The 144,179-nt window shown below is 25.5% G+C and overlaps 4 protein-coding genes and 1 long non-coding RNA gene across 5 annotated transcripts in view; 2 read left to right on the top strand and 3 right to left on the bottom strand.

The window, feature by feature from the left end:
• Positions 1–9,866, bottom strand: part of LOC145832829 (uncharacterized) — a 9,998-nt gene extending 132 nt beyond the window's left edge. The window contains exons 1-8 of the mRNA XM_082940102.1: positions 9,775–9,866; positions 9,050–9,099; positions 5,381–5,551; positions 4,406–4,535; positions 2,379–2,501; positions 2,157–2,244; positions 1,485–1,583; positions 1–986 (exon numbers count right to left, since the gene is read on the bottom strand). The exon at positions 1–986 is cut by the window's left edge and continues 132 nt beyond it. Coding sequence (XP_082796228.1) covers positions 700–986; positions 1,485–1,583; positions 2,157–2,244; positions 2,379–2,501; positions 4,406–4,535; positions 5,381–5,551; positions 9,050–9,054 — 903 coding nt within the window. The 5' untranslated portion in view covers positions 9,055–9,099; positions 9,775–9,866 and the 3' untranslated portion in view covers positions 1–699. The remainder of the gene's footprint in view (positions 987–1,484; positions 1,584–2,156; positions 2,245–2,378; positions 2,502–4,405; positions 4,536–5,380; positions 5,552–9,049; positions 9,100–9,774) is intronic.
• A 41,092-nt stretch (positions 9,867–50,958) lies between these two features.
• On the bottom strand, positions 50,959–66,751 carry LOC145839636 (uncharacterized). Its single transcript, XM_082947234.1, has 4 exons — positions 66,734–66,751; positions 60,866–61,054; positions 53,059–53,176; positions 50,959–51,077 (listed from the first exon to the last, which is right to left on the bottom strand). Exons 2-4 carry the CDS (start codon positions 61,016–61,018, stop codon positions 50,959–50,961), a joined length of 390 nt encoding a protein of 129 aa, XP_082803360.1. The 5' UTR covers positions 61,019–61,054; positions 66,734–66,751.
• A 17,395-nt stretch (positions 66,752–84,146) lies between these two features.
• On the bottom strand, positions 84,147–91,314 carry LOC145848936 (uncharacterized). The gene is made up of 5 exons (XR_014372236.1): positions 91,243–91,314; positions 87,768–87,876; positions 85,665–85,791; positions 84,683–84,804; positions 84,147–84,324 (listed from the first exon to the last, which is right to left on the bottom strand). It is a non-coding gene; the product is annotated as an uncharacterized LOC145848936 (long non-coding RNA).
• Positions 91,315–132,054: 40,740 nt separating this feature from the next.
• On the top strand, positions 132,055–140,395 carry LOC145839652 (uncharacterized). The gene is made up of 16 exons (XM_082947235.1): positions 132,055–132,433; positions 132,771–132,845; positions 133,215–133,388; positions 134,387–134,440; positions 135,114–135,145; positions 135,334–135,406; positions 135,629–135,763; positions 136,898–137,006; positions 137,365–137,558; positions 137,746–137,781; positions 138,237–138,350; positions 138,690–138,859; positions 139,095–139,169; positions 139,655–139,723; positions 139,987–140,071; positions 140,357–140,395. The coding sequence occupies exons 1-14, from the start codon at positions 132,055–132,057 to the stop codon at positions 139,715–139,717; spliced, it is 1,683 nt and encodes a 560-aa protein (XP_082803361.1). The 3' UTR covers positions 139,718–139,723; positions 139,987–140,071; positions 140,357–140,395.
• Positions 140,396–140,514: 119 nt separating this feature from the next.
• Positions 140,515–141,331, top strand: LOC145849173 (uncharacterized). Its single transcript, XM_082954272.1, has 3 exons — positions 140,515–140,649; positions 140,758–140,932; positions 141,176–141,331. Exons 1-3 carry the CDS (start codon positions 140,518–140,520, stop codon positions 141,226–141,228), a joined length of 360 nt encoding a protein of 119 aa, XP_082810398.1. The 5' UTR covers positions 140,515–140,517; the 3' UTR covers positions 141,229–141,331.
• The last annotated feature ends 2,848 nt before the right edge of the window (positions 141,332–144,179 follow it).

A 144,179-nucleotide genomic window follows, 5' to 3' on the forward strand; every position in this document is an offset into this window, starting at 1 on the left:
TACTATCTAAAACTTCAACTAATTGAAATAAAACGAAGTTCATAAAACTTAATGTACACAGAGTAAAGTGTAAACTGAACAGTTAAGCCTGAACTGATTAAAATTGGCCTTACTGTATTCTATTTTCCAGACAATTTAACATAAGACAGTAAATAAATATTTTAAAGTTACTTAAGTTAGGTGAGCTTTTTTGCATCTTGCACAAAATTTATATATAGATACTTTCAATAAAAAAAGGACTTTAAATAAAAAAATCAGTCTAATACTTAAACTTTAAAACTGAAATTAAAAACTTTTTTCTTAAGTATATTTTAAAAGTTATATCATTTGAAAAAACAATAGTATTACCGAATAGTATTTTAAAAGAGCTTCAAGTTTTATAGGTAGAGTTTTCATAAACATAACAATAAAAACTATCAAACATTAAATATTAAAATTACTTTCCTTCACAATTAGTTACACAATCGTAGTAGATAATTATTCTAATTAAAACAATCTTAAGGTTAAAAAATGTTTTGAAAACAATGGGTTCAAATTTAATTCAATTTAAATTAATTATGTCCTTATAAAAAACTATACAAACAAATTAAAAATTCAATAACCAAAATATTTGTGAATCTTCCAGAACTATGAAAAAGAATTTTGCAACAGCTGTCAATATAATTTATCCTAGAAATTTAACTAAAATCCACAAAATTCTCATCTCCGCCTCGAAGAAGCATCGTGACGACGCTCTCTGCTGCCACTAGAATGTTTGTGGTCACTCTCGTGCTTGTTACGCTTCGATGATTTTTCATCATCTCTGTTCCTCTTTGATGTTTTTTCTTCTCTCCTACTCTTCTTTGCCTTCCTCTCATCCTCGCTGCTTCTCTTACGCTTCTTCTTCTTTCTGCGATCTTCTTCCTCGGACGAGGAGTCGCTGTCGGAAGACGAGGACTTTATCTGCTTCTTTGATTTTTTGGTCTTCTTTTTTTTCTTTGGCGCTTCTGTGTAAGTGATAGTTTACTAAAAATATTTATTTCATAAAAAATTACAATTACAATAAAGTGCAAAAGCTTGGTTCAAATCTAACGATTTATAATTTTAATCAAAAATGTTTTCACTATTTTATATAGATTTTACTAATAAAAAGTTATATCTACGAGCAAAAGTACTACAATAACCAAAAATAAGCATTTATTTAAAAGTAGAGTAAAAAATAAAATGAACACACCTATTAAACTTTTTCAAGTTGTCAATTTAAAAGGCATCAAAAAATGTTTTAATTTAAAAAACCAAGAATATTTCTACCTAAAAAGTATTTTTACATCAAGATTTTGACTTAAAACTTCAGAAATTTAAATAATTAAGCAAAACATAAAAACAGTTTTAGTTTTTACAGAAATGAAAAAATACATATATACCTACAGACAATTAAAAAATGCTCAACAAGCATTTTAAAATCCGGCTAAACCTTAAAATGTCATATAACAACTTTAAACAACCTTCCTCGGACGAGTCGCTTTCTGAGGAAGACGAAGAGGACTTTCTCCTCTTCTTTGACTTTTTGGACTTCTTGATCTTCTTTTCTTTTTTGGGCTTTTCTGTTTAAGAAATATTAAAGGTATTTTGCTCAGGTCATGAAAGTTGCTTATACAAACACAATCATGACTTGTAAAATAGTGTATTCAGGTCGCACCTTTTCCTTCTAAAAATATTTTCAGTATTTCATATAAGTTTTATTAGTAGAGATTAGTTTTTGTGGCTAATTCACTTATTTAAGACACTATAACATTTGAGAATTTGAAAAATAGTCAATATCTAAAAAAAAAAGTTCTTTTTTTTTACTTTTCAAAACGACATAAAAGTGTGTGAGTTTAAGAACAACAACAATATCGATATACTGAGACTACTTTTATTTTAGTATGTGAACTTGTAACCTTAGAATACTGAAAAAATAAGCGGAATATAAAAATAATTTTGTTTTGTAAAGCAAAACATTTCTATGTACATTACATACAAGTTACAATAATTTATTCTTTTTTTTTGATTAATGTATTATCATAACTATTAATAGTTTTCTTCCGTTAAAAACTACTTTTTTTTTTCACAGCCAACAACAAATTAAGTTAGTCAGCAATAATCAATCATAAAAGAAACATTACATCAAAACAAACTTTTTATTTTGATATCTGGCATGGGGATCACGTAATCGTCTTCTTCCTCTTTCTTAACATCCACTTTTTCCTCATACATATGCATCACCTGTGTGTAAGTATTCGCTTAAACACCAAGAACTAAGCATTTGACATAACTGTAGATTTTTGTTAACACTTCATCATGTTTTGTTTTAATAAGATTCGATCGCCCTTGTTTATTCGTTATTTAATTTTACTAACCTGTGGCGCCACCCCGTGCTCGTGTATCTTGTTGGTGAGCTCGTCGTTGTGCTCGTTCTTCTCGTCCTCCTTCGGCACCTTGTACTCTTCAACGTGGTCCACTCGCATCTGACGACCGCATACCTGTTGGTCAGATTTAAAAATATTAACGTTTTTGAATGAATGTTTTGATCCTGAGGCTTTCTCAAAGGTAAAATATGTTTTCAAAGATAATTGTCAAAGTTTGAGCAATTAACATCATTTCAAGTTTTTTTGCGTATACCAGTTGATTGTTTCGAATTAAGCACATCAAGTTGGAAACTTAAAGGTTGACAATAAAAAGAAAGGCGTGAGCAACACCATGTTATTAAAGATAATTATTTTAGTTTAAGTGATTAAAATTTTAATATTTCATAATACAGTTATTAGAAGTATAGTTGAACTAAATTTAAGTTTTAAAGTTTCAGCTAATTGCAAACTGTTTCACTAAAGTTATAAAGTCCTCAAATACTAACAAAAAATAGCATATAAATACTAGGTTTAGTGATTCCAAAGTGGAAAGTTTAACAAAGAATTAAGCTTTAACATGAAAAATTAAATATAGAACTTTAACCAATCAAAAAAAAAAAGCAAAATTGTCAAAAAGAGATTGACTGTAGGTGGTTATTATCACATATATATATATATATATATATAGTGCAACAATTTGATATATATATATATATATATATACATATAAATAGTAGTTAAGGACTTTTCTTTTCAAATATTTATATTACCATAAATTAATGGTAACTGTAATAGCAATGACAGACAAAATTTCAAAAATGACAAAAAATAGTTATCAATATGTTTAATTCAAAAATGTGCATGTACATGGTTGCCACAGACCAAGCTGAGAAAAATTTCCTGACTTTTTACCAAAATTTTCCTGACTGTTCTAAATCAAACTCAAAATCAAACTTATTCTAAAACATATAATCTAACACTTGAACCTATATAAAGCATTCAATCTTATTTTAATACAGGTTAAAACAACAGTTTTTTAGCTGAATTCAATCATCAAACTTCATTACATCACTTGAACCATTTGTGTATAATTGATGTATTTGCAATAAACAGCTCTATCAGCAGAAAACTTATATATTACCTTATAAATACAGCTTGTTCATTATTATTCCAGCGAGATCTTTTCGAAATGTGGTCCAAGGCCAAAATTTATCATATATGATTATTTTGTTCGGGCCATCTGACATGACTGAGCTATTGCACTGTCAGGAAACATTTTTTTGTTCTGCTCCTCCAGTTTATTACACGAACTAGCTGAGTAATTGTGCTTGACAGTGTGCAATGCCCATAACATTTCAGTGGTTGTGGTTTGTAACTTACTTACCAAACCTATTGATGGGCTTATACCCCTGCTCTCACAACTTGCTACTCTGCCGCTGCTCTCACCACTTACCCCACTGGAGCTTGATCCAGCATTATAGAAAAATTATTGTATTTGGTAAACTCCTGGTTTTTTATTTCTATGTCCAGCTCCATTCATACAGTGAGTGCTTTTCTTCTCATATTTGACAGTAACAGAGTACATGAACACTACTTGCATTTAAACTTTTGTGTATATATCACAGTTTCACTACGGAAGTGTCCCTGCTACAGATCATCAATACTAAAAAGTTTACAAAATCTGCTTGTTCAAGTAGGGTACTTGTTCAATATGTTAATAGAAAAATTTTGCAGTTTTATAAAGGATATTTTACTTATTTATACAAGATGAAGGCATTGGAAATTGAATTATTTTGTAAATTTCTATGAAACTTTGGAATTTTTTTGTCTGACTTTAAAGGATTTTCAATTAATTTTTACCATTTGAAGGCTTTGGAAAATAAGGAAACTTGTAAATTTAAACTGACAAATCTGACCTTTTTTTTAATTTTATCAATTTACCTGACCATTTGGCAACTCTGCATGTAGTAAACTATTCCTTTTAATCAAATAAAGAACCATATTAACAAAACAAACTTAAATATATATGTAAAACTTACTTTTGATCCATTCAAGTTATCCACAGCAAGCACGGTGCTTCTCTGGTCTTCAAAACATAAAAAGCAGAATCCCTTTGACTTACCCGTTTCTCTGTCTCTTATCAAGTTTATACTGATTATTTCACCATACCTGAAATTTGAAGGCAATTATTGAAAAACTTTAATACTGGTAGACATGTAATTATGGAATCGCAATAAAAAGTTTTACATGATACTTTTTAATTTTGTATTTGTACTGTAAAATTAGCTTTAAAAATAAAAAAAAAGGTTACACATTTGTACCAGAAAATATTACACAAATGTATTTTATGTAAAAAAGTTAAAAGAACCATTATTATAATTTAATTATACTACTTAAGCTTTTAATCAAAGTATTATTTTTGAAAATAAAACAGATAAAAAAGTAATGAAAAATTATAAACCAATCAGGGTTTTTTAATATTACAACAAAGTAAACTTAGGTAAATGCAAGGTGAAAATTACTTTTACAGTTGTAAAATAAAACAAATTTACTATAATAAAAAACTACTTATAACTAGCCAAAGCTTAAAAACTTTCACAGTTAATCTTTTTTAAAGAAAAATGCTATGACTCTTATTACCATGTTTATAAAATACCATAACTAGGTATAGTCATTTTTTAGGATTAAATTGTTTAACTACAAAAGCTTAATACAAATTGTTGACAATAATTTTCTTTAACAAAAACTGTATAACTAGAAATAGTGGTTATGTTAATTACCAACAAATTATCGTTATAAACTAGTAGATTTTTACAACATAAAAAAACCATCTGCAGAAGTAATAAAAAAAAAAACAAATACAAGAAAATAATTTAGCAAGATAAAATTTATTGGGTTTAAAAAACATAAATCAACCTATTGTTTAGAATTCTAAAAGTACACATATTTCTAGATAATAGTTAAATAAATGATGAACTATACAAAAAAAAGTTAAATAATCAAATTCAACTTACTGTGAAAATACAGTGATTATATCGCCTTCGGACAGGTTGTATGGCATGTTTCCAGCGTAAATCCACGCACTTTTTCTGTACTGCCAGTGCCATGAGTTGGCCGTGTTGGCAGTTCCAAGGTCAAGTTCCCTCTCATTCAGCTCATTTACCGCTCTTATCTTTGTCAGGACACTGTTTATAACATTGTTTATCATGAAGTTTATGACTAACACATCTGGGTGACAAGTAATTGTAAACTAAGTTTAAAACTATTGAAAATAAGTAAACAATCAGCTATTCATGTTATATAAATTTATAAAAATGTTTCTACTTATAGAACTTCTTGTTATTTAACTTTTTAAATTAAATATTGAAGAAAAATGTACATACAAAGCTTTATAAAAATTAGTATACATGCAAGTGAAGAATTGTAGACTACTTAGTATACTTAGCTGTAGCACAAAAAACATTATAAAGTTTTTTTTTGTGATACTTAAGCTATATGAAGGTAACTACTTTTTTTTACAAGTTGATCTTATATCAAGATATTAAAATTACCTAGCAGAACATTTTTGCCATTTGCTATAAATTCAAACTAGTTTTTGAGACATAAGGGTTAAAAGTCAGAGAGCTCAATATGTTCTGCGAAAAAAAAAAGGTTAAAAATGTGTTTTTCCCTTCAGTTTAAAAAAACGGTTCCAACCTTTCGAGTCTATTCTTGACTTAACAATAATTAATTAAACTGTTGGACTTTTTATAACTTATATATAAAATTTCATTTCAAATGATTAACTTTTTTTGGTAATAAAACGTTTATTTATCTTTTACTTTTTTTAAATAATTACAATATACTTCTTTCTTTTAATTTAAGAGTCATTTCCTAAAAATTAAAGATTTTCAAGTTAAAAAATAAAGGAGAATATAGTTCTGTAAGAAATTTCTTAAATAGCCAAAAAATTGGAAATGAAAAATTTGTTCTCCAAAAATCTGAATATATTTCTAAAACTAATTTAAAATTTTGGTGGCAAAAAACATTCTATAGAGCTTTCAAAAAAGGATCAATGTTAATTTAAAAAAAAAAAAAAACGTTGAACCCTTCCAATGACCTTTATCTATTAGTGTAAATAATATATTTATTGTACCTTTTTATTTAATTTTGTTTTTCTACTTAAGAGGATGAGGGGGAGTAAAAACTATTTTTTAATATTTAGTCTTGTTTTTTACATGTTCTACTAGCAAAAGTCAACAGAGCCTACACCTGGACTTGCATATGTTGTGAAACAAGCCCTAGTTAACATAAAGGTCATACATTTTGATCATCAGACCATAAGCTTTTGGTAGACTTAAACTTGGTCTCAATTTACCAAAAATTTGTGGCCTGATGATCAAAGTGGTATGACCAAACCTTTATGATAACTTCTTGACTATAGGATTAAAACTTTTACAAACATTACTTGGGTATGTACAGCTATCATAATACTGAGAAACATTAAGTATAATATGTATGATGATATGTTTATATAATTAGTTTATAATACATATTATTTTTATTCTTTGACATATATAAAGCAGTAGAGGTACTGCAAAAAACTATTATTTTTTAATAAAGGTGAATTTAGTGTTCAAAAACATACAACTATGATGGGAAACCATAACTTACACACCATAAATAAATTAAGGGCATACGGGAGTAAATCACTTTTTTCACAACTTAGTCTTATTTTATTAATTTTTTTCACAGAGCTAAAAGTTGCTTTTTACACATTTTTAAAACTCAAAATAATTTTTGAGATATAGCTGGTCAAAGTTGGAGACTACAATAGGTTCCTTTTTTTAAATAATTTATTTTAAATATTTTTTAAAAAATCTTTTTGACAGAATTTTCTAAATATTCCAAAAAACATTTCCTGAAAGTTTAAAATGATTATCTCAAAAAACATAGTAGAAGAAATATTTTTAGTAAAATAGTATTTGTTTGCGGTTTAAGTTTGTGCCTCCCATAAGGAAACTACTGTTGCCTCCAAATTTGACCTGATGTAGCTCAAAAATAATTTTGAACTTTTAAAATTTGTAAAAAGCATCTTGTAGCTTTGTTAAAACACAATAAAATAAGATCAAATCATTAAAAAAATGATTTAATTCCTTATGCCCTTAAATCTAAATACTTTTCTATATACACTTTGTTCAACTTAAGTAAGAATGAAAACTTTTTTACATGAAAAGTACAAGAACAAAATAAAATGTATGAAACATAAAAGTTTGAAGAAATAGAGAGTAAAACACTTTTTACAACTTCATCATTTTTTGTAGTGTTTTAATTAGGATACAAGTTAATTTTTTTCAGTTTTTTAATAATAAAACTAAAATAGCCAGTTGAAGCTGGAGAGTACAACAAGCTTGCTACAGAAGGAGAAAAATAAAATGTTTAACTAATAAAAATCTATTTTATCCTATGTCTATTAAAACAAACACCTCAAATTTTTAGGAAATGTTGTTTGTGGTATTTAGAAAATCCAAATAAACAAATTAAAACTTTAATATTTTTTTTGAAAAAAAAAATTCTACAATAATTTTTCACACTTCAACGGAGCTATGAAAATGTAGGAATACAATAAATTTTACAACAATTCTTCTTAATATTACAAGGAACATTTTTGGAAATTTGAGTTAGTTATCTCAAAAAATGTATGAGAATATAGGTTTTTAGTGACTTTTTTAATAGTTATAATTTTGTTCTCCCATGAGGAACATATTGTACTCCCCAACTTTAACCAGCTATTTCTCAAAAAATTGTTTAAATTTTAGAAAGCTATAAAAGGCAAATTGTAGCTTTATTAAAACTTTAAAAAAATTAAGTTACAAAAAATAAATTACCTACAACCTATGGCCTTTTTTTGTTTTATTATCATGCTTTAAATATACTTTAAGAAATTACATTTTTGAGTAAAACAATAATAACATTAGCCAAATAAACTATAGTACTAAACTTACTCTAATTTTAATACTCCAGCCCTTGCCAAAAATTGTTATGCAAATATTACCAAGATAAAAATAATATTCTAAATTAAGCAGAGAAAATAAAATAAAATTGAAAAGTTTTCGAATTAAGCTAAGGTTTAAAAAATAAAAAAATAAACATTGGCTCCTATATGAATTTTAAAAGTAGAAACTATAAGTCAGCTTTTAAAAAATACAAAAACTTGAATCAACCTTGAAACTATAAAAAATAAGGAACATTTTACTTTTTTCTTTGTTTTAAAGTTATTGACCACAAAATTTTTGATAATATTCCTAGAAAGAAAAACTCAATTGTAATGATATTAAAAAACCTGATAAAAAATAATTTAAAAGAAAAAAATAGGTTTTTATTCAAAATTAAAATAATAAAGACTACCACTTTAACAAATGGTGAAAAACAACTGCCATGTTATTTAAAAATTTCTAAAATAAGATCAAAATGTGAAAAAGTGCTTTAACTGCCTATGCCCTTTACAAAAATAAAAACTACTGACTTTTGACACTTATCATTTATTCTATTTTTAATAAACATAATTTTGATCAATACAAATCAGTATAATAAATACCCAAACACTTTAACTATAACTAAAATAGGCAAAAAAAAAGTCGTATTAACTGATTAATTGAAAGTTTAATTACATTATTTACTTAGAACAAATAAAAATCACTTACTTCATTGTTAGCAGTTAAAATTGAGTATCCAATATATTTGTTTTAAGCAGCTGAAAAAAAAGTATAAAAATTCATACAAAAAAAACTTAGTTTATGTATACAGATTTTATATATGTAGTAAGCATAATTTATAAGTTTGAAAACAAAATATCTAAAACTTTAAATTAGCTAAATGTATAAAAAAAATCAATTTATAAAATATGCAAAAATAACTAAGTTACATTAAATAATTGAAGTATATTTATAATTTTAATAATTGGTAATCATACTATGTTACCTATAATTTTATTTAATTTATATTTGTTATAAAGTATCATATATTTAAAATTTTTATTTCATTCCATTGAGATATATAGTTGTTAAAATAAAACTGAAAAATAATATTATATATCTATGTTCAGTTGATATAAGTAATCAAACACTTTGTAAGTCTGACATTTTTTCCCAAACTTTGTTGATTAACCTATAAATATAACAAGGAAAAACAATGTAACCTATTAGATTAGTTGAAGTTGCACAGCCTACAAATAACAAAACTTTTTAGAATTTTTTTTTTCACACTAACGAATTAGATATGCCCCTAAATAATATCATAAAATTTTAGTTTTTGTAACTTAAATTGTTATGCAATACAAAAGATTATTTAACATTTTATTTTTAGTAAGAAAGCTCAATTTTTCTCAATACTTAAACAACTTTAACTATATCAACACTGATACACTCACCTTAAGATAATACACTCATTTTTAAATTTACTGTAATCTATGAGGATAATCCTTGTACAGTCAATTTAAAATTTCAGTACTGGTAAAGAAATAAATAATATGTATTCTAAAGAAAAATAAATCTCAAATTTCATTTAGAAATTCAGAACTTTTTCAGGTCTACTAGATTATTTCAAGGTTTTTGAAAGTACAAGTTTTTTGTTCATCTTTACTACAAAATTAATTTAAAGGTAAAAACTGGCTTTTATAGTATAAAAATGTTAAAAAAGTATTGTAATACTACCTTAATTGTGTATTAAAATAAAATAAAATTCTAAATGCAGGGTTGCCACTCGCATTTTCAAAATTTTTTTTTCAGGTTTTCCAAATTTCTTCTAGGTTTTTAAAAGTACACATTTTTGGGTCTATTTTTATTTTGAAGTTAAGTTTAAGGTAAGGAACTGTGTTACATAAAATAGAAATATTAAAAAACACTGTAAAGCTATTTTAAATATGTTTTTATTAAAAAAAAAATTGATAATGACAAAATTTTTTTATTTGTATGATAGATTTTTTGAGTCAAACTAAAATTTTACTACTGAACATGTGAAGATTGTTAAAATTCCTGTTTTTTTTAGTGAATTTTGTTGAAAATTCCAGGTTTCCAGGTAAAGTAGCAACCCTGTAAATGATACAAAAAATTGTATATAAAACATTTTTCATATCTATGAAAATGTTGTTATTTACACGTAAAAATTGTTTAAAACTCCTGGTTTTTATAAGGTCTTAGTGATTTTTGCTCAAACTTCTAATCCTATCCCAGGTCTTTTCAAAATTTCTCAAATTCCAGGTTTTTCCAGTTTTTTTTTTTTCTAAATAAAATTCCAGGTTTTTTTTTGTGCTTGTATAATAAGAACTTAACAACCAAAGATAAAATATATATTGATATAAAAATAAACCATTTTCAATTAAAGATCACAATAGTTTGCATCAAGGAGGAAAATAATTCATTTTAAGACATTTTATTTTTACATTAATAATTAAGCTACCATTTATTTTACCTTATTTAAAATTCAAAGTAACTTTTGAGAAAAAAGCAATCACTAGGGATCTAATAGGTAGTGCAAACTAAAATGCCAATAAAATTGATGTTTTCTTTCATTAAAAAAAATAATATTTCTAATATTTTTTCACTAATTCTGATACTAATTTTTAAATGCAGAAATAATTATAATAAAAAGGAAAAAAAAACATATTAACACCTTTTTTAAATCTAAGACTTTTATTTATATGTATTTTCAAATTTAAAAATTCAAAGTTTTTCAAACTATATAAGTTTTTTTTTTAATTTGAGGTCTCTAGCTTAAAAAATGAAGAAGATAGATTTTTAGTGAAATTTAAAATTTCTAAAGAAATTAAAAAGAAAAGTTTGCAGTCCATACAGTTGTATCAAAAGTTTTTACAAAAAATACAACTTTCTAAAATATAAATAAAATTATATAAAATTTAGCTTGTAGTTTATACTTGAATCTTCATATAACAGCCATGTTAATTTTTGTAAAAAATGTTGGACTATTCTCATGGTCCTATAATCTAAGTATTCATTGAGTTGGACTGAAATATTTGACTACATCTTCAAATATTTACAAAAATATTTTTTTACATTCTTAAAAAACTAAAGCTTAAAACTTTCCCACTTATTAGAACAGTCTTGGTTAATTTTGATTTTTTTTAAAATTCAAAATAGATAAAAATGAAGAAATTTTGGGTAGTAATTTAAAATAAATATTGCATATTTTATCTAGGGCAGAGTTTCCTAAACTTTTTTTTCAAATGGCCTCTCTAAAGAAACTAAAAAAGCTATGGCCCCCTTGTACCAAGATTACAACTACCATAAAAAACACCTAAGTCTTTTTTTGCTATTCTTCAGCAACTCCAGAATATCTCTGTAAGTTTCAAAACTACCGTAAAAAACATTTAAGACCTTTTTATTTATTGCTCATCACCAACGAATCCAAAATATCTAGTGTTTCAAATTATGACCTAATGGCCCCCCTGTGGCTCTTTTACTGCTCATGGCCCACTTTGAGAAACCCTGAACTAGGGCAATTGATTGATTTCTTAGACTTAACTTGACAATTATGAAGGGTGGCCTCTGGTTTTTAAATATTTCTTCTAGGATTTTGAAAATGCAATTTTTCTTTTCTTTCTAAGAAAACTAATAAAAAAAAGTTAAATAATATATACTTTTATATATAACAGTTATTTGTTTTTCATCTAAATTTTATAAACAGTTAAAAATTTCAAGATCTCTAAATTTTTTATTTAAAATTCAAAGTTTTTCCAGTATTTTTCTCTTTTAAACTATTAAATTCCTGGTTTTCCAAGTTAAATTGTCACCCTGCATATATTTTTATATGTGTTAACAACTGGGATTGATGTTGCAATACACCAAGAAAGTTAATAATTCTGTTATTAGTACATCTACTCCAAACCAATTTTTATCACAGAATTCTTGACAATGATCAAACTTTAATTAATACCATTCTACTTTCTAATATTTTTTATTTAAATGTAATATTCTGAAGATCTTTGTTGCATATGTGTTAACCAAAGAGTTTTGATCTATCAACTCATAGAGTTAAGTTTGTAGTAGTTTTAGAATTGATTGACAATCTGATAAAATTTTACAAAAATATATAAGTCAAAATTCTATAATAAGCAACCAGATAATTTCTAAAAATAATCATACTTATGTTTAATTTTATAAAATGAGACAACTCATACAGCTATAAAATTAGTATAAGTAACAAAAAAATAATATTTACTGTGGCAATAAACCAAAACTTATAATTTTTTTTGTCTATTTGTTGGTCATGGGTTTTGATCTTGCAACTGTTAACTCAGAGAATATTAGAGTTTTAAAATCTATTGTTAGGACCCCTTCACCATAAGGCCACAATTTTAGATTTTATGGATGCATAACCAACTATACACTTATTTAAACAATTCTGACTAGTAGATATATAGCAGTTGAAATGTAGTATTTTTGCTTGGAAGGCTGCAGAAAACTTACAAGTAAAAAAACTTAATTTGTTATTATTTAAAAATAATTTAGTAATGCTTTTAAGGGTTAGCATATTTTTACTATGGATTCAGCAAAGCAAAACCTGACTAAAACTAAACATACTATGTTATTAATAACAAGATATACCAGAGCTGAGCGAACATTGTAAGAGTTTGTTTTAGATTAGAAAACATTAAATACTAATCAATATAAAATTTAAAATAAGTATTTATTTTATATGGAAGTTTTAAAAATATAAATTTATTAAAAAAACTATGTACAAAGTGAAGGTAAAATTTATTGAGTTTATTTCATACGTTTAAAAAACAATCGTTAAAAACTAATTAAAAGACAACAGACAACATTAAGTATAAATTTCAAAATATGATTTCAAAAAGAATTTGAAAAAATTATAATCGAGTTGTTGTGTTTAAATTAGTGTTTGTAAAATAGATTGTTTGGCTATTGAAAACAGCATTTTAAAATAATACAGTAATTGAGTTTTAAACAAACCGTCATCAGAATAAACAAGATTCCAAAAAATAAGGTTCTAAAAACTTGATTTTTTTTTTCTAGCTTAAAATGTCATGCTATAGTAAATATGTGGCCTCATGCTTATCTTAATCCAGCAACTAAACTTTTAGAACAAACATACAAAAACAACACAAAATACAACTGATTTTTCTTTTAGATTTTTTTAAGTACAGATGAAAAATAGAAAAATTATGCCAGTTTGACATAACTTACACAAGTTTTATTAAAAAGATCGATAGACATTATGTATATACATTATGTATAATATATATACTTGGTGTATATGAGTGTGGTATACGACTTTATGACTTAATTTTTTTTTCGTACACCTTAGACCAAACTGTTTGAGCTTTTTTCTTTTGTTGTTAAATAAACAATACTTATAAAAAACAAAAGTTATAATAAAACTTACACAGTACTTAATAAGAAATCTCACTTTAATGCTGTGCAGTGTGCACTCCAGTCCTTTGGAACAGCTAAAACTAACTTTAAATTGAATTTCATTATGATTTTCAAAACTTTATAAACTTGTCAGAACTTGTTTGTAAAAGTAAACTTTTGACTGCTTTCCATAAATTTTTAGCTTTAAATGCTAGTTTAAGTAAATAAGTTAAAGTTATGCACTATTTTAAATTAGTAATGCAAGTTTAATTTAAATTACATAGTTATTGAAGTTGAACAGCAATTATATACTTGTATACATAAACTTCTGTGAAGCAAACTATTATCTATTCTAAGCATAGAGCGAATAATAATAATTTTATTAAATTAAAGCAGACATCCGCCCTGTACATCTTTATGCACTTTTATGTTTAAGATAGGTACATAGGTTTTAAACTTTTAAGTTTTAAATCTTATAGTTTACTGAAATCTGGTCATGTCGTTTCATCTACTCGACTCGATTATGACATAGATAAAAGAACCTTACAAAGATTTCTTTTAATTAGATTTAACAAAAACATCGGCAGAAGTCTGCAGAGCAGAAGCCTGGACTCTCGTATGCCCTAAGATAAGCTCAAGTTTGCAAAAGGGTTGATCATACCAATTCCGTCTGATGATCGAACTGGTATGAACAACCCTTTTTTAATTAGAATTAAATTCAGAACACTTTATGTTGTATGATCTTTTAAAGATACTTTAGAATTGACATTACAGAAACCAGTGTTTTGTTTTTAAATGACAGTACAAATTTTGACAGCTTGTTTAATTTGTTTAGAAATAGATAACTATGCTTTTAAAATTATGTTTAAAAGTTATTAACTATAGTCATTTGAAGCTTTTAGTTTATGTTTTAAATTTATAATTTGTTTTTGTTAAAATTTTTTAAACAATACTTAATATCTTTTAACACTAATTAAATATTTATGAATTATTATTTACTTGGTTTTAAATTTTGACTAAATTAATTCGTATGTTTTAAAGTTTAAAAAATCAGTTACATATAATATAAATACCTGCTAGTCCTGGTCAAACTTCATTCATGGTGTACGACTCAATAACTGAACATGTTTTTGTACATGAGGCCCTTAGACTAAACTTTTTGAGCACTTATTTGTTGTTTAAAAAGTAACATTCTGACATGAATAATATTAGTTAGTAACTTTTTAGTACTTGCTCAAACTTATATTTTTTATGCTTAAGTTTTAACAATTAGTTAATGTCTGCTGTCACTTTCTTTTATATGGCTTCAATGTATTTTTTTTTTCAGATTTATCTATACTGATGTACTTATCAAGCAAAATAGTGTTTGTGTTTTTTTTTTAATAAAATAGATAAATTACTACAAAAGTGTTCTCAGTATATCAATATTAGTTTTATATTTTTTTAATCAGTACCCTTGTGTTATGTATATATATATATAGATATGTATATACATGTTTAATAAAAAACTAAAAGTGTAGTACATAAAAATTACATGAGAAAGTTTTTAGTAGGTAATCTCAAAAAAATTAAAAAATTGTGAAAAATGCTTGTCAAAAGTGATATTAAAAAGTCAGTTTTGAGGAAATTTTTGTTAAAAGAAAGCTTCAGTAAATTTGCTTTATTACAAGTAATTTTTATTTTTTGAAATTGTCAACAAATAAAGTTTTATATTTAAATAATAAGTTTTCAAGTTTGTTTTTTTAATACCTTTAGTTATATAAAATATTATAGTTAAAAAAAAAAGTATTCATTCTAATAATTTTGAAATCAGATCAAACTTTTACGACAAAAAAAAATATTCTAACATTTAAATAAATCTTTGACCTTCAGTTTTAAATGTTTGCCACAATTAGTGATGTGTACTATTTTAAAAAAGGAGTCGGATCCTAATAGATTCTTCAAGTCGAATCCTACATTATGGATCAGTTAAATTACTAGTCATAATGATTTGTTAACTAAGTTTGTTTTATAAGCAAAAAACTAAAAAAAACTCTGAAACCGCTTATAATACTAACTAAAGTTGTTTTCGATAAATTAAGTACTTTATAAAAGTTTTCGTAATTTTTTTTATTTTAGTTGAAATATATCGGTAAACAATTAATTGTTTAAGACTAAACAAACATTATTTTTACTCTACTTTTAGTACTGATTAAAAAAACAATTTACAACCAAAATTTCGTTTTAGGCAAGGAGGTCTCAAAAAAATTCAAAAGTATGCAAAAAGTTCAACAGAACATTTACTGAAAAAATAGAAACTTGGTCAGTTTAAAAAGCATAACATTTTAACTAAACAATATTTTTACTGTAATAAAATGTAATATAAACTATGTTGTTATTTAATGCTAAAAATGAAGACTTGTTTTTAACTAGCATATAAAAATTTTAAGCATTAAGATTTGACGTATCAAGGTCAAAAACATTTTTTTAAGTAGCTCGAATTTATCTAATTTTTATTATAAGGATTTGCTTTGTAAAAAGATTTATAATAAGTTGTCAAAACAAACTATAATTATTGTTTATTGAACGAAAAAAAAAACGCTCAAAAGTTTTGGTCCAAGGACCTGGTGCACAAAAAACCTTTCGGTTATCGAGTCATACACCAAAACAGTTTAACGTCATGTCCAGGACTTAATTTATTTTTGTAAGTATTATATTAATCCTATTTTTTATTCTTTTTCAATATGTTTAGTCTTTAAAAAAATAATTTTCTTTCAAATCAATTGTGTTTTTAACACAATAGTTATCTTTTAACCTTAAAATATTTTTTTAAAGTTAAAATTTGTCTTGATGATAGTCGTTTAGCAACTAGTAAATAACACATTTCAAAATTTATTTTAGCAAATATGCTTATAAAATTTTAAAATATTTTTAACTTGTTTATATAAAAACCTCACTATTTCATTGTTGCTATATTTTGACTTTAATTTAATAAAATTATTATAAGTTTAACAGATTTTTAAAAGTAAATTAACTAATATAACTTAAGTACTATGTCCTAAGTTACGTAATACGTTCAGAAAGGCTATATAGCCCAGAAATAACTGTCAAATCAAATATAAACCAAACTATTTATTCAAAAACTTTTCATAATTTATTTGAAACTATCAATGTAATAAACGGCTGTTAAATCTTGACTTTCAACCAAGTTTAAGTAATACTATTGTTTTATGTTAAACAAATTTTAAAGTTAATTTTTTTCTGTACTTATAATTATTATTAACAAAATACCATGCGATGCTAGCTACTGCTGAATACAACGGCAATACAAAGACTAACTTATTTTTCATAAATAGTTTGATTGTAACTTAAAATGCTTAAAACTAACTCAAATCAGAGTTTAGTTTTACTTTTTTTTATCTATTATAATACAACTGTTTGTTTAATGTAAGTTTTTATAAATGGAATTAAGTTTAAATTTTTAAAAGCTCAATTGTGTAATAATTTAATAAAATGATAATTTTTGTTTATTTAAGAAAGTTAGTTCAACAAAAGAGTTTATTTCTAATGATTAGCATACCTTTAGCTTGTACGATTTAAACCTACATTATATGGGTGGGTGTCACTTTTGCACGAGCGTCACTTTTGCACGGGGGGACACTTTTGCACGAAGGGTCACTTTTGCATGGAGGGTCACTTTTGCACGGCGACTCTTTTGCAAGAGCGTCACTCTAGCACGAAGGGACACTTTTCCACGGCGTCACATTTTCACGCAGGGTCACTTTTGCACGAGGGGACATTTTTGCATGGCGACTCTTTTGCACAAGCAGACACGTTTGCACGGCGACATTTTTTTGCAGTGACAATTTTTTACGGCAGCATTGTTGCATAACGATACTTATGCACAACGTCACATTTTTACGATGAAACTTTTGCACAGCGACATTTTGGCATGATGACTTTTTCGCACGGAACAACAGTTTTGCATTTTGATAAAAAGTTTTTTAGCTAGTACCAAATCTGTAACATATAAAGAAACTGAAAACTAAAGTCTTATAAAACACTTATATTAAAGGCAAAAATGAATGATTAAAAATTTTAAACAGCAAAATTTAATGTTGTAAACAAACTAACGAAAAGATAAAATTATTTATAAAAGATTCATACCAGAAACAAAAAAACTAATTTATTTAAAAATTAGAATAAAAAAAACTTTAAGCGTAAGTAAATTGTTCTAGTTTCTTTTATACTTTTATATATAATCAACAATTATGCCTTTTTATATATTTTACTACAAGTTACAAGTTTATTATCCATATGATGGACCTAGGCATCAAAACTTAAACCACTTAAACTGAAAAACACATAAAGAAAAACTAAAATTAGCACAAATAGTTTATTTATTAAAACAAAGATAAAAACATAATTTGATATAAAATTTATAGGTTAATATAAAAGCAAAAGTTTAACCACGAACCTATACTTATTTACGCTTTGATGTAGAACGATCAACATCAAATATTTAAATGGATTGACTAACAACAAAAATAAAAACCTAACGCTTCAAGGACAATAACAATAGACTGGCCGGATGAATAATCTTTAAATACATTGAAAAATGACTTATTATTTATAGAGTAAAGGAGCTGCTAATAAAATTGAACTATAAACTAAGCTAAACCTAAAAATTAATTCAACGGTTGATAAAAATTACTTATTAATTTTACTAACACAAATATAACACAAATATAAGGATAAAACTTTTTTAACCTTAATCGAAATTCTTTAAAACTTTTGCAAGAAAATAAATTATTTTGAAGTTTGTTCCATATTTCAACTGACCGATAAAAATAAAGATTTCTGCCAAGCCTCATTATTTAAATATTGCAGCGGTTGAAGATTAATATGGTATATTTTCTTTGAACATAAGTTCAAACTTTTAAATGTTACTCTCTCATTGGCTTATCATGATCATGCAATATTATAGTAATGTAATAATCCAAGTTTTAATCATGAAAAATGTGCTATTTTATTGCTCTTTTAATTCTCACGCTAAATTAAAAAATAAACTAAAAAAAAAACATCAAGTAAAATCTGAAATACCTTTACACTTCGTAAATTAACTAAATCTTTTTTTTTTAATTCAACAATAGTTCAAAATTAAGTTAAATTTAAGATACTTTATTGAAAACTATATATTGGTAATTTTAACATCAAGAGAGTATAAGTTAAAAATAATACTCAGGATTCGTGGTTTAAAGCCTTACTAAATTAAGTTTATCTTTACGTTTAAAAATTGACAAGATTCAGATTATTTTTATTTAAAGTATTCAAAATTGTTTTTATTCAAAGTTAGAAAATGTGTATCCATCTAGTTTATTTAAATTAAGATTATAAATATGAGTTAATGAATTGTGGTACTTTATTATATTGTTCTACGTACAACTTCAAACAAAACCTTTTATTTAAGATCATTATTTAAGCACTGACGAGGTCTTTGACCGAAACTTAGTTTGTAAAATAAATTCTTGAAAGAATAAAATCATAAAAACTTTACATAAAAATTCTTTAAAAAAATACCACATTTTATTCATTCAAAACTTCAAAAAATGCTTATTTTATTTGTTTGACAATTAATTTCAATAATAATAAAAAACAACTTTCATTTAAAGGCAAATATTATTTAAGTTGACAAAAAAAAATTATTTAGTTTTTCATTTGAGAAAATAAAAATTAGAAGCGTGCAAAAAAGAAATTCTGTTCAAATTGACTGATTTTTTTATTTTATTTTTGCAGCTCATAAGTATGTTCATAATAATATAACGCCGTGCGAAAGTGACGCTTTGAAAAAATGTCGCAATGCACATGCAACGTCGTATAAAAGTTTTGACGTGTAAAAATGTCGCCGAGCAAAAATGACCCTGCGGGCAAAAATGACGCCGTGCAAAAGTGTGCCTCGTGCTAGAGTGACGCTCGTGTAAAAGAGTCGAGGTGCAAAAGTGTCCCCTCGTGCTAAAGTGACGCTCGTGCAAAAGAGTCGCCGTGCAAAAGTGTCCCTTCGTGCAAAAGTGACCTGTTCCCACATTATATAGTTTTACTTATTTACCACCTCAACTACTTTGATAACATCAGGTTTAGTTTTTTTTTAACAGATCTTGTTTATGAGTCCATAAAATTTAAAATATTAAATGTACTAGTTCAAAACCTGTAACTTTTATGTAATAATTCAACTAATAAAAAATCAATGCAGTAAGTTTTGGTGTTTATAATCAAATGAACTAATTCGGTCAAAAGTAAAAAGGAACATCAATATTTGATAAGTTTTATAATATTTTTCGTGCGAACTTTATTTGTCTAATTATATATTGTTAATAAAGTTACTTTTTCTCTACTTTTATACAGTTTGTTCAAAAAAGTTTTAATTTAGTATCTTTGTTTACCTTACTTTTTTAGCGAATACTACAACCATTCGTACATTTACACGTTGGTTTCAATTTCTTAACGTGTTTACGAATTAACTTCATTTTGTCAAAAAAAAATGTCTTTTATGAAAAAAACGTTCTACCGAAAAAAAGTATATAAGTTAAACAAATTCTATAGAATTTTGTCTAGTTATAACAAAACCCAAATTGCTTTATTCCGTTTTAAAAAAACTAAGCAAAGCATTTATATTGAACTTAAAGTGAAAAGCTGTTAGCAAACAAAAATTAAAGATAATTATTGGAATGTCGTTTTACTGATTATTACAGAAGATAAAGATTTTCTGTCTCATTAAATAAAAAAATTGCAGAGGTTTCTTGTAAAACTAAATAAGTATATATACAATAGAGTTTGACATGTTTAGTAAAATTCTTAGTCTTAGGTTAGAGAATAAATGTTTTTAAATTTTTTTACCTTTGTATTGCTTGACCTTAACATGTAGGTAGGGTTGTTCTTTGAAAATACTGTTTGTTTAATTTAGTTTTTACGTGAATTGTGTTTGTATAACAGTTATACTCCTTTTCAATTCAACAACAACCGAAAAATTTCTTGTGCTAAACTTTTTAAATACCGGATCTTTTTAAGATAAATCACTTTTCTTATAAGTAATTATACAAAATAAGTTAGTATAGTTTACTTAAAAAAAATACTATACTTTAAGGACAAATAATAAAAGTTTGTTGATATTTTATGTATTTTTCAAGAAAAAATATTGTTAATATATTGATTTTAATTGTTAGTATGTTTTAACCTTCACTTAAAAATGTAAAAACTTTTTTGATAAAATTTTATTAAGAATTCATCAGGGGTCAGCAAACAGCAGCTTGCGTGCCAAATGCTGCCCGCGATGTACTTTTCAGCTGAAATGTACTTTTTTAAAACAATGAAAAATAATGATTTTGTACTTGAATATAACAGTTTAGCTTTTAGTTTGACACTCAGTAATTAATAGCGATTTATTGTTGCTTGGGTCATCGAAATTGTAGCTTAATTTTATATTTTTGTACTTATTGCTACAAACGACTATGAAAATAGACACGTAAAAGACTTTTTTTATAGTATGCGGCCTGCGATCAATTTTTTATAAGAAAAGTGTACGCATGTTATAAAAAGCTGCCACACCATGAGTTTTTACGTCACTTTGTTTAAAATTAGTGATTATCTGACCCTGAGTAATTAAGGACATTTAGGTATACAGAAAATATGTCTTCATGTAAAGTAACTTATTAAAGTAAAATACAGTTAGTATAAAACATAGTTTCATATTAATAAAATCTCAAAATAAACAAAAGTAAAGTTTATTAGAAATAACTTTATTTTTTAAACGAAAATTTGATTAGACCAGACTTTCCAAGCTTTTTTTCAAAAGCCATCTTTGAAGATATTAAAAATTTCTCAAAAAACTACCGTTATATATACCGAAGACCATTCAAAAAAGTTCCGTATTGCGTGAACTTCAGAATAATTAGTATAAGTTTAAACTTATGGCTTCATGCCCCACTGTGGCCCCTTTACTACTCATGCTCTCCTCTCGCTTTGGCCCTCAAGGGGACCATGTCGCCCTTAATTTTTAAACCCTAGACTAGATAGACTGAAAAGTACATTGGAGATTAAGCTTTGCGTATATTAAAAAATAGATAAATTGTTGGTTGTAAGTTTTTCATAAGTACATTTTAAACTTTAACTTTATGAAGCCATAAACAAGATGTGTTCTAAATATTAAAAAAAAACTAGTGTTTTAAAAGTATACTAGATTGTAAATAAGTAAAGCTATTCTTAAGAAAATAAGGTTAGACATAGTTTTTTGTAGATAAACCTTTTTGTTAAACACATATACTGCATTAAATGAAAACTCTGCGGTTTATTTGCAAAATATTTTAAATAAAGCTACGGTTTAAAATTAAAATTCAAGAATAAAAAAAATTCAAGATACGGTCTGATCCTTTCGATATCAAGTATAAACCAGATACTAATCTAACTTACAAAATATTTTTTACCTTAGGAATTAATACTACACTTAACTAATACATTTCTAACATTTTTATACATCTTGTAACTTAAGTAATACTAAACCTTAATCTTGCTAAAGAGAAATGTCTGTAAAATTTTGTTGTATATCTAAAGTATTGTAAAATCTATTAATTGGTAAATTGAATTTAAATTTTTAATTATGTTTGTAACCAGTCTAAACACTACAAATTAAAACGTAAGGAGTTTTGTAGTCAGAAAGTAGCTTAGTTAGTCAGTTGTTAGCAATTTAACATACTGGTTGCTTTGGTTTTGTTATGTTTGTTTAAGTTTTACACATTGCCAAGATTTTTGATTAAGATAAAAACGCTACATTTAAAAGTGAACAACTTTATGCAATAACTTTCAAATAACTGATTACTTTTGATAATTTTTTTTTAATTTTTTATGTTTAATTTCTTATTAAACTAGACTCTAAATATGTTTTATGTCCTGGACATAACATTAAACCGTATCTTGGTGTATGATTCGATAACCGAAAAGTTTTCCCTACACCACATCATTAGACCAAACTTTTGAGCGCTTTTTTTTTCGTTCAATAAACAACAATATGTTTATACGTACGTATAAAAAAAATTTTAGTCTGATATTTTTGAACAAAAAGTGTAAAAGGATTTTCAGACGGTGGTTTTGCACAGTTTTATTTTTTGACAATGACTAAGGCAAAGTCAAAACGCCGTAGTCACAATGAAAAAAAAAAAACTATGAAATCGTTACGCCCAGTTGTAGTTACCTATTGGTTGCTTTGGTTTTGTTATGTTTGTTTAAGTTTTACACATTGAGGCTTCGTGACTTCTACCAAAAAAACTTAAGTTTTATAAATGTATGCAGTAAAAGATTAGCGGTATCAAATGTATGATGAGCATCAAAATTCCAACACTTAAACTTTGAACTAAGTTAGATATTACAAAAAAAACAAATTCTGCGTTAAGCTTTTATTTACAAAAAAATAATTACAGTACGAAGCACGATACGAGTTCAAACAAAAGAAAAATTAAACTAAACGACAAAATTCTAACTTGAAAATATTTAAAAAGCAAAAAAAATTATACACTTTTTGGAATTTAAAAAAGAACAAAAAAAATTGTTCCTAATTCAAATTTAGATACAAGCATACAAAAAACAAAACATACACAAAGAACGTTTTCAAACGAATTCTTGTTTCACTTCAACTTTTACGGCTGCGCTTCCGCCTGCCGCATTCCCGCTGCTGATGCGGTTTGTGATCGCTTCGTCGATGTCCTTAAGGATGGATGCAATGTCTCCGGTAGAGGCGCTGCTTCCTTCCTCTTCACCGCTCCCCTCCTCGTCTGTGTCCTCCTCCTCGCTTGACTCCTCCACCCACCACCCGTTGTTCCTCCGCTCCCTCCTCCTTTCCTGCCTTCTTTCTTCCTGCTTCCTCTCGTACACCTTCCTTCTTTGGTACCTGAACCAGCTCTGAAAAAAAAACAAACAGTCAGAATTGGCAGGTTTGTTGTAGAATTGGATTGTTTAGGTTATAAATTTTCAAATGAAAGAAGTTTAGTTAAATTAGAAGAAGTTAGAATTTAATCAAAGTTTATTTTTCTTTAGTTTCTAATTTTTGTAAACACATAAAAAATATAAAGGTTTTTAAATTTTGAAGTTACTCTCTTAATAATCACTTATAAAATAAGAAAACAATAGTTTTGAAATTTTCTCACTCACCAGGATTCTTTTGTACGGCAGATTTGTAAGCACTTCCAATGTAACATAGTCAGCAGTCTTGGGATGCTGACTATGTTGGAAATGCTTTTTTAATATTTGCTTCTGAGGCTTCGTGATTATGATCTTTTTTCTTTTAGCTCCAGGCACTGTAAACATATTTAGTTATGCCGAAAGTCATGTAGTCGTCAAATATTTTTAAATTTAAAGTTTGACTTTCTTTAAAACTAATTACAAATTATTTAAGCGTTTTTTTACTTACCCTTAACTTCAGGGACAGCTGGAGCATCTGACTTCAAAAATGTGCAATTCTGAAAACAGAATTGCACGTTTTTAAGCTCCGACTGCAGACAGTGTGGCACTGAAAAAGGATAATTTGTTTTAAACAGTTATTTACAAACTTTTTTAAAAGTATTTACTTAATATGTTTCAGTCTTTGATGTCTTTTTTATTTAGTATTGAAAATTAAAGTTAGTACAATAAATTTTTAACCAATTTGTGTCTAAATCACTGAACATAATTTTATACGCTAAATCTTAGTTAGAAACATTAATAAAAAATGTTACAACATATTCAGTAGTTTTGAAAAAAAATCAGGCTAATTAATTTCTATATTATTAAAGTCATAAAAAAATTTATTTTACTCATTAAATATTTTTTCAACAAACCATGAATTCCTGTTCTATCTTTCACAATTACGACGCAGTTTTGAAGAATAATTAGTTTGCGTTGACGATCTTCTATAAAAAATATAATATATAACTATAATTTTAAATAACTTCTTTTAGTTTTTTGTTAAACACTTTATAACTTGAAAACCTTAGAACGGAGTTGGAAAATGACAACTAAGTTTAATGTTACAATTAATGTACTACTAATATCCAAAAAAAAAAATTAACTCTTTACCTTGATTCTGTTGCGTTTGCTGCTGCTGCGTTTGCAGTTGCATATCTGCGCGGTTCTGTTGGTTCCGATTGGGGCTTTGTTGTTGAACGTTTCTGCGAGAGCTTCCAGCTAAAACGTATCAGTTTGTCAATTTGTTTCAATTTTAGTTTGAGTTAAATAAATGTTTTCAAGATGTCTTAGTATTAATTAATTTCGTGTTTAAAAATGTTTTTAAGACAGCTACCTTGGTTCTGCTGGACCTGTTGTTGCTGCTGCTGCTGTTGGATTGTACGAAAACCTCCGGCTGCTAAAAGTATTTGTTTTAGTTAATTTTTTTTGTATTTCATTTCACATAACACAGTTTTGTCTTCAGCCGTAGATTACAGTTTTTAAAGTTCAAATTATACTATTAAAAAGTCTTGAACTGTATTCATCTATTAGATAAAGTTAACTGTTTTCTTTAAAACACAAACTAGTCTTAAATACTTATTTAGACTAGAAACTATTTAAACAATTTTCTTTTATGCACCAAAAAAAAAGATAACTTACGTTTAACAAAAACAAAACTAAAATTTCAAATATTCATACATGATTAAAAAAAATTTATTCAAACCTGCAGCCTGAGCTATCTGTCTGTTTTTTGCTTGTTCGATTTTGTTTAACAGGAGCGGTTGCAAGTTTGCTGCATTCTTCATCGAACCGATCGCTACACGGCATATTTTCGTATCTTCAGCTGTTCATAAAAAAATTAAAGGCTTGTTTTATATTGAAATTAAAAGTTGTTTCAGTTTTTCTTAAATTTGTAAAGTAAAACCTTTTTTTAAATTCAGCAATGCTATAAACTGTTATTCATGGTAACCAGCTTGTGAAGACTTAATTTTAATGGTCTGTTATAGTTTAAAACAAAAACTTTCGAAGTAAGTTATAAAGCTAAATCTAATTAACAGTAATTGAAAGTAAGCTATTAAAAAACAACAATAAACACTTAAAGCATACTTAGTTGTGTATATGTTAATTTCAAAATGTATAAAAACTTTTTTTAAAGCTACTAAAAGAGTCAACTTTGGCAAAACACAAATAAGAAGAAGATAAAGTTAGAATGAGTTTTCAAAAAACCTTTCATGCTCTTTTGAAGCATATTTACCATCGTTGTTAGGTTGTTTACTTCATTGTTGAGTAACGCTGCAACAAAGTTACAATTATTTACACAACCACATTTAGATTAAAAAAAAAACACGGTGAATAAGGTAATAATGATTACGAAAAATAATATTAATAATTATAGTTTATGATTTTTGGTTTTAAAAAGTAAGATATAAAAATATGTATTATATATGACTATACTATTTTGACTTATTTAATTAAAATTAATTTTAGATAGTTAATATTAAAAAACTAAACATAAACAACTCTAAACTTACTTTCTTTTGTATAAATAAGATACATAAAAATATTATAATTCTATTTTTAAATCTATCAAATAAATTACATCTAAAACAAATAAAATATACAAACTTTGAGGATAATGCATCTTTTGCTGGTTTCTATGACTAGTTTGGTTGATATGTTTAAGTAACTCTTCTATGGTTCCTTTTTTATGTGCTATGATAGCTAATAAAAATTATTGTTGTTTATGCACGTCTTTCAAAATCAAAAAAATAAATTGCAAAAAAATAGGTCAATAAAGCTTTAAATATCTGTAACCAGTATCAAACGTCCTTTATGTTTGAGCTTAATAGTCTATTAAGAAATTGAAATATTTATTTTTGTTCCTAAAAGAATAAATAAGAAGTATTTTTTAAAGATTACATAAATTAGTAACTAAAAACTTTTTAAACTTTAAGAAAGAATTATTGCAAACTAACTTGTTTGTCCATTTGCCATGTTGGTAGTTTGCTGGTTCATTTTGAAGATTTTGTTTGTTTATAAACACTGTCGGTTAAAAACTTTATTAGCTAAATACGTTGAAAATTAATAGTTATATATATATATATATGAATATATATATTATATATATGTTAATGATGTTAGGTAAATAATTTTCGAGACCATTTTTATTTACATATTAACAAGTTCCAGATACAGTATTTTTCAAAACTATTTGATTTATACTCTGATTAGTTGTTTTATTTTTAATTTTTTTGTAGTTAAACTTATAATTGTTTATTATATTTTATATAAAAGTTCAAATATACTTTTTTAAATCATAAATTTGCTTAAGGCAGCTTTTAAACTGAAGTTTTCAACTTTTAAATGAGCGAAAATGTTATTTTTCATGCACAGTTATCTTATAACTTCGTGTATAAACGAGCTTTACGGCTAAATATTTCTATGTAACAAATGCTACTAATCGATAACACTAAATTTATATACTAAAACTTAATATATTATTTGCTTTAATGAAATAAGTTGTTCTGTTTTATGTTAAATTAATACATAAAATTATCGTTAACTGACCTTTATGCCAACTTTTTGGGTTGAATAAAATAGATTTATAGTAAATTCTAAGCACTAGCTTTTTTTAATTGTACATAGTTTTTGCTTAAACTAAAAAATGTTTTTGTTAAGAAATTGTTTTAATCTATTTATAACTAAAAAAACGATAAGAAAGGTTGTTTTCATTTTATGACTACTTCAAATAACTGATTAATCAAAACGAAGAATTGCCACGTAAATTTTTAAAATTGTTGTTATATGGTTTCTTAATATACAATGTTAAGTCAGTATCACTGTGTTCTTTACTGTATGTTGAAATAAGTACAGTGAGTTTACCACTGTCAGTACGAATTCTCTCTTTTCGTAACAAAATTAGCTCACTGCTTTACGCTGTAACTGACTGTCTAAAAATTTTTAAGTTTTACAACAAAAGTTTCTTAGCTAAAACAAAAACTCTAACTTTTTACCATTAAAAAGAAATTACAAGTTTGTTCAAAGCACTCGAAATTCAACATTATTAATGATGTAAGATAACTATTTATTCGAAATAGGGTCAATAACAGTAATAAAATGCTTTGAAAACAAACTAAAAAAATAGTTATAACTATGAAAAATTAACCCACAAAATCAAAAAACAGATTAGTGTTAAGTATAAAAGATACAGTTTGTAAAAAGATAATGACTTGATAACAAGTGAATGTACCATTATACACAGACCAACTGAATAACAAAACAACATCTATATCAAAACTTATCATCACTTTGACTTAAATTTCAAAACTACCTTTACTAGTAATGTAAATATAAGTAACAAAGTTATTATGTGTTAAAAAATAACTTTAGTATACATTCTTAAGCTTTATTTTTTATGGTTTGTGTAAAAGTTTAAAAGAGTTTTGTTTCAATTGATTACCTAAACAACTATTTTCCATATAATAATGCTTTTTCCTTGTGTGTTTTATGCAGGTTTTATCATAAATTTAGTAAGCCTGTTTACATGTACGGAAAAGTCACATTTAACTTATAAAGTTACTTTCACTTATAAAGTTCAAAATATAATTTAAAAAGTTTAAATATGAAAACATGCACAATTGAAATATATAGCACAAACTTAGTCATTACAACATTATCATTTAGTTTTGATTCTAAATCTAGATATTAAATCTAGTTTCTATTCACTTATTTCGAAAATAAGTTGTACCACTTACAAACATACTTCTAGTTTTTTTTAACCTTCGAACCTTTCAAACTTCAAACAAAGGAAGGTAAAATTAACTTAAATAATTTAAGACAAACAATTTTTTTTACATATATATGTAACAACCACTTACCACGTTAGCTTCCAAATAGATATATTTGCTTTTGTAAGTTGGCTTTTATACATTTTTAAATCTCTTATTTATTTATTAAACTACTACCTTTTTCTTATACTTAGCTATTATACCTTTTTTTCAGCGACGCTACAAGCACATTTTAAATCTCTCATATAGCACGTAAAATCTTTTATTTCCCTTTTGTTTCCTAATTTTTAGCTAGCACCAGTCTAAACGTTTTAAAAGTCTCTCATATTGGTTATGGTGCAGACAGCATAAGATTATTTCATGTTTTTTGTTTTATTGATGGTCTGACCAAATAACATCACACAGAATTCGTTCGCCGCGCTTTATACTAAAACAAACTTCAAAATCTGGACATTCTAGAAAATTCATGCACTTTTTTTGATGATAATGATTTCAATGCTAAATAAAAGTTTCAAATGAAACTGTTTTATATTAACAACATCTAAATAATAGTCTTGTTTTTTGATTACTAGTAATAACAAAAAAGTGGCTATTTTGTTAAACATTACAGCATAAAAAGAGCAAACAGATTAGAATAAAAATAATGCAGTATTATACTCGTTCATAAAAACATAAATGATAAATAAACATCTAAACATAATTTTTTAAGTACTATGTAGACATTATCCTCATTTAAGTTTAAAGCAAGTCTTCTTTGATCATTTAAATAGCTTACACATACGGGTGTCAAACTTTTTATCATATAAAACCTTGTCAAATAAGAGTATTTTCAACAAGTTCAAAATTTTAAAGAACTGGTCGGCAATTTTATATCAAATAAATAAGTTTACTACAATTTGTTTTGCAATATTGAGGCATTATAGTTTATTAAGTTATAATTTATATGATTTAAAAATATTTGTGTTATGTAGCTTGTAAAAAGTAAAATAGTATTACGTACGTTTTGATACATTAAGTCTCAAAACTATTTAATAATACAAAATAATGACTTTTATTAATAACACATATAAAGTTTTCAAGAACATTTCTTAAACAATAAAGAACAATTAAAAAGCCTAATATTAACAACGTTTTATTAAATATATTAGTGAGTTTCTTTTATCAAGCGCCCCAGTAAATAACAGTGTATGTTTGTATGTCAGTTGTTTAGTTTGATCACTCTGTGATACAAAACTGTTAGTTTGGTTTCTGTCTTTGTTTGATACTTTTGAAAAACTAAATATACTAGAAATTTTAGTTTGAACAATTTTTTTAATACCTAAAAATTTACAGAGTTAAGTTTACAACTGACTTCACTGTTTTTTTTTTAATTTTAAAGTTTTGATAACTATGCATAATCATTAAAAAGCAAATTTAGAATAAATCAGGAAAATAATTGATTAAAATAACAAAAGCTTTAACCTTAATTTAAACTATTAGCAAAATTTGTATATAATTTAAATAAAATAAAAAAATATTTGCAGAATTTTATATAAAAGTAAATAATTGGGTTAGTGTTCTAAGCTTAATTGGTTTTCTTGTTGAAATAACACTTATGCTAGACAAACATATCGTTCTATTTAAACTTTAATCGTTTAAAAAATGTTAGTAAGGTTAAAAACTCTAGCCAAATAAAAATTATCAATAATATTGGTTTAAGAAAATTTTTATCCTCAATGATAAGTCAGAAAAAAACATTTGTTAATAATTTTATTCAAAAATAAAACAAATTCAAGGTCTAGTTTAAGTACTAAATAGGATAAAGCTTAAATAATTAAAAAGTAATGTATTTTTTTATATTACTCGGTTTTTAAATATTGTTGTTTTATGTTTTATACTGTTTCTTTTCGTTATATTATGATTTTAGAAAAAAAAACAAAACAATTTTAGCTTACTTCTTAAAAAAAAAATCGAGTATCTCATTGACATTTGTTCAGAAATTTCTAAAAAATAAAAATAGTTTATTAATTTTGTTTTTAATTTGTTTATTTGTATGTCAAAAAAATGCGTATAAAACACTTAAAAAATAACTTTTACTTACCAAAATATTTTGCTTGACGTTTATAGATAAGTAAATTTGAAAGTTAGAAGACTTTTAAGTAACTTAAGCTGAACTTTAAAATATACTTAAAATAAGTTAAACGGTTTAAGAGACATTAAACAATTTTTGAAGTTTATATTTTGTAAATTAAGTAAAAGTGCTATTTAAATGTAAGCATTAAGTTTTAGTATGAAGCAATATAGCTTCTGTCAAACGTTTTTGTTACTCTGACTGAGTGTTTACTAAGCTTTACTTAAACGTATCAACCAATGCGAATTAACTCTGTATGCTTCAAATAACACTGTGTCGATTATAACACACCACTCTCTTATAGCTCTACAGCCTTCGCTTCTCGCTAGTTTTCGCTATGAGCAAGTTTAGTTAACAAGAGTAATTAATGTTACAAAAGAAAAACTAAGGTTAGTTAAGCGCCACGTACAACTAAACAATAAATTCATAAATCCTGGCAACAGTTTGTTTCAAATTTTATATGTTGTCTGCTTAAAAAGTTTAATTTTGCTGTGGCTGACAAAAGTTTTCTTGAGTTAAACATGTATCTTTGCATAAGAATATTGTTTATTAATACAATTAAATAATTTTTTAAGCAATTAATAAAGTGAAACTGTTCATGCTTACCTACTTATAGAGACAACTTTAAAATATTATAGTTCTTTAACATGTTTAGTTACATAAACTTGCTTTATTATTTTGATTTTAAATCTTTAGTTTAAACGTGAAATTTTTGTATAAGGGAACGCTAGCAATGACCTCAGAAAATTTGGCTAGCAAAATTGTAAATTATTTTTATATTTATAATACATGTAAAATCGATTTCGGCTAATGATTTTCAACTACTTTTGTTAGCAACTAATTTTTAAGATTAAATTTTGAGTATATAAATAGTTAGAGGTTACATCAGAAAAATCAATTAACGCTAATTAGCATAATTGAGCAAAAATTAATTAGACATTCCCAATTCATAAATGCATATATAAAACAGTTGATCAGTAATTTAACTAAGATAAGCAACAATGAAAATAAAAGATAAGCGACAAAATTCAAATAAAATCTATAACAACTTATAAAGATTAGATTTATAAACGTATTGTTGCTTACACAAATTAGGTTTACATGTTTTTATAAATAAAGATTCTAAAACACTTAGGTGATAATCGTTACGAGATTTACTTAAAATTGAAAAGTTACTATCACTATAGTTCTATATTTGACAAAATTACAGTTGACTTAACAAAATTACTGCTTTTAAATTTATTGGTTAATCCTTTAAAAAAATATATGTAGAGAATAATAAGTGTGATGAATTTATAAATGTTTTAAGGTTTTATGGAATTGATGTTCAAATTAATTTTATACTAGTATTAATTTCTTAGTAAAAATAAGTAACAGTTCTCGAGTAAGTGTCTTTAGTATCAAAACGAGTTTATTCAAAGTATATTAAAAGTTCAACATCAGAACTTTTGTGCCTTTAGATGTTTTCAATAACAAGTTAAATTTGTATCAAAACATTAAACTTGAGTATGTAAGAGTTTTAACCTTTTCCCATTTTTTTTAATTACTATGCAATTGTCATATGTCCATCTAAGGCTATATATTAAAAGAATAGTTTAGAAGAACAGTAATAGTATTTGTGTGATTTAAAACAAAGTTTAAAAATTAAGATTCTAATTTGTTTTTGTAGACTTTTTACCAGATATTTTAATGAAATATTTTATCTTTACAGTGCTTATTCACTTATCCCGACACGTTGGGCAATATTTTTCTGTAAACGTGTCCGGATAAGTAAAAATCCGGACAAGTAAAAATCCGGATTACTACAAAAAAATTTTTTTTCATATTTAATATAACTGCTGCATCCAATGCAATGCATAATAAAAGTGTTATGGTAAAAACAAATACATAGTAATTGTAAGTAATATATAATAATATGATAAATAATAAAAGCTAAACTTAAAATTAATTAGTTTTTTTTATATTATAGTAGAAAAACATCAGACTTACTAACCCTCTGCAACTATATACATTTTTTATTGGTCAAACAAGTAAAATTCATCATTTGTAATTCCTGCTACCCTAACTATTAATTTAAAAAAATTATTAACTTTTGTTTAAGAGAAAACATGAATTAAAATTATCTTTAAAAACAATAAATAATGTAAACCTATCTCTTTAAATGAAATGAATGACTTTTTTTTTAATTAAAAAAACAGACAGAAAGAAATCGGGAAACTTTGACTAAGTTTAAAGTCAATTTAACAGAAACATATCACTCGTAACAAACTAGTTTTAATTGAAAGTTTTACTAAATTTAGAAATTATATACGTTTGTTTTATAGTTTTTCCACGTTTTTCAGCAGAAAACTTATGGAATTTAAAAAGTTGCGAAACTTTTTGAATGAATTTTTGTGTTAACTATTGAATTTTTTTGAAATTTCTTCTTACCGAAACTGTCCGGATAAGTGAGCGTCCGGATAAGTGAATAAGCACTATATATATATTTAAATTTTTTTTTCTGATGTTAAGCAATGTTACCTTAACACTAAAAAAACGTTTTGTATTCAGTCTGTTTACATAACCTTACTTAATGTAAGTCAAATCACACTGAAAGCTATAAATTACATTCTGTCGATTATACCTTTCACATCTTACACTACTGCTGTAATATTCGTTTCCCGCTTTTTAAAATTAAACTATACTGTCAAAATACTAAAAATGTGAAACTTTTTCATGGATTTTATAGCTAAAAAGTTTATTTAAATAACTATTAAACATCAAGCAAAACTTTATGACATACTAAAAAGATTAACCAATTATAATATTCTTTTAAGATTAATACTTTGGAAGAAAAATCAAAATGTTTTTCAGTTTCGAACATCAAGTGCAACTATGAAATATGAGAACTCTGTGCGTTTACGAATTGTTTTTTTAAGCTGACAGTCAATATAGGCTGTGTGCTTTAAAAAACGATCTGTCAATTCCACCCGTCTCATACAACAACTTTTTTTTAACGGCGCTGTAAGCATTTGAAGTTTTTTTATATATATTTCGCCTAATTACTTTTTTTTTATGCTAGCACCTTTAAAAATCTCTTATATTGCTTATGGTATAAACAGCATAAACATAAGTTATGTATTTTACTTTTATTAATGGTAAGATATTAATTATGTCACACAGACGTCGTTCGCCGCCCTCTCTAATAGAAAAAATTCAAAGACCGGATATTTCAGAAAATTCATGCATCTTTTTTGATTATAACGATTATAATGTTAAATAAGCGTTTTATAAAAGTTTAGTGAATAAAATGTTTTAAAGATTGTTAGTAATAATAAAAATGTAGCTATTTTATTTTACATTATAACATAAAAAGAACAAACAAAAAAAAGATAATGAAGTACTATATTTGTTAATAAACATATAATTTATAAATAAAAATCAAAATATAAACTTTAAAAAATATTATACACCATTCATCAAAAAGATATATAAAATTAAATATAATTATCCTTAAAGTTTAAAACATTATTTTTGATTTATCAAAGTGCTCACATATATGAGTAATACACATTTTATCATGTAAAACCTTTGTTCAATAAAAATTTTCAATAACTTTAAATGTTTAAAGAACTGGTTGGAAATTTTATTTCAAATATATAAGTTAACCACAATTTGTTTTGTAACATTGAGGTATGATAAATTATCGAGTTATACTTTACACAATTTAGAAAGAGTTGTGTTATGTAGCCTCTAAAAAGTTAATTAACATTACGTATTTTTTGATAAATTAAGGCTTAAAATTATTTAGAATTACAAAATAATATTTTTCAAAATTCATAAGTAACACATACCAAGTTTGAAAGAACATTTTTCAAACCACAAAAAACTTAAAAAAAAACAAGTAGCCTTGTATTAACAACACTCCAGTTGAATATATCAGTGAGTTTCTTCACTCAAGCGCCCCACTTAGTTACACTTGTGCCTCTGTATGCCTTTGTGTTTGTGTGTAAATCGGTTACGCAGTTTGTTTGATCACTCGCTCGGACAAAATTGTGATTCTGGTTTCCGTCTTTGTATAACACTTTTGGAACATTTAAAGCACTAAAGTTTTAAACTTTGATAAATATTTTTAGCACTTAACAAAAACTTAATTAAATTTACAGCTGATTTTTATTTTTTTTCTTAAGTTGTGATAATTCTATCTTATCAATTACAAGTAAGTTTTGAATATAACAGGAGTAATTAATTGATCTAAATAACATAAAATATTGTTCAAGTTTTAACAGGACTGTTTATAATTATTTATCAATCAGTAAAAAAAAAAATGTATACAGCTTAAATAAAAAAAAAATGCTTTAATTTATATAAAAGTCATAAATATAATATTCTAGTGCTTTAAACTTGAATGTTTTTTTGTTGTTGAAAAAAATACTTATGTTAGACAAACATATATATTTTTTTTAAACTTTAGTCGTTTCAAAAATGTGATAAAGTTTAAAAACTTAAACTATAAAAGAAATAATAATGTTTCTTAAGAATATCTCTTTATTCTTCATAAAAAGTCAGGCAAAAATAATTGTTAACAATATTATACGAAATTAAAATATATTAAAGGTCTTGTTTAAGTTTTAAATAAGGATGAACCTTTAGTATTTAAAAATTGTTATTTGTTTTTTGAAAGTATAACTTGTTTCTTAAAATGTTATTGTTTTATGTTTTCCACTGTTTAGTTACATTATGTTAGGGAAAAAAAATACAAATTTATATTAGCTTACTGCTCGTATAAAAACACGAAAAGATGTTCTAATATTTAATTGAGATGAATTCAGAATTTTTTGTGAAAAAATCAAAATGTTTAACAATTTTTTTATATTAAAAAAATGCAGTATAAAATAATTTGAAAACAGTTTTTAGTTACCAAAATATTTTAATTAACGTTTATAGATAACTAAATTTAAAAATTGTTAAATTTTAAGTAGCTTTAGTTGAGCTGTTTAAAAAACTTATAATAAGTTAACCGGTTTAAGATGTATAAAACAATCGTTAAAACTAATATTTTGTAAACTAAGTTAAAGTGCTATATAAATATAATCTTTACGTTTTAGTATGAATCAATATATGTTCTGTCAAATGTTTTTTTTAATCTGTGTGTCTACTAAACTTTACATAAGCGTATCAGTCAATGCGAGTTAACTCTGTATGCTTTAAAAAGCACTGTGTCGATTGTGCTACTTTCGTATAACTCTCCACTCTTTGTTTTTCGCTAACTTTTAGCTATGAGCAAAATTAACTGTTCGAACAGACTGACTGTAATATAATAAAAGTATAAACCAAAAATAGTTAAGTACCGCGTATAAATAAATTTGAATTTCATAAACCTGACTACAGTTTATCTTTAAATTTATATGTACTTCTGTTTAGTTTTTTTTTTTCAATTTTGCTGTTACTGATAGCAATGTTCTTAAGTTAAATATTAACATACCTATATTGTTTATGTTCTTATATAATTAAACTAATATTGTGTAACTAATGAAATGATACTGTTTATGTGTACAAAATTCGTAATAAAAATTTAAAAATACTCCGATTATCTAATCTGTTTAATTATAGAAATTTCTTTTAAAATTTAGTTTTATAAATTTTAATTATATTTTACTTTTATATGTAAATTAGCAATGACCACAGAAAACTTAACTAGCAGAATCTAAATAAAAAACTTTTAGTATAAAATATTAAATGTATACAATGTTAGAAATTCAACAGTTAACTTGTTTAGTTTAATACAAAAACAAGGTTTTTAGGAGTCTTATTATAATACTATTTTCAAAAAAACTGACGAAGTTATTTACTTTTAAATTCATTTAAGAACAATAAGCTAAAACATTATTAAAACATAAAGAAAATTATACCGAGTTTTTTTTTCTTCTCTTTTTGCAAATGTATGCAAAAATAATCCTATTTGTTTTTGATTAATTTTATGTTTAAACAACCAATTTAATTTATTACTGGTCTTGATTATTAGTTGTGTAGTTTGATTAAGTCTTTCTCTGTTCTATGTTGTTCTAGTTGTTTTATAAGTATTTAATTTTTTTTTTGACAAGGGCATAAGCAAATTCCGAAAGAGAGCTAAAATTGTAACAAAATTCAATATTGGAAGAAGTGTTTTGTCACGCAATAGAATAATACTTAAAAACAAGTAGGTATACTAGAGTTTTTATCTTTGTTTCAGCTTCTTTAAATACTTAAAGTTTTAAAACTCTAAAAGTACTTATTTTTATTTATCTGTAAACAAAATGTAATAACGTAACTCAAAAGTAAAATTGTAGCTAAAAATAACTACAAGGTTTAAAAAAAAGTCTTATCCATTATAAAATATACTTTGTTTATTAAACAGAATTTATAACACAAAAAAAGAGGAAAGCTTAAACTATATTTCTGTTATCAAAAAATTGTTTTTTTAAGGTCAATAAACCGACTCTATATTTCTATTATGCTACCTATGCTGGCGATAAAATGTTAATTCATATACTGGAAGCAAAACCCGCGGGAAACAAATATAATCAGTAGTCGTAGAGTTGTACAAGTTATAGTTTACATGGTGGTCCTTTGAAGCATGTATACTGTATTTCCTGGCAAGCTTACAACGATGTACTTACTTATAATTTCGTAAAGTAGTATTAGGATTACTTAAAAAGCCTTTCATACTATTGTATCAAAGTCAGATTTTTTATTACTGTTTATTTCATAGAAAGAATATTTGTCAACTTAAATTTTACTTTTAGTTTATTCTATACGTTTAAGCTCTTACACTAAATTTGTTTTAGGGTTTTTTATTCAAAATGTGAGAATAGTTTACACTTGCTACCTAAACTTTTTAAGCTCATTGCTAGAGGTTTGTTACACAAAAAATTTAAATAAAAGCTTGAAATCAAAATTTAAAATAAGATTATGTAATGAAAACAAACAGGTAAAATAATAAAGGTATTTTAAAATTTGTCTTTTTTGTAGGTAAATATAAAATATTTTATTTTTACAATTCTTTAAAATCAATTTAATTGTAACAATATATAAACAATATACATATGTATACATACAATTAACTTTAGAACATTGCATTCAGTGGAAGAAAAATTTAAAATTTTTAAACAGACTACATATAAAATTTGAGATAAACTGTTGCCAGGATTTATGAATTTATTGTTTTGTGATACGTGGCCCTTAACAAACTTTGCTTTTTTGCTTTTATAACTTTACTTACTCTGGTTAACTAAACTTTTATGCTCATAGCTAAAATCAGCAAGAAGCGAAGACTGTAGAGTTATACGAAAGTAGTACAATCAACACAGTGTCAGTGTAATATAATCAACTGAAGGCCTTTTAAAGCATACAGAGTTAATTCGCTTTGACTGATACGCATAAGTAAAGTTTAGTAAACACACAGACTAAAAAAAAAACGTTTGACAGAAGCTGTATTGCTTCGTACTAAAACTTGATGATTATGTTTTGATAGCACTTTGTTTTGATTACAAAATATGAATTTTAAATATAGTTTTATACCTCTTAAACTGGTTAAATTGTTTTAAGTTTTTTGTAAAGTTCAGCTCTAGTTAACTGTAAAGTTTAATAAAATTTAAGTTAACTAATGAACATTTAGTAAAACTATTTGATGAGTAAACGTTTTTTATTACGCCTTTTATTACGAAAAGTTTTTTTTAAAACATAACAAATTCTATTACACAATATTTTTTTACCTTTCTAATTTTTCAAAGACTCCAAAAATATCTTAGTAATTCTTATTATGCATGAAGTTAACAACTTTTTTTTGTAAATTTTTGCCTTAAAAAATAATATAACGAAATGAAACACTAAAACACTTTAGACATAAATACTTCTGAAAAATAGTTTTATTTTCTAAATTGATTAAAACCCTTAAGTAATAAAAGCTGCTTCTTAATTTTGTAGCTAAACTAGACTATGTTTTGTTCTCGCATAAATTTAGAAACAAATGATTTAATCTCTTTTTATTAATTAAAAAATTAAGAACAAATTCTTATCTATTTTGTAGTTCTAAATTTTACATTTTTAAACATTTTTGAAACGATTTGAATTAAAACAGAACGATACATTGGTCCATCATATCGATATATTTCATAACAATATATTTGTAAATATAACTTTTTATCACTAAAAACACTAAAGTTTAACTAACTTACCTTACTGATAATATTTATTATAAATACTAAAGTTAAGTTATAATTTCATAACTTTAAAATGTATACACATACTTTTAGTTTTAACATTAAAATTAATTTTATTTTATTAATAATAACATAAAGTCGTGCTAATAGTTTGAATAATATTTCTTCAGATATGTACTCAAAAACTTGATATGTATAAATAATGAAATTAAAAAAGAAATATTCCGGTTTTATTAAACTTTTAGTCTAAATGTGCATAAAAAATACGTAATACAAATTTATTAGAAAAAAGAAAAGAACACAACTCTTTTTTTAATTTGTATAAATTATAACTATGAAAATATTCGTACCTCAACATTACAAAATCAATTGTATTATTATTTTACACTTTAAATATCATTACCAACAAGTAATTAAAAAATTTAAAATGATTCAAGATATTTCTATTAAAGAAATGTTTACATGATACAACGTTTATTACTTATATATAAAATATATCTAAAATAACCGAGATAATGTTTTAAGAATTTCAAGGACATTAATATTTATTAAAAAAGTTTTACAATTTTATTTTTTTTTAATTAGACTTTTTTTTTAATACTACAACTTATTAAATGTTATTTAAGATTTGTTTGCATTTTTTAAGTTGTAATGTTAATTAAAAGATAAAATTTTTATATAGTTAGTAACATTCAAAAACTCAATACTATTATTTTGAAGTTTTTAATATAAAACTGTTTTACCTGAAAATTTTCTTAGGTATTAAACTAGTTATTACAAGAAAAGAGGATTGAATTTTCTAGAAATATTAGACTTAAATTTTTTCTTAGTAAAAAGCGCCGCGAACGAATTCTGTGTGGTACAATTCTAAGTCACACCAAAAATAAAAAATATTTTGTGCTGTTTGTACTATCAGGAATATGAGAGACTTATAAATCCCTTACACTGGTGCTAGCTAAAAATTACAGGAAAATCATTTATAAAAGATAAACACTTTTGTAAGCCATATGAGAGATTTAAAATATGCTTGCAGCGCCGCTGAAAAAAGGTATAAAGCTAAGCCTAAGAAAAAGGTAGTAGATTAATAAATAAATAAGAGATTTAAAAATGTATAAAAGCCAACTTAAAAAAGCAAATATATCTATTTGGAAGCTAGCGTGGTAAGTGGTTGTTACATACAATTGTAAATTATATTTTCAGTCTTGAAGTAAATTTTAACTAGTTCTATATGATTTAGTAGTTTTTTAAGAACAAGAAATTAAAAAAAAATTAAAGTAATATTGTAAGTGGCAAAACTTATATTTAAAATTAGTGAGTAGAACTAAAATTTAGAGTAATCGTTTTTAACTAAAGTAATAATTTTAATTTTGTACTAAATTAGTGCTATATAGTTGATATTTTTAAGTATCTAAATTGAAGCTTATATTTTATCTTCAGTATATCATAAACAAAACATTTTTTATTAGTGGTTTTTTGTCTTATCTATACGGTTTAACATGCTCGATAATTTATTTTAATAATTGTAAAGAACGTAAAAGGTATAAGTATACTAAGGAAACCAACAAAAAAATTGTGTTAACCTTTTACAAGACTTTTAAGTTTTTAAAATATAAAATGTTTATTAAAATTGTTGACTGAATGTAGACTACTAGTAGTTGTTATATCGAAAGGTAAGTCAAAGTTATGATAGGTATTGATAAGAATTTTGTTTTGTTATTCACTTTATGTTCGTATATTGTTACATTTGTATTAACTTATCAATTTATTTTTGAACTAATATTATTTAGTCTTAAATTTTATTTTATATTTTATGTTATTTGTTCATAATTGTACTAACGTTTTCTTATTACCAGATCTAATTACTATTAGAACCTTATTTTGAATAAACTCTAACCTATTAATTTTTTTCAATATGGTACTAAAGTTGTTTTGAGACAAGCTTGTATAAAATGTTTACAGATACAAAGTTCCCAGACTCAACTTTAAACTTAGCTAGGACTTTTTTGTTGTAAAAACTAAAACTTTTCTAGGCAGTCAGTTACAGCAAAATCCGTTTAAGTTTAAGCAGCGAGCTAGTTTGTTTATAAAGAGAGAAACTGTACAGGCAGTGGTTAACTCAACGCACTCATTTCAACACACTAACACTGAGTTTAAAGTGTATATTAAAAAACTGTCTAATAGAGGTTTCAAAGTTTAGGTGGGAATAAATTATTTGTTGTAATAAATAATTTTAGTCATGAGTTCAAAAGCAATTATAATATAAACTTATTTATTGAGATGTTAAACTTTCTACGAACATTAATAAACTTTGCTTGTAATTTTATAAAGTAAAAGAGCTTGATACTACGTTAATTTATTTAATTGATGGATTTAAGAAGATTCTTAAATGTTTTATAAATGGTATATTGAATATTTGTCAGTTTAATAAAAAAAATTGACAAAGCAAGTTATTAAAGTATAATAAAAATGCTTTAAACAACACTATATTAAGATATTGTTAAATTGAAATCATGTTATTTGAGAGTTTTATATAGAACTACATTAGCATATAACGTAATTTTAATTTTAATGTATTATTATTAAAAAAAGTTTACATCAACAGAGTTTATAAACAAAAAAGTCTTCAAAATGAACCAGCAAACTACCAACATGGCAAATGGACAAACAAGTTAGTTTCCCATAATACTTTCTTCTACACAGATTTTAACACTTAATATTGTATTCTTTAAAAAAAGTTGTTTTAGGAACAAAAGCGATTTTAAATGTTTTACCAAACTATTCAGCTTCACTCAGCTTTAAGAATTTTTTTTTTAGCATTTTATTTGTTATAAAACTTAAACGACGTTGAATTATTTTTTTAACACTGGTAATATACATTTAAGACTTTATAAACTTGTTTTTCGTAATTTATTTGTTTAGTTTAGAAAAAAAAAAGCATAAACAACAACAATTTTATTTAGCTATCATAAGAAATCAAAATGGAACAGTTTCCAACGCTAGTAACTTACAAAGGATGCAAATAAACCCTCAAGGTTTTATATAACTTTTTTAAACTTTTACGTGTAACTTATAAAATAAGTTTAAAAAATACTAAAATAATATAATTTTATGAATCTAATTATAACAAAAAAAAAGTTTAGATTTGTTTACATTTAGTTTATTATAAAAACTATCTAAAGCTGTTTTTAATTACATTAGTTAAGTAAGTCAGAACAATCAAGTCTTATTTAATACATATTTATAAATTATACTTTTTTAAACTGAAAAACATCAAAAACAGTTATTAATACTACTTGGCGTCATTATTTATTTACCGTGTATTTTTTAAATTTAAATGTTTTTGTGTAAATAACTGTAACTTTGTTGCAGCGTTACTCAAAAATGAAGTAAACAAAGCAGCAAAGATGGTAAATACGTACCAAAAGAGCATGAAAGGTTTTTTGAAAACTTATTCTAACTTTATCTTCTTCTTATTTGTGTTTAGCGAAAATTGTTTCTTTTAGTAGCTTTAATTAAGTTTTGCATATCTTTTAAAATTAGGTTATAAACAATTTAATATGGTTCAAATGTATATTGTATTTTTTATAAAGGTTACTAAAAATAACTGTTAAATAGGTTTAGTTTTAAATTTTATATGAAAAAGTTTTTGTTTCAAACTTTAACACACCCTTTAAATTAAGTCTTCACAAGGTGATTATCATGAATAACAATTCATAACATTGCCTAACTTAAAAAAAAAGTTTTACTTTAAAAATTTAAGAAAAACTGAAACAATTTCAAATTTCAATAAAACAAACCTTTAATTTTTTTATGAACAGCTGAAGATGTGACATTCTGCCATGTAGCGGTCGACTCGCTGAAGAATGCAGTCGGTTGTTCTCACGTCGTACGCACAAAAATAGCTCAGGCTGCAGGTTTGAATGTTTAAATTTTTGTTAGACATATAAAAACATATTTGAAATTTTAGTTTTGTTTTTTTTAACGTAAATTCTTTTTTATGGTGCATAAACGAAAATAGTTTAAAAAAAATTAAATCTAGATAAGTATTTCAGACTAGTTTGTGTTACAAAAGACAAAAAATTATTATGTTTAACTATTTTAAATGTTTTATAGCAGCCGGAGGTTTTCGTACAATCCAACAGCAACAACAGGCCCAGCGAAACCAAGGTATTTGTTTTAATAACATTTTTTAAACACACAAAGTAATTAAATCAAGCAAAATAAAAAAAAAATTTTTGATTTGAAATAAAACTGTAACAAAGTAAGTGTACAATGACTTCTTTATTTGGAAGCTCTTGAGAATTATTCTCATACAAAAGACAAAACTATACTATGTAAAATAAAAAACAAAAAAACTATTTAATTTTTTTTTAGCAGCCGGAGGTTTTCGTACATTCCAACAGCAACAACACCGACAAGCCCTGCAGAACCAAGGTAGCTGTCTTAAAAACATTTTTAAACACAAAATGAATTAATACTAAGACATCTTGAAAAGATTTATTTAACTCAAACTAAAATTGAAACAAATTGACAAACTGATACATTTTAGCTGGAAGCTCTCGCAGAAACGTTCAACAACAAAGCCCCAATCAGAACCAACATAACCAACTGAATGGCAGAAACATGCAACTACAACAAACACAGCAGAATCAAGGTAGCTGTCTTAAATATATTTTTAAACTCAAAATAAGTCAACGCTAAGACATTTAAGTAAAATCATTTAATTTGAACTAAAAGTGAACTAAATTAACAAATTGGTACATTTTAGCTGGAAGTTCTGGCAGAAACATTCAACAACAAAGCCCCAATCAAACCCAACAAACGCAACAGAACCGCACAATCGTGCAACAGCAACAAGCGCAACTACGACCGCAACAGAGTCAAGGTAAAGAGTTATTATTTTAATAATGCTAGTATATAATTATATTACTATAATTAAACTTAGTTGTCGTTTTATTTTAAGGTTTTCGAGTTTTAAAGTGCTTTATAAAAAATAAAAGTAGTTATTGAAAAATTTAGTTGTATGCACATTTTTTCTTAATAGAAGATCGTCAACGCAGAATCGTCACCCTACAAGATTGCCATCTGACTGTGAACGATAGAACAGGAATTCATGGTTTGTTGAAAAAAATATTTACAGAAGTAAAATTAATTTCGCTTTCGATTTTAAATTTTATGTTCGTTTGAAATTAATTAACCTGATATTGTTTGTTTCAAAACTACTTTAAATGTTGTAACAACTAGTATTAACTGTTTTTAACTAAGACTTCAGCGTATAAAGTTATCTTTAATGATTTAGAACAATATTGTTTGATAAAAATTATTATATTAATTTGAAATTAGAATATCAAGAAAAAAGTTATATCAAAGATTGAAACATATTAAGTAAATAATAAAAAAAACTTTTGAATATAACATTTTAAAAATAAACATCCTTTTTCAGTGCCACGCTATCTGCAGTCGGAGCTTAAAAACAAAAGTGTGCAGTTCTGTTTTCAGAACTGCACTATCGTGAAGTCAGATGTTCCAGCTGTTCCAGAAGTTAAGGGTAAGTAAAAAACGCTTAAATATTTCATAACTAGTTATGATTTATAATTAAAATAAATATGTTTACAGTGCGTGGAGGTAAAAGGGAAAGGCTCACCGGGCACCAGACCCAAATATTAACAAAATACTTTGAGCATAGTCAGCACCCCAAGCCTGCAGATTTTATAACGCTTGAGGTGCTGACTGGCCTGCCGCACAAAAGAATCGTAGTGAGTGAAAAATTTTTAAAGCTATTTTATTTTTAAGTGATTACCAAGAAAATAACTTAGAAAATTAAAAACCTTGATTTTTTCATGATTTTACAGAAATTCAAAGTTAAAGAAAAAACGATAAAACTTTTTTCATTTGAAAATTCCTAACATAATCAAACTAATTTTACAACAAACTTAGCAACTCCGACTGTTTGTTTTTTTTTCAGAGCTGGTTCAGGTACGAAAGGCGGAAGGCGCACGAGAGGGAGCAGGAAGAAACCGACGAGGAGGAAACAGACGAAGAAGAGGAAACAGACGAGGAGGAAGAAGGAGCTGCTGAGCGCCTACAGCGGATGTTCAGGCAACTAGGAGAAGATCTTTCAAGTCTTACCAGAAGCGTAAACGAAGCGAGCGGCAGTGGATCAACCACAACAGGAAATTGAACCGGCAGTGGATGCCGAGCTGTCAAATTTGAACCGTCGAAACAAGAAATCGTTTGAAAATGTTTTAGTTGTAAAGTTTCCTTGTGCGTATTTTATTTTTTGTATGTTTGTATCTAAATTTAAATTCGGAAAATTGTTTTTTATACTTTTTTAAATACAAATAACTGTACAATACATTTTTTTTGTAAATATTTAGAAGTTGTCCTTTAGTTTTTTTTTTTTTGAACTTGTCTCGTGTTTCGTCCTGTAGTTTATGTTTCTGTAAATAAAAGCTTAAAGCAGAACTTGTTTCTTTGTAATGTTTAATTTAGTTCAAAGTTTAAGTGTTGGATTTTTGATGCTTATCATACATTTGATACCGCTAATCTTTTACTGCATCTATTTAAAAAACTTAAGCTCTTTGGTAGAAGTCACAAAGCCTCAATAAAACCAAAACAACCAATAAAATTACTACAACTGGGCGTAACGATTTCATAGTTTTTTTTTTCATTGTGACTACGGCGTTTTGACTTTGCCTTAGTCATTGTCAAAAAATAAAACTGTGCAAAACCATCGTCTGAAAATCCGTTTACACTTTTTGTTCAAAAATATCAGTTTAAAATATTTTTTATACGTACATATAAAAATATTGTTATTTATTGAAGGAAAAAAAAGCGCTCAAAAGTTTGGTCTAATGATCTGGTGTAGGGAAAACTTTTCGGTTATCGAATCATACACCAGGATACAGTTTAATGTTATGTCCAGAACATAAAACAAATTTAGAGTCTAGTTTAGTAAGAAATTAAACATAAAAAATTATAAAACAATTATTAAAAGTAATCAGTTAACTGAATAGTTATTGCATAAAGTTTTTCACTTATAAATGTAGCGTTTTTATCTTAATGAAAAATTTTGGCAAGATTTGTTGCTTAGTTAAATAAAAAAGCAACCACAAAACTTTTTACATTCTCTTATTACATTGAAATAGTTAAGAAAGCTTTGTTCGAAATGTTAAGTGGTTAAGAAAAGTTATTCTAGAATATTTTACTTTGTTGTTAAAAACTTATGAGCGTAAATATTTTTAAAATGCACTTACTTATATTAAAAAATCTACTTTAAGTTAAGAAGTAATTTTATTTGTAGGTTTTTTTTAATTTATAGACGTTTAATTTCTTAAACGACATACTTAAAAAAAACTATTTAAACATTATAAAATATTATAAAAAAATCAAGTTGCTGTTTAATGATAACGATCAAGTAATACTATTTAGCAATTATCTCAAATACTTTTGAACCAAACTCTGTTTTTTTACTTAATAATATTTAAGCGTATCAGCCAATGCAAATAACTTTCTGTTTGCTTTAAAATGCACTCTGTTGATTATATTACACTACTCTTATACAACTAAACATTCTTGTTTCCTTTCGTTGATAGTTTAGTCTCAAGTGTAAATTGTTCTGTTAATTACATACCAACTTTTGTAATGAAACAAAAGTATATAGTTGACTTTCTGAGAAGAGAAAAATAAAAAAAGGACTTTGATAACTACAAAATACTAAGAAAAACTTGAAAATAATAAGTTGGTAAGAATAAAAGTTTTAAAGTAAGTGTAGAACAAAAAATAAAAAAGTACAATCAAATAAAATTAAAATATAAAGTAAGAAATAAATTGATATATAACGGCAATAAGTAAGGGTTTATGTATTAATCACAACGTTCATAATCTACTTCAACATACATGAAATAAAAATGATTTTTATAGTGTGAAGGTATAATTATGTAATTTTATCTCGATATATATTACTATAGTTAACGAGAAATTAGAATTTAAATGTTAGTTGTCAACTAAAAAAAAAGAGCAAAATGATAGTAATTTGTATTTAGAAATTGTATAGAAATTAAATTCATAACCGTTTTATTCTAATTTAAATAAAGTATTAGAAATATTTGAAAAATCTACAACTAACACTAACATTTCTGAAAATATATTTAAAACCAATGATGAAAAAAAGTATGTTTTTTTTTTTATTAACGAAGTAAAGTCACTAAAATAACTTACAGTAAAAAATACTTTCCAGACAAAGTTTATTGATGTGCAAATACAAAAACAAACATTATTTGATCTGAGCTTATTAAAAATGAAGATACCCAACAAAACAAACACTTTATGCCTTGTCCTAGACAAGACTTAAGAGCTATTCGTGGTGTGCAACTCGATAATTGATAGGTTTTTTGTGCACAAGATCTTAAGGACCTAACATTTTGAGCGACTATTTTATGTCGTTCAATAAAAAATGTATTAAATTACCCTATTTGAAAAAAATTTTGGAAAAAATTTCTTAAATCTTCACAAAATTTTCAAAGATATTAGGGTAAAATACGTGTTGCGTTTAAAACTTAGAATGTGGGGAAATGCTTTTTCCTAAAGGTTTCAATTAATGATGTACATGAATGATGTGTAGTCTATAAATTTACCTGTTCAGGCGATTAACCAGTATATTGGTGAGACTGAACGACAACTATTTGTAAGAATAGCATGTAGCTCTAACTAATACTGCAGTGTTTATTTGTGCACACTGTAAAACTATAGAAACAACTACTACTGTTTTAAATTGTTTAAGTTTGTAATTCTCACAATAGTTTATTAGCTACAAAAGCTCTATTAATTAAAAGTCTGCAACCAAATTTAAATAATCAACTTAGACCTGATAAAGGATCGAGAGTAATTATTAACATACATAAGTAATCAATTTAGTTTTTGTTCAGACTTTTGTTTATATACTATTTAAACTATTTGTTTTGCTTCTTTAACTACTTCAAGTTTTAAAATTCGGTAAGTCTGCATTATTTGATAAGAACAATAAACTGTGTTAATTCTTTACCAAGTTGTGTTTTTCTAGCATCTGCTGTCATTTTTCAACTAACTTGTTTCTGTAGTATCTTATTTCACATAATTAATAGCTTTTATTATGCAGTCATATTTTTAAAGGACTAACTTTTTTATCAGTAAACAATCTGTTTGAATATAGCTTAATAGTAAAACATTGCAGCTGAAGAACACTAAAAGATTATATTTAAAGTATTCTATTAATTCTAAAATTTTTTTTAGATGTATATTTACAAAAGCAAAGCGAAAAGTTCATACGAGACCTGAATATTTTATTGAAAAAAAAATGCAGTTGAAGAACACTGCAAGATTTTAATCAAAATTTTCTAGCAATTGTGAAACATTTTGATATTAAAATATATATTAACAAAAACAAAGTGAAAAGTTCATACTAGACCTCAATATCCCAATTATGTGTCTCCCAACATTTGGTGATCAACAATGATGAAATAATATGAAGGGTTTTAAACTTCCCGCATACAAGTAATATTAGATGATCGTTAGTTTTATATATCAATATAGACATATTTTTAGTTAAAATCAAGCATCAAACAACCAAGTTTTTACTTCAAAGAATTTACCAAAGACTAACGGGTTTGATTACGCTAACAGAATACCTTTTTACAATAACTGTTCAGATGTTGGCACTAAAACTCATAGGAACTAACAAAAAAAATTTACTCAATCTATTAGTAGACTGAAAAGCAACACGTGTGATTTGAGTGATAAATTTTGTAGAAATGTTGATCCAAGCTTAAAAAACTTGGCTGTACGGTCACGATGTATAGGAAATAAAAATATGTGAGTTATAAACTAAGAGTCAGGTCTTTGTAGACAGTACAAAATAGTTTTGATTTTAAATGTTCATTAAAACATCTTAAACCCGTAGAAATTATTTTCAATTGCAAAACGCAAGATTTACCAGACATAATTACTTAAATTCTGTAAACCCTGACATGAACCTAAAAATTTATTTTATTACTACAAAACAAAGAAATGAACAAACGTGTTCAAAACATTTTAAAATTAGCGTATAAATAGTCGTCGAAGTTACTTTTGGGTAAAAACGTTAATGTTAGCTTTTGAAAATAGCTTCTGAGTTGTTTACAATTAGTTATTATAGTTCAGTAATAAAATTTTAATAATTTAGTAACAAACTTTTAATTTATATAAAATTTTTAATTATAATTTTTGTAGAGTAAGCATGCTTAATTTGAAATAAATCAAATAAATTAATACGTATATATTATTTAACTAGTTTCTATTTTCTGTGTATTTGTTAAATCAAACTAACTTAGTCTATATATAGTAAAAATAAAAACTTTTGACATAAAACATTTTTTTTTGATTTGTAAGCCTTTTTAAATTTTATTATATACTTATTCGAGTTGGTATGCATAAAAACTGAACATTTATTTTTTTTCCCTCTGAAGGTGATAAGCGCAACACCAATGGCTACTTAAGAATTTTATCAGTTAATCTAAAATCAACTATAAAGAAAACAAACTAAACATTTTACCATAAAAAAACCTTAATGAGATATGTTTCAAAACATTTTTTTACAGAACATAAGAATTGAACAAAACTTTTACATGTATTTGTGAGTTTTTTGATTATATGTAATGGTGTTATTTAGTTGTTAATTCTTTTCTTAACTATAAGCTATGTAGTTTTATAACTAACTTGTCTTATACAAACTTTCTAATAATTTTGAAAATTCTACAACTTTTTAACTTTAAATTTAACATAGTTGATATGAAAATTTATAACAATTTACTTAATACTTAAATAGCTGAAATATACTTCCAAAGAGGTAAGTGTGTCATTAAAGAAAATTCTATAGAAATACATAATCGTACTCACACAAGTCAAAAAGAAAAGACATGTTAAAAAAATATTCAATTGTTTAAAAGTAAAAAAAAAACAGATTATCCTTTCAAATATTACGACTTAAGTTTTTTTTAAAGGATTTTCTAGTTATACTTAACTTTATTGATTCAAATTTACTAAAATTGTAAAGATATTAATACATATTAACGGTAAAAAAATCAACCAAAATAGTATTTCTAAGAGCATTTGCTAGAAATAAAATTAATAAGTCATTAATAATTTTATCAGCAATTTTTCCACCACTTCTTGCGATGTCAATGCATCAATAAATTTTCTTGCAAAATCTTCATAAACATCGATTTTTGCTTTTTTGTGTTCAATTTTCTTGATATTGGCAGTGAGTTCAGCTAATTTTTCAGGTCTAAATAATTAGGGCGCGTCAGTAAAACTAACTGTACCTAGTAAAATTTTATATAAAATGTTTTGTCGTTAAAAAAAAAAACTAAAAAATTTTTTTAGACTTATCTTTAAAAATAAAATAACAAGTCTTAAAAATTTTTGGTAGAAGTAAGAATGTTAAAAGTATATACTGTAGTTAGATTATAAATGAAAACGTTTATAATATTATAAATAAACATTTGCTGAAATATTAAGTAGACTAAAGTTACTAAAAATGTTTATATAATTAATTTAGTGGTGAGCAAATGATTGGTTAAAATATACACGTGATATTTTGTTTTTCTACTTATCAAAAACTGTATATCATAACTACAAGGTTAACAAAGTTTTTTCAAAAACTTTTCCAAGATTTCTGAATTTGTTTAAGGTTTTTTAAAGAACAAGTTTTCTGGTCCTTTTTCATGAAACTAAATTTAATGTAAAAAACTAACTTAAATAGTATATCAATATTGAAAATATACTGTAAAACTACTTTAAATTTGTTTAAAAAATTAAAATGATAGAGTTTTTACCTAACTATTATGATAAATTTTTTGTATTTAATAAAAGTTTCATTATTTTAGATGTAAATAAAGTTTAAAATTCCAGCTTTTTTCCAAAATTCTAGGTATTTCCAATTTTTTTAGTTTCTAAAACTCCAGGCCTTATTGCCTAATTGTCAAATTTCAGGTTTTTCCAGATTCCAGGATTTTTAGCAACAATGTATTTACAAATAGTATAAAGTAGTTGTAAAAAAGTTAAAAAGGTAAAAAAGTGAAAAAGCTTATTTTATGATTCATAAATTAACTTTTTGGACACTATGAATTGTGTTAAAGAGCTAAATTTTTTGTTTTTGAATTTTTTTTCAAACTTACTGCTGTAGATTTATGTTAATGAAGTCAATTTTGCTCCACACAGTAGACTCTTCGTACGGAATTCTCGTTGGTTTCCGGTGTTTAGCGCCTCCTTGTGGCAAATATCATCCAACGTTTGCATCCTGATACCTGTTTAATGAAAAAAAATACCTATGTAATTTAAATGAAAATTAAGAATAAATTATAACTGGTATAACCAAAAATTTTGTTTTTTTAGTTGTCATACAGTTTTTATGAATTAATATTGTTTCTAACTACAAAGACTGTTTTAAATTACTAGTATATTTGTTTATCAGAAGATGAATGGTATGTGATTTTAAATTAGTAGTATAAAAATTGGTAAAATAAAAATTAGTCTTAGTATTTTATCAAAGGACTATAGATGAGATTAAAATTTATCATATTTTTCTATTATGAAAAAAAAAGTTATCATTAAGAGCATAAGGAGTCCAATATTTTTTTTACAAAAATTAACTGGCTTTTATATGAAAGCTTAAAGTATTACAATCCAGTTTTTATAAAATATAATATTATTAACTGTTTTTTCAGATATAGGAACTTTTGTAAAAAAATACTAATACTAACAAAGGGACTGCAAACTTTTCGAAATTAATTTACTCGGAAATTTAAAATTTAAATAAAAATCTATCCTCTCCCTAATTTTTTGAAGTAGAGACCTTAAATTTTCAGGAAACATTTCTTTTATAGTTTAAAAGAGGTTTAACTTTGGGGTTTTAAAAAAATATTGAAAAATTAAAAATTTAGATGAAAAAAAAAAGGTTTTTCAAAAAAAAATATTCCTTCATTAAATCGATTTAAATATTATTAACGGACTTACTGTAATAGTTTGAAGAAAATTAATTGGTTATAAAATGAAAAGGGATATAGAGTTTTAGTGAACACTTAGAACGCTTGTATCTTGAAAGATACTTTGAATTTTGTTAAGCGGCTAAAATGTTTGATAGCTCAGATTAAACTCTAAAAAATAAGATTAAGTTATAAAAATCAAGGTGGACCACCCTATGCCCTTAATGCAAAAATATTAAGATTTAATAGTTAATGTAATATCGTAAAATATTTTATTTGTTTTTAAAAATATCAAGTTTTATATCTTCAGAGAAGTTTAATTTTGTTAAATAGCATTGTGCAATCACAAATACACCAAAAAAATCAACTCATATAAAATCAGCTCTAAAAAAAAAGAAATGATAGATACCTAGCATATGTTTATTTTTACCTAAATAAAGAACACACCCAGTGTATTTTTTGTAAATCAACATACAGCAATCAAGGCTGGGTGCCTAGTAAACTTCAGAATTACTTGGAAAAACAACATTATGGGCATATGAACAAATCAAAACAGTTCTCTAAAGACTACTACAAAAAAGCCTTGAACCTGGAATTTGTTTTGAATAATTCAAAAAAATCTTACTGAAAGTTGTCCTGCAGTATTGTATTCAATAGATGTAGAACATTACTTAATAAAGAATAAAAATCCTTAACTAATGCTCAAAGTAAAAAAGTGATTGTCTTTAAAAATGTAGAACATTTTTCAAAAAAAAAAACTTTAAGGTTTTTTCATGACTTCGAAACTTATATTTTGAACAAATAGTACTAAACGCCAAGTTTTTTGCTTAAATTTAAAATTCAACATCAAATGTACAACCTGTAAATGAACGTACAAACTTTTATTGCACATTATAAATTTAATTTTTTTTAAATTGAACTTAGTTTGCATTTTACTGTTTACCAACTACTTTTATATTATATGAAAGACATCAGTTCTTTTGTGTGTAATTAAAAAATGTATGTAATTTAAACTTTAATAATAACATAAGGATGTAACAAATTTTAAAACGGTCAGTTTTACTTTTTTGCAATATCTTTTATAAGAAAACTTAATAGTTTAGTTTAAATAAATTATGAAATTTCATTAAAGTGCAAGTAGTAACAATATATCATCGAAAGTAACCATATTTTTATAAAAGTTTTAATGTGAAATATAGATTTTTACAAACTTCAGTTATCTTAAAGGTCAATTAATATAATAATAAACATGCTATAAATTAAAAAAGTTAGATAAATACTTTACAAAATAATAACCTTATACCTAGAAACCTGGAAAGTACGTGAGAGGAAACGTTGATCTTACGGGGTCTCAATTTTGGCTCTGAAGAAAATTCTCCCATAACCAAAATGGCGATGATATGTTGAAGTGATTCTAAATCCTGTGTTTAAAGTTTTAATTTAGAATGTTCAGTTGTTTTTTAAAACAATTCTATATGTTTACATTAAGTTATTTTTATTAAATTAAAAAAATCATAATTGCTACTATATTAAAAGATGCCGTGCTTTTTATCAATCATTTATTCAAACTGAGAAAACTTTAAAATTATTATTCTTAAATATTAGGTTAAAAAACCTTTCTACTTATACAAACTATTGAAAACTTACGTTCAAGTCAAATGTATCACAAAATACTAGTTATAAGAAACATAATACACTAAAACGTGAATTGATTTTGTTTAAGTTTAGTTTTTCAAATAAACAATTGATTCATTAAGTAAGATCCTCGTCACCTTCATGTCTGAGTTGAAATATGTATAGGGACTCCAGCAGGGACGACCAAGTTTAAAGTTATATACTACTATCTTTTATAAAGAAGTGCAAAAAAAAATTTGCTACAGACAAGAAATGCAAAGCTCTGAGTTTTTCATGATTTTTTAGTTTTATTAAGTATTTTGTGTAAAACAAACCTTGTTTTTCTATAATTTATTTTCTAACGTCATATTAAATGATTTCAGTTAACATTGAAAGTTTTAACATTGAAAGTTAACCAAAGTGAAAACAAATGAAACAATAACTTCAAAATTATAATGAAATAAATAAAAATAAGACTTTAGCAAAAAAACCTATATAAATATTACTTTTTAATTTTTATGTTTATTTATCTACAAAGGCAACAATGTTTCTCCCCTAAGGGATCTTCAGGCCTGTAAAATAAAATAAACATAAGACGATGGACAACTTAAGAAAATACAATAATGCAAAAATTATAATTGAATTCAAATTAAAATTAAAAATGTATAGTGCTATTACTAGATAATTAGTTAACAAAATTAAAAGTTTTATAATAATGAAAAATACTTTTTAAATTTTTAATATGATTTATACTTACAATAGATGATTTGTTCTATATAGATTTGGATTTAGCTGATTAACACAAAACAAAATGGCGCTTAACAAATGAGGGTACAAGTAATAACAAAAAGTTTTAATAATCATACAAAAAGTGCAGATCATAAAAAGTGCAGAATCATACAACAGACTAATGAAAAACTGCCTGACTTCTTCATACAAAGTGTCTGATAACAACATTATAGAAAAAATCAATATTGAATCCCAGAAAATAATATCATCCGAGCGTTTTAACCTCAAAAACAAATAAAAACCTAAATTCTCCTCATTTGATGCATTCATTACGGTTAAAGACCATAAGAAAGAGTTCCCACTAAGCATCGAGTGCAGAACTATCAACCCAAGCAAGAATCATCTAAGTAAAATAAGTAAGAATATACTAGAAAATATTGTAAACCAAATAAAAAAGAAGTCAACGTTAATCCAATGGAAGAATTCTTACGAAGTCATTGAATGGTTTAACAGTATAAATGAAAAATCAAAAAAATGCTTTGTTAATTTCGATATCCAAAAAATTTACCCGAGTATCAAACTAACACACCTTATGAATGCTATAGAGTTTGCAAGAAAGTTCACTGAGATAAGTGAAGAAGATGTGAAGATTATAACACACACTTGTAATTCAGTTCTTACCTACGATGGAAAAGTATGGACCAAGAAAAATCAAGAATCATCGTTTGACGTCCCTATGGGGTCGTACTTCGGAGCTGAGTTATGCGATCTTATTGGTCTGCACATTCTTGATAGATTAGGGAAAACATACAAGTCAAACCAGATAGGCCTATATAGGGATGATGGCTTGGCGATTATCAAGCACAAAAACAACCAGGACCTCGAGAATATAAAAAAACAAACAATAAAGACCTTTAAAGACATTGGTTTCAAGATAACAATGGAAATTGGTATGACTAAATGCAACTTCTTGGACATCACACTAGACCTCGCAAACAATTGCTATATGCCATACAGAAAAGAAAACTCCTCAATCAGATATATCAGTAGTGACTCCAACCACCCGAAGATAATCAAGAAAAACCTACCCAAAATGATTGAGAAAAGACTAAATAGACTGTCCACAGACCTAAGAACCTTTGATAATGCAAAACATAGCTACCAAATTGCACTGCTCCAATCCAACTTCAAACACAAGCTTGAATATGAAAACAAAACCAACCCTGTTGACAAGAAGGAACGTAAACGAACAAGAAGTGTTATGTATTTTAATCCCCCATACTGCCAGTCAGTAAAAACCAACATTGGGGGGAAATTCTTAGACCTAATTGACAAACATTTCAAAACAGAGAGCATGAAAAAGATCTTCAACAGAAGTAATTGCAAAATATCATACTGTTGTATGGATAATGTCAAATCACTAATAAGTAGCCACAATAAGAAGATACTAAATAAACTGAATCATAAGAACAACCAAGAGGAAAAAACGTGCAACTGCCGCGACAAAGACTCCTGCCCCTTAAGTGGCAAATGTTTGCAGGGGAATGTTGTTTATAAGGCGACGATTACAAGTCAGATCGAAACAAAAGAATACATAGGATCCACAGGAAGCCAGTTCAAAAAGAGATGGTATGCGCACATTAGTGACATTAAGAATGAAAATAACAAGGGAACAGAGCTTTCCAAGTACATTTGGAGACTTAAAAACAATAACACCAGCTACGATTTAAGATGGAGCATAATGCACAAGACCAGGGAAATGAAGAATATAGGTAAAATCTGTAAGACTTGCAATTTGGAAAAAATAGAAATAGCACTTGCTAATAAGAAACGAATTTTAAACAAAAGACAAGAGCTCTTCTACACCTGCCCGCACTTTAGGAAATTTTATTTTAAAACTTAGCGTATTAATTCTTTTATCACTTAGTTTTATTTTTGTTAATACTTGTACCCTCATTTGTTAAGCGCCATTTTGTTTTGTGTTGTTATAAGCTAAATCCAAATCTATATAGAACAAATCATCTATTGTAAGTATAAATCATATAAAAAATTAAAAAAGTCTTTTTCATTATTATAAAACTTTTAACTTTGTTAACTAATTATCTAGTAATAGCACTATACATTTTTAATTTTAATTTGAATTCAATTATAATTTTTGCATTATTGTATTTTCTTAAGTTGTCCATCGTCTTATGTTTATTTTATTTTACAGGCCTGAAGATCCCTTAGGGGAGAAACATTGTTGCCTTTGTAGATAAATAAATTTAAAAATTAACTTTGTCTCCAAAACCAAAATTGTCGAGACCTGTTGTGCCCAAGGAATAATCCTTGCATATATATATAAGTATTACAAAAAATATTTTAAAAACAATGTTTTTCTGAAAATAAGGTAGTGTTACTTTTATCTTTAACTACTTTTTAACAAATTTTTACAAAGCTATAAAAGGTATCGAAAATACTATAATAATTCTTGCTTAAAAAATATATCATTAGAGTTTTTATTCTTAATAACGTAAAAGCTTCAAAAAGAACTAAATTCTATTGTCAGAACGAATTTGATACCATTTGCAACATAACATGGCTATATATCTTATCTAAAATTTTTTTAATTTTAAGTTTTTTGAATCTTATATCTGCTTCTTTTTCAAAAGTAAAATGAAAAATAGTTTAAAAATTTAAATGAAAAAAAAAATAAATATGACGTAATTAAACTAATTTTTTAATATATAGGCTATTCAAACTTTGACTAATAACAAAAGTTAAGTTAATATATTTTTAGTAAAAGTATCATTCAGTTTTAGATGCTTCCGTATTTAGTTTTGTTTTTTCTTTTTCGATGAGCATTGATTACATACTATAAAACTCACCTCTAGAACACCTTTTAAGGAATTTGAAGTTTTTATTAATACTAGAGTTTTGGCTAAAGCATCTCCTTTATTAGAGAGACATCGCAAAAAAAAAGTTTAGAAGAGTTAATGACCACAAATGAAATGACAAACCCAGTGCTATTTTTGATATTGTTATTCATTTACATCATTGTATATGGTTTACTAACGACTCCCATCCGCGCACTATTCTAACTAAAATATATATTTTTAATTTTTTTATCTTATTTATCTATTTATTTATTTTTACTATCATCCCTAACCCTTACCCTTGGTCGGTAAGCGGTTCTCGTACTTGATCGAATGGAAATTGTGCGGGGGTTGGAACTTAGCGGTTCCTATTGTATACAATGCCAAAAACTCTAATATTAATAGCAATTTCAAAATTCTTAAAAGGTGTGCTCTAAGTGAGCTTTATAGAATGGAATCAATGTTCATCAAAAATGAAACACCATAACTAAATACACATGTGTCTAAAAATGGAAAAACAGCCCTACTAACAGTATTTTAACTCAGTTCTTACAATTAATTTTAGTTTGAATAGCCTTTTTTTGTAACTTTGTACTATTACGTCATAATCATTTTAAATTTCAATAATTTTACAATCTTCAAGACTGTTTTACATTTTTTTTAACATTTGAAAATTGTTGTTCAAAAACAATCAAAATTATACTCGAAAAGTTTCAAATTAATAAAATTCTTAAAACGGAAAGTACAGTCATATTAAGTTGCAAATGGTATTTAAGAACAAAACTACGTTTACTTTTATATAAGGAACAGGGTTGCCAAATGTTTTTGGGAACTTTTCTCCTGGTTTTTAAAGATACTCGTTTTAGGATCTATTTTTAGTTTAAAACTAAGTTCAACGTAAAATACTGTGTTTAATAGTACAACAACAAAGAAAAGATACCTTAAAGCTTCTTTAAATAATATTTTTTAAATTGTGTTTTTTGATAAACTTTTTTGATGATGACCAAAAAAAATCTAAACTTAGGGGTAGGGAGTACTTGGGTGATGTTTGCTGGACTTATGAGGAGATATGATTTGGATGTGTTTTGGCTTCATTGAGAAGAATCTAAAAAAAAAGTTGCTGCCCAAAAAACTAATTAAAACCCCAAAAATCACATATTTTTCGACTAAAACAGTAACAACATAACTTATACATGTCCTATACTTATAATTTGACTAAATAAAAGCTTATATCATGGTTGCCACTCATCAAGCTGAGAAAAATTTCCTGACTTTTCTAAATCAAACTCTTAAAATAAACTTATTCTAAAATACGTAATCTAACACTTAAAACTATATAAAGCTTCCAATCTAATTTTAATACAGGTTAAAAACAATAGTTTTTGGCTGAATTCTATCATCAAACTTCCAGTACATCACACCATCTGTGTATGATTGATGTTTGTAATAAACAGCTCTATCAGCAAAATACTTGTATTATTACCTTATAAACACAGCTTGTCTGAAAAAAGAAACAATTTTTTAGCAAACCCTAGCATAAATGTATCTAGATAAACAAACGACATATAAGGAACTTTTACAGTTAAAACCTTGAATTAATAACGAACTTTTATAATTAAAATCTTAAAACAATAACAAATTTTTACAGTTGAAACCTTGAAACAATAAAGAAACAATTTTTTACCAGTTCCTAGTATAAATGTATCTAAATAAATGAAACGACATATTAACCCCTTAAATCAATAAGGAACTTTCACAACTCAAACCTTAAAACTCAAACCTTTAAAAAATAACGAAATTTTACAGTTAAAACATTAAATCAATAAAGAACTTAACTAATCAAATACTGTTTTTTAAAATATATATACTAAAATTTATTTTCTTAGTTTTTTTATTAGCACTTCAACCTCTTCATCTAATACTAAATTAGTATAAAATTTGTAACAAATAGATATACTCTTATTTACTTTAAAAACTTGAGTTACTCTACAAAAAATACAAATAATAAGTAAACTTAATCTTTGCATATACCTCTCTTATAACTTATTTTATAAATTTAAACAAATTTGGAAAAATTATAAAGAGGTAAAGTATACACATTAACTTGTTACATAAAATACTAAACTAACTGCTTAGTTATTAAGAACTTAATTGTTTACTTAAACAAAAAACTCTTTGATTCTAAAATTATGCTAGATAAACTTTTGTGTATATATCACAGTTTCACTATGGAAGTGTCCTTGCTACAGATCATCAAAACTAAAAGCTTACAAAATCTGCTTGTTCAAGTAGGGTACTTGTTCAATATGTTAATAAAAAATTTTTGCAGTTTAATAAAGGATATTTTACTAATTTATACCAGCTAGAAGGCATTGGAAATAAAATTAAATATTTTTGTAAAATTCTAGGAAAATTTTGGAATTTTTTCTGACTTTAAAGGACTTTTAATTAATTTTTATCACTTGAAGGCTTTGGAAAACAAGAAATTTTGTAAATTTAAACTGACAAAATATGACTTTTGTTTTTAATTTTATCAAATTTCCTGACTTTTTTTCAAAACCCCCCATTTTTTCCTGACTTTTCCTGACTTTTGTAATTTTTTCAAATTTTTCCTGACTTTTCCTGATTTCCTGACCGAGTGGCAACCCTGTTATATATACAGGCATAAATCCGCCTACTCTAAATAAATTAAAGACATTTCAACTGCTTTTGATGTATTATTACGTCATTATTACACAAAGTATGCTATTTTTTTCTGTAAAATCGTACTTTTTTTCTAATATAAAAAGCAAATTCTTCTGCTGTTTTTACTTTTTGATTTTGAATGTAAAATGTGTAGAGTCAGCTAGCTAGAAAGATACTACTGATATAATGTCATTTCAATTGCATGTTAATAAAGATATAAAGCCTTTTTAATCACTTTCCGTTATTACAAATTATGATTATTGAGAGCACCTGTCTAAGAGTAAAAGATCTAGACCTATATATCATAAAAACTGCATGTTTTTTTTATTAGTGTATTATATTATTATTGTTTAAATATAAAGAGTTTTTATTTAATTAAACAATAATTATTTATCTGTATTAAGTTTTTTTTAGCTTTGAGTATGTTATCGTTTTCACATTACTATAAGTTTAAGTTTATATAGTATTATACATTTAAGTTAATTTTTTTTAAGCGGCAAGCTTTAAAATACTTTTCATGCGATAATAACTTATTTGTGCGACCTGTGTTGTCATTTAAATTTTTAGTAATGAATAAATTTAATAAGCTTTAATTTGTTAGGAGGGAAATCTACTATATTTTATTTGACAGTTCAATATATAATTCAAATTCTATAACAATCAGGTTGCCAATTATTATCTGTAAATTACTTCCAGATTTAAAAAAAAACAAGTTTTTTGGTCTATTAATAGTATAAATTAAACTTAAAAAATAAGACTTCCTTAAATAGGAAAAAAAAGAAAAGACACTGTAAAGCTACATTAAATGTAGTTTTTTTTTTTTTATGATAAAAAAAAATTAATAGATACTTTGTACCTAGTCACAACTTTACTACATAACATGTAAAAATATTTATAAAATCAAGGTTTTTAGTAAATTTTGTTAGAATTTCAAGGTATTTTTCAAAATTTCTCAATTTCTAGTTTTTTTTGTCTAAGTTGTAAAATTCCAGGTTTTTCCAGAATTCAAAGTTTTTTGATAACCCTGAACAGTGCATATATATTAAAATGCAAGAGTTTTTAAATCAACTATTCAATGCAATATTCAGAACAGTTTAACCAATTTTGCATAAAATTAATCTTATTATTAACTAGAACTAGCCCCATTTGTGAACAAATAATAAAAAAGCTGTTGAGCTCTTTTGATAAGACTTACATTTAAAAAGAAGACATTTAGTAGACACAAACCTTAAGAAACTTTTTGTTTATTGACAAAACAACCAATCTTCCACTATACAACTCCATGTTTACCGGCTTCATAAAGAAGATGGTCTTGTCTACAACAGCATCTCCAAACAAAATTACCCTCTTTAGCATAAGGAGCGGGCAAATTGGCAACATTGATTCCTATTTTGAAGATCTCAAAAATGCTGGAAACTGTTGAGTGAAAATATTTGCTGTTGATATAAAATGGTTTTTAGTGGAACTTAGTGAAAATATAGGAATGTTGCTCAAAATTTTATTAGTTGTCTATTTATTTTTTAGAGTAAGAAGTGGCTTTGATTTATATTCAAATGAAAGTTAGCTGAAAAGCTCTTAGATTGGTTTGTTTTGGTCAACAAAATATATATATATAGTTTTAAATTAAAAACAAGATAGCTTATTTTGTACTCAAAAACAGATATCAAAAAATATCAAATATTTATTAAGGACCTAATTCTTATATTTAAATTCATTTGTTAAGTAAAACTTGTAGTTAAAAATATATAGGTTTATATTTAGTAAACAATTTTTATACGCTCAAACAACTTTATTTCTACTTGTAGTTTGGAGTATATCTAACGTGAGGTTTTTTATAATGGTTTATAACATTATTTTTGTACCATATGATGTAATTAGTATAAGCATTCTCTTTTTGATACAATAGCAAAAACTTTAAAAATTTTTAAATACTATTATTAATATAATTCAATTTACTTTATTGGTACTTTTGAATACATTTGAACAATCTTATTAAATAATTATGAATTAAACTTTATTTAAAGAGCCTGCTTAATTTATTCAAAAAGTCTGCCAAGTTTTGTCTTACAATTTACTCCTTACTTAAGTATAATTTTAAATAAAAATAACTTTGATAGATAATCTTTCCCTTGAATACACACTTTAAAAAGCCTAAAATGCGTAATCAACAGGATGATGACTATATAAAATTATATTTTAAACATTTTATTAAATATATTCTTAAATTAATAAAATCGTGATAAAGTATCACTCTGTGCTTAAGTGTCATTCCGTGCTATAGTGTCACCCAGTGCCAAAGAGATACTCTGTGCTAAAGTGTCACCCTGTGCTAAAGCATCATTCTGTGCTTTAGTGTCTCTCTGTGCTAAAATGACACTGTGCTTTTCTGACACCTACCCAAAAAACGACCACTTTTGTACTAATAGAGTAGCTTGTAACATTTAGGTGTTTCTCCTAAGATTTTTTGAGTCAGCAAATATTTTAAAGGCTTTTTAAATGTTTTGTAATAAACAATGAACTTCACAGCACGCCTACAACAACAGCTTCAGAGACAACTTAAGACCGGCTAGATTAGTTTTGGATAAAAAACTTGAAATAGTTCAAATACTTTTTGAAAATTTCAGTAAGTTTTTTTTATATATCTTGAAAGAGGTTTAGTTCCTCAGTTTTGACATTTAGATATTTTATAACCAAGTTTGTTCAAAAACTTGATTTTATGAGTTTTATTTAATATTTGTAAACTTATTTATTTTTTTTAAGTACTTTCAAAACTCAGAATGACTCAGGCAAGGTTCTTTATAAGATCAAGCTGAGAAAAATTTCCTGACTTTTTAATAAAATTTTCCTGACTTTTCTAAATCAAACTTTTAATTTAAATTTACTGACTTTTAAAAGACATTTAGTTATTTTTATGCCATTTGAAGGTTTTGGAAAAAAGGAGTTTTGTTGAATTTCCAGGCTTTTGTCATTTTTTAAGTTTTTCCTGACTTATCCTGACCTTGTGGCAGCCCTGCTCAGGACAGTTTAAGGTTACTTGGGATAGTTTTTTGAATTTAAACAGTGTCAACCCTGTTTAACAAACATATTCTAAAAATTAAAACAATACTTACCACGCATAGTAAATAAAATTCATATTTAATTTTTAAATATTTTCAATAACAACTATGGGTAAATCTATATGTTTATAGTCACATGTGAAGTTAAGTAATTGTTGTTAATTGCAAAATGTATTTTAAATTTTCAAGTACTTTTTGTGAAATAGAAACATATTTCAAATTTAAACAATTCCAAATTTTATGTACTTATTTAGTGTTTGACTCCAATTTTTTTCGAAAGAAAAAGTTTTATTTTTATATCAGTTTTAATGTCTTTGAAGTAAGACATGCAAAAAATCAAAAAATACTATATTGAAAAACTTTGGTTGAGTTAAGTTTATTTCAAACCTCTTGCAAACTCAGGCTAGTTTGGTAATTTTTCTCAAATTTCAAGCTAGTTTTTATGACTTCGTTTTTTTTCAAAAAGTATGAGTTTTACTCTGAATGTTAAGTCATTGTGTTTTTAAAAACATTATTTTATATGTAGATATTTTGTTGACAATGTCATTTTAAAGGGCATAAGGGGGGTAAACACCCTTTTTTGGTTTTTGATCTTATTTTATATAGTTTTTACTAAGCTACAAAATGCTTTTTACAGATTTAAAAAATTCAAAATGTTTTTTTAGATATAGTCGGTCAAAGTCAGAGGCAACAATAGGTTCCTTATAGGGGCGCAAACTAAAGCGGCAAATAACTAGAAATCACTAAAAATCTATCTCCTTCTACGTTTTTTGAGATAACTACCTCAAATTTTCAGGGTATGTTCCTTGGTATATTTAGAAAATTCTGTCGGAAGGAATTTTAAAAAAATTAAAAAATAAAAATTCTATATAAAAAATGAACAAAAATATCTTTTTTTTTTGTTTTTTTGTTATAAAATTTATTTTTAAAATTTTTTTAAATTCTGTTCCGACAAAATCTTTTAAATATTGCAAGGAACATTTCGTAAAATTTTGAGGTAGTTATCTCAAAAAAGGTAGGAGATAGATTTTTGGTGATTTCTAGTTATTTGTCATTTTAGTTTGCGCCTCCCATAAGGTTCCTATTGTTGCCTCCAACTTTGACCGGCTATATCTCAAAAATTGTTTTAAATTTTTTAAATCTGTAGAAAGCATCTTGTAGCTTAGTAAAAACTATATAAAATAAAATTAAAAACCAAAAAAGGGTGTTTACCCCCCCATGCCCTTAAGTGTTTTGTATTTTTATTTAAAAATGTTTTCAAGATGTATTAAACTTCTACTTGGTCACTGAGAAAGAATGTTTTGCTTTATTCTACTGAGTGGTAGCCTGGTTAATAATAAGTTTTAAAAAACCAGACTAGTAAGGATTTTTAAAGAAATGTAGGTTAATTTAGAAATTTTCCTTTAGCTTCAGTATTTTATACATAAATGAAAATTCATGAAATACAACTTTTTGAATAACTAGTGAGTGGAAAAGAGTTTAATAATGAAGTTGAATCTTTTTTGATAATATGTTTGAATAATAAAATTGTATTTTTTTAAAGAATATGTTGTAATAATGAATTTGTTTTAATAATTAAGTAATATCTTTTTTAATAACTTTTTGAGTGTTTTCTAACAAGACATTGTTTTAAGAATAAGCTATTATTATTATTATTTTTCAAAATTAAGTGTTGTTTCAAAGTACTTTATACTTTTAATAGAAAACTTTTAATTCATTTTATAGATAAAAGAATATCAATGTTATTTAAACAGAAGTAAAAAATTACCCAGTCTACTAGGTCTAATATTGTTTTTAACTTCAAAGACTTTTAAATTACTACTATATTTGTTTATGAAAAGTTGAATGGTATATGTTTTTAAATTGGTAGAATAAAAGTTGGTATAATAAAATTTAATTCTAGTATTTTACTAAAGGACTATAAATGAGTATATATTTTTTTTAATTTAAAAATAATCAATTATTACTAAGGGAAGGGAGTCCAACAATTTTTTATATACAAAAATTAACTTTGGCTGTTATATGAAAGCTAAAATTATAAACTAAAATCTATTTTTATAAAAACTTTAAATATTTTTTGAAATGTACACATATTTGTAAAAAAATACTAATACAAACGAATGGACCAAAACTTTAGAAATTTACTTGGAAATTTAAAATTTCAATAAAAACATATCTGCTCCTTAATTTTTCAAATTAGACATCTCAAATTTTTAGGAAAAATTCTTTTTATAGTTTAAAAGACGTTTAATGTTGGGTTTTTAAAAATATTGAAAAATTAAATTTTTAGATTAAAAAAAAAAAGTGTTTTTTATTTAATATTCATTTTTCAAAATTTAAAATAAAAGTTTCCAATAAATTCATTTAAATATTAGTAATGGACTAACTATGGTAGTCTGAAGAATATTGGTTAAAAATTAAAGGGAATATAGATTTTTAGTGGAAACTTTAAACGCTTATATCTTGAAATTTACTTAAAGGGCATAAGGGGGGTAAACACCCATTTTTGGTTTTTGATCTTATTTTATATAGTTTTTACTAAGCTACAAAATGCTTTTTACAGATTTTAAAAATAAAATTCAAAATAATTTTTGAGATATAGCTGGTCAAAGTTGTAGGCAACAGTAGGTTCCTTATGGGAGCCGCAAACTAAAACAGCAAAAATATATTATTTCACTAAAAATCTATCTCTTCCTACGTTTTTTGAGATAATTACCTCAAACTTTCAGGAAATGTTCCTTGATATATTTAGAAAATTTTGTTGTAAAGAATTTTAAAAAATCTAATAAATAAAAATTTTATAAAAAAAAAAAAAAAAATTTTTTTTTAGTATTTTTGATATAAAATTTTTATTTTTGTAAATTCTGTTCCGACAGAATTTTTTAAACATTGCAAGGAACACTTCTTGAAAATTTGAGGTAGTTACCCCCCATGCCCTTAAAATATCTGATAGCTCAGGTTAAACTCTAAAAAATAAGATCATCTTGTAAAAATCAGGGTAGACCCCCCTATGCCCTTAATGCAAAAACATTAAGATTTTAATAATTAATTTAAGCTTTAAATTTTTTTTATATGTTTATAAAAAATTAAATTTCATATCTTGACAGAAGTTTAAAAAATCAACACTCCAAAAAATAAAATGAGATGACAGATAACTAGCATATGTTTTATTTTACCTAAAAATAAACAAAGTTTGCCATATAAAGAAGACGCCCAGTGTATTTTTTGTAAATCAACATACAGCAATCAAGGCTGGGTGCCTAGTAAACTTCAGAATCACTTGGTAAAACAACATTATGGGCATATGAACAAATCTAAACAGTTCTTTATAGACTTGAAACTGGAATTTGTTTTGCAACTCTTTAAAAATCTTACTGAAAATTTCCCTGCAGTACTGTATTCAATAAATGTAGCACATTACTTAATGAAGAACAAAAAACCTCTAACTGATGTTCAAAGTAAAAAAGTGATTGTTTTTAGAAATTTTAAAGAACATTTTTCAAAAAAAAATTTTTTATTTTTTCATGACTTAGTTCAAAATTTTTATTTTGACAAAGTAGTACCAAACTCCAAGTTTTTTGCTTAAATTTAAAAACTTAACATCAAATGTACAACCTGTGAATGAACGTACAAACTTTTATTGCTTATTATAACTTTAAATTTAAACTTTTTTTTTTGAATTGAACTTAGTTTGCACTTTTATGTTAGTAAAAGACATCAGTTCTTTTGTGTGTAATTAAAAACTGTATATAATCTATATTCTAAAAATAACTTTAGCAATAAGATGTAAAAAAATTTAAAGCAGTCAGTTTTACTTTTTAGCAAAATATTTTATTATAAAACTTAATACTTTAGTTTAAATAAATTATGAAATTTCATTAAAGTGCAAGTTGTAACAATAAATATTTTTTTATTAAATTTTAGTCTGAAATATAGATTTTTATAAACTTCAGCTATTTTAAAGGTCAAATAATAAAAATAAACATGCTATAAACTTACATAAGTTAAATAAATACTTTACAAAATAATAGGTTTATACCTGAAAACCTGGAAAGTACATGAGAAGGAATTTTGGACTTTTCTGGTTTTCTTGAAGAAAATTCTCCCATATCCATGATGGTAATGATATCTTGGAGTGAAATTAAATCCTGTTATTTAAAGTTTTGATTTAGAATGTTCAGATGTTTCTAAAAACAATTTTATATATTTTCAATAAATTATTTTATAAGATTAACAAATTATTATATTAAAAGATTCAGTGCTACTTATCAATCATTTATTCAAACTTGAAAATTATTATTCTTAAATATTAGCTAAAAAAACCATTGTAACTATATAAACTATTAAAAACTTTTCAAGTCAAATGTATCACAAAATACTAGTTTTAAGAAACTTAATACACTAAAACGTGAATTGATTTTGTTTAAGTTTAGTTTTTCAAGTAAACAATTGATTCATTATGCAAGATCCTTGTGTAATTCATGCTAAGTTGAAATATGTATGAGGATTCCAGTATGGACGACCAAGTTTAAAGTTATATATTACTATCTTTTTTAAAAAAGTGCAAAAAAAAATTTGCTACAGACAAGAAATGCAAAATTCTGAGTTTTTCATGATTTTTAAGTTTTATTTACTATTTTGTGTAAAACAAACCTTGTTTTTTTTATAATATATTTTTTTAAAACTTTAAATGATTTCAGGTAACATTGAAAGTTTTAACAGTAAGTTATCCAAAGTAATTAATTTACAAAACAAATGAAACAATATTTGCAAAATGATAGTGGATTTAATAAAAATAAGACTTTAGCAAAAAAAAATAAATACTAAAAAGAATATTTCAAAAAGAATGTTGTTCTGAGGATATAATGGTGTTACTTTTATCTTTAACTACTTTTTTACAAATTTTTACAAAGCTATTAAAGGTATCGAAAATACTATAATATTTTTTGCTTAAGAAAATATATCATTAGAGTTTTTGTTCTTTATAACGCAAAAAGCTTCAAAACAAACAAAACTCTATTGTAAGAACGAATTTGATACCATTAGCAACATAACATGACTATATATATTATCTAAAAAAAAATTAAATTTTAAGTTTTTAAATCTTTTATTTTTAATTTTTTTAAATTTTGTTGCAACAGAATTGTATAAATATTGCAAGGAACATTTCCTGAAAATTTGAGGTGTTTATCTCAAAAAACGTAGGAAAAGATATATTTTAGTGATTTCTAGTTATTTGCTGTTTAAGTTTGTGCCTTCCATGACAATCCTATTGCTGCTTCCGACTTTGACCAGCTATATCTCCAAAAATATTTTGAAATTTTATAATCTTTAAAAAGTTTCTTGTAGCTTAGTAATAACTTTATAAAATGAGATCGAATTTCAAAAAAAAAAGTTTTTAACCCTCCCCCCATATGCACTTAATCAGCCATGAAAAGAAAAACTAACATGTTTGGTTGAAAAAATTATTTCTGAAGATTTTTGGTGTTACAAGATCTTAAAATTTTTATAAAAACATGTAAGTGGGAAATTGAACACTCTGAACTACAAATTAAATTAAAGAGATTTGTAATTAATCATCTCAAACTTCTTTATGATTTTTTTTTAATTTCCCTGTAAGTTAATCAGATGATTCAAAAAAAAAATGGATTATGAATTCATTTATCCTAAGGACTATAAAGATTACAGTCAAGATGGATCCAGTGAAGATATGCTTATAGATATAAGTAATGATGGGATTCAAGAAACCTTGTTTCAGTAAAATATAAAATTACCCAAATTTCTGAGTTAAAGTTCTATAAAATTCTACTGCTGTTTTTTCAGCCTCAAAATCCATCCTCAAAAACGAAAAAAACATCTTAAAAACATGTGTTTTCAATTATCTTTTACGGTTAAAATTATGAATGTTTTTAAACAAAAACATGTTAAATGGTTCTGATATATAGTTTATTGAACAACAAATAAAATGCGCTCAAAATTTTTGGTTATAGGACTTGGTGAATGAAAAAAAATCGTTTGGTTATTGAGGAGTTGCACACCACTTGGATATCTTTTAACTGCTTGTTTATGACATATGATTGCTTGGTAAATTATAAATAAAAACTTTTTATCAAGTAAAAAATTTAGACTTTTTTTTTAACTTTAGAACTAGACTATTTTTTTTTTTGAATAAACTTCTTTTATAGAGCATAAGCCTCGTTTCAAAAACTTTTTATGTTACAAATTTCAATATTTTTAACAAAAAATATCTCAAACTGATTGCTTTGTAGATTATGAATAAAAAAATTATTTCAAATAAAAAAGTTAGAAAAAGTTTTTTTAACTCTAAAACTAGACTTTTTTAATAAAATTCTTCTATTGAAATAAGCCTCTTTACAAAAATCTTTTACCCTTACAATTTTTAATGTTTTTAAACCAAATTTTATTTTTATACTTTTTTATTTTTTTTTTACTTTCACTGTTACCCCTAACCCTTACCCTTAGGTAACTTTTTTAAGTTAATTTATTAATAAATTTTATTAGCTAATTGTTTTTTATCTTTTATTTTTACTTTCTCAGTTACCCATAAACCTTACCCTCAGTCAGAAAGTTTTTTAATTTATTTATTTATTTCTAATTAAAAAAAAGATGCTTTCTTGTTTAGCTGTATGCTTTCTGCTTTAAAATAAAGAAATTTTATTTAATTGTGAATAATAAACTTTGAAAGTTGTCATTATTTGTAATTATTCAAAAAAGTTGCAAAAGTATGCATATTTAAGGATGTATTTTTAAGGCTTAAAAGACTTTGGTACAAAATTCTGGATACAACCATTTTGCAACAATAGCATTTAAAAAACTAGTTATGATGCCAACCACATATCATGCAGAAAAGGGTTCCTAAGTCCTAGTTGACACCAAAAACAAAAAGCAAAGATGAGTTGATGTTTAAATTTTCCAGGGTCAATTCTTCTCCTTAATTTTTTGAGCTAGATACCTCAAATTTTAAGAAATATTCCTTCTATAATTTAAAGACTATTAACGTTGGGTTTAAAAAAGTATTGAAAAATCAAAAAATAAACAGAAAAAAAGTGTTAATTTTGTTAAATTTTTATTCTCAAAACTAATAAAATTCCTGCATTAAATCAAATTAAATATTATTAATGGACTTACTGTAAAAGTTTTAAGAAATGTTGTTAAAAATTGAAGAAGGAGATAGGTTTTTAGTCAAATAGCCAGAGTAATTCAAAACTGAAAAAGTTTAAAACTGGTTTGAGTGTTTGGCATCCCTGCTAACTTATACAAATAAAGAAATAAATAAAAGTTAATAGTAATTAATCCACCTTTAACAAAAAAAAGAACAAACTTACACAGGGGCAGCATTTATTTTGAAATTTCTTCTTAGTTTTTGAAAGTACTAGTTTGCATTATTATCATAAAATTCTGTGTAAAAGATCTGTTTTTAAAATTATAAAAACATTGCTAAGATATTGTAATCCTACTTAAAATGTGTTTTAAAATCTATAATAAATAAAATTTATAAACTACAAAAATAAAAACAAATTATACAGTAATCTTCCTTTATTCTACCAACATATGTTTCTGTGTGTCAACGAATCAACACACTTCAACTGGGATTATTATTAATAATTTTTCTTATATTATTGACTGACATTGACTTTCTATATTTAATGTATGTTTTAATTGTAGAAACTTTTTATAGAAAAAATAAATCATTTTAAGTCTATAAAAAACTTTGCAGATTAGAACTATGTATTAAATGTTATTTAAATAAGAAAACTTGTTTATTTGGATAAATTATTTGGTGGCTAGTTGTAAGAAAGAAAACAAAAAACTAAATTTCATATTATACTATGGTCAAAAAGTACGCACTGCTGTGCTAAGTACGCACTTTTTGGTCAGTTTTAACTTGTGTACTTAAGTGGTAGTCTACTGTACTCTTAAAAGTTTATTAAACCTTTTGTTATTATTGTTGATCAACTGCTAAGTGTTTCTTAATTTTTTTCTTAAATAAAAATATTTTCTCAGTCAGTCAAAATTTATAAAAAAACTTAAAAAAAAAAAAACTAGCTGTATGCTTTAAGAAAAAAATAGATATTTTTTATAGTAATATAATTGCAAACAAGAACTTTCATATAGATCTAATTTTTCTATTATTTTTAATTTGATGTCTAAATTGCTTTGTCTTTAAATCGAACCAAAAACTGACGTTTTTATATAACTATATAAGTTTTATTTCGATAAGATCGAGTTAAAAAAACGTTATACATAAATATTTTTTGAAAAACTCTGAAGAGCCAGACTAGTAATAGCATAGAGAAAAGTTATGAGTTATAAAATTACTAAGTACTTTTCAATTTGTTGTTTTACATTAATAAATTCCAACAAACTCGTTTTATAGAGATTTTTTACAAATAAACATCATTACCAGTTAATATTATTGAAAATTTAAACCTTTAAATTTATTCTAATTGCTTATAGTTTTTCATTATGAATCAAAGAAATATTAAGTATTTACAAAGGGTGTAACACACTTGCTATTGCCCAAGAATTTTAATCAATGCAAAGGGTTAAGTTTGACTGAAGTTTTTAAAACCATTAAAAAAGTTTTAATTGCTACTTTTAGCAATGAACAAAATGTTTGTAATGTTTATTATTCGGTGCCATAATTAAGAAAAAAGATGTTTTTATAATACAATTTTGAATACATATATTTGCAGTGTAACAATGACTTCAGAAAAAAAAAGAAAAAAAAATCAAGTTCAAAGAAACCATAGTAAACTGCACCATGTTGTTCATTTATTAACCAACAGGTCAATTTTTTCTGTGTATTAAGCCATTTATGGATGGTATAATTTTTTATACAGTTTGATTTATAGAAGGGTAAACTTGACAACTGTTTAAACTTTAATTTAAAATACAAATGTGTAGGACGAAGTGAGTTTGCCACATTTGTAAAAGAGTGATTCAAAAAAGTTAGCAAATAAAGTAAAAAAAAGACAAAAATGAAGTTTTATAATTCTGCTTATTTAATATAAACGAGGGTTATCAAACCTTTTTATGTGTTGGGCCTCATTTTTTTTTCAAGTATTTATGACCTCTGTTAGCTGCAAAGTCAAGGTGTTTCTCTAAGATACTTTTAAAAGTTTTAAATATTTTTTGTTTTATTTGAAACATGTTTAGGTTGGCTGGGTTAGCAAAGAGTTTATAAAGAACATTTCAAAGTTATAGATAAAATAGTGTATAACAGGGGTTTGATTTTATTAGTTTACTACTGTATTATCACCTTATTTTATTTTCATAAAACTTTAAATGAAAAAATTCTAAAGCACAAATACTACAGCCGGTATTTTAAAACTTTCTCTTAATTAAATTGATTGAAGATATATTATAAATCGAGAACAAAACACAACCCTTTTCAAAAGTTAGTAAAAATAAGTAAATTTTGTAAGTAAACAGAGTTTAACTTGTTATTTAACTTTTTTTCTTAACTTGAGAAATTATTAATTGTTTTTGCTTACAAATTTTTAGTTATAAATTTAAAAAAATCTGTATTAGTTCAAAAAGTATTATATAAATTGCTTAAACCACCACATTATCTAAAAAGGTTCCCATTAAAATCTTAGATTGTATAGTTATAAAAACAGTTTTTAATTCACATTCAAATAAAAAAATAATGACAGTAGCTAGAAGGCTTTACTAGTTGTTAAAAAAAATAATTCTGCTATTAAAGATATTTAGTCAAACTGTAATATGTACCTTAAGCAAAAAGTGTGTAAAAAGTTAAGTTTGTTAAGTGTCAACAAAAGAAATTTTAAAATCACAATGTGTAACTTTTTCTAATAGTATATATATAATGATAATAGTTAAAAGCAAGAAATGACTCAGAGATTTTTTAACTTCTCTTTAGTGTTTCTTATTGAAAAATAGAACTTTAAAGAGTTTACCAGGGTTATGAAAAACGACTAAAAAATTTTACTTCGTAAGTAAATTAATTCTTTTCTAAAAAATAGTGTTTTAAACCTTATTTAAAGGTTATGTTTTAATTAAAATCTAAAGCAAAAATAAAACAAAGATGAAATACTAAATAAGCAATGTTTTGTAAAATAATAGGTTAGGTGGGAATATATGATTTTATTTAAATAATAAAATTAATAGTTATTAAAAATATAAATTAACCAAAAATCTAATTAATTTATTGCTATACTGAGAATTTAAAAATAAGAAATTTATTATTGTTAAATTATTAAGCGGATATGGATAGTACAAAATTATAAGGCATAGAAAAACTATTAAATATTTTTATAATGTTTAACATTTAGTTTTATATATACATACAAAATAAAATTATTTTTTTACATTCTTTTCAGTAATTTATAAATTATTAATACTTAAATCAACATCAGTGGTCGGCAAACTATTGTGCCCAGTCCGCGAGCATGTTATATTTTAAATGGTATGCAGCTTGTGAAAGGTAAAACTTCGGCTCACTAGGATGCAAATTTGACCCGCAGTTTTTTTTTTGAAATTCACACTAGATATTCTTGGTTAAAATAACAATCAAAAAGAATAGAAGAAAAGTAATATGAAAAGTTTATGGTAAATTTAGACTTACATAACATAATCATTTACAAAATGTGCGCCGAGACCAGCAAATGCCCGCCCACCTGTTTTAAGTTAAAACAATTTGCCTGGTTCGCATAATGCTTAAACTTTAGTAAAACGTGGCACTTCTGTGGATCTGAAAGTTTTGTAGTTATTGTCTATTTTGTATTATAACAAAAGTTTTAAACCGAATAAAATCTAATCGTTTACTACTTCAACCTTTCATAAAGAATTTTGATTCTCACAATATGCATTATGATGTGCATAGAAAAGGCTTTTTCTGTGCATAGAATATATGTAAAGAAATAAAAGAACTTTATTTTGTTTTTCTTTTGAAAAGATAGTTTATAGCAAAAGTTGAAAATTTTTATAATAATATTTGTAAATAAAACAGAAAAAAAACAAATTTCTTTAGTACTAATTGTTATGTTTTAAAGTCAAGTGTGCTAAAAATGTATTTTTCAGTTTTTTACAGTGTGAAGCTTTTAAAAATTTTGTGAACACCGTTTTAGACAAGTACAAAATATTTTTTATTAAAATTTTACAAACTACAACAACAGAAATAATAAATTTACTGTTAAAACTAAAAAAAGTTGAGATTTTATACTATTGAAATAAAAAAGTTAGAGTTTTAATTTTAAGTTTTAGTTATTTCAAATCTTAGTGCACGAAGAAAATATTTATAGCTTAGTTTTAAGTAAAATGTATTACGTTTAGAAATAAAGTTTAACTTATAAGCAATTTTTGTTATACAAAATATTAAGTGAGAAAAGTAAAAGTAAATAAAAACACTTATTTCTTCTTTAAACTAAGGTACGATCATGAAAACACTAGCTTAAAAGTTTTTAGTTGTAAACTTTGTTGCAACAATTGATTTAACTTTAAATGGCGATTTGTCGCATTAAAAATTGCAATAACTTTTTTTAAAGCGGCATGCTTAAATATGCTTTTTATGCAACAAAAAAACTCAAGTATTTTGCTATGTTGCTATTAAAAATTTTATTTTTTGAAAGTATTAAAACCTGTGATTTTTTATAAGTACTAAAACTTGTTAATTCTTTGAAAGAGTTAAAACCAATTTGTTCTTTATAAGTATTCAAACCAGTTGATTCTGGTAAAAGTAAAGACTTTTTAAGCTTCCAGTTTTTTTTTATGAGTAAGAATTATTAAATATTATGATGTTTCAATAACATAAAAACATTAAACATTTTGTAGATGTGTTTAAAATAGTAAAAATAAATGTTTACTAAATTAGTCAATTTGAGTATATTGCACAGCTAATTGTTTATTTTTAACATTGTTTATTATTAAAAACTTTCAACTATTTAGCACTTACTTAATTCTTTTGATAATGTATAAAAACTAACTTATATTGAGTAATCTGTTTAAAGTAAATAGCTACAAAAGTTAAACACAAAAGTTTTATTTAGCAAGCTATTTGAAATAATGGTATTTAATATGTAGCCTTAAGAGCCTTAAAGTAAACTGAGAATATCATATAAAGTATGCTTTAATTTAATTAACTCAGTGTTATTTGTTTAATAAACAATAATTTCAATTAGTAAAAAATTATATTATTGTGTTTTAACTGTAATGTTTATTTGTTCTTTAATAGGTTTTAATTTACAATATAAGCTTTTAAAGCGTTTTTCTAATTTATTTTTGTGATTATAAAATAATAATATAAATAATTTATATTATTATAAACTGTGGTATTATTCAGTTTTAGAACATTTATAAGTAAATACTAAAACAAACACTAATCTTAAATTTGTTTGAAAACATTAGTTCTATAATACTAAACTAAACAATTGCTATGAGTTTATACTTATGTTGAAAGGCTAACTGAACTTCTTATAACTGTGCCTAAATTGTAACTTCTGTGTAAAAAATTGAAGATATAAACTATTAAAACTCACATAATACACATTATTTGTTGTTATGTTGTGAAGCAAGCTGACCATAGCAGACAAAATGAGTTTTTCGTTAATTTACTTCGCATTTTCTGATCGATAAACTGTTTCGAAAATGCAATAATAATTTGATTAAAAGGTACTCAATAGTGTAAAACTGTATCTATTTTTTGTTGTTTTCGTTTTATCTTCTTAAAAATACTTACAACAGTCAATAATAAAACCTTATGCGTTCCGCTTTACTGTGTATAACCTTATTTCTCAGATTATATCACTATATGTAGTTATTTTTTATGAAACTTTAAAGTTTTATTTAGTTTTTATAACTATTTAAATCTATTCCAGGTTTAAGTTAAATTGTTGTATGCGTTTATTTTGTATAATAAGCCTAAATGTTTAAAAAAATTAAAAACTTACAAAAAAATGAGGTGCATTTCCAACCACATATTGATAAAAAAGGTTTCAAACTTCTAAATTTGTATTTCAAAATGCATCATTATGAATAATAACTAAAACATAAAACTATATAAAAAACACGATGCATAGTTTTTAACAATACTGGGTATAATTTAATTATACAAAAAGTTATTTTATTTAAACAAATAATTTTAAGCATTGAAATTCGTCAGGTTTGCGTTTGAAACACTAATTTCAAATATACTTTAAATCACAAAACGGATAATTTATGTTAAGTATTTTTAGAATACCCTTTACAATAGTAACATCCAAATAAAAAATACTGTGCTAAGAAATTGTTTTTTCATATCAATATATTTTATAAAATGTTTAGTTCTTTTTTATTTGCACTGCTGTGTGCGGAGTGTTATGTTAGTATTATTTAACAACCTTAAAGGTTTATATTTAATTAAAAACTATGCATATTAAATGCATAAATTAAAAATAGCTACAATTAAATGAAAGCTTTAATTTTTTCAATAGTAATTTTTTTAACAAAAGGGTAAATCATGCCAATTCGATTATAAGACAACAAGTTTCGGTAGACTGAGAACGGTTTCGTCCTTATTTTGACTCATCAGTCAGTCACAACCGTAAAACAAGTAATTTTTTTTATCAAATGTGTTTATTAAGTATTCTAAAATATAACTGTAAAAGAAAGGCTTTAAAAAGCACAAACTGTTTAAAAAGTAAAGTTTAATAAGATTTAGTCAGTAATGGAAGCAATTAAAATGCTTTTTTCCCTTATTGTATTTAAATACCTTGGAATACAACATCAAGTTATCTAATTTTTGTTAAAATAGATGTGACAAAAATCACATTTGCAAATTGGCTTAAAATTACATATCTTTCCTTAAAACTTACCTAAAAGTAAATTTATAAATCACAATCGCTCTTAAAGAAGCTATTTTTTTCCCTTAGGAGTTCTTGTTCTACAATGGACATTTTTCAAATGCTATTTATTGACAATTTTTTTTATTCAATTTAATAAAAGTATTTCTTAAATAACTATTTGTTATTCGATACTTTAGGCTTGTGCAATCGAAATAAAGCAAAAACCAATACACTGTTCGAAATGTTTTATATGTATATAAGAAACTTCCGGAAAAACACTTAACTTAAAATAAAAAATAAGCTAATTAGCTAACGTTTAAGTTTGTATTAGTTATTTTATATAAAAGCAAAAAATATTTGCAAATGCTTCCAAATAATTTGTTTTTAAGTAAAGTCGAAAGAATTATTAACTTTTTGCCATCTTAAAATGAGTCCAAAGTACCAACATATTTCTTGTAATTTTTCAAAGTCGTCAAACTTTGTATACTTTCTCTACATATAAAACTGTTTCAGTAAATAACATTTTTTAAATAAGCAGAAAGTATACAAAACTTCATTAAGTTGAAGTTATACTATTAAAAATTTGCATGACTTTTTATACCGAAATTTTAACTATTTAGCTATAATTAAGCTATCTTTTTTAATTTTTAATGTCAACTTTTTAATTTTAATTTTTATAAACAAAATGAAGACAATTCAGAATAGTTTTTAAATCTATTTTAAATCGTTTATCCAACAAACCAATTTAGACTAAAAATATTTTATGCATTACTAAAAAATTTGTCAGTTATAATAGAAAAGAACTACTTGAAACAGAAGTTTAGAATCAAAGTTTAGTGCTTAGTTTTGAATAGACAAAAAATTGAAAAAAAGAAAACAGCTAGACAAGAAGAAACAGTCAGACAAACATACACTTTAAATAAAACTGTTCCAAACATAAAAGGAAGGTCTAGAAAATTTGTATTTAGCAAAAAAAAAAAGACTTTATTGTCTTACAAAGGTTCTTATTTTTTTTACACTTTCAACTATGTTTCGGCTCTTGCTTTGCTGCACCAAAGTTTAGAATCAAAGTGTTTATCTTAGAAGAGCCCAAAAACAAAAAATAATTAAACAGTCAGACTAGACAGAAACACTCAGACAAGCATATATTTCAAATAAAACTATTTTAAACATAAAAGGAATATTTAGAAAATATTTTTTGTTTTACAAAGGTTCTTCTTTTATATCCACTTTTACTTTCTGCTTGCTTCAGTTCTTGCTTTTTATTCAAAATAACTCCAACTCGGTTCCACCTTGATCGCCTCCTTCTTCACCTTGATCTCCTCTTTGAAAGCTGCTTCACTCTTCACTGCTTCATCCTCTTCTTCTTCTTCTTCCTGCTGCCTTTTAGCGATTCACATTCCAACTGCTTCTGACGACTTCTGCTACCGAAGTAGTTCTGTAGAATTTTTTTTTGTTTAGTTATGGATATTTTAGATTAGGTTTTAATTTTTAACACTTGTTTGCTTAATATTGAATATAGTTAAATCTAAAAGACATTAGAAGAGCAGCAAAAAGTTAAAACTTTATTTAACATAAGAACTTTGGTTGCAAGTAAAAAGTTAGTTTGTAATCAAAAAAAAAAAAACATAAGTATAATACTTTTTTCGAAACAAATTTAGACCTGTACATTTAATTTGTAAAGTAGAACAGTTTCTACTTCTTGAGTACAAAAGTAACTTTAGTAAAGTTTTTGAGTAACTTTCACAACAATTATATTATAATTTACACAGTTTTACTACCTTATATTTGGTGATCATACAGTACAGTCAAGCTCTCAAAGCCAGGGGATCTGCATGTATTCCGGCTGCAGCCGGCTGGTCGTCTACCTCGCTCTGTTTTGAGACGCAGCGTGTGTGATGCTTTTTAAAACATTTAACCTAAGAAAATACATCCAAAGAAACTCGACTAACGCTGAGGTGAGTTATTAAGCAGAGAAATCAAATTATTGAAAGATAAAGATAATGAAATTTTGTTTGTTATTTTTTATTTAGGTGGTACGCATGCGCCAGTGCATCTCCCCACGCTACGCCCCTGGTTCATATCTAAAACAATAACATCAAAAATGACGTAGTTTTATAAGCTTTTTTCTACATTCAATATTTTCATATAGGTCAATTTTTCACGAGGAGACTTTTCTGCACGGCGACTCTTTTGCACGAGCGTCACTTTAGCACGAGGGGACACTTTTGCACGAAGGGTCAATTTTGCACGAAAGTAAAAAATAAATGTATGTAGTATAAAAAGAAAAATAAATTAAAAAAAAAACAACAAAAAATAAAAATTAGTAAATAAAAATAGTTACCTACCGAGGGTCAGAGTTAGTGGTAACAGTGTTAGTAAAAACAAAATAATAAAAACAAATAACTAATTACAACATTTTGAAAAAAAAAAAATAAAAAAAAAGTTACCGACTGAGGGTAAGGAGTAAAAGAGACTGTAAAAACAATATATACACCTAATAAAAATCACTCATTAGGTAAAAACAGGAAAATAGAAAAATTGTACAAACTGAATTATAAAAAAAAAAACAAAAAATAAACTTACTGACCCAGGGTAAGGGTTAGGGGTAACAGTGATAGAAAAAACAAATATACACCTAATACAAATTATTATTCAACGAAAAACAGGAAAAACGAAAATTATGTAAAATAATTTATTGAAAACAAAAAATAAAATAAAAAATTTACCGACCGAGGGCAAGGGTTAATGAACAGTAATAAAAAAATGCCTAATAAAAACTACTAATCCAAAAAAACAGGAAATTTAAAAAATAATACAAAATAAATAACAAAAAAAAAAGAAAAAATTTACCTACCGAGGGTAAGGGTTAGGGGTAGTAGTGACAGCAAAAAATGTAAATAATTTAGTAAATATTTTTTTCACTTGTGCAAAAGTGACGTCGTGCAAACATGTCCCTTCGTGCTGAAGCGACGCTCGTGCTAGTTGTCAACTTGTGCTATAGTGACGTTCTTATAATATTGTCCCCTTGTGCAAAAGTGACGCCGCGCAAAAATGTCCCCTCGTGCTTAAGTGATGCTCGTGCAAAATAATAAAAAAGTAATGTTTACTTGTCAAATATAAAAATTACATATGTAGGTCATAATAGTGTCTACAAGTTCATTATTTACTTTTGGAAAACATTGAATATTTTTTGAGATATGGCTTAAATAAATTAAAAAACATAGATATTCTTAGTAATTTTAAAACATCTTGAAAATTATATATGATTTTGCAAAAAAAGAAAAAAATGGCTTGTAGATATCAATAAGATAAACATATGTATTTTTTTTCTAAACTTTTATTACTTATTGAGATATAGTCTTTTAAATATAATTTATTTATTTGAATTGTCGGAGTTTGAATTGTCATGTTTTATGTAAAGTAAATATATAGTTAGTATACATAGTTTCATATTAATTAAAAATTTAAAGTAAAACTTGAATTTACTCTTCAGTTTTTGCTTTTTTTATTAAATAAGCCTAAGGTTCTTATTTATTTCCCTCAGAATAAAAAAAAATCCTTGTACATTGGGAGTAAACTTGGCAATTACCACCCATAAAAGGGTAAAATTCGGAAAAAAGGTTTAGAATCCTTGTATTAAATCGCTGCTAAATATTGTTTAATAAGAAAACTCAAGTTTTGTTTGATGATAAAGATAAAGTAATAGTTTTAACTTTTTTTCTCAAATGGTTTTGCACCCAGCTCAGTGTGTTTAAATAAAATTACTAAAGCATATCAGCCAATGCAAATTACTGAATGTACGCTCTTTCTGTCGATTATAATACACGACTCTCGTATAACTCTACAATTTTTGTTTCTCTTCGTTGATGTTTAAGCCTCAAGTGTAAAACTTTTGTTGTAATATACCAAATTTTGTAATATAACAGAAATATATAGTAAATTTTCTAAAAAATAAGTAATATAAAAGGACTTTGATAATTAGAAAATACTAAGAAAAACCAAAAAAACAATAAATTGGTAAGAAAAAAGTTTTAAAGTAAGTGTAGCCAAAGATAATAAAAAATACAATCAAAGAATTACACAACAAAAAGTAATAAATAAACTGATAGACAACTTCAATAAGTAAGGGCTTATGTTTTAGTTACAACATCCATAATCTATTTATAGATACATGAAAAAAGACTTTTATAGCGTCAATATATAATTATGAAATTTTTTCTTGATATATACTACTATAATTAGAATTTTAAAGTTTATTCGTCAACAGTAAAAAAATAAGAATAAAACGATTATTACTTATATTTAGATATTGTAAAACAATTGAAATAAAAACCATTTTATTCTAATACAAATTTAGTATTAAAAGTCTTTCAAAATTCTACAACTAACACTAACATTTCTGAATAATATTAAAACTAATGTTGAAAAAAGTATTTAATTTTCATTAAAAACCTAAAATTACTAAAAGAACTTTTAGTAAAAAATATTTTCTCGACAAAGTTTATTGATGTGCAAATACAAAACTAAACATTGTTTGACCTGAGCTCATTAAAAATTAAGATATCCAACAAAACAAATAATTTAAGTCTTGTCCTGGACAAGACGTTAAGAGGTATCCGTGGTGTGCGACTCGATAACTGTTTTTTCGTGAACCAGTTCTTAAGGACCAAATGTTTTGATAGACTTTTTTATGTCGTTTAATAGTAAATATATAAGAATACTCTATTTGAAAAAAATATGGGAAAAAATTTCCAAGTCTTCACAAAGTGTTCGAATATTTTAGGTTAAAATACGTATTGTGTTTAATACTTAAAATGTAGGGAAGTGCTTTTTCTTAAAGGTTTCTATTAATTATGTACATGAATGTTGTGTAGTCTATAAATTTATCTGTTCGGGCGATCAACCAGTATATTGGTGAGACTTAACGACAACTATTTGTAAGAATAAAAGAGCATGTAACTCTAAGTAATACTGCAGTGTTTAATTGTGCACACTGTAAAACTATAGTAACAATTACAACTGTTTTAAATTATTAAAGTTTGTAATTCTCACAATAGTTTTTTAGCTACAGAAGCTCTTTTAATTAAAAAACTGCAACCAAATTATTTAAATAATCAACTTAGACCTGGTAAAGGATCGAAAGTAATTATTAACATACTTATGTAATCAATTTAGTTTTTGTTTAGACTTTTGTATATACAATTCGTTTTGTGTTAACTACATGACTTGATTATTGCTGTTGTATTTTGATTTAGTCTTACTCTGTCAATGTTTTTTCAGTTAATTCATGAGTACTTAAGTTGTTTTTAAAAACGTTTGTTGAAATAGTAATTTCCGAAAGCTAGTTTAAAATTTAATAAAAACTAGTGATGGAAAACGTGTTTTTTCATGCAAAAGAATGGTTTCTTAAAAACATTAAAGGTTTTCTTATACTAGAGTTTCTATTTTTGTTTTGCTTCTTTAATTACTTCAAGTTTTAAAATTTGGTAAATCTGCATTATTTGATAAGAACAGTAAAATGTGCTAATTCTTTACTAAGTTGTGTTTTTTCTAACATCTACTTTCATTTTCCAACTAACTTGTTTCAGTAGTATCTTATTTCACATAGTTTATATTTTTTATTTTGCAATCATATCTTTTAAAGGACTAACTTTTTAATCAGTAAACAATTTGTTTGAGTATAGCTTAAAAGTAAACATTGCAGCTGAAGAACACTACAAGATTTTATTCAAAATATTCTATTAATTACAAAATATTTTTTTAGATATATATTTACAAAATCAAAGCGAAAAATTCATACGAGACCTGAATATTCCATTGAAAAAAAATTGCAGCTGAAGAAAACTGCAAGATTTTGTTCAAAATTTTCTATTAATTGTAAAATATTTTGTTATTAAGATATATATTGACAAAAACAAAGTGAAAAATTCATACTAGACCTGAATATCCCAATTATGTGTCTCCGAACAATTGGTGATCAACAATGATGATATAATATGAAGGGTTATAAATCTGCCGTATACAAGTAATAGTAGATGATCTATTAACTTTATATATCAATATAGATATGTTTATAGTAAAAATCAAGCATCAAACAACCAAGTTTCTAACTCAATGAACTTATCAAAGGGTTTGAATAAGCTAACAGAATACCTTTTTACAATAACTGTTCAGATGTTGTTATTAGAACTCATAGGAACTAACAAACTAGATGTACGCAATCTGTTAGTAGACTACAAAGCAATGTGATTTGAGTGATAAATTTTACAGAAATGTTGAGCTAAGCTTAAAAAGTGGTCACGAAGTATAGGAAATGAAAACCTGTGAGTTATAAACTTATAGTCAGGTCTTTGCAGACAGTACAAAATAGTTTTAATTATAAACGTTCATTAAAACATCTTAAACCCGTCCAAATTATTTTAAATTGCAAAACGCAAGATTTACCAGACGTAATTACTGAAATTCTGTAAGCCCTGACATGAACCTAAAAACTTATTTTATTACTACAAAACAAAGAAATAATTAAACATGCTCAAAACATTTATAGATTCCAAAATTAGCGTAAAACTAGTCGTCGAAGTTACTTTTGGGGTTAAAAACGAAGTTAGGTTTTGTTGTTAATTTTAGTTTTTGAAAATAGCTTCTAAGTTGTTTACAATTAGTTATTATAATTCAGTAATAAAATTTTAATAATTTAGTTACAAATTTTTTATTTATATAAATTTTTTAATTATAATCTTTGTAGAGTAAGTATGCTTAATTTAAAATATATCAGATAAATTAATACGTATATATTATTTAATTAGCTTTTATTTTCTATGTATTTGTTAAATCAAACTAACTTAGTCTATAAATAGTAAAAATAAAAACTTTTGACATAAAACACTTGTTTTTTGATTTGTAAGCCTTTTTAAATTTTAGTATATACTTATTCGAGTTGGTATGCATAAAAACTGAATATTTATTTTTTTGCCTCTAAAGGTGATAAATGCAACACCAATGGCTACTTAAGAATTTTATCAGTTAATCTAAAATCAACTATAAAGAAAACAAACTAAACATTTTTCTATAAAAAACCTTAATGAGATATGTTTCAAAACATTTTTATACAGAACATAAGAATTGAACAAAACTTTTACATGTATTTGTGACTCTTTTGATTATATGTAATGGTTTTATTTAGTTGTTAATTCTTTTCTTAACTATAAGCTATGTACTTTTATAACTAACTTGTCTTAGACAAATTTTCTAATAATTTTGAAAATTCTACAACTTTTTAACTGTTAAAAATTTAACATAGTTGATATGAAAATTTATAACAATTTACTTAGTACTTAAATAGCTAAAATATACTTCCAAAGAGGTAAGTGTGTCATTAAAGAAAATTCTATAGAAATACATAATCGTACTCACACAAGTCAAAAAGAAAAGACATGTTAAAAAACTATTCAATTGTTTAAAAGTAAAAAAAAAAACAGATTATCCTTTCAAATATTACGACTTAAGTTTTTTTAAAGGATTTTCCAGTTATACTTAACTTTATTAACACAAATTTACTAAAATTGTAAATATACAAACACACATTTAACAACTAAAAAAAAGAATCAAAATAGTTTTTTTAAGAGCATTCGCTAGAAAAAAAGTTATTAAAAGTTTACAAATTATTAGTTATTCATTTTTCCACCACTTCTTGCGTCAATGCATCAATAAACTTTCTTGCGAAATCTTCATTGTCATCAATTTTTATGTTCAATTTTCTTGATATTGTCAGTGAGTTCTGCTGATGTTTCAGGTCTAAATAATGGAAGCGCATCAGTAAAACCTGATTAAAATTTTCAATAACATGTTTTGTCGTTTAATAAAAAAATTTTTTTTTAGACTTATCGTAGAGAACAAAAAAATAAGTCTATTTTTTCTTTTATCGTGACTATTAAAGTTGTACAATTTTATTTAAATTTTATTTAAAAACATCTAACTTTATTATAAACGATTCATTTTTCATTTCGATAAAAACATTTCAAACAAGATTAAATTCAAAATAAAAACAAGAAATTTATGAAACTAAAAGTTTTCACATATCAAAATGGCCTGATAAATTAAAATTTAGTTAATAACTGACCTTCAACTTAACAGTTTTTCAATTAGTAACTATTAACTATGCATAAAAAAAACACGCTTACATGTGGAAACCGGGAGTTAACACTGATGGAATTGTCACTAAAATTTTCAACAAAGTGCCAACACTTGTTAGGGACTATCAACACATCACCCGCATTTAATGTCACCACGTAGGGTTCAGTTTCTATTAATTTATTCAAAATTAAAAATCAGTTGGTTAAAGATATCTAACTATAAAATATTATGGTTAAAAAATGTTATAGACAGATGAATATTAAACTATTTGTTAAAAATTAGTTTTATTTTGTAAATCTTTTAAGTTTGGTAGAGGTAAGGATGTTAAAAATATATACTGTAGTTAAATTATAAATGAAAACGTTCGTAATAAATATTTTCATAAATATTAAGTAGACTAAAGTTACTAAAAGTTTTTATATACTTAATTTAGTGGTGAGCAAATGATTTGTTGAAATATGCACATGATATTTTGTTTTTCTATTTATCAAAAACAATCATAACTACAAGGTTAACAAAGTTTTTTGAAAAAATGTTCCAGGATTTCTGAATTTGCTCAAGGCTTTTTAAACAACAAGTTTTCTGGTCTTTTTATTTAATGAAAGTAAATAAAATGTAAAAGTCTGACTTGAATAGATATCAACATTTAAAATATACTGCAAAACTACTTTAAATGTGTTAAAAAACAAAAATGATAGAATTTTTACCTAACTTTATGATACATTTTTGTATCTAATAAAAGTTTTACATGTAAAAAAAGTTTAAAATTTCTGGTTTTTTCAGGTTAAAAAAATATCTAGGTTTTTCCAATTTTTTTTTTAGTTTCTTAAATTCAACCCCTTTGCCTAAATTGTCAAATTTTAGGTTTTTCCAGGATTTCAGGTTTTTTAGTAACAATGTTTTACAAATACTTCACAATAAAAAGTTAAAAAGTATCAAGTATTAAAGCTTATTTTATACTTAACGAATGAATTTATACATTACGAAGAGCTAAATTTTTTGTTTTTGAATAATTTATTTCAAACTTACTGCTGTGGGTTGATGTTAATGAAGTCAATTTTGCTCCAAACAGTAGACTCTTCGTACGGAATTCTCGTGGGTTTCAGGTGTTTAGCGCCGTCTTGTGAAATATCACCCAATGACTGCATCCTGATACCTGTTTAATGATAAAAATACCTTATGTAATTTAAATGAAAATTAAGACTGAATTATAACTGAATATTTTTTTTAAGTTGTCATACAGTTTTTATGAAATAGTGTAAACTTCATCCGTATTTTTAAACAAATTGATTTAAACTTTTAAAATGTACATAATCAAGGAAACGAATAAAAACTATAAAATCAATATATAGTGTCTGTAAGAAAATTGGTAAAATAAAAACTAGTTTTAGTATTTTACTAAAGGACTATAGATAAAATAAAATTTATCTTATCTTTTTATTATTGAAAAGAGAAGTTATCATTAAGGGCATAAAGAGTCAAACATTTATTTTTACAAAAAATAACTGGCTTTTATATGAAAGCTTAAAGTATAAACTACAATTCAGTTTTTATAAAATATAAAAATATTAAGTATTTTTTGAGAAATAGACATTTTTGTAAAAAAATACCAATACAAACAAAGGGACTGCAAATTTTTCAGAACTAGTTTACTTGGAAATTTAAAATTTCAATAAAAATCTATCTTCTCCCTAATTTTTTCAAGTAGATACTTTAAACCTTCAGGAAAAATTCCTTTTATAGTTTAAAAGACGTTTAATGCTGGGGTTTTAAAAATATTGAAAATTTTTGATGACAAACACAAAAAAAAAGGTAGTTATGTTTAAGAAAATGTTTATTCTTCAAAAAAAATTATTTATTAAATAATTTAAAAAATTAGTAATAGACTTACTGTAATAGTTTGAAGAAGATTGGTAATAAAATTAGAGGGTATATAGATTTTTAGTGGAAACTTTAAACGGTTATATCTTGTTACTTTAAAATATCTGATAGCTCAAGTGAAACTCAAAAAAATAAGATCAACTTGTAAAGATCAAGGTGGACCACCCTATTCCCAAAATGCAAAAATATTAAGATTTAATAATAAATGTAAGTTCTAAAAATATTTTACTTGTTTCTAAAAAAAAATAAGTTTCATATCTTGACAGAAGTTGAATTTTGTTAAGTAGCATTGTCCAACCACAAATACATTAAAAAAATCAACTCCTATAAGATTAACACTCCAAAAAAATAAAATGAGATGATAGATACCTAGCATACATTTTATTTTACCTAAAAATAAATAAAGTTTGCCAGATAAAGAAGATGCCCAGTGTATGTTTTGTAAATCAACTTACAGCAATCAAGGCTGGGTGCCTAGTAAACTTCAGAATTACTTGGAAAAACAACATTATGGGCATATGAACAAATCTAAACAGTTCTTTATAGACTTGAAACTGGAATTTGTTTTGCAACTCTTTAATTATCTTACTGAAAATTTTCCTGCAGTACTGTATTCAATAAATGTAGCACATTACTTAATGAAGAACAAAAACCTCTAACTGATGCTCAAAGTAAAAAAGTGATTGTCTTTAGAAATTTTAAAGAACATTTTTCAAAAAAAAAATTAATTTTTTCATGACTTAGTTCAAAATTTTTATTTTGACAAAGTAGTACCAAACTCCAAGTTTTTTGCTTAAATTTAAAAACTTAACATCAAATGTACAACCTGTGAATGAACGTACAAACTTTTATTGCTTATTATAACTTTAAATTTAAACTTTTTTTTTTGAATTGAACTTAGTTTGCACTTTTATGTTAGTAAAAGACATCAGTTCTTTTGTGTGTAATTAAAAACTGTATATAATCTATATTCTAAAAATAACTTTAGCAATAAGATGTAAAAAAATTTAAAGCAGTCAGTTTTACTTTTTAGCAAAATATTTTATTATAAAACTTAATAGTTTAGTTTAAATAAATTATGAAATTTCATTAAAGTGCAAGTTGTAAAAATAAATAATTTTTTATTAAAGTTTTAGTCTGAAATATAGATTTTTATAAACTTCAGCTATTTTAAAGGTCAAATAATAAAAATAAACATGCTATAAACTTACATAAGTTAGATAGATTTTTTACAAAATAATAGGTTTGTACCTGAAAACCTGGAAAGTACATGAGAGAGAATTTTGGACTTTTCTGGTTTTCTTGAAGAAAATTCTCCCATATCCATGATGGCAATGATATCTTGGAGTGAAATTAAATCCTGTTATTTAAAGTTTTGATTTAGAATGTTCAGATGTTTCTAAAAACAATTTTATATATTTTCAATAAATTATTTTTAAAAGATTAACAAATTATTATATTAAAAGATTCAGTGCTACTTATCAATCATTTATTCAAACTAAAAATCATTATTCTTAAATATTAGCTTAAAAAACCATTGTAACTATATAATATAAATTATTAAAAATTTTTCAAGTCAAATGTATCACAAAATACTAGTTTTAAGAAACTTAATACACTAAAACGTGAATTGATTTTGTTTAAGTTTAGTTTTTCAAGTAAACAATTGATTTATTATGCAAGATCCTTGTGACATTCTTGCTAAGTTGAAATATGCATGAGGATTCCAGTATGGACGACCAAGTTTAAAGTTATATATTACTATCTTTTATAAGAAAGTGCAAAAAAAATTTGCTACAGACAAGAAATGCAAAATTCTGAGTTTTTCATGATTTTAAACTTTTATTTACTATTTTGTGTAAAACAAACCTTGTTTTTTTTTTATAATATATTTTTTAAAACTTTAAATGATTTCAGGTAACATTGAAAGTTTTAACAGTAAGTTATCCAAAGTAATTAATTTACAAAACAAATGAAACAATATTTGCAAAATGATAGTGGATTAAATAAAAATAAGACTTTAGCAAAAAAAAATAAATACTAAAAAGAATATTTCAAAAAGAATGTTGTTCTGAGGATATAATGGTGTTACTTTTATCTTTAACTACTTTTTTACAAATTTTTACAAAGCTATTAAAGGTATCGAAAATACTATAATATTTTTTGCTTAAGAAAATATATCATTAGAGTTTTTGTTCTTTATAACGCAAAAAGCTTCAAAAAGAAACAAAACTCTATTGTAAGAACGAATTTGATACCATTAGCAACATAACATGACTATATATATTATCTAAAAAAAATTTAAATTTTAAGTTTTAAAATCTTTTTTTTTTAATTTTTTTAAATTTTGTTGCAACAGAATTGTATAAATATTGCAAGGAACATTTCCTGAAAATTTGAGGTGTTTATCTCAAAAAAACTTAGGAAAAGATATATTTTAGTGATTTCTAGTTATTTGCTGTTTAAGTTTGTGCTTTCCATGACAATCCTATTGCTGCCTCCGACTTTGACCAGCTATATCTCCAAAAATATTTTGAAATTTTATAATCTTTAAAAAGTTTCTTGTAGCTTCGTAAAAACTTTATAAAATAAGATAGAATTTCAAAAAAAAAAAGTGTTTAACCCTCCCCCCATATGCCCTTAATCAGCCATGAAAATAAATACTAACATGTTGGTTGAAAAAATTATTTCTGAAGATTTTTGGTGTTACAAGATCTTAAAATTTTTATAAAAACATGTAAGTGGGAAATTGAACACTCTGAACTACAAATTAAATTAAAGAGATTGGTAATTAATCATCTCAAACTTCTTTATGAAATTTTTTTAATTCCCTGTAAGTTAATCAGTTGATTCAAAAAAAATTAAATGGATTATGAATTCATTTATCTTAAGGACTATAAAGATTACAGTCAAGATGGATCCAGTGAAGATATGCTTATAGAGATAAGTAATGATGGGATTCAAGAAACCTGTTTCAGTAAAATATAAAATTACCCAAATTTCTGAGTTAAAGTTCTACAAAATTCTACTGCTGTTTTTTCAGCCTCAAAATCAATCCTCAAAAACGAAATAAACATCTTAAAAACATGTGTTTTCAATTATCTTTTACCGTTAAAATTATCAATGTTTTTAAACAAAAACATGTTAAATGGTTCTGACATATAGTTTATTAAACAACAAATAAAATGCGCTCAAAATTTTTGGTTATAGGACTTGGTGAATGAAAAAAAACCGTTTGGTTATTGAGGAGTTGCACACCACTTGGATATCTTTTAACTGCTTGTTTATGACATATGATTGCTTGGTAAATTATAAATAAAAACTTTTTATCAAGTAAAAAATTTAGACTTTTTTTTTAACTTTAGAACTAGACTTTTTTTTTTTGAATAAACTTCTTTTATAGAGCATAAGCCTCGTTTCAAAAACCTTTTATGTTACAAATTTCAATATTTTTAACAAAAAATGTCTCAAACTGATTGCTTTGTAGATTATGAATAAAAAAATTATTTCAAATAAAAAAGTTAGAAAAAGTTTTTTTTAACTCTAAAACTAGACTTTTTTAATAAAATTCTTCTATTGAAATAAGCCTCTTTACAAAAATCTTTTACCCTTACAATTTTTAATGTTTTTAAACCAAATTTTATTTTTATACTTTTTTATTTTTTTTTTTACTTTCACTGTTACCCCTAACCCTTAGGTAACTTTTTTAAGTTAATTTATTAACAAATTTTATTAGCTAATTGTTTTTTTATCTTTTATTTTTACTTTCTCAGTTACCCATAAACCTTACCCTCAGTCAGAAAGTTTTTTAATTAATTTATTTATTTCTAATTAAAAAAAAGATGCTTTCTTGTTTAGCTGTATGCTTTCTGCTTTAAAATAAAGAAATTTTATTTAATTGTGAATAATAAACTTTGAAAGTTGTCATTATTTGTAATTATTCAAAAAAGTTGCAAAAGTATGCATATTTAAGGATGTATTTTTAAGGCTTTAAAGACTTTGGTACAAAATTCTGGATACAACCATTTTGCAACAATAGCATTTAAAAAACTAGTTATGATGCCAACCACATATCATGCAGAAAAGGGTTCCTAAGTCCTAGTTGACACCAAAAACAAAAAGCAAAGATGAGTTGATGTTTAAATTTTCCAGGGTCAATTCTTCTCCTTAATTTTTTGAGCTAGAGACCTCAAATTTTAAGAAACATTCCTTCTATAATTTAAAGACTATTAACATTGGGTTTAAAAAAGTATTGAAAAATCAAAAAATAAACAGAAAAAAAGTGTTAATTTTGTTAAATTTTTATTTTCATAACTAATAAAATTCCTGCATTTAATCGAATCAAATATTATTAATGGACTTACTGTAAAAGTTTTAAGAAATTTTGTTAAAAATTGAAGAAAGAGATAGGTTTTTAGTCAAATAGTCTTTTTTTTGCGTTTTTAATTTGTGCCTTCTATTAGGAACCTAGTGTGGTCACTGACTTTGATTGCTTATATCTTGAAATATATTTTAAACATTGTTAAGCGGATCCTAATAGCTCAGATTATACTATACAAAATAAGATCAACTTGTAAAAATCAAGGTCAGCCAGAGTAATTCAAAACTGAAAAAGTTTTAAACTGGTTTGAGTGTTTGGCATCCCTGCTAACTTATGAAATAAAGAAATAAATAAAAGTTAATAGCAATTAATCCACCTTTAACAAAAAAAAAAGAACAAACTTACACAGGGGCAGCGTTTATTTTGAAATTTCTTCTTAGTTTTTGAAAGTACTAGTTTGCATTATTATCATAAAACTCTGTGTAAAAGATCTGCTTTTAAAATTATAAAAACAATGCTAAGATACTGTAATCCTACTTAAATGTGTTTTAAAATCTATAATAATTAAAATTTATAAACTACAAAAATAAAAACAAATTATACAGTAATTATACTTTATTCCACCTACATATGTTTTTGTGTGTCAACGAATCAACACACTTCAACTGGGATTATTATTAATAATCTTTTTTATATCATTGACTGACATTGACTTTCTATATTTAATGTATGTATTAATTATTTAGAAACTTTTTATAGAAAAAATAAATCATTTTAAAATCTATAAAAAACTTTGCAGATTAGAACTATGTTTTAAATGTTATTTAAAATAAGAAAACTTATTATTTGGCTTAATTATTTGGTGGCTAGTTGTAAGAAAGAAAACAAAAAACTAAATTTCATATTATACTATGGTCAAAAAGTATGCTGTGCTAAGTACGCACTTTTTGGTCGGGTTTAACTTGCGTACTTAAGGGGTAGTCTACTGTACTCTTAAAAGTTTATTAAACCTGTTGTTATTATTGTTGATCAACTGCTAAGTGTTTCTTAATTTTTTTCTTGTATTTTTTGAAAAACTCTGAAGAACTAGACTAGTAATAGCATAAAGAAAAGTTATGAGTTATATATTAACTAAGTACTTTTCAATTTGTTGTTTTACATTAATAAATTTCAACAAACTCGTTTTATATAGATTTTTTACAAATAAACATCATTACCAGTTAATATTATTGAAAATTTAAATCTTTAAATTTATTCTATTTGCTTAAAATTTTTCATTATGAATCATAGAAATATTAAGTAATTACAAAGGGTGTAACACACTTGCTATTGCCCAAAAACTTTAATCAATGCAAAGGGTTAAGTTTGACTGAAGTTTTTAAAACCATTAAAAAAGTTTTAATTGCTACTTATAGCAATGAACAAAATGTTTGTAATGTTTATTATTCAGTGCCATAATTAAGAAAAAAGATGTTTTTATAATACAATTTTAAATACATTTAGTTTCAGTGTAACAATGACTTCAGAAAAAAAAAGAAAAAAAAAATCAAGTTCAAAGAAACCATAGTAAACTGCACCATGTTGTTCATTTATTAACCAACAGGTCAATTTTTTCTGTGTATTAAGCCATTTATGGATGGTATAATTTTTTATACAGTTTGATTTATAGAAGGGTAAACTTGACAACTGTTCAAACTTTAACTTAAAATACAAAAGTGTAGGACGAAGTGAGTTTGCCAAATTTGTAAAAGAGTGATTCAAAAAAGTTAGCAAATAAAGAAAAATAAGACAAAAATGAAGTTTTATAATTCTGCTTATTTAATATAAACGAGGGTTATCAAACCTTTTTATGTGTTGGGCCTCATTTTTTTTTCAAGTATTTATGACCTTTGTTAGCTGCAAAGTCAAGGTGTTTCTCTAAGATACTTTTAAAAGTTTTAAATATCTTTTGTTTTATTTAAAACATGTTTAGGTTGGCTGGGTTAGCAAAGAGTTTATAATGAAAATTTCAAAGTTATAGATAAAATAGTGTATAACAGGGGTTTGATTTTATTAGTTTACTACTGTATTATCACCTTATTTTATTTTCATAAAACTTTAAATGAAAAAATTCTTAAGCACAAATACTACAGCCGGTATTTTAAAAATTTCTCTTAATTAAATTGATTGAAGATATATTATAAATCGAGAACAAAACACAACCCTTTTCAAAAGTTAGTAAAAATAAGTAAATTTTGTAAGTAAACAGAGTTTAACTTGTTATTTAACTTTTTTTCTTAACTTGAGAAATTATTTATTATTTTTGCTTAAAAATTTTTAGTTATAAATTCAAAAAAATCTGTATTAGTTCAAAAAGTATTATATATATTGCTTAAACCACCACATTAACTAAAAGGGTTCCCATTAAAATCTTAGATTGTATAGTTATAAAAACAGTTTTTAATTCACATTCAAATAAAAAAATAATGACAGTAGCTAGAAGGCTTTACTAGTTGTTTAAAAATATAATTCTGCTATTAAAGATATTTAGTCAAACTGTAATATGTACCTTAAGCAAAAAGTGTGTAAAAAGTTAAGTTTGTTAAGTGTCAACAAAAGAAATTTTAAAATCACAATGTGTACTTTTTTCTAATAATATATATATAATGATTATAGTTAAAATGCATTGCACCAAGATGCAAGAAATGACGCAGAGTTTTTTTTAACTTTTCTTTAGTGTTTCTTATTAAAAAATAGAACTTTAAAGAGTTTACCAGGGTTATGAAAAACGACTAAAAAATTTTACTTCGTAAGTAAATTAATTCTTTTCTAAAAAATAGTGTTTTAAACCCTATTTAACGGTTATGTTTTAATTAAAATCTAAAGAAAAAATAAAAAAAAGATGAAATACTAAATAAGCAATGTTTTGTAAAATAATAGGTTAGGTGAGAATATATGATTTTATTTAGATAATAAAATTAAATTAATAGTTATTAAAAATATAAATTAACCAAAAATCTAATTAATTGATTGCTATACTGAGAATTTAAGAATAAAAAATTTATTATTGTTAAATTATTAAGCGGATATGGATAGTACAAAATTATAAGGCATAGAAAAACTATGAAATATTTTTATAATGTTTAACATTTAGTTTTATATATACATACAGAATAAAACTATATTTTACATTCTTTTCAGTAATTTATAAATTATTAATACTTAAATTAACATCAGTGGTCGGCAAACTATTGTGCCCAGTCCGCGAGCATGTTATATTTTAAATGGTATGCAGCTTATGAAAGGTAAAACTTCGGCTCACTAGGATGCAAATTTTACCCGTAGTTTTTTTTTTTCGAAATTCACACTAGATATTCTTGGTTTAAATAAAGATCAAAAAGAATAGAAGAAAAGTAATATGAAAAGTTTATGGTAAATTTAGACTTACATAACATAATCATTTACAAAATGTGCGCCGAGACCAGCAAATGCCCGCCCACCTGTTTTAAGTTAAAACAATTTGCCTGGTTCGCATAATGCTTAAACTTTAGTAAAATGTTGCATTGCACTTATGTGGATCTGCAAGTTTTGTATTTTTTGTCTATTTTGTATCATAACAAAAGTTTTAAACCGAATAAAATCTAATCGTTTACTACTTCAACCTTTCATAAAGAATTTTGATTCTCACAATATGCATTATGATGCGCATAGAAAAGGCTTTTTCTGTACATAGAAAATATGTAAAGAAATAAAAGAGCTTTATTTTATTTGTAAAAAGATATTTTATAGCAAAAGTTGAAAATTTTTATAACAATATTATAAATAAAACACAAAAAAAAAAACAGATTTCTTTAGTACTAATTGTTATGTTTTAAAGTCAAGTGTGCTAAAAATGTATTTTTCAGTTTTTTACAGTGTGAAGCTTTTAAAACTGTTGTGAACACCGTTTTAGACAAGTACAAAACATTTTTAATTAAAATTTTACAAACTACAACAACAGAAATAATAAATTTACTGTTAAAACTAAAAAAAGTTGAGATTTTATACTATTGAAATAAAAAATTAGAATTTTAATTTTAAGTTTTAGTTATTTCAAATCTTAGTGCATGATGAAAATATTAGTAGCTTAGTTTTAAGTAAAATGTATTACGTTTAGAAATAAAGTTTAACTCATAAGCAATTTTTGTTATACAAAATATTAAGTGAAAAAAATAAAAGTAAATAAAAACACTTATTTCTTCTTTAAACTAATGTACGAACATGAAAACACTAGCTTTATAGTTTTTAGTTGTAAACTTTGTTGCAACAATTGATTTAACTTTAAATGGCGATTTGTCGCATTAAAAATTGTAATAACTTTTTTTTAAAGCGGCATGTTAAATATGCTTTTTATGCAACAAAAAAACTTAAGTATTTTGCTATGTTGCTATTAAAAACTTTAATTTTTGAAAGTATTAAAATCTGTGATTTTTTATAAGTACTAAAACTTGTTAATTCTTTGAAAAAGTTGAAACCATTTAGTTTTTTATAAGTATTCAAACCAGTTGATTCTGGTAAAAGTAAAGACTTTTTAAGCTTTCAGTTTTATTATGTGTAAGAATTATTAAATACTATGATGTTTCAATAACATAAAAACATTAAACATTTTGTAGATGTGTTTAAAATAGTAAAAATAAATGTTCACTAAATTAGTCAATTTGAGTATATTTCACAACAAATTGTTTATTTTTAATATTTTTTATCATTAGAAACTGTCAACTATTCAGCACTTACTTCATTCCTTTGATAATGTATAAAAACTAACTTCTATTGAGTAATTTGTTTAAATTACATAGCTACAAAAGTTAAACACAACACTTTTATTTAGCAAACTTTTTGATAAAACATTATTTGATATGTAGCCTTAAAGTAGACTTAGAATATCATATCAAAAGTCCTTTAACTTAATTAACTCAGTGTTATTTGTTGAATAAACAATAGTTTTAATTAGTAAAAATTAATTAATTGTGTTTTAAGTTTAACTGTCATGTTTATTTGTTCTTTAAGAGGCTTTAATTTACAATAAAAACTTTTAAAGCGTTTTTCTAATTTGTTCTTGTGATTATAAAATTAAAATATAAATAATTTATAACATTATAAACTGTGGTATTATGTGAATTGCAGTTTAAGAACATTAATAAGTAAATACTAAAACAAACACTAATCTTAAATTTGTTTGAAAACATTAGTTCTATAAATCTAAACTAAACAATTGCTATGAGTTTGTACTTATGTTGAAAGGTTAGCTAAACTTCTAATCACTGTGTCTAAATTGTAACTTCTGTGTAAAAAGATTGAAGATATAATCTATTGAAATTTATACAATACACATCATTTGTTGTTATGTTGTGAAGCAAGCTGACCATAGCAGACAAAATGAGTTTTTCGTTAATTTACTTCGTATTTTCTGATTGATAAACTGTTTCGAAAATTTAACAATAGTTCAATTAAAATTATTGTAGTACATTCTATCATGTAAAATTCATCAATTTTTTGTCATTTTCGTTTTATCTTCTTAAAAAGACTTACAACAGTCAATAATAAAAACCTTCTGCATTCCGCTTTACTGTGTATAACCTTATTTCTCAGATTATATTACTATATGTAGTTATTTTGTACAATAAGCATAAATGTTTTAAAAAATAAAAAACTTATAAAAAACTAAAGTGCATTTCCAACCTCAAATTTGATAAAAGGGCTTCAAATTTGTAAATTTGTAATTTAGAATTCATTGTTTTGAATAATAACTAAAACATGAGACTCATAATGCAAAGTTTTTAACATTGCTGGGTGTAATTTAGTTATATAAAAAATTAAATTATTTAAACAACCAATTTTAAGTTTTTGAATTCGTCAGGTTTTCGTTTAAGACACTACTATTAAATTTACTATAAATTACAAAACGGAATATTTTAATTGGTTTTAGGTTATCCACTACAATAGTAACATCCAAATTAAAAACTCTAAGCTAAACTAATATTTATTATTGTAAATAGTTATTGTTTTATTACATATTGATTTTATAAAAATTAGTATTGCTGTGTGCGTAGTGTTATGTTAGTATTATTTTACAACCTAAAAAGATCTTTCTTACTGCTAACAAGAAGCTTAAAAAACTATTTAATGTAAATTGCTTATAATTTTTGTTACTACTTTCGTCATCTCGCTGTTATCAAAGCAGTGGCAGTTTAACAATCTAAAAAAACTTATAATAGAAAATAGGATTGAAAAAGTTGCAAACTTTATTTATTTTGTATTACTCCTTATTTTAAAATTAATGTAGTCTGACAGTAGAAATTAAAGTAACTTAATATAAATAAAAAAAATTATAAAATGACCGATGAAAAGTTCAAACAAGGACACATGGCGAGACGGAATGGAAGTTTTAGAGTTTATAACGCTTCATTCCTTTTAAAACAAAATTCATTTTCGACTTTACTAACACGAGGAATTGTTGTATCAGTTAGTTATGTACGGCTCGGTCAGAATGGTTCAGTAGTACACCGTGACAACATTTACCACAAGTGTTTTGATAAAAATATAACGATTCGCGGAGACTTGCTGTTGATGGTCGAGCATGCAAAGTAGTCCCGATTAGTTTTATTTTACAAGAACATGTCAAAACGTTTTTACTAGTAAAATTTTAGTTTAAAATAAAAAATAAAATATTTTTCTTTAGCTCTATGTTTAATTCCGTTACAATTAACAATTAATTTTATTTATTGTTTTAACGTACACAACCATACTGAAATAACTTATCACTGCATAGTTTATAAAAAAATTTTGGAAAGGAAGTTAAAAAGAACATATAGAAATAAAAGCAAAAGGGTTAGTTTTAATGACAGCTAAAAAGATCGTAAAAATATTTGTTGAGTAAAGCAACTATAAACCAATTTATTTGTTTAAAGTAAAATGAATCTAAGTAAAATTCATTTTAAGCTTTTTTCAACAACATTCTTTTAAAAAAGTGTAAAACTATTCTATTTAGAGGTTATGAAAAAATATTATGTCGATTTTAGTTATTAGATATTAGATTCATAAATTAAACAGACAAGATTTAACTTCACTTAAAAAAAATAGAAGCAATGATTTATATTACTGTCAGCAAAGTTGAGTGTATCACAACCACACAGTTCACCAGACTTTACCGCACAACCAACAACATTAGTCTTTGAAACATCCTATTTATATATTGATTTACTCTTGCAGGGTCTGTTGTAAATGGTTAGGCAGTACAGTTTAATGAAACGTAATAAAACAAAAAGTGTACCTACGATTGTTGAAAACAGAAGAAAATATTGAACTTAATTTGAAAGAGTCATAACACTACAGGTAAACTATAAACTCAAGCTCAAAAATTACTTCACTTTTTTACTTTCATTTATAATAAAAAACAACTTTATTATTGTAATGTTTGTGATAAGTTAAACTATATTTTTAACTATGTTACTCTTTATAACACTTATTCACTGTATCAAACTTTTTAATTGTTTATTGCATTTTATCTTGAATTAAAAACTGTGTATATTAAATGCATGAATTAAAAATAACTACAAGTAAATGAAAGCTTTAGTGTGTTTTTTTTAGGTATTCTAAACTATAAATTTAATATAAATAAAACCAAGTGTTTAAAAAGTAAAGTTTAATAAGATATAGGAAGTAATGGAAGCAATTAAACTGCTTTTTTCCCCTAATTGTATTTAAATACGTTGGAATACAACATCTAGTTATCTTAGCTTTGTTGAAATAGATGTGACAAAAATCACATTTGAAAACTGGCTTAAAATTACCAATTTTTCTTTAAAAAAATATCTAAAAGTAAATTAATATAACACAATCACCCTGAAAAAAGCGATTTTATCTCTTGGAAGTTCCTGTTTTACACTGAATTTTTTAAAATGCTATTTATTAAAAAATGTTTGTATTCAATTTAATAAAACTATTTAAAATTAACTATTTGTTATTCGATACTTTGTGCTTGTGCAAACGAAATAAAGCAAAAAACAATACACTGTTAAAAAGTTTTTCTATGTATATAAGAAACTTCCGGAATAAAACCTTACTTATAAAAAAAGTTAGCTAATTAGGTTGCACGTTTTATATTTGCTATCGTTTAAGTTTGTATTAGTTATTTTATACAATTGCGAAAGTTTTTTGCAAGTGCTTCCAAATCATTTGTTTTTAAGTTATGTCGGAAGAATCAATAACTTTTTGCCATCTTAGAATGAGTCAAAATACCAACATATTTCTTGAAATTTTTCAAAATTGACAAACTTTGTATACTTTCTGTACATTTAAAACTGTTAAAGTATATAACATTTTTTAAATTTAACGAATGTAAACAAAGCTTCATTAAGTTGAAGTTACGCTGTTAAAAATTTGCATTACTTTTTAAATTGGAATGTTATGTTCATAGCTTTAATTATGGTATCTTTTTTAAGTATTATTTAAATTATTTCATTTTAATTTATATGAACAAAAGCAGAACAACTTAGATTAGTACTTAAATTTATTTAAAATCGTTTATCCAACAAAAAATTTAGACTAAACAAATTTTGTTCATTACTAAAAAATGGTCAGTTATAAGAGAAAAGAACAACCTGAATCAGAAGTTTAGAATCAAAGTGCTTCGCTTTGAAGAAAAAAACATCGGAAAACAGAAAACAGTCAGACAAGAAAGAAACAGTCAGACAAACATAAGCTTCAACTAAAATTGTTCCAAGCATAAAAGGAAGATTTAGAAAATTTGTTTTCAGCAAAAAAAAAAATTACTGCTATACAAAGGTTTATTTTTTTTTCCACTTTCAACTCATGTTTCGGCTCTTGCTTCGCTGAGCCAAAGTTTAGAATCAAAGTGCTTAACTTAAAGAGACAAAAATCAAAAAAAAAAAAAAAAGAAACGGCCAGACTAGACAGAAACACTCAGACAAACATATATTTCAAACAAAACTATTTCAAACAAAAAAGGAATATTTAGAAAATCAATATTTTTTTTTACATTTTTTTTTCTTTTATATCCACTTTCGCTTCTTGCTTCACTTCAAAATAACTCTAACTTGGTTCCAGCTTGATCGCCTCCTTCTTCACATTGACCTCTTCCTTGACAGCTGCTTCACTCTTCACTGCTTCATCCTCTTCTTTTTCCTGCTGCTTTACGTTCCAACCGCTTCTGCGCCTTCTGCTGCCAAAGTAATTCTGCAGAAATATTTCATTGTTTAGTTATGGATATTTAAAATTATTTTTAAATTTTTTATGATAAGTTGGTTCATTATTGAAGATACTTTAATCCAAAAGACATCAGAACAGCAGAAAAAAGTTTAAACTTTAACAATAAAATAACTTTGGTTACAATCAAAAAAGTAGTCTGTAACTAAAAATAAAGCACGCTAATATAGTGCTTTTGTCAAAATAAATTTAGACTTATACATTAAATTTGTTAAGTGGGAAAATTTCTATTTCTTGAGTAAAAAACTTTCACAACAATTACACCATAATTTGCACTCCGATGCACTTCTTGAGTACAAAACTTTCGCAACAATTACATTACAATTTGCACAGTCCTACTAACTTGGATTTGGTGATCATAGAGTGCAGTCAAACTCTCAAAATCTTCTCTCTGCAGATAATCCGGCTGGTCATCCATCTCGTCAAAGTATTTGTTCATGATGGCTTTAAGAAATACAAATTAAGCAGGGAAATCAAATAGTTGAATAATAAAGATAATGATTTTTTTTTCTTAATTTTATTTTAGGTGGTACGCATGCGCCAGTGCACCTCCCCACGCTACGCCCCTGGTTCATATCTAAAACAATAAGGTCAAGTAGTTTTATAGGCTTTTTTCTATGAATTCTTTTTTTTGGAACTTGTCACTTTTGCACGATTGTCACTTTTGCACCAGTGGTAATTTTTGCACGGAGATACTCTTTCACGAAGGGTCACTTTTTCACGAGGAGACACTGTTTCACGGTGGCTCTTTTGCACAAGCTTCACTTTAGCACAAGTAGACACTTTTGCACGAGTGGACAATTTTGCACAGTGGCTCTTTTACACGAGCATCACTTTAGCACGAGGGGACACTTTTGCACGAGTGGACAATTTTGCACAGTGGCTCTTTTGCACGAGCGTCACTTTAGCACGAGGGAAACTTTTAGACGAAGGGTCATTTTTGCACGAAAGTAAAAAATAAATGTATATAGTATAAAAAGGAAAATAAATTTCAAAAAAAAACAACAAAAAACAATAATTAATTAAAAAAAATAGTTACCGACCGAGGGTCAGAGTTAGTGGTAACAGTGATAGTAAAAATAAAATAATAAAAAACAAATATTAACAAATTTTTGAAAAAAATTAAAAATAAACTAATAGCAAAACAAAAAAAAGAAGAAAGTTACCGTCCGAAGGTAAGGGGTAACAGTAATAGAAAAAATATATATATACCTAATAAAAATTGTTAATTAGGAATAATAGGAAAATAAAAAAATTACACAGACTAAATTATAAAAATAACAAAAATAAAGTTTACTGACCGACGTTAAGGGTTAGGGGTAACAGTGATAAAAATATATATACACCTAATTAAAATTATTATTAAAAGAAAAACAGAAAAATAGAAAATATACAAAATACATAACAAAATAAAAATTAAAGAAAAAAACTTGAAATAAAAAAAAAAATTCGGGGTAGTAGTGACAGCAAAAAAAAAAAGAAAAATTAAGTTAATAAATGTTTTTATTTTTCACCTGTGCAAAATTGACGCCGTGCAAACGTGTTCCTTCATGTAAATTTTCAACTCGTGCAAAAGTGACACCGTGCAAAAATGTCCCTTCGTGCTATAGTGACGCTCGTGTAAATTGTCAACTCGTGCAAAAGTGAAACCGTGTAAAAATGTCCCTTCGTGCTCTAGTGACGCTCATGCAAATTTTCAACTCGTGCAAAAGTGACACTGTGCAAAAATGTCCCTTCGTGCTATAGTGACGCTCGTGCAAATTTTCAGCTCGTGCAAAAGTGACACTGTGCAAAAATGTCCCTTCGTGCTATAGTAACGCTCGTGCAAATTTTCAACTCGTGCAAAAGTGACACCGTGCAAAAATGTCCCTTCGTGCTATAGTGACGCTTGTGTAATATTGTTCACTCGTGCAAAAGTGACGCCGTGCAAAAATGTCCCCTCGTGCTAAAGTGACGCTCGTGCAAAATATTAAAAAGATAATATATGCATGTCTAATATAAAAAATACATATATAGGTCATACAAATATCTACAAGTCATTATTTCTTTTTTGGAAAACATTCAATATATTTTGAGATATAACTTAAATAAAGTAAAAAACATAGATATTTTTAGTAAATTTGAAATATCTTGATAATAATTTATAATTGTGCAAAAAATAAAAGAAATGGCTTGTAGATAATAATAAGATCTACATATGTTTTTTTTTTTAAATTTATATTACTTATTGAGATATAGTCTTTTAAATACATTTTAAGAATTTGAATTGTCGGAATTCGAGTTGTTGGAGTTTGAACTGTCATGTAATCAAGTCGAGAATATAACTTTATGTAAAGTAAATAAATAGTTAGTATAAAACATAGTTTCATGTTAATAAAAACTTTAAAGTAAAACTTGAATTTACTTTTTAGTTTGTAGTTTTTTTTATTAAATAAGCCTAAGGTTCTTATTTTTTTCCCTCAGAATAAAAAAATCCTTGTACATGGGGGTAAACTTGGCAATTACAATCCATAAAAGGGTAAAATTTGAAAAAAAAAGGTTAAGAACCCCTGTATCAAACCGCTGTTAAATATTATTTTATAAGAAAACTCAAGTTGTTGTTTAATGATAAAGATGCAGTAATAGTTTTAACCATTTATCTCAAATGGTTTTGCACCCAGATCTGTGTGTTTAAATAAAACTACTTAAGCATATCTGCTGATGCAAATGACTGAATGCACGCTTACTCTGTCGATTATATTACACTACTCTCATATAACTCTACAGTTTTCATTTCCCTTCGTTGATGTTTTAGCCTCAAGTGCAAAACTTTTGTTATTATATACAAAATTTTGTAAAATAACACAAATATAAAGTAAATTTTCTAAATAAAAAATAATTAAAAAAGGACGACTCTGATAATTAGAAAATACTAGGAAAAACTAAAAAAACAATAAATTGGTAAGAAAAAAAGTTTTAAAGTAAGTGTAGCACAACATAATAAAAAATACAATAAAAGAATTATACAATAAAAAGTAAGAAATAAACTTATATACAACTGCAATAAGTAAGGGTTTATGTTTTACTTACAACCTTCATAATCTACTTAAACATATATGAAAAAAAAAGGTTTTTATAGCGTAAATTTATAAATTTTAAATTTTATCTTGATATATACTACTATAATTAGAGCTTTAAAGTTTATTCGTCAACTGTAAAAAAACTAAGAGTAAAACGATTATTACTTATATTTAGAAACTGTATAGAAATTAAAATAAAAGTTGTTTTATTCTAGTTTAAATTTAAAATTGAAAGTCTTTCAAAAATCTACAACTAACACTAACATTTATGAATAATATTAAATCCAATGTTGAAAAAAAGTATATTCTTTTCATTAAAAACCTAAAATCACTTAAAGAAATTCGAGTAAAAAATACTTTCCCGACAAAGTTTATTGATGTGCAAATACAAAAATTAAACAGTATTAGACCTGAGCTCATTAAAAATAAAATTACCCAACAAAACCAACACTTTGTGTCTTGTCCTGGACAAGACGTTAAGAGGTATCCGTGGTGTGCGACTCGATAACCGTTAGGTTTTTTCGTGCACCAGATCATAAGGACCAAATATTTTGAGCAAACTTTTTATGTCCTTCAATAAACAACATGTAAAAGTACACTATTCGAAAAAAATATCAGAAAAAATTTCTAAAAACATCACAAAATATTCGAAGATATTAGGGTAAAATAAGTATTGCGTGTAAAACTTAAAGTGTAGGGAAATGCTTTTTTTTAAAGGTTTTAAATAATGATGTACATAAAAATTGTTTAGTCTATAAATTTACCTGTTCAGGCAATCAACCAGTATATTGGTGAGACGGAAGGACAACTTTTTGTAAGAATAAAAGAGCATGTAACTCCAACTAACACTGCAGCGTTTAGAAATATTGATAATTGTGCACATTGTAAACCTATAGTAACCTATAGTAACATTTACAACTGTTTTAAATTATTAAAACTTGTAATTCTCACAATAGTTTATTAGCTACAGAAGCTCTATTAAATAAAAAACTGCAACCAAATTTAAAAAATCAACTTGGTCCTAATTAAGGATCAAGAGTTGCTTTTAAAATATTTGGGTAATTAATTTAGTTTTTGTTAAGACATTTGTTTAAACTATTTATTTTGTGTTAATTAATTGACTTGGTTAATACTGGTGTATTTTGATTCAGTCTAACTCTGTCAATGTTTTCTCAGATAATTTATAAGTATTTAAATTGCTTTCTTGGCAGAGGAAAAAGTAAGTTCCGAAAGATAGCTCAAAATTTAATAAAAACTAGTAATTGAAAAAGTTCTTCGTCTTGCAATAAAACGATTTCTTAAATACATTTAAAGATTTTCCTACACTAGAGTTTTTATCATTGTTCTGCTTCTCTAATACTTGAAACTTTAAAACACAGAAGAACTGTGTTTATCAAATTAGCACAGTAAAATGTTGTAATTTTAACCAGGTTGTGTACCTGCTAACATTATCCAACTAAATTGTTTCAGTATTATCTTATTTCACATGTTTTATAAAAGTTTTTTTTTTTTTAAACACATATAAAATATTCTCAGGTTTAAGAAGCTTACAGGTAACATTTTTCAAATACATATACAGATGTTGGTACTAGAACTTATAAAAACTTAATGTACATGGAGGTAGACTACAAAGCCATGTAGTTTAAATTATAACCTTTGTGATAATGTTGACCCAAGCTTGCAAAACATGAATGAATTACATAGTATAACTAATAGAAACTTGCGAGTTACAAACAAATAGTTTAGTAGAACTTCTTTTCAACCAAGACAAAAAATTATTATTTTTTTTTCATTAAAATAAATTTCAGTTTAAGTCTGGTTCAACAGGTTGTCATCTGCAGAACACATGTTTTGCTAGACAACAAAACTCTGAAAGATCTAATGGACAATGTTTAAAAAATTAAATAAAAATTTAAACAAAATTGATTTTTACCACAAGACACCAAAAGATTCAAACTAAAAATTTAAAACAACAGCGTTTAAAATATTTCAAAATAAGCTCATGATTAGTTGTTGAAGTAATTTTGTGGGTTAATAAAGAATGTATAGTTTTGTTGAGATATTTGACTTTATTTTGTAAAAGGCACATTTTGTATTATTTAAAAGATAGTTATTATAGTTTTAATAATTTAGAAACAAAAATTTTAGTTTTTAAAATATCAGCTTAATTTTTATATACATATGTTACTTATTAACAGTTAAAAAAGCTTTTATTCTTTTTTTATGTTAAAACAAACTAAATAAGTTTATGTATACTAATATAAGAGTAGACAAAAACTTTTGAAAATTTATATTGAACGTTTGTGGTTTTTTATTAATAGTTTTTATGAAATTTAAGTGCTTGAATACTTGTTTTAGCTTTGAAAAAAAGTTTGAACAGTTTTATTGCCTCTCTAAGTCAATATCAATAAATGCAGTATTATAGTTACTTTTATAATTTTAAAAATTAATCTAAAATCAACTATTAAGAAAACTAACAAAACATTTTCATGTAACAAACCCTTTAGGAGAAATGTTTTGAAACATTTCCTTACATAATACAGGTTTGAACAATTTTCTTACATGTAACGGTTTAATTATATTGTTAATTATTTACAAAACTGTGTTAGCTATGTAATTCACAAAATAACTCATCTTATGAAAATTGTTAACAAATTTATAAACTTATAATTAAACTTTATTACTTTTAAAACTATCATTATAGTCCTGGACAAGACGTTAAATTATTCTTGTGTATGACTCGATAACCGAAAGGCTTTTTCGTGCACCAGGTCCTTGGACCAAACTTTTTGAGCGGTTTTGGTCGTTCAATAAACAATATAATATAATAACTTATTTTAAGAAAATTGTCTAATGATTTTGACAAGTCTATAACTTTTTCACTAGTAAGAGTATAATATTATTGAAACTTAACTTTACAATGGTTTACTTAGCACTTAAACAGCTAAAAAATCTATTCAGGTTAGTGTGTCATAAAAAAATTCTTTACAAATACATAATTGTACTCACACAAGTAAAAAAAATAAACGAGAATTGAAGATTACTGATAAGTTTAAAATCAAGAAACACGAAAACACAGCTTAACCATTCGAACTTGAGAACTTTTTAATGTTTTAATAGTTATACGTTTTAATGTTTTAACGAAATGTTTTAATAGTTAAACTGAATTAGATGTATTAATACTGTGAAGATACTAACACATATTTAACGACTATAAAAATCAATCAAAATAGTTTTTCTAAAAGTATTTACTAGAAAAAATTATCTAAAAATGTATAAATTAAATTTCTAGAATTTTCTCGGCAATTTTTTCCACCACTTCTTGCGACGTCAATGCATCCAAAAACTTTTTGGCAAAATCTTTATTGTCATCGATTTTTGCTTTTTTACCTTCAATTTTTTTCATCTTGTCAGCGAGTTTTGATGCCTTTTCAGGTCTGAATAATGGAAGCGCATCAGTGAAGCTGTACCTGATTAGAAATTTAAATAAAGCATTTTATTATCCTCCAAAAGCCATTAATCTTTGTTTTGAAGTTTAAATTCAACAATAAAAATATAATCTAGAAAATTTTTTTTCTAAACTATCATAATTTTATTAAGGTTACTAAAAAAATAACTAACTGCCTTATATATGAGACATTTTCGATTTCAATCACTTTTTCTTCTGCCTTGTGTTTTACACTTTTGCTCGTCAACTTATTTGTTGCTTCCTTAACTAAATCCAAGCTTGTACTGATACTTTCGTCTATAGAACTTTCTGTATTAGAAAGTAACGGTAACTTTAAACTGGAAATCAGTAGCTTTGAAATAGACTCAGCTACTCTACTGAAATCATCGGTTTTCTAAAAATAAGAATAAAGTCTTTTAGATGGTTGAATAAAAAACAGAAGAACTTTAAAAAAAGTCATAATATTTCTTGTAAATAACATTGACACATAAAACTTTAATAAGGGTTGAAGTTTACACTATGAACATCAAATAATTTTAAAATCTTGAAAATTACAAAAACTTGTATATCAAAAAGATGCATTTTATTTAAAAAATTGTAAACAAATCAGTTTTAACATCTTAGTAATTTAGTAATTTTTGATCGCGTAAAACATGATTATCAAAAAAAAAACGTGTTTAAAACTAACATGTGGAAACCAAGAATTAACACTAATGGAGTTGTCACTACAATTTTCAACAAAGTGCCAATATTTATTAGGCACATAAAGAATGTCACCCGCATTCAGTGTGACCACGTATGGCTCCGTTTCAATTAGTCTGTTTAAATAAATAAAAAAACCGTTTGTCTTAAAAGAAAACCTAGTTATAAGATTATTTTGGTTGAGTAACTAATATCTACAGGTAAACACTTAAACTGTTAATTAGCAAATACTACTTTCTACAAATCCCTGAATTCTTGATAGAAGAAATGTTAAAAGTACTTACTTTGAGTAGAAATAAAAAATTGTATATTTAAAAAAAATAACTTATGTTGTAATAGAGTATGTTTTAAATTAATCATAAGAAAATAATTTGTAAAAGTGTACACAGTTTTTTTTAAATTATCAAAAAATATTTCACAGAATAAAAACAAATACAAAAATTAAAAATAAAAAAAGAAAAAGGTATACAAGTATTATTTATTTTACATTATGAAGTTAAAATTTAAATACCAGAAATTGTAGAAAAAGTGAAAATAATTCTCAACTATAAATTAAAATGCCTTTCAGTTTCTGAATGATTTATTTTAAACTTACTGCTGTGGATTGATGTTAATGAAGTCAATTTTGCTCCACACAGTAGACTCTTCGTATGGAATTCTCGTGGGTTTCAGGTGTTTAGCCCCCTCTTGTGGCTCAAATATCACCCAGCGTTTGCAACCTGATACCTGCAATATAAGATATGACCGTGTAATTTAAAAATAATAGGGCTGAGTATAATTTTATGTGAGTTATAAGTACTTTTCTAAAGCTTGATCCACACATAAATTACGTTTTTTAGTTATCAAAAAGGTTTTTTGGAAGAGCGTAAAATTCAGCAGTTTTATAAAAGAAACTGATTTAACCTCTGAAATCTTACAGAATTAGAGTAGACAGTAAAACACTATAAACTTATTATCTAGTGCCTCAACCCACATTTTTTTTACTACATTGATTTATTTATTACTTCAATAACCTGATAAACAACATTGTAGCAGTAAGAATCCTGGTGACACTGAGTGTGGGCTCCCTCACTACCCACCCATATCGTCGAATCGAATCCCTCGTCACCACTGTAGCCCAAACTGGTCCAATCAACCAGTTGTTCTAGACTCGTACCTGGAATTAAGTATTTAAAATTTTTGTTATTTTACTAAGTATGAATGATTTCAGTAAAAAATTAAATGATGGTAATTGATGGTAACTTAATTCATTATACAAACAAACTAGCAATGTTACAAAAATTATGACTAATTTAGGCTAGCGAGAAGTAATATATCGGATATAAGCTAGAGAAATTCTCGCTAGAGATTTGATTTTTTTTATAGAAATTATAGTACCAGGTAAAAGTACTTTTGTGAAATTGCTTTTACCCGGAATATCCTTTATGAGCCATTGAAGATATTTGTAATCAGCGTATACCCAGTAGTGGTTGTACTCGTATTCACGCAGTGGGTTTTCATCGGAACAATTATTATTGATCCACCCAATGTAATGTCCCACTGTGGCTGAAACAAACTTGCATTCGTGCTCCCATTGAACACCTTAACATTTTTAAGGTTTATATATAGAAAAGTAGTTTTAAAAAACTAGGAAAATAGGATTTTGCATTGAAAATTTCAGATAAGAAAAGATGTTAAAGTTATTGATTTTAATGATAGTGTTTTAAAAATCAATTATAAGTTTTTCATAGATTTAATTTACGTATTTCTTAAAATTCTTTATAAGCATATATAGCAGTAATACTAATTTAAAAACTTTAAATGGTATTTAATTTTATTTTATCAACTTTTAAAAACTGTAATCTACGCAAAAATCTAGACGTTTTTAACAATATGTAAACCTCTGAGTTTTTTCTCAATCAAAGTAAAATATAGCATGTTTTTTAACCTTTGGTGTAGTTTTTCATGCCAACTCTGAATTTGAGCAGTTTTTCTTTTATAATTTTTGACAGCTTTATCATCGTGCAACCATGCAGACCCCAATATTTAACAGCTTTACATTGTTGTATTACGAATGGTTTTTGGTTGTCATTATTTTCTACGAATTCCTTTAAATTCATAGTTTTTCTGTTTAAAATAGGTTGTATTAAAAAAATTTAATATTGATTTCATATTGAAAAATTAAAATATAAGTTAATAGTTTTAAGTTTAAAAACTAAAAATATTTTGTAACTGTTACTATCAACTATTTTGTAAACAAAAACTTTTTAGTATTCGTTAATATTAATTAGCTTTTAAATCAATAAATTGTCAGTGTTTTTTTTGCTTGTAGTTAAATTAAGATATACAACCTCTTCTACTGAGCTATCAAAAATCTCATGTAAGTTTTTTTTAGAAAAATTTTACAATATTAAAAGACTTTTTTTCATAAAACTTTCTTTTGCTGTTTTACAGTATGTAAAAAATAGTGATGGTATTAAGTATGTCAAAAATTTACAACAACAGCTTTTAATACTACGATACAAGACAAACATTTTACAACTTGTTAAAAGGATCTTAACTTTTTTTTTCCTAGACATTCTTATAGAAAATTATTGTCTCTAGCAATTTGAATTTATTCTGTATGACATCATAAGCTGTGGTTTAGACTAAAGGTTTTAGAAGGAGGAAAAAAAACAAACGGGTTTTATTGAGAAAATTTGGCAGGGATAAGAAGTATCCTAGTAAAAGAGACACAAATGTTTATAAATACTGTTCTAATTATTTTACTCCAAAAACTCTAACGCAGGAGTTGGTAACCTTTAAAAGTAAAAGGCAACTTTCCTAGAAAAAGTTGCTCACGGGATCAATTTTTTAGAATAGTGTTATAATCAATAAAACAACTTCTTTTAATCAAAAAATGTGACTAAGTATGCTTTAATAAACACTATTACTTGTTAAGCCCTACTATAAGTTTAAGTCCCCAATTTTTTTTAATATATAATATTGTATGGTAATAGCTGAAAAGTGAATCGCAGTTTGCCAAACCCCTGTTTTAAAACAAATCTCATTTCTATAAAGATCGTGGTGCGATTTTAAGTTATGAACAAAATAGAGAAAATAATAGTGTAATCAATTTCGGTTATGTTTAAGGCCATAGGGGGGGGTCCACTTTGTTTTTTACAACTTGATCTTATTTTGTAGAATTTAATCTAAGCTATCAGACACTTTTAACCGCTTTAAAAAACTCAAAGTAACTTTTGAGATATAAGCGATCAAAGAAAGGGCATTCAATAGGTTCCTTATGGAAGGCGAAAACTAAAAATGCGAAAAAAGACTATTTAACTAAAAATCTATCTCCTCCTTCATTTTTTGAGTAATCTTTCTCAAATTTTTACAGAATGTGTATCATTAAACTTTAAAGAGATCTATTGTAGGAATTTTTTTCATTTTGAGTAAAAAAAAAATTATTGTCAAAAAACTACCCTTTTTTTTAGTTTTTTGTGGATAAAATTTTTATTTTTCAAAATTTCAAAAATTCCAACATTAGCATTCTTCAAAATATTAAAAGGAACATTTCCTGAAAATTTGAAGTCTCTAGGTCAAAAAATGAAGGAGAAGATAGGTTTTTAGTGCGTTTTAAAATTTCCGAGAAAATTGACCCCAAAAAATTTGCGGTCCATACGTTTATATTGAAAAATTTTTACAAAAAATTAAATATCTCATAAGTTAAATGATATTTTTGAATTCTATAAAAACTGGTTTGTAGTTTGTACTTAAAGCTTTCATATAAAAGCCTAAATTAATTTTTTAAAAAAAAATGTTGGACCCCCCCTATGGCCTTAACAATACAAAAGTAATTTACCACTGGTAAATTTCAATTATTTTGAAACTCTTATAAAAAATCCTAATAGTTCCATCTTACCTAAAGATTAAAATTAATTTAATGTTTTCCAACAAATGATTTAAAAGAAAATCTTAAAAGATATAAAAAACGAGTTATCAATACAAAATTAATTGTAAGCATAAAAGCAGGATTATATTTAACTAGTTTTATCAAGAAAAAGATTTTATTGAAATTGCGTATAGTTATTATTTTATTGGTTATTTGGTATTTTTAAAAGCTTTATCTTTTATTTTTTACAACTTCAGTTGCAAGCTTTAGACTATTTTCTAATTTAATAGCAATAATTGAAAAACAAATAAAACTATTTAGATTTACTAAAAAAAGGTTCTTATATACTGCTCAAAAACCAAGACTAATTGTTAGTAAATTTTATTAAGCAAATATAGTTTTCAATTTCGGTTCGAAAACTACTTATTTTCATAAACATTTTAAACATATATTTTTTGGTACAAATAAAAGAAAGAAAATCCCAGCTTGTTTTAGTTAAATATATCTTAAACTGTTTAAAATTAAGTCTACACAAAACTAAATAATTTTAAGTTGAATACTTTCTGCACGTTTGTATAAAAATGTTTAAAAAAGTAATTTAGATACCCTATAAGTTTTTACGAGAATAAAAACATACTAAAAAATAACAGAATGAAAACAAATTTTAGTATTCTAACCTTTTTATTAGGATTTTTTATCAGTTGAAGGTTAGCTTAAGATACTTTTCATGTATATATATAAATATAATTAATTATCTGCAATATATAAAATAAAAATATATTAAATATAAGTTTATTTACTAGGCACTTGAAAGAAAAAAAAAAACGAAGAAATATTTAAAAGACCTTTGAATAGAAAAAAAAAAACAAATTTTAAAATCATAATATATCACTTAAAAATTTGCAGTAACAGCTTCTGACTGTTTTTGTTAAAAAAGATTCTTATGTAAAACCAGAACTTACGATGAAACTTCCTACTATGAAAAAGTTAGGTAAAATAATAATAAAAAAGGATCAACTCAATGCTTAAAAAATAACTTAAGTATAAGTTATTGAAAATTATAAACGCAACTTGGCACTAAAATAATTACAAAAGTGCAAAAAAATAATTAGAAGATATAATTTGTTTATGAAATTAAAGATTGACTAAACTCTTGTTTTTTAATAATATAACAATAATAATTAAACCTACTATTTAAGCCTTAGCTATAAAAATCTTTGTAAAAAGAACATAGTAGAAAAAATGCAGTAAACCAAAAAAAATATTTAGGCATGTCTAAGCTATTATTTAGATAAAAAGTCTAAAGAGTTTCAAAGATTATAATTTATATAAATATATACAAAACCCCAATCAAAAAAATCAAAAATTTCAATGTCTTACTTTAACCTTATTTTAGATATTCGTTTTAAAACAAAAATTTCAATAATTTTGTGATCAATGGTAAAAGAAAACAGAAAAAATTTTTTGAGAATTAAAATGTCTTTTTATACTTAGAATTTAAATATTGAACAAAACTTCATTTTAATACAGTTTTGTTTCACAAGTTATAAGGTACATTTCATACAAAAAATGCAGTGTATAAATAATATAAAAAGCTTTTTACATCAAAAGAAACTTCTATAAAAATATTTCAACTTTTAAACAGTTTCTTAATTAAAATCAACATTTTATACACAAATTAACTAAAGACTTGTTATTAAAAACAAATATAGTTTATGTTAAGTTTTGACTAAAACATGATGAAATTTTTTACTATTGTCATTTGTTATTAATGTCATAAAATTGATTAAAAAACTTAGTACTTGAGAAAGACTTATAGTATACAATTATAAAAATCTCTTTCCAGCCAAATATCAAATAACAAATGAAATATTGAGCAAAATCAGAGTTTAGTTCTTATAGTTCAAAATACCTAATGTGAATTTTTTCTTAATATTAAAATAGCCTATGACAAAAAGTCTATTTAAAAAATAATGTATAAGTCTGCATAATTTGACATTACTGTAAACTGTTTATTATCTATAAATAGTTCACTATGAAAATTATTTAAGCTACATCAAAACTTTACGTACAGCAGAAAACTTAAAAAATTGAAGTCAGCACAGTTTAATTGACGCTTATAAATATGTTTTTTATTTGTAATTTCGTGCACACCAGTTTTAGACAGACAAAAAAGTAGCTGACTGCATTTTCTCCTGTAGTTCAATGGCACCTTCATGGGTGGGATATTTTGTTATTTTCTGGCTATAAAGCGCTGTTGTAGTCAAGCCAACAGCACTTCTGAGGTGGCACAGTTTTGTTGATATCCTTCAGGTTGCTGACAACTTCTCTCGAAGTAACATTCTGATTGGTCCTATACTTTACTCACTGTTGGTCCTTTAATAGAATGATCATGTCAACCCATATTTGGAGATTGAAACCAACACATTGCAATTCAGAATGTGTCACACGCCTTCGAAGACAAAAGACTACAAAATTTCAACCATCTTTTAGCAGGATAAATTTCTGACACTAGTATGCCACAGCTACACTTTGATTGGTAGTCGCTGTCATCTCTAAGAACTCTTATAACATTTTTTTTTTTATATCTGAAAAACAAGAAGATTAAATATTTTTGTCACTCTGTAAACATCATAAAAACAACTGTGTTTAAAGCATTAACTGTAAAAATTTTTGATTTCCCATTGCAAATTAACCACAGTTTATTTTGTATAATGAATTACTAAGATAAGTTTACTTATAATCATAACATCACTAAGATAACTTTGTTTTAAACTAAAACAACTATATAAGCATTTCAACTATAAATGTATATAAATTTAAAACTTTTAAAACGCTTTAGTAATATGAAACAAAATAAACAAAGTTAAACTTATAATTACATAAAGAATTCTTTAATAAAACTCAAATAAATTTATCTATACAAATTTATTCAATAGTATTATGTCTTAAAAAAAATAATTTTGAACAACTAGTAAAGCTTAGTTTAAAAAAACATTAAACTTGTTAAACAAAACTTTAATATAAACAAAAAAAAATTATAAACAGAAAAAAAATGATTTAAATCTTCTTTTTGAATAACTAAATGAAGTATATAAGAAGCTTGTATAGCTATACTTTATTAAACAATATGTCACAAAGTTTACAATGATTTATACACATGTAAAGGTTCTTTAACATGAATTATTAGTTAAAAGTACACATGTTGGGAACTATTTTTACTATTTTATTTTAGTACTCAAAGGTTTTCTAAAAAAGTTGTTCTTTCAAGTTCATAACTAGCCTAAGTGCAGCACAATTTATTAGAACTTTAGTATTTAATACTGCTATTACTATTTTTTAATACTTTTTTTAAAGCTTACAGATAGAAATTAAAAAGAACTAAGAGTTAGTTGTTATATACTTGAAAGTACTTTAAAACATTAAGGTTATAATTTTTAGATGTAACTTAAAAATCCATTAACAAAATTGAGTTTGCTTGCTAGTTGTAATATACAGTGACATTTTCAAAAATAAAGTCTTTGAAATCCAAAAATGCTCACTTTAGAATTAATCAACATTGTGTTGTTTCTATAACTTGAACAATAAGAATAAATGTTTAAATCAAATTAATTTCAAAATGGTCTAAAATCTTTAAATTAATGATATCAAAGCATTATTAGAGAGATGTCAAAGAAGCTTATTTTAATCATTTTCTATCTATCATCTTTTTAACAAGTTTTCTTCTCTTTTAAAACACAACTAAGAAATCAAATTACTTTGTTGTTGATCGTTTTAGAAAGCTATAAAAGTTAAAAGTTTTTATTTAATATTACGATTGTAAACACACTGAAGCAAGTTGTTGAAATATATTTTCGTTCAGGAAAAAGTTTTTTTTTTACTATATTGTTTAATAATAACACCAATTACAAAAACACTCTGTTGTGGATAATTTTGTTTTACAAAATTTCAGACATTTTTGCAGAAAATATTTCAGCTTTGGCATAAAGAACAAATAAATGGAAATCTTTGTGTTTAAGACTTATGTGTTACTTTCATAGCATTTGTGGGCAAGATAAAACATTTTTTTTTATAAAGTTAAAAACAAAAAAAAATTACACATTACATGTTTTTCGAGAAATAAAAAAATACTATTTAAAGAACTTATTGTATAGTTTTAAATTGTATAAAAACAGAGCTTAGATATATTTTATGTTTAAGTTTTTAGAAAAGTTATATTTTGATTTGAAACTCTTACAAATATTTATAATAAAAAACTTTTTTTAAACTTTTGAAGTTTAGAATTATAAATTACTAACTTATTGCAATTAGGTTGTGTTAACCAGTATACTTATAATGTCCAAACTTTAGAGATAAAAAAAAAGAAATCGGGTTCATTCATTAAACAATAAAAAAATTTAAAAAAAGCACACCATTTTTTAAACAACTTATTAGAAACATATTTATTTACTTTTTATGTAATTTTTGTATTAATCAATTATATCTTTGAACTAAAACACTATTTTCTTGGCATGTGGTTTTTAAAAAATATATATTAAAATATATACCAAAAAGTTTTTCAAATGATCCCCTAAACAGAAATTAAAAAAGGCACCCCCACCAAGTTTACTCAAAAAACTACCTTTAAAAAAACCTATGACCTTATTTTTTTTGCTCTTCATCATCACTAACTCAAGAATATCTAGTGTAATTTTCAAAACTTTAATAAAAAAAGAGAACTTTATTTTTTCTCTTTATCATCAACTTCAAAATATCTAGTGTAATTAAATTAGAAAAGTTTTTATTTTCTAATTTCTCAAAGCCTATTTTTTTCAGTTTTTTAGCTTAAATTGTCAAATTCCTAGTTTTTCCAGGATTTCAGGTTTTTTGCCACCCTTTAGAGATAAGATTGCTAAAAATTAAAAAAAACTACCTTGATCTTGTAGGTACTACAAAAGAGTTGGGACCTAATAAGCAAGAATATTTGACCCACAACATATTTTAGCTTAAAATTGAGCTTATATTCAATAAAATTTTCATTTGTACCCTTAATTTTCTTTTCAGTAAATAGTACAGCTTTAATAATCTCTTCAATGTACCTTTTTTTTAATGGTTTAATTTTTTGCAATTATGCATGCAAAGACTCTTTTGCAACATTTCCAACAAAACAGTTGTCAACCAAAACACTTTGGTGCATTTATAAACTTATGTTTTTATTTGTGAATGGCTTGATTGCAGTAGCCTAGTAATACTTTTTAATGTTTATATGTATAAAAATACCCTATTACAATAAAACTTTTTAACGAAGCAAAATTTAAAAAAAATAGTTAATAGTAGTAAACAAATATTTATTTATACAATTACATAGCTACAATATAGCTTGATTGTAGAGGCCTAAAACTACTCTAGAAAGGTACAGATTTAAAAAAAAATACTTTTTCATAAAATAATTTAACACTAATGCAGAAACTTAAAAGTTTAATTAATAGTAGTAGATAAAGATTAATTTATCAGAGGTCGGCAAACGGCGGCCCGTGAGCCAACTGCGGTTCGAAAAGGGTAAATCTGCGGCCTGCGAGCACGTTTTTTATGAATGGAATGCGACCCGCGAAAGAAAATTTTGCGGCCCGCGAGCATGTAAATGTGGTCCGCTAAGCAAAAACATCTTTAAGTCAAACTTTTTTTGGTAATTTAGTTTAACTTTATTAATTTCGTTTTAAATTAGTGTACAACATTTTAAAACAATTAAAGTACGTTACTGATTTGGCTTGAAATGTGAAAGAGACAGATTAGCATTTGACCAGTGTTTTTTTTATTCTAAGTTTCATAATAACTTTATTTTTACACCAGCAGGTTATTATCTGAAAAAAAAACCATGCTTGGATTTAGTAAAATATTTATATAAAATTCACTTAGCAAATAAACTAAAAGCAAATGCTTCCAATTTTGTAAAAAAATACTGAACAATAGTTAACTAAAATATCATTTCTTTACAATTAGATATTTTGTTCAACATGTAAATTATACCTATGTTTTTTAAGATGTTTTATCACTACAAGTTATACTTGAATGTGCACATAACAATTGTAATAACATAATAATTAGAAATAAAGTTTATTTTATTTTGGTCTTGACAAACTTTGACTTTTTAGAAGTTTTCTGTGCTCTTTAAATTAATTCCTATGCTGACCAATATGCACAGATGATCGTTTTTTGAACTACTTTTTAATTTAATACTTAGTTAGGTTAAGTTTAATTTAATAATAATTTTCTGTTATTATTGTTTCTATGTGTTATATCTCAGTGTGTACAAACACATTTAATACAATATATATGACTTACATTAAAATATTTTTAGGTATTCATTTTATTTTTTGAAACAAAATATTTGAAAAAATTAAATTAATTTTTAAACTTGCATACTAATTTACACAAATGCTGTTTCACAAATTACCTATTTATTACAAACTAGATTTAGGGATGAAGTTATTTAGTTTGTATATTGTTAATCAAAATAGTTCAAATTCAAGCAAATTAACAACTAAACGTTGCCACACACTCAGACTAAGTCAGGTTTATTTAAAAATTTTCAAGTTTAGGCATTTTTCATGTTTTTTGTTTTAAAACACAAGGCTAGTTTAAGTCTTTCAGGCTAGATTTTTGTTTCGAAGAAAGGCGAAGTAAATTTATGATGTATGTTTTGTTCAACTTGCAGTGTTGGTTTGAACTAAAATCATGTAAAATTTTAAGTCTTGCAGCTGACATAATTCGAAATATTTTTGTATTATTTATATACAAATAATTGTGAGCAATCAAAGTTGCAAATAAACCTAAAATTTCAGAAAAGCTTAAAATTTAATAATTTGTGCCATAAAAATCTGGAAGAACCTAGAATTTTAGAATTATAAAAATACCTCGAATTTAAAACAATTTCAAATATGAAGTAGTGAAATTTAGATTTGACATAAAAAATCTATAATTTGATTTTTTTTTGTTATCACCCTTTTATTTTATTTAAAAACACATTTAAAGTACCTGAACAGTACTATTTTAATTTTGCTATACTATTCAACACTTTTTTTTCTTAAATCTTATTTTGTACAAAAAATAGAACCAAAGAATTGTTCTTTAAAAAAGCTTAAGATTTTTTTTTAAAAACTTTTGGCAAACCTGAAACTGTTTATATTCTTTCTAAAAGTTAAAAATAGAACAAATATTTTTTTTGACATATGTCCTGTTTATAAAAAGCAGGAAAAAATTTGTTTACAAAATAACAAATAATGGTAGTTTTAAGTATAATAACCAAACAATTTAAAATTCTTATCTTTAAATCCCTTGTAGGTATCTAGATCTATATAGTTTCGCAGTATAATCTTCTTCCATTTTATGCAAAACTATATACAGAAATAGTCATAGGCGTAATTTTAATGTACAGCAATTACTTTTGCTATTTTATAAATTCCCTTTAGATTTTTTTCTGAATTACTGTAGTTACTGAAAACAATCATGTGCTTGTTGAATGTTTTTTTTTTATTTTTTCTCATAACTAACATTATTTAATTCTTATAGCTCGTCTTATGTTTCACATTACTCTTTTTAAGGCATTTTTTTTTGCAGATAAAGAATTGGTATATAACTCAAAAAAAAAAGTTTTTTCTATCTCATTTATAGCTTGACAAACTTTTACACTTCCGTTAGAAGTATTCAAGAAACTTAACTGTCCATTTAAGCTGAATAACAATATTTTATTTGCTATATAGTTAGTTCACTGTTAATAAATTTCTTTTTTCATTGTTTTTAACAAGGATAGCGAACAAACAGGCTAGTTTAAAAAATTTAAAAACTCAGACTAGATTAGATTTGTTTAAGGCATTTTTAAAAACTCAGGTATGAGTGAAAATGTTATTTCTAACTTTTAGAATAAATTCTCAAAATCTTTATTTTTTTCTATGTACTATGAACATTTTTTATGACAGTAGTGTAGTTTATTAAGTGTAATTTTTTTTCTAGTCTACTAACATACTATGTAATTCTTTATAATAATAATATACAAGTTAGTTATTTTAGCGTGATTACCAGTGTTGGACATTTATGCAAAATTTTATTTTCCCTTATGTGTCCAAATTTTGATAATTTAAAGAAGTTAATGTTTTTCACTTGATATTATGTTTTTCCTTTAAAAAACAATAAATAAATATAGTAAAACTAATTCCCAAAAAAACTATTTTTCACAAACGAAATAAGTGTTAATTTATGATGAGTATGTTTCTGATTTCTTGATTGAAATGGAAATAACTTGTTGGCTAAGGGAAAATGAGAGAATCAAATGAGAGAGTGCGTGATCTACAGTCCAACAAAAATTTTAGAAAAAGATTCGAAAAGCTATAGATACGCCCAACCAGAGCGTGAAGCTGGTCATTTTTACCTCGAAACAAGCACGAAGCGACACTCTGCTGCTCGCAAATTTGAGCGTTAGCCGCCATCTTGGAAAAGCTAGATGACATCCGAGAAAACCTTTTTATTCAACAACGTCGACGGGGCGAACAACTCGATTTGAGTTGTTAACGTGCCATACTCATAAGCCTACGCATACTGTAGCAGACAACTTCTTTTGATCAATTTGAACACTGAACTCCACGATTGAGTCCACAGCGTTCAAGGAAACAAACTTAAACATTCATCTTATCGAGTAAGCCCACACAGACTGTGGCGTCAACCTACACTTCTACGAACAAGTTGTTTTTGTACTTTTAATTAATTCTGTCGTAATATTTATACATATTTATATTATCGTATCTACTTACTATTGTACTTGTATTGTAATATTTATACATATTTGTATCATCGTGCCTATTTAATATTGTATTTCATCGCCACGCTCCGATTACGGAAAGGCACCTAAAGAAGACCAAGCAAACGTTCATCAAGATTCTGTAAACGAGACGGACCAACGTCGAGTGCCAGAAACTGAGCGACCGGAGACCAGTGACACGTCAAGGAGGGAGTCCAGAGCACGTTTCCCTTCTAATTATTAACTTTAAGTGTTTAGTCTTATTGTGAGCTGTCATTGCGTTTATTTGTACATAATAAAACAACATTACTTAGTTTTATTATATTTAGTTATATAAATTATATAGTTATGTCCTTAAAACCCCTAAAAAAGGCATTAATCTTAAAAATGCCAGGCACACATTCGCGAATCGAAATGAGTTGTTCCGAGACTACTGCTAACCTGGAATCTGATGAGATTGTCGAGCCTGAGACCGAGGCAATTTCGAAGGAAATAAGTGAGGCTCCTAGTCTGTGTAACAATACCAGCAATCTTTTATCTTTTTCAACTTTTAATAGATTTAAGCTGGTTCAATATAACTCAGACATTTTTGCTTCTAAAGTGACAATATTGTAAAAGGTTAATAAATTACTAATAAGTTATTTTAATAAAGTGTACGAGCATTAGTTGTATTAGAATTTTTTTCATTACAATAAAAATACTAGTTTTATTTAATTAATTAACTACCGACCGACTATTTTAAAAGTGCAAACTACTTAAAACCTAAAAAAAATTTCAAAAGTTATCTTTTTTGAAAGTATGAAGAACTGGGTTCATAACAAAAAAAAAGAATAAAATAGACCCATTATTGTTTATTATACGTTAAAAAATACGCTCAAAAGGTTCGGTCTAAGGACCTCTTGTACAAAAAAACCTTTCGGTCATCGAGTCATGCACCAGAACAGTTAAAAGTCATGCCCAGGACATTAATGTTTTTTTAAACTCGGTTTTTTTTAAAGAGTTAGATTGTTAGTAAAACTAACATTAAGTTAAACTAAATAAGTGTTTAAGATGGTACATAGTTTATTAAGACTTAAGTATATAAGTCAGTGTAAATATTAATTCAATTAATACATATAATTTAAGTAGACATTATATGTGTAGCTAAAAATCATTAATAATGATAAACTGAATGAAAGTAAAATTTTATTAGTGTGACTAAAACTAAAAGATTATTTAAATGTCACTAAAACTGCGGCCCGCAAAGATTTTGAAAACTTTAATTTTAGCTCGCGAGCAACTACTTCCTGCCGACACCTGATTTAAACCATAACATAGCAAAAAAAACATGCTGTAGCAGAACTTTTGCTAGTGAAAACAATTTTTATCAATATTATATTTTTATTTCTATTTAAGTACAACTTAAAATAAACTCTTACAGTCTCCTGAATTCATTATAAAGCTAACATACCTAATTGAATTTTTTACTGATTGTTCTTGGAATATTTAAACTGTTTACTTTTTTATGGCTTATTAAATAACAGTAAATAAATAGGATAATGTCTAACTAACAAAATGCAATTATTATTCTTTAAGATAGTGGGACAGATAAGTTTGTTTAGTAGGCCGCGGGCTGCATGTTGCCCTCTTTTAATTTAATAAAAATCACTAAATGGTGGTGTTAAACAACTTTAATATATAGTCTTGTTTTTAACTTCTAAACTTAACTCTATGTTTTAAGAACATAACTCTAAATACATTTTACAAGTTTTACAAAAGTACATAAAAACAAATTATGACTTTGTATAACGATGTACTTAAATTACAAAACTTTAAAATATAAGATACAGTATTTCTAAACTTTCATTGGTTCACACAAGTATAAAACTAATCTGCTCAGAATATTCAGTGCTTACTTTTCTTTAGATTTCTAGTAATATAACTTGCCTAATTTGTATCTTCAAGCTTCCAAAAGTTTCTTGTATTGTTGTAAGTTGTATTTTTCTTATTGATTGATAGTAGTATGAAAATTACATTTTAATTTTTTCTTAAACGAAGCTTTTTTTTTCTTTAAGTTTTGTACACTAACTTAAACTTGTACTAAAAGTCTTAAAAACAGTACTTTGTTATTTTTAAGAAGCTTTGCTTTAAGTTTAAACATATTTATTAAGCTCAAATGATATTTATACCTTATCAAAACTTTATGTTTTTTAACTTGTAAAGTTCGCAGTAAAAATTTTCATCTATTTTTTTTTACTATTGACTTTATTCTATATATATTTTTTTAGAATTTAACTTGTAAATTGTAATAAAAGTATTAAAAAGTGTTACTTTTAACTTATTTAAACCGATTTTGATGTCTGCACTAAACTCACAATTTTAAAAAATAATTTGTAGTAATTTTTTTAACTTTAATCTCTTTTGTTTTATTAGTCATTGTAAACTAATATCTTTTGTAAGCCCTTACAACTTACGTCTAGTTTTCGCACAGCCCTTTCAAATGTTTTTAGTTTAGAGCAGATTTCCAATATCATCGAGTAAATTACCTACTCTTTATGGTAAAAAACAAATCTCCCTCCTCTTGAATGGACGTTCAGCTGAAAACTTCAAACGTAATTATACCATGTATTGCTTTTTTATTATGAATTTACATATTTTAATTCCGAATATAATTTATTTACATACTGAACATGTTAGTTTTGAAACCTATCAAGAGAAACCAAAAAAAAAAAACAGAGTTAAAAGTTTTATAACAGAAAATTGACTTATTTTAATTTTGCTAACGATTATTTAACATGCAAAGAACAAAAAGTTTTGCGCACATTAGTTTTAGTAATATCTTGCTATTTGAGTTTGGTTTATTCGTAACAGATTATTGTTTTTTAAAAACTTCAAATATTTTTAATTATAATTAATTGACCTACTTTTTATAAAACAAAATAGCAAAAAAAACACAATGCTTTCCAGAACTATTTTTGATGAAAAAAATGAAGTATTAAAAAAATAAACTCCAAAAAGTGTGTGAGGTGTCATAGTTCTTTGGTTAAAAGAGTCTTAAAACCTGATTTAAAAAAATCAAATAATTAATAGAACTTTGTGGCCTGTTTACTTTTAGTTTAGTTGTAAGTAAAAAAAAAGTTAAAACTATAATTAATTTAATAAAATTGACATAAAAAGTCTTTTTTGCAGCTAAACCAAGATTAATTTTTGTTTGTTATCCTGTTCTTCAAAAATTAGAAAAAAATCAAATATTCTTTGAGTGACTAGCTTAAGTAGAGACGAAAAATATTTTAGTTAGCAGGCCAAAGTTACAGGATAGAATTAAAAAACTATTTTGTGCCGCGATATTCAAAACAAATTAATCTAAGAAACTGAAAAAATATACATATATCAAAAATTTTCAATAATTCTTGCTTAATAAGCAGCAGAATGTCTTTAAAATAAGTTAACTAAGAGCACGTTTTGCACGTTTTGTTACAACAATGCTCAATTTATTTGTTTTACCAAGTCGTTTTCAACTTAAAAGTACGTCGCTGGCTAAATACTTTTATTTCCGAAGCGAGACCGGCCCGCGGACTGCATGTTGCTTTCCCCTTTTTTCTAACATTAGTGATAATTAGCAAAATAAATAAAAATTAGACAAGGGTTTTGTGATAACGCAATAAGATAAAAATATAAATGTTAGGAACGTGTACGAATGACTTATTGGAAAAAACTAAGAACACTGTTTTAATATTTGTTACACAAAAGTTTTGAACTATCTGTTTTTTGATTTTTTTTCAGATAAAAAATACGTTGCTCGCCCAGATTTCTTTATTTAGCCTGACCCAGCTCGTGGACAGTAGGTTTCCTACCATAGGTTAAAGTAAAAACGCCAAATTAGGCTTTGAAATAAACTGAAAAAGTATAAAAATAAAAGATTTTTTTTTAATTCTGTGCAGATGGAAACTTTTGGTTGTTTAAATTAATTGAATAGTTTATTATTATTATAACTTTTAACACGATATTTAAATAATAAGTAAATACTAAAGACTTTTACTTAGTTAGTGATTTTTTCCTATCAAAAGTAAAGCTCCTGTGACAACTACTATAAACCATAAAACAAATTTACCATAATCGTTTCTGCTCACGTTTTTCCTACTTATTTAAAATTAACTTGAATTGGGCATTTTCCACAAAGAACATTAAAATAAATTGTTTAACTGAACAAATAAAAAAATTACAAAACAACTGTGATAACCTAATACTTTAATTTTGTGTAAGCTGTAATGTAATTTTTTAGTTTATATGGCTAACTATTTCCTTAAATAGTAATCCAAGCAATACAAGTGATTTAACAATAGTTTCTTTTTCAATTATGTGATTATGTATAATATATCAGATAACCTTGCAGCTACCTATACCCACAAAATATGTACTGAAAATTGTTGACAGGTAAACACTTTTGTATGTAGAATATTAATGTTCTTTTATAGTATAAGTTTTAAGAATTTGTGGCCTGATGGTGTAGGGTACTAATGATTAAAAACTCTCTGAGTTGAATGTTGCAAGATCAAAACCTATGGCCAACACATAAACAAAAAAATGTTTAAGATATTAAATTTATTATTAAGAAAAAAATTGTTATATTAGCCCCTTTCTAATTTTTGTTCTGGTAGTGACAAGTATTTATAGTACTGAAAGTATTCAAATAAGATAACTGTTTTTTCTATACTTATAAAATATACTTTAAAATTTGGTAGATAATAATGAATTCTATAAGTAATTATAAAAGTGATATTACACTAAGACTCACTAATGTAATTCTTTTCATCAACAGACATTGTTCTATACTTTGCCAAAAAAATCCTTTAGTTTATAATATCAGGGTTGCCACAAACTTAGTTTACAAAGGCTAAATCAGACTACTTTGAAATTGAAAATAAACTTACGATCAATCAAGCTAGTTTGGTTTTTTTAATAAAAAAGTCAGGATAGTTTTAAGGCTTTATAAAAGTGTTAGTGAATTTTTTTATTGATCTTGAGGTTAGTTGTTCTAGCCCAACATTTAAACTTTAGCTCTTAATTTACATTTGCCAACATCCAAAATAATTCAAGATAGTGAAATTTTATAAAATCCCAGAATAAATCAGGCCAGTTAAGTTTTTTATATAAAACTCAGAACAGACTTAAATTTTTTGGAAATCTCAGGCCAGTTTTTTTTTTCTTTATTTGAAATTTAATTAGTTGGTTTAATTTCCTGAAATCCTGGAGTTTGACAATTTAGGTTATAAGACAAGGGAAAACCTGGAATTTTGAACAAAAATCACTAATAAAACTTATAAAAATCTGGAACTTTTAACAATTTTTACATGTTAAGTAGAAAAATTTTGATTTGAAAGGAAAATCTATCATAAAGATGAATTTTTTTGGCCATCATCAAACATTTTTTATTAAAAAGCACATTAAAAGTAGCTTTACTTTATCTTTTCAATGTACTTATACTATTTAACACAGTTTTTTTTACATTTAACTTGATTTTAAACCAGAAATAGACACAAAAACGTGTATTTACCTAGAGAAAATTTACCAAAAACTAGTGGCAACCCTGATCTCAAAATATAGTTGAGATTTTAGATAAATAGGTATAAAAAGTATTTTATAGTATATACTCTAAGCTTTAAAATAAGAGCCAATGCTAGTCTTTGTATAAAATATTAAATAACATATGCCCTTAATTTGATCTGTAAAGTATGTACTACCAAATATTTTTTATATAGTAAAACACTAATACTATATATAAAAGGCTAGGGATTATTTTTCTATTTTCAGAAAATTTTTATTTCAATATTACCAAAACTTGCAGAAAGTAAGTTTTTAAAGAAAAATAGTTGAAGGGAAATATATTTTTTGATTTTTATCTAAAATATATAAATAAAAACAAAATCTGTCTTCTACAAATGTTTAAGACTTGACCATGTTTGGTTAATCTCTGAAAAAATGTAAACTGATTAAATCTTTATGCCTAGTATATAAATTATTTTTATTTTATTCAATAAAATTACTTTATTAAGGTTTAGTTGTTTTCTTTTAGAGTTCCTACTTTTTTCTTGAAAATTGCAATAATAAAAAAACTGATTTTGTTTTTTTAAATGTTAAGAAACTATACAAAATTTTAATTATTTTTTCTTTTACTTAGTGATTAAATCTGGATTATTCAACAAGTTTTACATGTAAGTAATACTATTTTAATTTGACACAAAACATGTGTCATATAGACGTTTTTTGTTATCTTCAATTTATTTATTCATTTTTCAAAAAAACATTTAAAATAGCTTAACAGTATCTATTCAATGTTGTTACACTTTTGAAGAAAGTTGTTTACTTTAAACATAAATTTATACCAAAAAAGACCCAAAACCTTGTACTAAAAAAAAAACCAGGAATAATGTTTTCAAAAAATTTTGGCAACCTTGTTTAATGAATACTTGCATTATTCATTGTTTAAAGTTGAGCTCAGAGAATATTTTGAGTTAATATGGCTGAATGCACAAGCCATATTCTTTAAGTTATGAATTTAAGAGCAAAACAATTAAAGCAACTTGAGCTATTTTAAGGATATGGTGTGCAATACTTGTTCAAATTTATCATAATAAAAAGTTTTATAAAAAGGCCCAATGAGTTAAAAGTTTAAATTTGAAAAAGAATTTAAAGTTTAAATATGAATTAAGCAGTCTTCTGAAACACTATCTAGATTTTGATTTATAATACAATAAGCAACTGGCTAAAATAAAGGAAATTAAACAATTGAAAACCAGTAAGAAAAAAATCATTTAATGTTCTTTTGGTAAAAATTTTCAACAACTTGGGAAATTATACATCTTATAGCTGCATAAAGTAATAAATCTGAGCACTGAATTGAAAAATAGAACAAGACAGTATTGCATGTTAGCAGGAGTAGTACAAGATATAAATAAACACTAGTTTAATTACAAAGCTTTATTTTACTTCCTGAAAAGTCTTGATAGTTTTTGATTTTAATTAATTCTCAGCTTTCATTATTTTAATCTATTTATATAACATTTATATTAGAAATATGTGTTAAATTTAGTTTATTTTGTATATAAATTTGTATTAAAAACAGTACAATATGTTAAAAAGTACTTGATATTTCCTTGAAAATTCCTTAATTAAATGTACTTTCTAAACTTTTAGGTAAGATTTTTGTGGTAGAACAATAGTTTTTACATCTTTCACTTGTAAGATAAATCAGGTTGATTTTGAAAATCTGGAAAAATTATGTCAAAAATATTTGACAACTCTGATTAGTAGTTGTTCGGTCTATCAAGTTTGTATTTCTGATTTTTTCAAAGCTACTGGATAAACTTTCTTGTCCCGGAAAATCTGTTCAGTTTGTTTTAAAATAAATATTAAGCTGGGGTCTTACTAAACTGCAAGATTTTGGATTTTTTTATGTAAATAAGACAGAAAACATTGGATATATTTGAATAATTACTGGCCAACTGGCTCCTGTTTGAATGTTTTTGCCATTAAAAAAATTGAAGTTTATTTTGCAAAACTAGACTGAGTTAATATTTTCTAAATGTTTAAATTTTAATCATTTTTGGTTAACTTTATATTTTTTATAGAGTGGCCAAATATCCTGAAATCCTGGAAAAACCTAGAGTTTGACAATTAGAGCAAAAAAAGCCTGAAGTTTAAGAATTTTGAATAAATTCATTAAAAAATTACTAAAAGTTAATTTTTATACTAATAATAAACCAAAAAAATAGTTTTTTAAAACCTGGAAGAAAATAAAATAAATTTTATTAAAACTTAAAAAAATTAGTAAATTAGTAAAACTTGTTTGCAGTTTTTCATAACTCAAGTCTTTTTTTTTTCAAATTCTAAAGCTGGTTTTTACTACTTTGAAATCAACATTTTTCTTTGAAAGTAAAGTTTAATTTTTCTAGAGACATAATTAAGTGTTTGTTTTATTAATTTAATTTTGCTAAGTGTTCAATTTAAATTAACAACAATTTTTCATCATCAATTAAGTAAATATCAATAAATTTTTTGCTCAAAATAGTTGTCAGTCTATCAGGCTTATTGCTTGAAGAGTAGCAGTGATGATAGTTGCCACAATTTATAGCATTTGTCTAGAAGAAAAAGTTAAAATTTGATCAAATTACAATATAATGTTAGTAGTCTGTAGATAAATTGTTTCTTACTACCCTACTGTGCAGGCTCATTTGCAACAAGTGCATTTTAATGTGCACTAGGGTGCATCTGTTGCCAAGACCTTGGATATAAGCTTAGTGCATTTTTTTATGCTTGACAAATCATATAAAAAACAAACCAAAAAAATTAGCCTTCTAGCAAAACTGTAGATTGTATGGGACCTTAAAAGTTCAACCTTCAAGTTATTCCAAAAAAATTTTTGTGCATTTATCAATAGTCACAAAGACACATTCTACGCTTAAGAAAATTTGAATAAAGTTTATGGAGGAGTTGTTTGATTATCTGTAAATTTTTATCATGTTTTGTTAACTAATATTTTTGGATAAAATCAAGAAGTGCCTCAATAAAACTTTCTTCAAATTGCCTTTAAATGCGTTGAAAATATTTTTGTGGCTATTGATAAATGTACAAAAATTTTCAAGCAAAACTTGAAGGTTAAATTTTTAAGGTCCCATAAAACTTACATATGGATTGTTTTTAGAAAATTGTAAAAAGCACAAAAATGGTAAAAGCTAGGAAGCAAATTTTTTTTGCGTTGTTTTTAAAAAATAAAAATATATGCACTAAGCTTTACTGCAAAATTTTCATTTATGAGTAGCAAGAAGTGCACCTAAGTGTGCAGTGGTGTACACTTAAAGAAAAATCTTTTGTGATTGAAGTTTTTATAATTTTTTTAAATATTGTGTACATATATACTAGTTTTTTAAACTTATAATAATACCTCCATAGCTCAAGGGTAAGTGTTGTTTAATTGTAAACTGCATGTCACAAGATCAATCCCACCTATGGTCAACTAAAATATCTATTGTATTATGATAGAAGTATATTTCATAAGATCGTCTTAACATTTAATCTATGTACTTATTGTGTATTTATAAGTTTGATATTCTTACAGACTTTACTTAGTCTATTTATGCAATTTTGTTCACAAGTATAGCTGTATAATATCTAATACCTCTTAGAAAGCACTGATTAATCCGAGTTAGTTTTTTTTTTTTGATTTATATTAGTTTTTAAGGCTGAACCTTCATAAGTTAGGGTTTTTGTTTAGTAATGTGACATGTTGAACCAACTATGTTCATTAAAGTGTTTACTGAAAACTTTGTTAAGGTCAGTTTAAAAAGTGTTGTCAAAAATAACCTGTTAACATTCAGGTGAAATGGGTAGAATTTTGTATGTACTGGTGTACTGTTTGAGAATCACAGAGTTAATCTTTTTCGAATTATTTTTAACTATAGAAATAGTAGCAATATTTACAGAGACTACATAAAAGTTTGAATTAAAATCATCAAGCATAAAAATTATTTAGATAGATAATTTTTATGCTTGAAGCTTTTAATTTTCAAATAAATATACTTAGCAAAATTTCTCTTTAAAACAGGGTTGCAACACACTCAGGTAGTTTTTATACTTTTCCTAAATCTTAGGCTAGATTTTTTAATTTGTGCATTCATTAAGCTTTTTGTTGTTATTTTTAGGGTAGCTACTAAATCTGGAATCCTGGAAAAACCTGCAGTTTTGACAATTTTAGCTAATAAGCAATGTCAGATGTTTTGAAAAAAAAAGAAAAACCTTGGAATTTTGAACGAAAATCACTAGAATTGTAAACAATATTTAAATGTTTTAGAATAGTATGTAAATTAGTAAAATTTTGATTTGACACAAACTATCTATCATATAGATAAATGACTTTTGTCATAATCAAAAGTTTTTTAATTAAAAAAACACATTTGTATAATCTTAACAATATCTTTCCAACGTCATTATATTACTTAACACAGTTTTAACCTTAAACTTAACTTTAAGCTAAAAATAAACCCACAAACATGTACTTTAAAAATCTAGAAGAAATTTATTAAAACCAGTGGCTACCCTGTATTTTGGTATTTTAAGGTATTAAGCTACAAAGTATTTAATTTACAGTTTTTTGTTTTAATTTCCTTACAAACTTCGGTTGGCTTGTTGCATATCATGCTGATTTTTGTCTCAAACAGTGGCTATATAGTTAATATTTTTAATAAGTCTTCTATCTCCCTTACTTACTGACCAAATGTATGTCATACAAATGTGCCTCAAATACTAAGGTTCGAACCCATCACCCCTGAGTTCAGTGTGATCACATCAATCATAAAAACAAGCAGGCTAAAAAGAAGTAATTGTCTATTCAGCAACTAATTTCAACTAAATACTTAGTGATGCATTTTTAATTTTGCTTTTTTTGTGTATTATATTTTTAACTTTTAATTTTTAATCATTTATTATTTTATATTATCACTTTTTAATCATGGCAAATGTTACATAAAAAACAAGGGATAACTATTTAGAATTTTTATTTTCAATGTAAAGTTTAAAGGAAAGAAAGTGAGGTATTTAAATTGTTAAGTATATTTAGTTTTAAATTGCAATTATTCAGTATAAAGCTACTGTAGTAAGATTTTAAGCAAATTAGCAGTAAGTTAAAGAATATTTAGTAAAAAAATTAGGTAGTTATTAAAAATTTATGATTTATTACTTAATATTTAATGATAAACTTTTCAAAATGATTTACAATGTTTTGAAAATATTAATAAGTTAAAGCTTTTAATTAATATTAAAGTACAGTTCCCTGCTGTGTAATTTTGCACTGTTGAACCCAACTCAACATGCTAAGTTACACGGCAGGTAACTGTACTTAAAAAAATTAGCTTTTGATTTTTTTTTCGCATCATTTCCCCTTGCCTTCCCCTCTATCATCTGCTACATTGTTGTACAACATATTCTGCTCACACTGGGACTCGAACTCATCACCCCTTGACTTGGGTATAATTGCTCATGCCCATGAGCCATCGGGGGTACGTACAAGGATTGAAACTAAAGGTTATATAGCTGGCATCTTTCCGATTTCATAACAACACATGCTTTTATATAACTAAGAAGTTTTAGTATTAACTGTAACTATATTAATAGTTTAATATGTAACTGTTCAAAATATAGGTTTAATCGTTTGCTAATAAAAGATCCTAGTTTAATATATATATATATATACATATTGTTTTTTAGTGTGATTTAAATATTGTACTAATAAAATTTTTGAATGTTTGATAAATTTAAAAATTATTATGCTCACTCTTAAATAATTTAAATAAAAGATAAAATTGAAATAAGGATGTTGTCTGTTTAGAATAAATAACTTAAATTTCAAAATTACTTACAATAAGTTGTACACTAACTATTTAAAAAAAACATAATCAAACCAGTTTATTAGAAATGATGCGTTCTTTATTTAAAATAAAGTTTTGATATGTCATTATTGCATGTTAGTTTAAGTTTATACAACTTAATACTTAATTTTAAATATATTTTGTTTTTTTTTTAAATTAGACAGTTATTGTATTGTCTTGATTTATTATAGTATTTTCTTCAAGTTATACAGACTAATTATTTTGTTTCAGATTTTATAATAATATAAAACATTTTTAAGGTACACCAGAAGAAAACAGGTAAGTTTCAAAAAATATCGTAATACTTATTAAACATTTCGAACTCAAATACTATATTTTTACTATATTTAGTTTACTATATTTACTTGTTTGAATAAAAAATGCTATATTTATTTTTAAAATATATGTAACTTATTACTTGGTAAAGCAATAAAATATAACTATAATATTTTTTGCAATAGATAAAAGTTTGCATTGAAAATAATTACTATTCTAATTACTATTAGCTATTTTAGCATAATTTGTATTGAATAACTTAAAATTTGTTTGCAATGCATACTATTTTGCGAAAGTAACATGATTTAATATTAAGCACCATAAAACTAACAACAAAGTAAAATGAACATTGTAAAATTTTTTTCAACTTATATTCTTGTCTTGTTAATAACAACTTAAAAGTTTCCAAACACTTTACTTTCAAGCAACCTTACTTTTTTGTACTTTCCCGTTCACACAATGCAGCAATGGACCCAACCAAAAGGCTCAGTAGTCTCGTTAAAAAAAGCAATTTTGCCCCTAAAAACCCATTTAAAACTCGCACTAGCAGGTTGCCGAGCAAACCGAGCAATGCAAAATGTGATAGAAAATCAGATAATTTAGAAAGGCCGAGCAAACTGAGCACGCCTGGTAGCAACAGGAACGTTGTAAAGAGCAACACGCCCACAGACGGCAACATGAACAAGTGCGGATGCGAGGACGGGGAGTCGGTGGAGCAAGAGGACGGGCGAGTGGTGTGCGGCAGCTGCGGGATGGTGCTGGCAGTTCAGCACATGGTCAACACCGTGGCCTTCGAAGAAGGAGAGGGCGGGAGCAGCAGGTTGATGGCGAAGATCGTCGTTGATGGTCAGTAGTTTAATGTGGACTTTTCATTAGATGTTTTTTTTTTGAATTGATACAGTAATCTGCCTGCTAGATGGTTAGTAACTGTGGTCAGTTTTTAATTTAATGTGGAGGTTTCGTTCATGAGTATTTAATTGCATGTTGAGCCAAACTTTTTGAGGGATGGTGAAGTTGTATTTAATTAATAGTTGCAATATAAATCGAAAAAAACTTTTAAAAGAGTAATTCATTGCTGATTTTAAACTCCTGTATTGAAGCAGTGATCTGCCTGTTACGTAACGCTGGTAGCAGTTTAAAAGTTTAGTTTAAACAATCAAATAAATATAATTTGAATAAACAGGTCACAAGATGGCTTTTGATGCGAATCTGAAAATGGGAGGTCGGAACACCTACAAGGAGCAAATTGTAAAGGAAGGTAATTTAATGTTAAGTATTGAATTAAATTAGAAACAAGGTAATTAATTACGGATGGTTGGAACAAGGTATTATTGTACTCAGCCGAAGTTACAATGTTTTATAGCTGATAAATCTTTTAACTGTTTACGTCTTTCCAAAAAAACAACACATATAAGATTTTACAAGTGTTCAACGTTAACCACTAATAAAAGCTGAATTGAAGTTTCAACAGCTTCAAGCATTTATTAACAGCTGAAAGTAAGATAAAATACAGGGATTTAAAACTCAGTTTAAAACTTTGATATTCGGCGTGCTTTTTTAACAAGAGAATGGTTACAAGCTGACAGCTCTGTTCTTACTCTTGCAATCATTCAACATTCACAAACAGCTGAAACGAAGATCAGGGGCGCTTGCAAGTCGCTCAAGATTTCCGAAGAGTACGTGGAGAAAGCGTTGAGATTGGTCAGGCTCATCTCAAATTACAACATGACCACTGGGAGGAGTTGGGACATCACGATTGCCGTGTGTTTGTACATTGCCTGCAAGGAGGGCAAGTCTCCTCGTTAGTCAATTATATATATATTATAAATATAATCTTATATTATAGTTAGCTGCATTATATATATATATTGCCTGCAAGGGAGGCAAGTCTCCTCGTTAATTTGTAATTATATACGATCTGTTATATTGTAGTCAGCTGAATTATATCAAGTATGATGCAGGGTTGCCAGAAAGCCTGGAACACCTTGAATTTTAAAAGTTTTGAAAAAAAGTCCTGAAATTTGGAACATAAATCATTAAAAAATCTGGAAATTTTATACAATTTTTACATGTTTAGTAGTAAAGTTTTGATCTGACACGGTAAATCTACAATGTTAAAAAAAGTCATTTTTAGAAATTATTTTATTAAAATACGTTCATTTAAAGTAGCTTTACAGCATCTTTTCAATGCTGTTATACTACTTAACACAGTTTTTGACCTTGAACTTTACTTTAAACTAAAAATAGACCCAAAAACGTTTACTTTAAAAAACTTTCTCAAAAATCAATTGCAACCCAGTATATAAAGTATGTAAAATTATAGTCAATTAGCTAAATTATATTTAACTAAATAGTATGGCTTGTTTTTTAAGTATGGTTTTGCCTTTTTTTATAACTACAAAGGATAACAAGTCTTTTCGTTTGGTTTATTTTTTATTGATAAATTTTTTCACATGAGTCTCAGTAACAATCTTCAATGTATACATCATTTGTCAAGTAGTCCCGTTGTAAGTTGAAGTATTATAATCAGTTTTAGTTTGTTAGATATTTAAAGTTGCTATTGCACGAAGCAAAATGTGTGATTAAATAAAAACAAATGTTTTTGATGTGTGTTTAACGCTTTTCTTACTTTATCTGAAGATGGTCATATGATTAAAAATTAGGTTTGATAAATAAATAGTTTGTTTAAATCATAATTTTATAACAAGTCTTCTTGCACAAGTTTACATAATGTGCAGCCTTTTTTATGAATTTAAACTATTAAACTTGTAAATTTTGTACAAATTGTCAATTGCGAAGAGCGTGGTAAAGACGTTAGAGATGAAGAAATTGAATATTACACTTCTTCCCCGCGTTAGTTACTTGTTTAAATTTGTCATCAAAAACTATTATTATTTTTCAACATTATTTGGTGGCTGAAAGTTGAAGTTTTATCATGAATTAACTTCTTTTTATATTTTCATTGATATATATATAATTTTTTAATGTTAAAATTTGCTATCTTCTCAATGTGAACGAAGAAAATTAAAAAAAAAAATTCTTTTCAAACATGGTTTAATGGCTGCTGAAAGTTAAAAGAGTTTGTTTATATTTGTAGTTATATTTGTTTTGGTTTATATTTGTATTACATTGTAGTTTTACTATGTACATAACAAACCTCTTAAATAATCTGTTTTACAATGGACTTAATGAATACTCAAATATTTTCTTGAAAAATACTTTATTTAGAAAGTTTGTAAACACTTCAGTTGAAGTTTACAGCTTACTGTTTAATATATGCAAAATTAAAGTTTTGAGCGTTCTCTAAAAAATTTTTTTTAATTTTACAAAGTGTTTATGGAAATAAGTATTATGCCTTAGAGAAATACATTGCAAGAATCAAAATCAAATGTCATTTCACACCACCCGTAAAAAGAATACGCCCCATAAAAACTATAAATTTTAATAAAATACTTATCACTAACGGTAAAAACTTGTAAAAAATACAAGTAATAGAATATTTTTTTTTAAATATTATTTTCTGCAGACATGCTCATAGACTTCAGCGACTACTTCAAAGTGAGTTGATTTATTTTTTAATTAAATATATATAAAATGTTTACTTTCAAGTTGCCAAATGTTTCTTTTTAATTTAAGCATTTTGACATATATAAAACGTTGTTTTATTATCAAGCTAGCACGTGTTGCTATACAATTTGCAGGCAAAGTGTATAATATAGTATAAAAATTTTTATTAACTTATTCAGGTGAACCTTTTCACGTTGGGAAAATTCTACCAAGTAGCCATGAATAAACTAGGATATAAATGTAAAATTTTGGGTGAGTACTATCTATTAATATTTATTTAATATTTTCACCCATTTTTAGTGGGCTCGCATCCTTTGTGCTATAATTTTTATTGATTAAGTAGTAGTAACGAAAATGTTAAAAAGTTGCGCTACATTAACACCTACGCTGTTTCGCGCGCTATTTAGAAACGAGAGAGCAATTCCCCGCCATTTAATTACGAAAGAGTAATTTCCCGCCTTTTTTTTTGCACAGAACCATCGCTTCTTATTGAGAGGTACGCGCACGATCTAGATTTTGGAGAACACGCAAATCAAGTCACAATGACCGCATGCCGGATAGTCAAAAGAATGAAAACCGACTGGATTTCATACGGGAGAAGACCAAGTGGTTAGTTAAAATAATATAAGTTTGAAATATATATATATATTCTGGATTTCATACGGGAGAAGACCAAGTGGTTAGTTAAAATAATATAAGTTTGAAATATATATATATATATATTCTGGATTGCATATGGGAGAAGACTTCGCAGTAGATTTTGAAAAAGTTTTGTAGTCTTTTGCCAAGTTATTTTTTAATGATTTCTTAGACGAAGTTGAACGTTATTCATTATGATTTAACTTTTAAAAACTGATTATTATCAACAAGTATTATACTGATTTATGTAAAACAGAAGCACTAATTTAAAATAAGAATTTAACCTTTTCCATAAGTACAAGTTGGCCACTAAACCTGAATTACTGAAAAAATCTCGAATTAAAAAGTTTAGGCTAAAAAATACTCGAACTTGAAAAATTTTGAAAAAAACCTGGAAAATCTGGAATTTTAAACAAGTTTTACATCTTAAGTAGTTTAAATTTGATTTAAAACAAAAAATATATCATGTAGATAAGAAACTTTGTCATAAACATTTTTTTTTTGTTAAAAAACACAAAATAAGTACCTTTTCAGCAGAGTTTCCCAGACTTTTTATCGAAAGGCCACCTTTAAAGAAATTAAAATAACTATGTTGCCTCCAACTTATTTCCTAAAAAAAAACTACCATTTTAAACGCTTTCGGCCTTTTTATTGCTCATCATCATCAACTTCAGAATATCTAGTTTAAGTTTCAAATTGTGACCTTGTGGTTCCCCCTTTTACAGCATATGGCGCCGTAAATTTACGAAAGTTGATACATAATATCTAGCATAAGTTTCAAAACTACTATTAAAAATGCTTAAGACATTTTTTTCTTTTCCTTATCAAATCCATCCAGTGTAAGTTTCAAACTATGTATTCTTGGCCCCCTGTGACCCCTTTGCTGCTTCCTCTAAGGGGTCAACTTTGAAAACCCTGTTTATAGTATCTTTTTAATGTTGTTATTCTACTAACACAGTTTTTACCTTAAACTTAGCTTTGAACTAAAAACAGAGCAAAAAACTTGAACTTTCTGTAAAATCTGTAAAACCAGTGGCAATCCTGTAGGTATTTAGAATGCTCACAAACAAATTACATAAAATAAGAAAAGTTAATTTTTCACAGGCATTTGCGGAGCAGCATTAATTTTAGCCGGCAGAACCCACGCGTTCCACATAAAACCAAGTGATATAGTTGGCGTTGTTAAAATCGGCAGTGCTACTATTAGAAAAAGGTATTTTATTATTGTTTGTTTTATTTTGAATTCCACTAAAGCATTTTATAGTATTGGTGTCGTTAACTGTAGGTAACATGTTAATGTTAAAATTATTATATTGGTGTTTCCTGAAAATATTTACGTTCAGTTTGTCACCAACTGTAAATTAGTTAGCAAAAAAAGATAAGGATTAGTTATATAAACAATTCAATTGTTCATTTTATACAGTAGTTTAAGTTGTTAAACTTATAATTTATTCAAACTGACAGTTTAGCTCCAAAGTAATAATTAGATATCAAATATATTTTTAATAGTTGCCGAACATCTTTAGTAATCAGAAACAAGTATAATCAAACAACAAATAAATTCAATATAGGATGAGAGAGTTTAGTAGAACTGACTCATCGCAACTCTCCATAGAAGAATTCATGTCGACCAACTTGGAAGCAGCTCACGACCCTCCTTCCTTCGCTGATAAGGACACGTTGAAAGATGAGGATCTGAAGCAAATTGAAGAATATTCTACAAAAATTCAACACGATGTTCATCAGCTGCATGCCAAAAATACAAGTTTGATAAGTTTTTGTTTGTTAACTGTTTTTATTTTTTATTATAAATCTTGTTTATTATCAATCAAAATAAATGTTTTATTTTTTATAATTTTCAAAAATCCAGTAAAATTAAAACAGTCCAACGTGTAGTTAAGTTTTGTGTCAAAATAAAACTTTCATATGTAAACTATAATTTTATTTTTAAGATCGAGCAAAAAAGAATGAGGAAAAAAGAACCGAGGGTAAATATTTTAAATTATTGATTTTTTAAACTAGTAAGTTTTATATAAAGTAAGTGATTTTTGAATTTATTAAAGTTTAAAATGGTACAAACTTGAGTTATTAAAAAAACTTAACGTTTTAAATCGTTGTTTGTTTTTTATTGTGGTTTGTTAGTCAAGTGTACTTAAAATTACCAGTACTTATAAATTAGTTTGTTTTCTCTAATTGATATTTACAAAAATCCAGCTATTTTTAGTAATATAAATACATGAAATTATTTTAAAAATAAAAATTTTAAGTTATCAAGACTTAAGGTGTTACGCTTAAAAGTTATCTATTTAGCTTTAAAGTAATTTTTAACTTGATTAAATTCATTTATCTCAATAAAAAAGTGTGTAAATATATCTCGGTGCAGTTTAAATTAAGTAGTTTTTTCAATACAAAATATGCAAAAATGATTAATGCAATTTTTCAGATTTTATTAGAAAATTTACGAATATCGATAATCCTCATGCTCTGGCTGATAAATTTTTTAACAAAGCAAGAAGATTGGCAGCTTCTTTTTCAAACCCTCAAATCAAATCTCCAGGTTTGAAATTTTTTTGAAAAGATGATTTTTAGGTTATGTGGGTAATGATTTTTTGATAAAAATAAAAAGTTCAATGTTTAGAAAGTTTTAAATTGTACAACTCTATTGATAATCCTCCATATATAAGTGTAAACATAAAAAACATTAGTATTGAAATTAAAGTTGTAATTTTAATAAACTAAACAGAAAATTTTACTTGGGCTCTGTACAAGAAATGATCCTTTGACTTTTATATTTTTGTTTGAGAAACGTAATTATATAACCTTGAATAAAATAATTTCAAAAACATCTCATATGATAATAAACTATAGTAAATATTTTATACTCAAAATTATTTAGATGCTGCAGAAGACGATGTTGAAGAATCGAGGAACAACATCATCAGCTGCCTCCTACCTGATGACATGATCGGGCTGGGTAAATCCCCCAAGAAGAAACTTGACGAGCAGAAACAAAAAGGGAACGGTGAACTGGATCTCACCGGTATCGATGAAGATGAAATAAACCAGGTTTTTGTTGGCAATATTTTTTATTAAATATTTAGTTTTCCGGTAAAAAACTGAAATTTATTGTTATGTTGAATTAAAAATTAAAGTCTGTTTGAGAAGAATTAAAAATTAAAATAGTCAAATAGTTAAATTTGTGTATAAGTTTATTCAAAACAATTATAATCAAAGAAAAAACTTATACGTTCTAGTTTATGTATTATTTATTATCTATATAATTTAATAATTTTTTTTTTAGATGATAGTTCCCACCGACGAAGAAGTTCGGCAAAGAACTGAAAAGTGGAATGAGAAAAATCCTGATTACAAAGAGGTATTATTAAAATTTAATTAATTTAACATCACGACATTATTAAAATTTAATTTATTTAATAACATTTAGCATCACGACATCACTAAAATTTAATTTATTTAATATTATTAAGCATCACGACATCATTAAAATTTAATTTATTTAAAATTATTTAGCATCACGACATCATTAAAATTTAATTTAAACACAATTATAACTAAAATTGTAATTTTCCTCTGTTTTGCACAATTTGGTTCAAGTTATACATGAATTTATTAAAATTGAGGAACATATAACAATTATAAGATATAAAAGAAGTTTTTTTACTATTTAACTGAAGTATCAATGGCGATAAAGTTTTTTAATTAATTCAAAGAAAAAGTAGTTTTTTAACTAAGTTTTAATTAAACTTGGTGAAAAAGATGATAGATTAGTAGTATATTGTATATATAATCACGGATATTAACAATTTCGTATTTGTACTTGAATGTTTAGTTTTTAAAAAGATTGGAAAAGAAAGAATTGGAACAACAAAGAAAAGTAAAGAGAAAAAGAAGGAAGCCTGTTGATTACTCGTATGTACATATGAATATTAATATTAATTTGTGTTAAATTAATATTTCTATTTATTTATAAAGAAGTGCACCCATATATAATTCTTTTTTATTATATCTATTTCATTAAATTCTTTAGCCGTAAAACTAAACATAACTATCATATGCGTATTATAACGAATAGAATTCTTTACAATTAAACTCATTCCTCCAATTTTAAAGTGATTGGAAGCCAAGTGCTACCATTGATATATATAAAGTGTAATAATAATAATATTTAACAGAAAGAGTAATAGCGCAGCAGAAAGTTTAAACATGTACCGAAAAACCGCAAAAAGTAAAAATGTTGACTATGACGTACTGAAAAGGGTTTGTAATATATTACAGAATATTTTAAATTGCTTGATAATTTTTTTTTAAACTTTAAGTTCACTTTTTTATGTGGCCTTCTAAAAGTTGTTAGTACTAAATTTTAATTTTTCTTAAAAATAAAACAAATAAACAGTTTTTAAGTTGTATGCAAATGAAAAAGCAAACTGAAACATTTAATTTATCATACTTTATAAAACTACGGAGAAAAAGTTGTTTCAAAGTAATTTAAAACACAAAAACTGCCTGACAAATTATAAAAATATTTTTGAATATTAATTTCAGATAAACCAGGATCTCGGTTTTAATACAGGTGAAGCTGAGGTTAGTTTATTTTTATAATCTGTTAATTTATTGTATATATTTAACAAAATAAAACTGTTACCTTGAAGACGGTTAAGTTGGTATAAAATAACAATTATACAAGTAAAATCAAACAGCAACCCATGAAGCCCGTGATCGAAGTTGAAGGATCTGGTTTACAGCTCTCGAGCGGCGCAAGCGGCCAAACTATCTCACAAAAACAAATTGTTTACAACAGAAAGAGAAGTCATGCGCCAATCATCGACTCACCAAAGGTTTGTGAAATTGTTCAAACTAAATTTTTGTAATTATGAGAGAAAGTGAAAACAACAGACTTGTAGGCCAAATAAAAATAAATGTAAAGTATGTTATTAATTCAACAGAAGCCCAGAACATCTCCTCCTGTGACCTGCAAAAAAAAGTCAATGAAAGAAGATAAGAATGAAGAAAGCGAAGGTGTTCAGATGAATGATGAATCTTTTGTTCGGGAAAATCCCCTGATTGAGGAAAATATGGACGAGGTTCCGGATGATGGTTTTGATGAAGACGATGATCTTGGTTTGTTTTTAATAACTCTAAAAAGATACACATCTAAAAGATATAAACTATCTTTTACTGATGGTTTTCAAAGATGTTTTACTCATTTGTTTATTTATTCTACTTCAATGAAATATTATTATTCAGTTTAAAGCTTACTGTTCTGCATTGTTGAACATAATATGTAAGTACGTACTTGCAGTTTAAATTATCATAAGAGTTTGGACAAAACATTATTTTGTATAATCCAATTAACATTTTCAGGTCTCGGAAATTACGGAGTCGCCCAAGATGAATTTGTAGAAGAATATTATTAATTTCAATTAGAAACAATAAAAATATTACAAACCTCTTGTTGCACATTCCGCATTTAAGTTGTCACATAGCATTTTTTTTTAGTTCAATTTTTATAAGTTTTTTGATGGATGTAGAATTTACATGTGATATAGAGTAAAGTAAAATTTTATTTGTTTATAGAATTTAAGTTATTATACTTTACAACACACCTTTTATACTTTGAAAAATCATTGAAAAAGTGTTTTGTTATGAAATATAGATATTCTATTTCGATTATATTTAAAATGTTTTGTTAATTTTGATACAAAGTTAAAAAGCAGCCAATATTTCAAACTTTTCTTATATTAGTTTAATGCTTTATATTTAAGTTTGTGTCTTAGACTAGAGGTGCTATAAATTTTTTTAAATATCTTTATTGAAGTTTTTATTACATTTATGGCTCAAAAGACTAATTTTAAATCTCTTTTACCTATGAATCAGAGCAAAACTTTTATATTGACTGAAGATGTTTTTTTAAATATGAATTCAAGCAATTTGAAAATTTTTAGTTTTTTAATAGTCGCATGTTTGTAATTAGAAATCGTGTAGAATAAATGAAATTTTGCGTGAAAATATGATTGTTGTTATTAGTTGTTAACCATGTACATTTTGTCTTCACAATCTCCTGAAAAATCGGAAGTAGGCGATTTGGTAAAAAATATTATTAAAAGTCAAAATAACTGCTGACACAATTATATTAGTTGCCGTACATTAGGGGTAGTCAGCGATTTTTAATTTGGTACAAAAGTTTCAAATGGGTTCTAGCTTGATCTATCGTTCACCATAGAAGTGCTCTATTAACAATTTAATACAGGGTCTCCCAAATTGGGCCAAGTGGCCCCCTCGGGGACCACGAGTAGCAAAGGGGTAAGAGGGGGGCAATGAGCAGTAAAGGAGCCACAGGGTGCCATGAGTTCATAATTTGAAACTTGCACTAGATATTCTTGAGTTGCAGATAAAGAGCAAAAAAAAAGGTCTTTTATATCAAAAGTTTTTAAGTCAATTATTTTTTTTTGTATTTCAAAACAATTCTAGGGAATACGCACGATTCGGGGCACGCATTATTCAACATTATTTGCAGGAGTTATTTTCATTTTTTGTATGATATTTAATATACATTTACTACCAGATCCAAATTTTTACAGTGTGCTTTTAAAAAAGTAAAGAAATCTGTAAGGTACGCTTTTTTAGGGGGTACGCACTCGCGTAAGGTAAGCAAAAAAATTCTAATTTTTAATATTATATTGCTTTTATAACTTATTTAAAACCAAATATTTACAAACATATTATAGGTGTTATCGGAGAAGAAGACAAGCTCTTAAAAGCAAAGATAGTAAACTGTAAATACTAGTGACATTTTAACTACGTTTGACATTTCAACTATATAAAAACTTTATCGTCAAATAGATAAAAATCATTCTTTTTATGAAAGCTTGTGTTTGACTAAAACTAGATAATTAGATTTAAAGTAAGTTAAAGGTTAAACTAAAGTTTAATTAAACTTGTACTAGAACTGTTTTAAATAAAAGATTTTATTTTTTCTTTAGATAAAGTCAAGAACGCAACTATTTTAAAGAAATGAAACTCTAAAACTGATCAATGTAAAATTATACAAAATATTTTTTTTTTTAGTTTAAATTACAGATTTTTTTGCTTATAATAAATAACAACTTAAATTTAAGTTTCAAAGTTAAACAACTATACTAAGTGTACTACTCAGAATTTTCGTTTTTATTTGTTTCTTTTATCGTTAGTTATATTTGATAAAACTAAATTTAAAAAATTTATTAGATCGTTCTTACACAATTAAGGTTTTAAATGTAATTAAATAGGTTCAAGTCTGATTTGTTGTAAAAAATTTCAACACTTTGTCAAAAACTAAACCTAGAAATCTCGAAATCATTCCATTAAATATGATTGATGAAAATCGACATACATCAAAGTTTTTATTTAAGAAATACTTCATATTCAATCTGAAATAGTCTCAAAAAAAAAACTAGGTTTATGTAGAATACGAAAAGATTGAAGAGTGAACTATAAAATCATTAACAATAAATAAATTAATTTGTCAGCTAAGACTAAACTTGTGATCGTACTGAAATACATAAAGCCCAGAGGCGTACCTTACTTTAACTGCGTACCTTACAGTTTTAGATACCCTAAAATTTTTACACAGATAAAATAGTATGTCTTTATTATTTTCAAATATAAAAATGCCAAACAAGCACGAAACTTATAGTTTGTTTTTTAAATTAAAACTATTTAATTAAACAGACGCTCATTAAAAGCATACAAAACTGACAAGACTTATACAAATCATGAAACTAGACTGAAAAGCTCAAGCTTTAAATAAGTAAAGTTTAAGAAATAAGGTTTAAATAATCATAAAAACAAGCACAACAAGATGATAGTTAATAACAAAACACTAATCAATGGTGATTTTTAACTGTACTGTATAATTATAACCTTACAGCATAAACTAGCTGAACTCGAAATGAGAAAAGAAACACCAATTAAAACTGCAGAAGTGATAAAATCAATTGGAGCACACAAGTACATTGAATGTTCAGCAATGACGCAGGAAAATGTGAAAAAAAAAATGATGAGGTGTTAAAGGCAGAACTAGCTAAACCAAACACGAATAAAAGTAAAGATTGCGCGAATATGTGAAACTTATTTTAGAAAATGTAGCAGTAAATAAGTTCTACTATTAAAAAAAAAATTGAACATTACTATATTAAACATAAAAGCTCCTTATTTTTTTTAAGTTGCAAAACTTTCATTGCGTTTTTATTGTTTCTAAATAATAAATTTTAAAAAGAAATACTAGTATTGTTTCTAATATAAATCAATTGATAGAAAAACCAAGTGCCTACAAAAATCTACAAGTTATTTGTTAAGCGTTAAATTATTTAGTTTTTTTTTATTTGGT

Source organism: Thalia democratica, chromosome 1 (genome assembly GCF_965202585.1).
Source record: "Thalia democratica chromosome 1, ktThaDemo2.hap1.1, whole genome shotgun sequence".
Classification (NCBI taxonomy): domain Eukaryota; kingdom Metazoa; phylum Chordata; class Thaliacea; order Salpida; family Salpidae; genus Thalia; species Thalia democratica.

Excerpts from the sequence above, each read along its gene's own strand:
- LOC145839636 (XM_082947234.1), bottom strand. The coding sequence starts at position 61,018 with ATGTTGCCAATTTGCCCGCTCCTTATGCTAAAGAGGGTAATTTTGTTT. Across the intron at positions 53,177-60,865 it reads TAAACAAAAAGTTTCTTAAG|GATTTAGAATCACTTCAACA; the intron begins GTTTGTGTCTAC and ends CTTTAAACACAG. Across the intron at positions 51,078-53,058 it reads CGTACTTTCCAGGTTTCTAG|GTATCAGGATGCAAACGTTG; the intron begins GTATAAGGTTAT and ends TTCATTAAACAG.
- LOC145839652 (XM_082947235.1), top strand. The coding sequence starts at position 132,055 with ATGGACCCAACCAAAAGGCTCAGTAGTCTCGTTAAAAAAAGCAATTTT. Across the intron at positions 135,764-136,897 it reads ATACGGGAGAAGACCAAGTG|GCATTTGCGGAGCAGCATTA; the intron begins GTTAGTTAAAAT and ends AATTTTTCACAG. Across the intron at positions 137,559-137,745 it reads GCTGCATGCCAAAAATACAA|ATCGAGCAAAAAAGAATGAG; the intron begins GTTTGATAAGTT and ends TTTATTTTTAAG.
- LOC145849173 (XM_082954272.1), top strand. The coding sequence starts at position 140,518 with ATGAAGCCCGTGATCGAAGTTGAAGGATCTGGTTTACAGCTCTCGAGC. Across the intron at positions 140,650-140,757 it reads CAATCATCGACTCACCAAAG|AAGCCCAGAACATCTCCTCC; the intron begins GTTTGTGAAATT and ends TTAATTCAACAG. Across the intron at positions 140,933-141,175 it reads TGATGAAGACGATGATCTTG|GTCTCGGAAATTACGGAGTC; the intron begins GTTTGTTTTTAA and ends TAACATTTTCAG.